General features: G+C 31.9%; 2 protein-coding genes across 5 annotated transcripts; one reads left to right on the top strand and one right to left on the bottom strand.

Annotated features, from left to right (window-relative positions):
• Positions 1 to 2,673: 2,673 nt before the first annotated feature.
• Positions 2,674 to 11,225, bottom strand: LOC145333963 (uncharacterized). Its single transcript, XM_080179224.1, has 12 exons — positions 11,070 to 11,225; positions 10,505 to 10,657; positions 10,117 to 10,180; positions 9,494 to 9,560; positions 8,693 to 8,781; positions 7,668 to 7,794; positions 6,015 to 6,105; positions 4,986 to 5,082; positions 4,123 to 4,178; positions 3,806 to 3,884; positions 3,273 to 3,353; positions 2,674 to 2,793 (listed from the first exon to the last, which is right to left on the bottom strand). The coding sequence occupies exons 1-12, from the start codon at positions 11,180 to 11,182 to the stop codon at positions 2,752 to 2,754; spliced, it is 1,059 nt and encodes a 352-aa protein (XP_080035350.1). The 5' UTR covers positions 11,183 to 11,225; the 3' UTR covers positions 2,674 to 2,751.
• Positions 11,226 to 28,343: 17,118 nt separating this feature from the next.
• Positions 28,344 to 108,562, top strand: LOC145334575 (uncharacterized). Of its 4 annotated transcripts, none has more exons than XM_080180073.1 (45): positions 28,344 to 29,968; positions 33,422 to 33,447; positions 37,185 to 37,306; positions 46,044 to 46,112; positions 46,442 to 46,502; positions 49,910 to 50,037; positions 52,282 to 52,343; positions 52,531 to 52,576; positions 53,085 to 53,132; positions 55,981 to 56,071; positions 56,358 to 56,416; positions 56,889 to 56,970; positions 57,385 to 57,424; positions 66,401 to 66,508; positions 67,176 to 67,224; positions 67,667 to 67,768; positions 74,642 to 74,745; positions 75,360 to 75,455; positions 78,155 to 78,230; positions 79,229 to 79,430; positions 80,074 to 80,151; positions 80,500 to 80,572; positions 81,911 to 81,991; positions 82,773 to 82,842; positions 83,268 to 83,329; positions 83,652 to 83,732; positions 83,980 to 84,085; positions 84,430 to 84,499; positions 85,293 to 85,329; positions 85,560 to 85,639; positions 86,353 to 86,448; positions 87,140 to 87,214; positions 93,358 to 93,441; positions 94,207 to 94,302; positions 99,617 to 99,699; positions 100,176 to 100,319; positions 100,686 to 100,828; positions 102,889 to 103,016; positions 103,544 to 103,720; positions 104,288 to 104,420; positions 105,268 to 105,402; positions 106,118 to 106,170; positions 106,340 to 106,719; positions 107,140 to 107,187; positions 107,457 to 108,562. In XM_080180073.1, the coding sequence occupies exons 1-45, from the start codon at positions 29,486 to 29,488 to the stop codon at positions 107,522 to 107,524; spliced, it is 4,635 nt and encodes a 1,544-aa protein (XP_080036199.1). In that variant the 5' UTR covers positions 28,344 to 29,485; the 3' UTR covers positions 107,525 to 108,562. The 4 variants fall into 4 exon arrangements, with proteins under 4 accessions (XP_080036199.1, XP_080036196.1, XP_080036197.1 ...); XM_080180070.1 differs by lacking the exon at positions 33,422 to 33,447 and adding an exon at positions 30,185 to 30,744; XM_080180071.1 differs by lacking the exons at positions 33,422 to 33,447; positions 53,085 to 53,132 and adding an exon at positions 30,185 to 30,744.
• The last annotated feature ends 1,250 nt before the right edge of the window (positions 108,563 to 109,812 follow it).

The raw sequence follows: 109,812 nt of genomic DNA, 5'->3' as shown, positions 1-109,812 counted from the left end.
GACAACCTTATAGTCCCGGGTGGTCCGAACCGTTATATACCACATATGCCCACAGATAAAACACAGGATTTAAGCCAAAAAAAATGATTTTTTTTGGACAGGTATTTTGGGTATTACGCTAGATATCCAAAATACACTTTTTGTTGGACACCCTGTAAAATTAGAGTTTTGGCCAAAATAGCATTATGTGCGCTTTTTACATAAATAAACGATCATTTTGGTGTATAAAATGTATAGGTTGGATGTAAGATTGATAAAAAAAAATTTGTTTTTAAAATTGTGAAAAAATGGGTGTTTATTAAATTTTTGTTACCTACCTTCATAGATAGCTAGATATCTAGACATCCAGGGACTCTGAAACTTTTTTTTGGCCATCCAGCATCCTTGAATCACCCAACGGACCAAAATATAGAGTATTAACAAAATCGGAGAGGTAGTGCAGAAAAGTGGTACATTTGGCAAATAATGCACCGTATCTACTATATTACTTACTTGGCCCGTCAGTCTTTTTGTTATGCTTTGCAACTTTTCAACTCATTTTTGCTGTCCATTTTTCTACTTTGTTACGTTTTGTCATCCTTGGTATTATTATTACACATTGTAACATTTCATTTCAACGTTATTTAAATATGCTTGAAAATAATTTTATATCACCAGAAGAAACTGGCTTGAAGAAAGCCCATTTAACAAGGATCGTAAACACAGAAGTGACAGATATTATACGGTAAATAGAGATAATAGAAAGTTAGGCAAGTTGCTGCTAAAAGAAAATATATGCTGTGTATAGTATTTTTATCTTTGGTTTCCTCTTCCTGTATCCAGCTGATACCAAAGATTAAGCTTTTTATTTGATGTGCACAGCTTAAACATGTTTCTTTTTTAGGGGAATATTCACAGAGAAATTGTGCGAAAATATTCTCACATCCACTTGATTCTAGGATGGCTTTATTTTTAATTTTACAACCTCTTGGCTTTGTAAGGGGGTGTAGAGGAGTGTCGACCTATGTGGAAGTATAAACCGAGAATTTTTTTTGTACGGGGGTTATTTACACCATTCAAAAGCAATTAAGTCAATATCCAGATATCTACAATATTACCCTATCGTTGGCACTCTATTTATGTAAAATCTGGTATAAGAAAATATAGGTGTGTCTAATCATATTCAAATTGGTGTGGGAACAAAACAACTAATGTTTACTCAAAAAATGTTTCAGATATGCATATATAAGGACATATTTTTGATTAGAATTTAGCTCTTTACTATTAATTAAAAACATAGAAATCTGCTAACCTTTATCTCTCGGGTAACGCTATTCTATTAATGACACATATGACAACATGAAGCCTTGAGTTAGTATTTTGTTGTTGTTTTGAAACAAGACTAATTTATAAGAAAAGACACAAATGGAAATTTTTTTAAGGTGCAAAACCTATAAAAGAAATCATAGAAATTATATAGTACATGGTTTATTAGAAAAACAGAAATAACAGACATAGTAAAATTTAAAGTTTAGTTCTTATTATTACTAGTAGCTTCTCCCCTAGAATGTTTGGGCCATTTTTTCGTAAAAGGAGGTTCACTACACCCAGGACAATAATTTCAAACGTGATATGACCCATAGATATATATCCAGTGAAGCAGAGCCCCAATGGTCCAGCAGTTAACGAGATTTTAAGCTTCGTACGGACGGACAGATAGACATGCATCCTTTACTTAAATTTATGGGATAAAGTATTGATTTATTTTCTTTATACATATTTGAAGATTTGATTCCTTTAGTGATTTTTAGTAACTTAAAACAAATTCTAAAAATGTCGCTTTAGGTTTATTGTAAATTAAATAAGATTTACTGCGCTACTTTTGATTGTTGTTATATTGTGTTATTAACCGACCCTTGATTTTTATCTTATTGAACAGGCACTATGTTTTCTTTTAACCCTTACAGATCGGGGGGGGGGGGGCTCAAAGAGCCCCCCCCTCTAGTTTTTTCAATCTCATTTTTTTTGTAGGTAAGATGGAGAGCTGTAACTTCATGACTTTTTAAGTTTAGTAATTATACGTCGGCAAGAGTTGATTTAATTAAGATATCTGGTCTGTGTCGGTCGTGGTGTCAGGTCAAAGTCGGTTGGGTAGCAAAAAAAAATTCTAAATAAATCTTAATTTCTACATTATGACTTTTGTGTATAAGGTAGAAACCTAAAATTTTGTTGGTGAATACTTAGATATCAATGACCTTCTGAGAAAAGTGGTGTTATGACCGTTTGACCGCTCCCTGACCGACTTTATGACCGATTTTTGTCCGGCTTTTACTACAGATATAAATCATGAATATCGTGGCTTCTATCACAGATAGAGACCTATAATTTGTTTTGGTAAATCCTTGAGCAATAATAAACAGATAAAAATATTAATTGGCGCCGCCAACCGCCGTTTTACCGCCGTAACCGCCGAAAATGGCGGTTTCCGTTATTTGCCGTTTTTCGGCGATGATCATAAAAAGTATTTTATATGACGATATCATGTCAGACATGATCATTTTTTTTATCAAAGTCATATAGTTGACGAAAATAATCCAATTGTAAAACCAATTTTTTCGCAGTTAAAGGTCGTGAAATCAAAAGATTTTTTATTAAAAAACATTCAATTGGGGTCAATTTTAATATATAGGGTCATTTGATATATTTATTATTATATATTTATAAAGATTACATACACTATTTATACAGTTTGAATCACAGAAACAGTTATTTTTATAAATGAGGATAAGGGTCAGCCTGCCACTTACAGTCACACTGAAAAATAATAAGCTTTTCAATCATTAAGGTAGGTTCTTCCGTCTTTACCTCCATATCAATTCGAACTTGTTTTTATTTCATTTGCTTACCTATTAAAAATTTAATTTTTTAAAATATTTGTTGTGTGACATATTACATCTATATACCCTAATGCCTATAACTTTTTTTCCAGTATGGCTTTGAAACCGATTAATATCCGCTGAATTAGAACCAATTCTCGGCCATACTGAAATATTATGTATAACATCCTATTACAGACAATTTTCCATGAATATTAAGATAAAAGTTATAAAATCAATATTACGTTTTTTTTTAGCCTGGACCTTCGGTCCCCCGGACTGGTTTAATCTTATAATTATGCCCGCAGAAAGCTGTCTATAATACGATGCAATAAATAAATGTGTAATGACACATTTAAGGGTACAGGATCGTTTCACCATGAACTGCAATAGATCCAAGGGTTTTAATGACAATACCTGCTGACAGACATCTTCTGATGAATCAATAGCACTTGGTTTATACATAACTGTGGCATCTACAGGCATCAGAGAGGGATCCTAAATTAATGGATTTAGAAAATACGTGAATAAATATGACTACAAAGAAAAATTGTCGTTAATTTAGCTTGTTAATGAATGAACTGACTTTATTTATTAGTCAGTTCGTTCATTCAGTAGGAGGGAGAGGTTATAAAGTATAGGGGGTGGATGGAAAGGACCGTTATTTTGGCCAGCTATAAGTTTAACTTTATTAGAGAACATGATAATCTGGTGTAAGATCCAAGTAATAATAAATTCATTCCTGAAATATTACAAAATAGAATCTTTTGTTGGTGTAGATAAATGCCAATATGGTTGCCTTACTTTATTGGCGTTTTCCCACAAATAACCGGTTGAGCACTAGTTTTTTTCCTATGCGTAATTCCGGCGGAGAGCCCTAACCCTGTTGGGCCACACAGTACCCGTATAAACCAACCTAAACAGACAATATTTTGGCCCTCCAGTTTTACCTGTAAATATTCGAGGACAGAACAGTCTTCTTGACCCAAGGTGAACTTGATAAAGGATGTGATCATCCCAGAAATATGTCTACAAAAAAAGTTTTTGTTGTTTTTTTTATCACAGGCGGCCTCTTGGGGGCTCTTGAGGGAAATATTTAATGATTGATTACATAGTATTAAGTTAACTACAGTAAATGAAACCCAACTTGCCAAATAAGCATTTTTCTTCTTCTAACTAACTCTCGTTTTTCCCAAATTGAATAAAATTTCAATTAATCTGGTTTTCAAGAAAGTTAATTCTTTTTTTTTTAAACCAAATTATTTACCTTCTATAATCTTCTCTGTCTCTACTCTTGTCAGCCACAGCGCAGAAATGGGTGAACTAAAAAGTATTTTTTTTCATTAGAGGTGCTTTGTTTAAAGTCCCTAGCGAACAATTCCCCCCCTCCCCTCACCCCTCTTATTTTGAAAATAACCCAGTAACCCCAAGTAGCTTATTTCCAAGTCAGGGGGCGGGTGTGGTTATTTCTTGTGCATGAATAGCACTTTCAGGTTAACCACCTCATCAGATTTTTTATACTAATTTTTGGTTCAAGTATTCAGCTAAATTTAATAGGCGCTCTCCATCATATTTCATACGAAACACAAACAATAAGACTTTGTAAATTTGAGCTCCCCTCCCATCCTTTACCATCTTACAAGAATTTAATATATGAGAAAGGAGGAAGTGTTCAATATTTGAGTAAAAGCTAAATTTAATCACAATTTTTAAAAGATACATATATTTTAAATGTAATTGTTTCTAAAAAATCACAAAACCTTTTAATGACTTTAAATCAATACAAAAATCATACGCATTCGTAAGGGGAGTGTAGCTGGTTTTAAAATGCCCCTCTTGAAATTGAAACTGGAAAGGTCTAATTTACTATATTTAGACAGTAATAGTTATTTATCGCATCGTATTATAAACAGCTTTTCGTGGATAGAAAATGAAAAATTGTGAATCTTTTTTTGCAGTTTTGTTGGCTCCGAGGGTCCGATTTAACGGAAATAGTATTTCTAATGTATCATATGTATACAGAAATTTATCTGAACATATATTATGAAACAAGCTTTTTAGTATGGCTCAGAACCGGTTTGAATTCAGCGGACAGAAATCGGGTTGGAAGCCATACTGGAAAATGCTTACCTCAATAGAGTCAGCATAGAAATCATCCAAGTTATCACCATGACCATAATAGGTAGCATTCACAAACCAGCTCTTCTCTGGCATAGCATCATAAAACCTGACAAATTTAATTTATTCAGATAACAAGGACAACTGTATCACACTAAAACGCAGATAAAATGCAGTTGAAAGTTTATTAAAAGTACAAATTTAAGAGTTGGATGATATATGAAAATAAGAAAGATATTACTTTCATATCTTATCCATTCTTGAGGGATAAGGCAATGAACTGAACAATAACTTTAAATCCTTTCTTTGAGTAAAATTGTTGGTAAAAAAGTGAAGACACTGCTAGTTTGCACCCACCAATTCAAATTACCAACTATTCCCTGCCAACTAGTGAGAAAACTTGTTTAAAGAACTTTTGGTACATACCAGCATAATTTAAAGCCCATCGTCCCCTCACCCATTTTAACATTTTATTATAGTTCTTTATTATTAACAAAGATACTCTATAATTTACTTTGTCTGCTCATTCATCAGGCAGTCCGAAAGTCAGTCAAGCATTCCTTAACGCTAAGTGATTTTCGGACTGATATTGAAGATAGACAAACACAATTTTTAGAAAAGATTCCTATGACATATGCGCGTCCGTCTATCCGTTGGACATGCATCAAAAGACATTGAACTTATTCTTTAAAGGTTTCGTAATTTTCTTTGAGTTTTTGCATATTCTCTCATTTATTCTTTGTTATGACAACTGAACATATGATAACTTTGTCTTTTGTCCATTTAATGATTTTATTATGCCTCGCTGTTTATGGATGTTGTTATCTATGTTCAAATATGTGGAAGCTTTTTATAGTGCCTATAAAATTGACGTCACACTGGCCTACCATTAGTCAATTAAAATGTAGACTGGCCTGCCATTAGTAATTTAGTCTGTGTGTTGGCATATCAATGTTTATTTGTATTTTATGATTTCATTTTTCTAGGCACCATAAAGAGCTTCTAATATGTGCTCATATTGATTAAAAAGCTAAAATTTACCTTTGATTACTCATATCATTAGGGGCACAGGCAGGTACAATAGCTCCGGCTCCATCTATGCCCTTCACATTGTCCAGACCAGCTGCTAACACTGAACAACAAGGATGACAACATCAATAAACAGCAAAGCTTTAAAAATGGACGGTATAACAAAAGAATTGAAAAGGAGAGTGTTAGAAATTAATAAGTAAAATACTAGTTTCTAAATCTAAGAAATGTATAAAATTATTATGAAAAATTGCTTAAATACAGAATACTGTTTAAGGTATACTGATATTCTGCGAATTGATTATGGAGATGCTAAATTTATAATATAGCACCTGGTTGTTCTAGGAATCGATAATACAAGAATTAGATAATTGGAATAATTTGTTAAAAAAGATAAAAACAAGGATGACAACATCCATAAGTAGCGAAGCACAAAAAATCGTCGATGGGAATACGTACAGGTAGATTTAAAAGGTTTTTACTAAAATCAAGAATAGATTTATTGGATAAAATAAACATGAAACCTTGTTTTATTTTGCATGATGACGATGGTCAAAGTAAATTATATTAAAGATGCTCATAACAATGGGATAAATTATTTTGATACAGATATCCTATAAAAGTTTGAAAATTGCATCAAAATAAACAAAGATATGGGGAAATATGTAAAACATATAAAAATAGCCAAAAACCTGATAAAAGGCAGTCTGGCCGTCATGGTTGTTTTATTAAAACGACTAAAAATTTAATTTTTAAATCCTTAACTTAAAAAATTTGGAAAATCGGACCATATACACTGAAGATATGGAAAAAAGTGTTAAATATATAAAAATAGCCTAAAACCTGCTAAAAAGGCAGTCTGGCCGTCATGGTTATTTTGTTTAAAAGACGGGAAATTTAATTTTGATATCTATAACGGAAAAATTTTGAAAATCGGACTGTAAACACTGAAGATATGGAGAAAAATGTTAAATATATAAAAAAACAGCCTAAAACCTGCTAAAAAGGCAGTCTGGCCGACATGGTTGTTTTCTTTAAAAGACGGGAAATTTAATTTTGATATCTATAACTGAAAAAATTTTGAAAATCGGACCATAAACACTGAAGATATGGAGAAAAATGTGAAAAATATAAAAATAGCCTAAAACCTGCTGAAAAGGCAGTCTGGTCTTCATGGTTGTTCCTTTAAACGACGGGAAATTTAATTTTGTTATCTGTAACTGAAAAAAATTTAAAAATCGGACCATAAACACTGAAGATATGGAGAAAAATGTGAAAAATATAAAAATAGCCTAAAACCTGCTAAAAATCGGTCCGAACGCCAATGATGTTTTATAGTCAATTGTGCTCCTTAATGATGGGAATGTTGTCAAAAAATTTCAGCATTCTATCTTTTATAGGAGCTGAGTAAATCCCATTTCCCCCATAGCGTTACGGACGGACTGACTGACGGACTGACTGACGGACGGACGGACGGACAAAGTGAATTATAGAGTGAGTAGCTTCGCTACTAAAAACTAGCATATTTCAATTAGACATTGGGACTTTATGGTAACAATTAAAGAGTTGCTACGCTTTCTAAATCGTACCTAAATGTTACAGGAATCACCAAGCAAATTACTATAGTCACATATATAGTTACATAGTAAAAAAGTAAATAAATACCTAGAGAAGGAATGGCAACATTGAGATATTCTCCAGGAGTAATTGCATAGATGGGAATCAAACCAAAAGGATCAAAACCATCCACAGGAGACATCAGAATGGTTCCCTTTGCATACCCACAGTGGTGCTAAGAATAGATAAATTTAAAACAACACCAATAACGATCATAACACACAATGACGGCAATAAAAAGTTTTTAATCCTAATATAAAAGTGATAAAATGTCTTTGTAACAAAAGTTATCGTTAACCTTTTAATAAAGCTACCTATGTAGGTCGAGGGAAGGTTTCTAATACATGTAAAGTACATTTGTGAACAAAATGATTAAACTTCTAACATAATAGCTAATCTCGCATCGTATTATAAACGGCTTTCCGCGGATATAGAATGTACAATTATGAGATTAAAACTAGTTTTTATTAGACCCGAGGTGCCGATTGTACATTTTTATATTCGTAGAAAGCTGGATATAATACGATGCTAGACATAGTTTTTTCGTATGGATGAGAACTGGTTTCTATCCACCGGATTTGAATGAATACGAGAAATGATTTTACAACTTTTTATATACACACATAAAATTTTTATATCTCAACATTTGCAAGACTTTTTGTATGGGCTTGGCTATGTTTATTTTTCTGAGGCTATTAGCTGATTTTTAAACCCAATAAAAATTAGGACGGGGTACCCATCCGGTGGGCAAAATCAGCTGTCTAACTTAAATAGATGATTATTAATTCGCATGTCCCTCGTAAGAAGAACTAACAGACCTGGTAGATTATTGTAATGGATTTATTATTACTTACACCAGATTATCATGTACTCTAATAAAGTTAAACCTGTAGCTGGCTAAAATAACGACCCCCCCCCCAATCCTCACCCTCTAGCCCATCTCTCTCCTCCTATTGGTTAAGAGACTAACAAATAAGTCCTTGTCCATGTAATCAGCCTAAATTGGCGACAATTTTTCCCTTGTTATAATATCCATATATATTCTACATCCATTATTTCTTATATGAACTGACCTTCAGGTACTCAACAGCGACATGACCACCAGCAGAATGACCCATCAGAAACAGAGAGTGATGGTCAAGTATCAGTCCAGATCCTATACCTAAAATTTACAGATAGAGAGTCCAGATAATTACCTTGTGTTAGGGACATTTTTTATCTACTGTTTTCTGATCTTTTGTAGCTATTTTCGACGCTATGGGCTGATATTCAAAGACCGAATTGAAATTGGGGACATACAGTTATTTAACCCCTTCTCCCTCTATTATTTTACTTTAATTCTTCTACAAGTTACGCATTGTGGTCTGTTTTTCATATTAGAAACAGGGGGAACATAGCTTAAAATCTTAGTAAGACTATGGTTTGTGCATTTTTTAAACGTAGAATCAAATACTTTAATCGGACGGTCAAACAGATGCAGTATAGACGGACGGATGGAATAGGGCTTGCAGTATGATTAGAAACCGATTACAATCCGCTGAATTAGAATCAGTTCTCAGCCATAATGAAAAAGTGTGTATATCATCGTATTACAGACAATTTTCTACATGTATTAAGAAAAAGAACATAAAATAATACCACTTTTGTAAGCTCGGGCCTTCGGTCCTTTGGGGTTAACAAAACAATAATACGATGCAATAATAGTTATTTCTCGCATCGTAGTATAAAAAAAAAACTAGTTTTAATCTTATAATTGTACATATTTATATTAGTAGAAAGCTGGATATCATACGATGCTAGACATAGTTTTTTCTTATGGATGAGAACCGGTTCCTATCCACCGGATTCGAATGAATACAAGAAGAAAAGCATACCAGCATTAGCAAGCTCTTTGGCCAGATGTGTTTCACCCCATTCCATTACATCGTCCATCCAAACACCCTGAACAAATTTCTATGAAATTCTAAAAACGCCTTTTTTGAGATGACCCTAAATTATACCAACCAAGTTTCGCCTTGTCAAAATACCAATTTGCTATTGAATGTTAATGATTTATTTTAGAAGTATATTTGAAGTTGTATCATTTTTTAACGAATAAAATTTTAAAAATTTGCAATTATTGACAACAAGGACAATATGGTTCTTAAGTAGTGTAGCATAGGGAGTTAACAGTACATAGATTTGATGAAAAAGAACATTAAACTGTTTCTTTTTTTTAAAAGAGGAAGCTAGTTAAATTAAGAAATATATAATTGAAATTATAGGGTTCCATTTACATATATATGAGTGAAGCTGAGGAATAGCTTTAAACATTAAAGAATTAAATTGAATATCTACCACGCCTCGGCAACCGTGCATCATCCGCATGTTTAAACCCTTGCTTGTGTACAAAAATAATTTTGAAATATAGACAGTCTGGTTGGAAAAGCTTAAGACATCCAGCTGAATTTTAAAGTTATAATAAGACGACTTCACTGAGCAAAGCTCTGATATCTACCTCATAATTTCCAATAGGGTCATTCATCATTGGTTGAACAATTGTGATACCATGGCTTGCCACCCTGAAAAAATATAACGAAGGTCAAAATTGTGGAAATTTAAATGTAAATGAATATAGGATTTACGTAGATATATTGACAGGTGAAAATTTGACGTCAATTTACGTTTTTAATTTATCGGTCAATTCGTTCATCCAGTAGGAGGGAAAGGGATGAGGTAAAAATGGTGGATTGTGGGAATCGTTATTGTAGCCTGCTGCAAGGGCTTTCTGGCAACGATTAATGAGTTAATACGCTTTCTAAATTGTACCTAACTGTAACAAGAATTATGTACGGACGGACGTAGATATCCAAATTGTAATAAATCTTCGAATGAAAAGAACTTACTTGGCAAAGAGATTCATATAAAGCTCCCCTGGCATGAGACCACCCAGGCCTCCAGCAAAGTAAATGATGGGTGTCTCTACAGGTTCTGCTGTATCTGGGGCCCACACATCAACATAGTGATTCAAACCAGAGGTTATCCATGGTAGGAAATTTCTGAAAGTATTGAAATATTATTAGAGTCAAACCCCCAATCACTAAAGGAGGACGGAGAATGTCAGGATAATAGTATAAAACCAATCTGATACTCTCATAAATTTTATATGACAATCAGTTTACAGGATCTTTAGCTTTAGACTAAACAACCTCACTACTTTATGTTAGAGGATATTAGTTATTTATCTCATCGTAAACACAATTCCGCGAATAGCAAAAAAAATGAAGGATTAATTTCAATCCTTTTGTATATTATACCTGATATTTCAGTATGGATCCAAACTAGTTTTAATATAGCGGATATTAATCAGTTTATAAGACATACTGGAAAACAATGATATAACGTTAAATATACGGACGAACATCCATATTTTATAGAGAAGCTGAACTTTTCAATAAAATATTTGTATACTTGTGCATAGTTTTGTAGGGTCCATTCTGGAAGGGATTAAACTGTGCACTCGTCCCAGGTACTGTGTGCAGGATACACACTGTGGACAGTATAGAAAGTGCAGCTAACCTCATTCTATATAATTATTATGTTAAACTAAAGTGTACAATAATAAAGTTTGTCTTTTATATTGACAATTTTGTTTGCTTTAAGATAACAATTATGGCGTTTATTAAAATTGCACAAAGGTGCTCGGTAATTTATTTAGTTTAGCTGTATTTTCGGATCTACTGCAGTTCACGGTAAAATATTGCTGGTAAGCAATATTTCCAAAAATCTATGAATTTTAGAGGCTGCTAGCTGCCAAACGGCTGAACGTAGAGATCATACCCGCACACCATTTTAAGTGGCATAAGAAGGCCTACAAATAATCTCGATTAGCCAAGATCCAATTATGCACAAGGAAAGCTTCACTGAAGAAAAAACGCCTAAAATAGGCCTTTTCGCGCATTTCTATGCACTGCGAGATAATTATGCATTATTGATTTATGGCTATTCCAGATTATTTGTAGGCATTCTTATGCCGCTTAAACCGGGTTGGGGGCATGATATGTCCGTTTGGCAGCTAGCAGCCTTTAAAATTCATAGATTTTTGGGAAATATTGCTTACCAGCAATATTTTACCGTGAACTTCAGTAGATCCGTATTTTCTAATTATATTAGCATTATATTGTATCACTATAAATTCTTTATCCTTTTAAGGGATGCCCCTTCTTAAATCCTTATTTCTATAAATCAGCGTGAGTATGGTTTTGCAAAATCTTTAAAAGTTTTTATATCAAAATTGAGTGGGAGGGGTGTAATACAGACAACAAGATTGGTGCTATTTTATTGTCAAGTGGCCCTCCCCCCTAAATTAATAACACAATCAAAGACAAACAGAGGTCCTTTGTTAAGTAAATTGAAGCGCAAATCTTGTAAATTTATAGAGGATGTTGCTATTCCACTTTTTTACCCCACTGAACCTTTTTAGGGAGAGAATCAGGGGGATGTAGACCCTTGTCAAGGGGAATGGGACGCTTAGAAAAGTATATCTAACCACCTTAATGTTGGAAACACCACCATTCACTTGACTTTTTAAAACCTAAGGTTTTAAAATTAGCTGCGATATTTTGAACAATTCTAACTTACATAAGACTTTATTTTTATTACTGTAAATATTAGATTTATTTCCTTAGATAGTCAATCAGACACTCACGCCAGGCTACAATTGAATCAAGACAAAAGTAAGTGCCGAGCTCTGGGACCTATGTATGGTAAAATTAGACATAAAACCAATATGATTTCAGGTAAAACCAAAATATTTCAGCGGGATCTTTTTGAGAAAATTAGATTTTCACCCCCCAGGAGTTGACGTTTAATCATGACAAGAAAAGCAAAGATTATTAATTTAAAATTTTGAACAACTTTGCTTTTATAAAGTCTTTCATAAAACCTCTCTATATATGATTTATTTACGGCTGAATTTCCGTGACCTTAGCAAAGCAACTGATAAAAATGGCCATTAATTAACTCCCTTCAGGAGTGGTTTTATGAAGAACTATATAACAGCAAACTTGTTCAAAATTTTAAATAAATAATCTTTGCTTTTCTTGTCATGATTATGCGGCAACTCCTAGGGGGTGAAATTTGAATTTTCAAATCTAATTTTCTCAAAAAGATCCCGCTGAAATATTTTGGTTTTACCTGGAATCATTATGGTTTTATGTCTAATTTCACCATACATAGGTCCCAGAGCTCAGCACTTACTTTCATCTTGATTCAATTGTAGCCTGGCGTGCACTTTGATTCGTCAAACTTAAAATTGAATTTCCAGCAGATAAAGATTTTAAGTCACATATGATTTAATTCAATAATACAAACAACAATATTTTAATGGATTCATTATTACAGTATACGTTACGAAAAATGACCGGTTTTTAAAATGGTCTAGCCCCCACCCTGTAATGAAGTTGTAACCCTATTTTTTGTTAGTGTGATCTTTATATACATGTATAATGGTATTTGTTGCGGTAAATTAGATCAAGGAACATTTTTGCGACATTCAGCAGGCTATGAAAAAAAATATTCAAAATGAAAAAATTCCGACCCTAATGTATTTTAATTGAATTTTGGTTAAGCCGAAAAATCATAGATTTTGAGGTCTTGATACATACTATTTGGGCTCAAATGACTTGTATGAGAGCTAGGAAGTCGGGTAAGGGGTCTATGGAAGCAGAATTTTATGCTGAAGATAAAACTCGACACAACCTCTATGCTTATTTCAATTTTACTATGTGATTTTTCAGCTTAATTAAAATTTACTTTAAAAAATAAGGGCATGAATTTTTTCATTTTGAATTTCTTCTTTTATAGCCTGCTGAATGTCGGAAAATGTTCTTTGATCTAATTTACCGCAACAAACACCATTATACATGTATATAAAGATCACACATACAAAATATAGGGTTACAACTTCATTACAGGGGGGGCTAGATCATTTTAAAGACCGGTCATTTTTCGTAACGTATACTGTACTTTGATTAATTATCACGTACTCCAATCAAGTGAATTTTGTAGCGGGCTAAATTAACTACTCCTATCCCCCCCCCACAGTGGGTTTTTTGGCTTTTTTGGGGATTTTTTAAATTTACCAGTCACAAATGCCAAAAAAAGCTTATTTTATCTAAAAATAAAGTTAAAACCTTTCACCTACAGGTTATTGCTTATGTAATATAACATATTACATACATAGTATTGTGATTTTAGATAAGAAAAATGTCCCTAGAACTACTCTACTCATACCGTAAAAAATCCAAAATTTCCGATAAAAAATGTTGTGAAACAAAAATGATTTTTATGCACTGACTTAAGACCTAATTAACACTTATTGAAAGGTTTTTAATGTGTATTTTATATAATAGATTATTAAAAAGCAATATAACTTCCTTCTTTGTTGACTGATTTTAAACAATCAAAAATTGTATTGTTTTGTTTGAAGTTTATCTCAGTTTAAAGTTTTGTTTCATGTTTTTTTTTCATTTACTTTTGGATACTACCATTTCTTTCTAACATCTGTGTCCCAAGCATCTAGGGGCTCAGTATAGTAGGGTCTCTGTACTTGTAATAGTAAAGAGGGGCTATAAAAATAGCCTAAAACTTAAATCTGTAAATCAAAGAAACTAAAACCATCCATTGACCTTATTTGAAGCATACCCAAAAAGAACCCTATCGGTTCAGTAGATATTGAGAAATTAAGCTTCAGACAAAAAATCCTTACTACTTTTATATAATATGATTTTAAAAAAAGTTTCAGTAGGTACTTTCTACAAAAAAAATCTATTTAGTAAAATTTAAACAATTGATTGAAGTATTTTTAAAGAATCAATTTAATGCATGCCAAAATTTTGAAGCAAAAAAATAATATTCTGACTAGATTTTTTCATTTAAACAGGTCTTGCAATTTCGAGGTTTCTAAATTTCTTTCTTTGTTAATTTTGCAACTTATTGTAGTGTGTCCAGCTTCATTGCAGCTTTGACACAATGGGCGACCTTTATCCCTTTCTACAGCAACTAGCGGATCTAATAATGTTAGTATTAAAGGGTATAGTATAATAATATATATTTCAAATTTCAAAGGTAAATCTTCCCCCCCCCCCCAAAAAAAAGCTGTCTATCTAAAATTACAGCGTAGCTTTTCTATAATTAGGGTCAGTCCGTACGTCCCTGCGTCCGTAACGTTAGCTTTTTCGTTAACTTAGGCATGTTAGAATTGTTCTATTGATTCCTGTATTAGTTCTGTACGATTTGGAAAGCGTATCAACCCTATAATCATTACCAGAATGTCAATACGTTTATGTTGATTTTTAACTTATATTATAAGTACAATATTATAAGCGAAGCATCTCTATAATCAATTCCTAACAATGTCCGTTTACCCTTAAACAGTATTTTATATTTAAGAACTTTTGCAACAAATTTAGGCAAAATTTTGACAAGACTTATTTATATATATTTTACATATTCACGCTGTTTGTCTGTCACCCCGTTTCAGAGCTTTGCTTTTAAGAATTTTGACATCCTTGTTCAAATATAAATCAACTGGTTGTCAGACCATTACCGATAGACTGAAGGACTTAGTAAATTATAATCTGGATGCTTCTTAGTATGGTAATAAAAATAGCAGCCGAGAAATTCACGTTTTCCATAATAATGTTTCTAACGGACAGATGTACCGACAGACGGACGTATCATTTACAGAATAGCTTCACTATTAAAAACGGAAAGGTAACCTTTAAAGATTAAATATGTGTGTTATTAAATTATAACATTTTTTAGTAGTTTGACTTCATAATGGTATTTAATTTATATTAATACAACTTCACAGTATCTATTTTCTAAGCTGGATTTCTCATTTGGGGCTACGAGGTGCCAAGAGTAATGAACTAATCTTGAATTATAAATACTTGAATTTAATCAGGGCCTAAATAACTTTTGGCACCTCGTAGCCCCAAGTGAGAAAAACCTTTAAACGTAAAAAATACATGTTATTTTAAGATGCAATATTAGGTGTTCTTGGATTTTAAATTACAGATTTATGACAACTTTTCTTATTTTTCTTTGCATTTTAAAGTAGAAACATCTGTATATATCAATGAAATATTGTTACATATCATTTAATCAGATTTTTACACCAATTTATTCTAGGAAAAAGTAGGAAAAGCAATGTATGATGATTTTAATGAAAAAAATCACTTTTTAAAAATATTCCTTTGACCACGTTCAGCAAAACGGCTGTATTTTGCCTAATTTTGTAGTATATAAAAAAATCTGTTGCATGGCAACTTTTGAATGGTAATACTAGCCCCTGGGACATTTAACTCAAAATTGAGGAAATTTAAAAAATGACCAAAAATCCCACTGTGCCCCCCCCTACTGGATACACGAACTTGCCAATAAGTAGGGCGAATGGTTACAGACCTAACATGTAAAATGCCAATAAATGACAGGAAAAATAGCAACCTAAAATGACGACAATTTTTCCCCTGTCATAAGATTTTCCTAAGCAATGCGTATTCTAAAAAGTTTTACCCTTTTGTGCAAAAATGTGTACACTAATATTATGGTCGGATAATTTCTTCATTGTATTCCCATTGGTCTAGTTGGAGGCTTGTTGATCTAGAGGTCTATATTTCTTGTCTGTAGAGTGCATGCATACGCACGATTAAGAACAAAAACAACAGTTCTCAAGAAAACGTGCATAATTCTGTTTTACCCACTTTTTTATTTGACACCCCTTACTATTAGCGCAGTTGGTTTAGGTATGTCAGAATCTTTCTACCGTTTTCAAACTTTGTGATTCATAGAGCAATAAGGTACAATTTAGACAACTAGTTAGGAACGATTTAGAAAGCGTAGCAACTCTATAATCATTACCAAAATGTCCGTACGTCCATTTTAAACATGTTGATTTTTTTACTTTTTTAAATAGGTTTTTTCGTTAATTTAGGCATGTTAGAATTGGCCTATCGATTTCAAATTTTGCATGGTGATTCCTGTAATAGTTAGGTACGAGTTAGAAAGCGTAGCAACTCTATAAGCATTACCAGAATGTCCGTACGTCCATTTAAACATGTTGATTTTTTTTATATTTTTAACAACAAATTTGTATGTGACCTAATTATCCGATTTGTCTGATTTTTGGTATACTGATTCCTGGGACAACAAAGTACAATATTATAAGCGAAGCAACTCTATAATCAAGTCCTAAAAATGTAAGTATGTCCATAATCATTATCCTGTATCAAGCAGTTTTTCAACAAATTTACTTACAATTTTGCTTTGACTCTTATACATTCGCATTCTGATTATTCAGTTCTGACATTATACAAGTGTTAATGTCCGTTTGTCCTACCGTTTCAGAGCTTCGCTTTTATGGATGTTGTCATCCTTGTTTTTGCATCTTTTGACATGATCTTTAATCATCTTTTATACATGGTAATTCCTAAGACGACAGGATGCAGAAAGCGAAATATCTCTATAGTTAAGTAAGATTGTAAATATATCCTTAATTTAAAAGTCTCCTCTTATTTAGGCAATCTTGCAACATAGTAACCTAAAATTTTGTTTAGACTTATATATGCTAAGTACAGCAATGATATATATTTTCTTTGGTGACAACAATTGCAGTTGCTCTATGCAGGATAAAATAAGAAATGCTAAGTAATACAGTTTTTCTTCTTATTCAAATTCTATGTGTTGTCTGATTCGTTGATGGGCATTTGTCACGTAATTCACGTTAACATGAAAGTTATTTGGAGTGAAATATGAAAACGGTCCGATTTAAACAAATGGGAAACAGCTAGAATAATAAAATTATCATTTTGCGTCATTAGGTAGATATTTGAACACATTAAGTTTCATAATTTTAATTTTTTTGCAGGTTAAAAAGGTTAAACTTTATTAGGGTTGTTATGCTTATAAAGTGCAACGAATCTTTTTGATAACCCTGCAAATCTAAAAAGTGTAAACGTTTGAAACTTTTTTGGAATAACTTGATTTGTGTTAACCGGCTTGTTTTTACTGATTCTACTTTCTAATGATCATCCAGTATACTCTTACCCGCGACTATGGAGTAAAACAAAGCGAATCTGCTAGTTGTCGGGAAGGTGATAGGTTTGAATTTTGGCCTAACAGCGAGTCACAACCGAAAACGTTAAAAGTGGTTCCTACTGCTTCCAGAAGCGCGACATAAATAGTTAGATTAGGGAAAATGCCTTGGCCCAAAAAACGGCGCAACTTATTACCATCCATAGTTAGGACTTCCATAGAGGGTTGGTTTTCTAAAGAACGTGTTACCATATAATAATGCAAAATAATTAAGCAACATGAAATAGAATCTAGAACCCCTTGCTCAGGCTATCTTCAAGCTAGCCAACATATCTTCCCTTAGGGAAAAAAATCTGCATTAGTTTGAGAATCAGATTCCCCTGTACAATGAGCTACTTTGCAATACACTTCAAATTATAGAGTATCAAATAATAAAAAAATCCAATGGGAATAAATTTGCTTATAATATTTTTTAATAGTACATTTTTCTTTTGAATTATACAACTTTAACTAACAATCAAATATTATAATAAAGATTATTTTAGCATAAACAATAAACAAAACAAGTTGTTTACTTAGTTATATAAGTCTGATAAAGAATTAATTAAAGTGTAGCTACCCTATATTTTTTCTCATTTTAATGAACAAACGTAGGGAGAGACCATTGGCCTGTTTATGAAGCTAGTTCCTAAAGATTTATAATAAAGTTTTCTTTTTTGTCAGCTTAATAACTTCGGGGACTTTTAATGAATTTAAATTGGTTGCAGGGGCGTCCAAGCTTTTTATTTTGGTGAGGAGGGGTATTTACCCCCCCAAAATTGTTTGGGGGTGCCTACGGCACCCATAGGAAAGGGGTGAATTTTAAATGGGGGGGGAGGGGAAATCACCCCTTTACCCCCCCCCTTGGACATCTATGATTGGTTGGTTCATTAACTTGAATGTCTAGACGTTTCAACCACTAATCGTAATCTACAGAATAATTAAAATAACAAGCACTTAAGGCATCTTATTCTCGCTGAATTTGGATTGTTCTTGAAAATAGTCAAAAGTTCCAATGTACTAATGCAATATTAAAAATGCCTATAATTCAACAATAAAATAAATATAACGATGACATCTATAAGTAGCGAAGCAATGGAAAATCATGTATAGGCAAACGGAAAAGTGAGTTATAAAGCAGATGTTTAGTGACCACTAAAATTAGAAGGAGAAAAGGAGAGATATAAGCATATAATAAATCATGGAACTGTAATAAAACATGCAAAGTTTGAAATGGATAGGACAATTCTAACATGCCTAATTTAATGAAAAAAGCTATCCGTTACGGACGGACGTACGGACGGAGGGAACGAACCTAATTATAGAAAAGCTTCGCTTTTAATAATGTGTTTTTTGTAGCATGATCGACAGACCTAGACTGTCGAAGTAAATTGTTGAGAATGCTGTTTTAGAAAGGAATATCTTCCAATTGAAATAAGCAGTCTATATTAAATAGAAATCGTAAAAGTATAAAAGTGTATTTTATAGTAGCCCTGCTACTAAAGACTTAATATTTTTAGCATATAATTTAGTATAAAATTGATTCTTCTTTCAAATTCAATAAGAAAGAAAATCGTTATAGAAATAACCATTAGCGTGAGTTCAAATCTATTCATTACACTAATAGACATTGAAGGTATACATCTTAAATGAAGAAAAGCTTCGCTGTATAAAAAAAACTTGCTAAATAGTGTGAGACATTTAGACGCTGAATAGCTCAAATTATTTACAAATTTTAATAGATTTTCTGATTCAATATTTCTTCTATACATAATTACATTTCTTATAATTAAGTTAATTATTTAAAATTACATTCAAATAATTTAAAATTGATTAATTTTATAGGTAGTTTTTATCTTAAAATTTGTGTTACTTAAATTTCATTTCAATAATTTTGAAAAAATTTTGAATTTTTTTGAGAAAAATGCAATTAAATAACAAATCTACAAAACATAATTTCCCCCCAGACATATGTTAGCTAAGCTGGTCAAAAGAGGCTAACTCATCTCCTTAAACTTTTCCATCTCTCTCTCCTATCCTAAAAAGTCTCCTTGTTTACCTCTCTCTCTCTCTCTCTCTCTCTCTCTCTCTCTCTCTCTCTCTCTCTCTCTCACTCTCTATCACTGTCTCTCTTCTTGTCTCTTTCTTTCTTACTCTCTCTCTCTCTCTCTCTAACACTTACTCTCTTTCTCTCTCTCTCCACTCTCTCTCTATATATATCTATCTATCTTTCTCTCCCCATCTCCTTTTTCTTTTTCTCTATTCTCTCTTTCAATTCTTTTTTTCTCTCTCTCCTTCATTTCTCTTTTGTCTTTTTCCCCCTCTAAATGTATAACTTATTCCCCTCTAAATCTTAATGTCCTTAACTCCTCCTTCCCCTCTACCTCAATGGGTAAATATTTTTACTCTTCCCTTAATTTAAGAAGTTCTATGGGAATAAATTGGTGTACCCCTATTTTAAAATATTCAAGCACACATTTTTAAAGTTTTATTGCAATAGCCAATACTGTTTATTAAATGTTTAATAACTTAAACAACAACTTATTTATTTTGTTGTTGACAATGAAATTAGCAGAAATCAAGTGCATTGCCGACAGACTGATAGATTTATTATAAATCTGTATGATGAACTTGTAACTTTACTTTGACTTTGAATCCAATAAAATATCCTGTATCCCCCTAAGATATGCCCTTATCTCGCTATTTCAGCTCCTTTTTATTCCCCCCTACCGCCCCCCCACCCTCCCACATGACTTCAATAGAAACTCCTTTCTATTTTGCCCCTCCTTGACTTTGATCTTTAAAAACTTTCCCTTGTCTTTCCTATTTTTCTTTATTTCTCTTGTCCTAAAACTCTTTCCTTTAAAGACTTAAATTCATTAGGGTTTGTGTAAAACAACATAAATTTTTTTTATTTTTTTTTTGTAAGTAAAATTAATAATTTTATCATCCCTTCACAAAAGCTTCTATGGCCCTTTTTGAAAAGTTTTAAGTCTTTGGTGTTTTATTTAAAATTTGATTTCATTGGTAAACTATTAATTTTTTTTTATATATTTTGACATAATTAAGTCCTTTGATGTTTTAAAATTTTCTTGCAATTTTGTCTGAAATCTTATTTTAAATAGAGAAAAGGATAGAAAAAGGAAAAAGAGTGCAATTTTTCCTTTCTTTCCCAAAATTTTTGGAGGGATTGATAAAAAAAACTTGCTATTTTTAGTTGTGCACTATACAAAAATAAATCAATTTTTTCTTCTTCTTAACTGTAGAAATAGTTTGTGTATGTTAAGGAATTTTGCACACCCAGATGCATTATAATATATTTAATTCATATCAAATACACCACATTGGGGGCCTGTTGCACAAAAAATAAACTGGACAATGATTCCTTTACCCCGCCCAATATTTTGATGTTGTTGTGTTCATAATACATACACACATATACACCTTTCTACTCTCTGATATAGACAAACTTTTTGGAAAAAAGGGGTTTCTCTGGGAGGATTGTGAGCTAGGGGTAGGTAGGTGGTGGGAATATCATATGTTACTGCAAGCAAGCAGCCTCCCTTCTATATATGTGCAGGTGGATATTTATGTACACTCCTATATAGCACCAGCCATTATTATCTAACTAAGACATTTACTATTGTCTTATGCAGCTATATTATAGGTGATAAATTTAAGTGACTAAACTCACACAAATACACACTTTTTTTATGTGTGTGTGTGTTTGGGATAATGTGCGTGTAAAATGCAAATTATTTTGCACATTTTAGTGTTTGCAAAAAAATGTATATAGTGTTAGTTCTAATTTAATTTAAATCACTCCCCCCTTTCTAATCCTAACTTGTCTAAGAATCATTAATTATTTGTATAATTACCTAATGTGTGTTATAATTATTTATGGGTTGATGTTAGTATGATGTGTTGGGTAGGACTGGCTGCACAGGGGTCCTGCAGACGGCCTATGAACGGCCAATTTCTGATGGAATTTTGTATTTTAAGATGTAAGATCATTTGCACTAGACAAAAATTTTACAGGCACATAGACCAAGTTAATTAGTTTAAAATGTCTATCTAATGATACTTGTAGCTTTGTTATAAGTCAGGGGCTTCGCCCGCAGGCACGGTGGGTTTGTCCCTAACATTTTTGTTGTTGTAAAGAATAATTTTATTAGGAGATCCTTAATTTTGTGGCTTCAAATTTAACAAAACCTTTTTATTTTTATTACATGTTTAAAATAGAGAAACCCATTCGTATTATTAATATCATAACAAATATACCTTTCTAAGACATATTCCTATTTTAGAGAAAAAAAAATCCTTAAAACATAGCAATTTACAAAGTTGCCTCTTTTTCCCTGAAATTTTCTGTCTCTCATTTTGGCATGGGGGGTGTAAGGTTAATTCCTGACATACCTATAAGTTTTTTTAAGTAACGAAGCTACTCTCTAATTCTAAATGTCTATTTTTGTATGTTCGTCTGTCTAAAACATTTGCCGGTAATATCCTCTTAGAATTTTTTTTCAATTTTGCCTGCCTAGCTGCAGCGCTTGGCCATCTTGCCTGGGAAGCCGCAGCGCTCGGCACCCTTGCCTGCCTTACTGCAGCGCTCGGCTCCCTAGCCTAAAACATAACCTAACCTACAATAGTTGTTCTCTATCTAATTTTCTATGTAGGATATTTCATGATTTTTTTTTATTTTAAAGAACGTCTGAACTTACTTTCTCTGTCTGTCCAACCATTATTTTGCTTGTGCTTTGCTGCTTATGGATGTTGTCATCGTTGTTTTTTTTTCTCAAGCATAGAATATTTATGATTCACACACACTACAACTTTTAATATATTTATATATGGCCACTTACTTACTACCGGCTGCGCCCCAAGTATTAGAAACCTCTGCATTCGAAGAGGTAAGGAAAATAAGAAAAAAGCCTAAATAAAAGAGACAATAGCCTAAAACCATCTTAGCTTCTAAGTGAAGCTTCCCTAGGAATGAAGAACTTAATCAATTTAGCAAATATCAAAATCTTAAGATTCAGACAAAAAAAAATGCTCTACTTTATATTTATACTAGCGGCTGCACCTCTAGGGGCTCAGCATTCGAAGGGGAAAGGAGTGAGAAAATAGCCTAAAACTATCTTTGGGCCTATGCAAAGCTTCCCTTAAATTGAGAACTCATTCAGTAGTTCTTGAAAGCTAAAGACAAAGAAGTCCACATAACATTAAAAAATCTTAAGGGTTAACATATAGGACAATAAATTAAAATACGTCCCCAATCATGATAAGATTATCAACACTATCTCTTCTGTAGATAAAATTATTGGTCGGAAAGTTTGGGCACTTACAGTTGGGAGCCAACCATTCCAGAACCCACAGTTTTTGATCATACAAAAGTGGTTATAAAACTTTGGGTACTAGTGTAATTTACAGTCTAATATTCCTGCCTCCATGGACATTTTTCTACTATTTTATCATTTACTAAAAATGTACTTTTTATTTGAAATTTAAGTCATTTGAGAAATTGTGTACTTTTCCAAAGATATGTATATGTCGAAGTTACTATGGACACAGACAAACATTCCAAAATATTGTTCTATCTAGGCATAATTAAAAGAAGCTCTTTTTATAGTGCCTATAGGCCGAAGTATCCCGAATGACGTCATATTAGAATAATCCATTACTCTAATACGATGTTGGTCGGGATACTTCAGCCAAAAGTTTTAAAATTGATCCCCCTTTTTATAGGCACTATAAAGAGCTTCTATTCGAAAATATGTACTTTTTCCTCACTGATATACTTACTGATTCCTTCAGTCTTCCATTCAGAAAATTTGTGTATACGCATTGCTATAATTAAATAACATGTTAGTTGTCATATTCTTTTTTGCTCATAACTTTGGTCTCTTATTGGATCATACAAACAATTCTTATACACATAAAAGACACCGAGGCAAAGGTCCTGTAATCAAAGGAATGGTTAATTACAATGACCTTCATGACTTTTTAATTATCCTTAGAGCAATAAAAATTACAGACCGAATTTTACTAATTTTCTTTGGGAGAAAACTAATATCTTTCTTTTTTGTCACCTTTTAATTATGTCTTAAAATTAATTTATGTCTACAAAATTTCTAAAAGTGACTGACCAATATTTTAATTTTTAAACAATTCAGAAAATTACTTGTAAAAATTCGTCTAAGGAATATGTTTGAATTATTAAATGAATCTATAAATTTTAAATTTGATAATGACCAATATGATATAATATTTCTAAATATAATCTATGTATATGTTTAATGTAGGTGGGGAGTTTTTCTGTAATAAAGTAAATAATCTACTTTTATTTCTTAATGAGAAAATTACAATGGACTAATAATGTAATAAATTTATTGATTTGATAGCATAAATTTGTTGACAGAAAACATTTTAAGAATATTACATTGCAGAATCGAGTTCTATTTTAAGAACTAGCGGCTTCGCCCCTTAGTCTAAAGGGGCTTGTCCCAAGAGATTTGATCAACCTAATTTTTGGGGGGGAGGTGATTTTTTTGGAAGCGGGAGTGTAGTCGACCCCCTTTCTTAATTTTGGTTTTTTAAAAAATTGGGGGGTATTTTTCATTTTTTTTTGGGGGGGGGGGTTGGAGGTGTCCCAACCCCCAAGAAAATAGCTTAAAACCATCACAGGACCAGTAGGTGTTTCCCAATTCCCAGAGTAGAGCCCAATCGGTTTAGTGGCTACTGAGATCTTAAAATTTTAGTGAGACAAAATTATCCCCTCAAGATTTTTAGTGAGCCTTACTGATTTTAGTGAAGCAAACTGTTTTAAGTGAGACAAAACTAAATAATTGTAGATAATAGAAGAATAATTTCACTGTAGTCCATTTGCTAACTCTACTGTCAAGTGACAGAATGTATTGTATACTTTTCTAACTTTATTGCCTCATCAAGATAATTCAGGAATTTGTTTTCTTCTATTTTTTTGTAGTGGAAATTCTTTATATATCTTTATTTTTAAAATAAAATATTGCCTTCCAATGATATATTTCGGAGACAGCGTAAGGTGCCACCAAAAATGACGTCATACAATAAAATTGACCAATGAGAGGTCAGTATATACTGTAATTGACCTATGGTAAAATTTCTACTGCCCTCTCATTGGTCATTTTTGTCGTTTGACGTCATTTTTGGAGCCACTTTACGCTGTCTCATTTCGAATATATTATAATTGGATGTATTTTTTGGCAAAATTAATTGAACATTTAACCCACCCCCCAAATGAACGCTTTACACCGCAAACATAGGGCAAGGGCTGACAACCCTACCCCATATCCATAAAAGCCAAATTGTTACAGAAACACTGACAAAATTGTCAGCGGCCTAGGCTCCCCCTGTGAAGTGAAAACGGCTTGTTACTGGTAATTACTTAACCCCCTCTCTCAATTATTAAAAGCGAAGCTTTTCTATAATTAGGGTCGGTCCGTCCGTCCGTCCGTACGTCCGTCCGTAACGGATAGTTTTTTTTGTTAATTTGGGCATGTTAGAATTGTCCTATCGATTTCAAATTTTGCATGGTGATTCCTTTAATAGCTAGGTACGATTTAGAAAGCGTAGCAACTCTATAATCATCACCAAAATGTCCGTACGTCCATTTTAAACATGTTGATTTTTTTTACTTTTTTAACAACAAATTTTTATGTGATCTAATCATCCGATTGATCTGATTTTTGGTATATTGATTCCTGGGACAACAAAGTATAATGTAATAAGCGAAGCAACTCTATAATCAAGTCCTAAAAATGTAAGTATATCCATAATCATTATCCTGAATCAAGCAGTTTTTCAACAAATTTACTTACAATTTTGCTTTGACTCTTATACATTTATATTATGATTATTCAGTTCTGACACTATACAAGTGTTAATGTCCGTTTGTCCTACCGTTTCAGTGCTTCGCTTTTATGGATGTTGTCATCCTTGTTTTAAATTTTTAAGAATTGAAACAATTTTATATCTTTAATTTCAAAATATGCATATAAAAAATATTTCTCTTCATATGACCTTTCCCTGTTGTCAGGTTCTTTTTATCCTTGAATTTTACTATCATTATGAAACTTGATTAATAATTCTACAATTTTTTTATCGACATTTTTCAATGAAATAATTAATTATTTTCTCTTATATTCAATTTAGGTATGGGATAAATAGATTTAGAAATAGAGAAATAAAAGTAATTAAATTTGAAACTCCATCATCTATAATACAAAGTAGAATAATGTCTGACCGTTTATCCGTTTGTCCGTCCGTCTGTGCGTCCGTCCGTCCCTTAAGATCTCGGTAACCACTGAACCAATTGGATTCTACTCTTCAGGGAATATACCTACTGGTCCTGTGGTGGTTTTAGGCTATTTTCATGGGCGTGAGACACCCCAAACCCCCAACAATAAAATTTTTTTTTTTTTTAGTTACCAAGGTACCTATTTTTTATATGTGATTGTGGAACAATGTTTTTACAGGAATTCTTCACATAAAACTACTGGCAGCACCAGTAGAACTTAATTTTTTTTTCATTTACCTCTTGGGGCAAACCACCAGAGGCTAGGGGCGAAGCTGCTAAATATCTCGGAAAATACTGCTCATAATTGGATGTATTTTTCAGTGAAGCTTTATAAAGGTCTTGCGATAGTTTTAGGGTATTACTTAGCCTCCCCCTATATTAGAGGCTAGGGGAGCATTCGCTAGAATTATTGAAAGCAACAGCCGACTAATAAATATAGAAAGACCAGATCCCTAATCTCTGAATAGGACCAATAGGAACGCAGTATAGTAACAATCTGATTTTTTATTGGTCACAAAGTGTACACATTTTGGTACAAAGGCGTAATTATGAAGCTCTTTCTAGTGACTATAAAAAAGGGGATAAATTTAAAATCTTTTAGCAGAAGCATCCCGAATGACTTCATATTGGAGTTGTCCATTATTCTAATATGACGTCATTCGGGATTTTTGACCAAAAGTTCTTATCCTTTTTTTATAGGCACTTTAAAGAGCTTCGCAGTTATTTTTCATGAAATATTTGAATTTCTGAGAGATATAAAAGCATTAAAAAGTATTAAGCAGATAGTCAGACATCCTTTTCTTTTGTTTAGTCCCCTTGTGCTATCGCTTTATCCCTGGTAGCCTTGACATGTGGAATATTCAAACTTGTTGATTAATTATTCTTATTGCATATTTGCAGGCAGTGAGACTCTAAAATAGCATTTGATGTAACTTAAATATTTAATTTCAAAATTTAAAGTTGACCACCTTTTAAATCTTAAAAGTAGCCAACCAGATGAAGTATTTTACCAAGCGCTGCCACTCTATAGTTATGGTTTGTCTGGACGTTTGTCTGGTGGCGCGTATGCTATAAGGATTACAGTCATTATGAAGTTTTCTTTGAGTCTTGCCTACGAATCTTATATTTTAAAAAATTTTATTGATGAATGGTCTTAAGGGATAAGACAATGTATGATAAATTAATGTACTAAACTTCTGATGATATACAAAATTACCCCTTCTGTAAATAAGAATTATTTATAGTTCAAAGTTTGATCCAACATATCAAGATTTAATAAAACTTTTGGTACCAGTATCATTTAAAGTCCAATGTCCCTTCAGTCCTAATGATTACTAAATTAATAATTACATGTTTATTAAATTAGCTCCACTTCGCTATACTATGAATTTCATAACAATCGTAAAAAAAACTATATCTTATAAAAAAAAAACATTTCATAATTTACACTAAAATATTTCAGGATAAAATGAAATAATGAAGTTTTAAGGAAAACATTTTACAGGATTTGTCCAAGGGTAAAGCTTTTTAAGGTAATTTTTCAAAAATTTTAATTAATTAGTTAATATTAATTGTTGAAAACCAATTTCTAGTAAATTTTTTATTACATCCTTAATTCCATTTAGTACTACTTCCTCTTCAATTTTAATCCTCCCAAAGCTGACCGCTCTTAGTAGCTTAGGTGAGTGTGTGCGTGTGTATGTTTGTGTGTGAGTCTCTACAAGCATTAGGATAAGTATGTATGTGTGTGTGAGTGTGTGTGGACTATTTTAAAACTCCAGAAATTCCTGAGCAATCAGCTGATTTTACCTCTGACGTCACGCTGTCACCGCACACACACACACTAACACACACACGCACACAGTAAAAAAATCTGTTTGCAGATTATTTATTAGAGATAGACACTTAAACCTAATTAGATTGCTAACTGTTTAGGTTGTATGTATGTATATCTATATACTAAAGTAACAGGATGTTTGTCTTTCTTTCTGTTTATACAAAAGAATTTTGCTTAACACCTAACTGATATAGTTCTCCTTTACAATGTATTTTAGCTATACTGGGGAAGTATTTTTGCAATAAAATGTGGGGAGTGTACCACCGCACTCCCTAGAGAAATCGTCTTTTGAAAATCCCCCCCCCCCCCCTCTAAAAATAAAAGAACTTTCATCTTTTTCCTTAAAATTAAAAACTGTAAATGTAGAGCTTCCTCCACTCCAAGGTGCGTCTAGAGGCCTCTAGGAGCGTAACCGCTAGTATGATATATAGGAGAAGGAGATATATGGAGAGAGTGAGAGTGTCTCAGCTCACATATCAAAGCATACCAAATATAAACTTTTAGTTTTATCAAAGTAAACATCTTCAAAGTAAAAAAAGTCTGGGAGAGAGAGAGAGAGAACAAAAAAAGAAATAAAATGAAATTCTATCCTTACAAAGAAAGATTCAGAATAGAATTCAAAAAATATCCAAAGGAAAAAAATGATTTGAAATCATTTTATTAAAACTTTTTAGTTCAGGTTATTTAATTTGAATACATTTATCAGGTTATAATTCAAGAAGAATTAAAACGTTATAAAAGAAAATCAATTAAGAATATAAAAAAACTCCTGTCAAAATTGCAATGTAAAATTAATCAAAAATTGAAATGATCAAATGCACACAGCACATAGTTGCTGCGACACAACAAATAATTTGATATTATCATGTGGTGAGAAGTGATTTTCTTTACACACACACACACACATTTACAATTCAGGAAATAAGTTTCAATTTGACCTGGCAGGGTTTACATTTTGTCCCCGCATTCCTACCAACCCACTTCCATTATACATACACACACACACATATATGTTAATAAATACATATATTTAACTCCTTTCCCCTTCCCCCCGTGGAACACAAACACCTAAGCATAAGTCCACCTCTTTAGAATGTAGGGTGGTGAAGCCGCTGTAAGGATATCCGAGGGGGAAAGTTATCCTGCAAAGTGTTACTGGCCTCAAAAACGCTTACCCAAACATACACACTCACACACATATACACACACGCAGCCCCCTTTTTTCTCAGTCCTAATAAATTCCTGATGAGGAAAGAATCTTGTATGGTGATTGTCTGCTGTTGTTGTGTTGTGCTGGCGCTGCTGCAGGCTCCTGCTGCTGACAGCCGCTGTAGCTGTGCAGGTCAACATGGACCTGATTACAACCATAATTGACCCACCACCAGCTACTACTACTAACCAGCAACAACTGTGTGTTAAAACTGTTCCCTCTAGTATGAGAATCATACAATCTGGTGATAATTATAATTATACACAAGTGATAAATCCTGTGGAACACAAAACTTAGTGATATATTCAAAGATATAATTATATTAAAATTTGTTATTGATAAGTAAAAATCTAAAGTAATTTTTAAAAATGTCATGGTTAAGCGGAGGTTCAGGCGGCCATGGCGCCAAAGGAGGTGGAGCTGGGAGCACATCCGGTAGCAGCGGCCATTCATCATCAAAATTGATACCGCCAAAGCCAAGGAAGCGGGAGAGATGGTTGGTGACGCGGAAAACCTGGCGGTACATGGCAGATGCCGGCAAGCTGTTGATACCTGAGTCACTGCGCAAGGGTAAAGACTACAAGGACTACACAGAGGATGATCTCAGACTGTTGGAGGAGCACTATGCCAAAGTGTGTGACTCCCAGAAGGAGTTTGTCATCTGGGAGGGACCCGTGGAGGATCCCCGCGTGGCTCTGGCCAAAAACCGCAAAGCCCCCAGTGCCTCTTCGGACCAGGCTGACAGCCTGGGCCAGTCTGAGGAATCCTCAGACTACAGGTTTGAGTCCCATTCTGCCAAGTTCCGGATTGTGCTTCCAGCCGGGGAGAAACCGCCGCCTGGCTACGTTCAGGTTGGTACACAAACAATTGCTGGCACAGCACCCAATAATACTGTTGGCGCGAACATGACGGCGCCAACAACACATAATAATACTACTGCTACTATGTCAAACCAGAGAAATATTTCAGATTCACTTAGGAAATTAACGTCGTCGTCTGTTTCAAGTACTTACATTAGGTTGCCCTCGGGCATGTTAGTTCAGGAATTACCTCCAGAGTTTTTGCAGGATCCTGGTGAGTGGTCCCTCAGTGACAGTTCCCCCCTGGACAGTGGCATCCTCTCTCCCTCCGGAGAGTTTCTGCTGTCCCCCCGCGACCAGAGCCCCAGCCTTGACGATGAACCTGCAAGAGAGTCGGGCATCGGCAGCGGCCTGGATTCCATTGGCATCACCAGCAAGTGCAATGCTGGCATCCAGACTGACCCGCTACCCCCGGAATTCTACGAGATACGTGACAGAGACCTGGCCAAAAACTTTCGGGAGGGTGATAAAAAGGTGCCGCCCGGCGAGAAAATGGCCGAGCTGACGGCGGCCCTGGCCAAAAAGCAGGAGCGGCGGGTCAGTGACGAATACGACGTGTCAACCATGGGCGAAACTGTTATGCGCTACATCAAAATGGTCCGGCGCAACTCAAAGTCTGTCGACCAGAAAAAGGCTGAAAAATTTCGGTGCATGAACTATGATCCCACGTTGAGAAATATCAAAGCCAAGGGTCACTCCGGCCAACCGCCAGTCGTTGTGGAGGCCCCCAAAAATGAATCTGTTCAGTGTGATGAATCTCTTCTAAGGCAAACATTCCACATTAAATATATTCAAAACAAATATTTCGTTTTTATTAATCAACATTAATAATACTATACTTTAAATTTGAACAAACTAAATATCTATAATGTACAAAGAGGTTTAATGAACATAATACACAATTTTATATTTAAAACATTTTAAAATCTCGATATTAGTTTAATATAAACATAGTTTTTTCAAAATCGAAATTAACAAATATAAAAAATCATATATTATTTGATAAACTTATAGCATCAATAAACTGACCTACGGACAATGTTTTAAATAGAATAGAAGCGATCATCATTTTTTAGCAATCTATGGTTGATTTTATCATTTAGGACATTTAGATTTATAATTAATCGTTAAATTAAGTAAATGTATGTATGTACCGAAGGATCGCTAACCAAAGAACCGATATGGTTCTCCTGGTCACAGTGCAGCTTCATTAATGTCATGGGAAGGTTTATTTTAGAGTACCACCATCCTTCCAAGAAAATTCGCCCCTAGAAAAACCCGCCCTCCCACATAAAAAGATTATATAACTTTTTTTAAAACTACAATTAAAAATGGGGGATCGACTATCCCATTGTCTCAAGGCCCTAGAGGCTTTTTTTCATATTTTCATATCTACCATTATGTCAATAAGCAAGGAAATTTTACTCTTACACAAGACAAATATACAGACAAACACTTGTTATTGAGTAGCTTCAATAGTAAAAATTTAGATTTTTAGGGATATAAATCTGTATAATAATTATTTATCGCATTGTATTATAGACAGTTTTCCATAAATAAATAAGCGAGGAAATTTTACTTATACACAAGACGGACATACAAAGTAGTAAGTTTTTTTTCTTTAGCGTTGGATCTCGTTAACTTCTGAACCGTTATGGTTCTCCTTTACAGTGTAGCTTCTTATAAGTACTGAGATGGTTTTAGGCTATTTCATTTATAAATAAGTCTTGGTATGGTTTTAGGCTATTTCTGCCCTTCCATATCCCTTCGAATATATAGCCCTTAGGTGCTAGGGTTGAAACCGCTAGTAATATGAACTAGTAAGGTTTTTTTTGTCTGATATATATGAGGCACAGTTAATTAATTATTGCCAGATAGTAAGGAATTCAAATAGAACTTTAAATATAGAGATACATACATAAATACTCATACAAGAACAATTGGGTTTAGAAATAGCGCAGCTTAGATAAGCAGAAAAGGTTAAACAATATTAAACTGTAATACAGAGTATTAGCAAATAAATTGTATTTAGCAAGTGATATACTTTGTAAACAAGAGAGATACGGCCATTTTACTTGGACTGAATGACAGAAGTAAGTTAAGGCTTTAGTTATAGAGTAGTTGCGCTACTAAAACACACATTTAGATAGACAAATATTTGTTAGTCTAACGGGGCTATAGGTGGCAGTATTCAGTATTACGTCTTGTTTCTTTTTATTTCACATACCTTAACATTTAACTAACTTTTCTTTAATTATAATCGATACAAATATTTAAGCACATTTTTATATTTGTGCTGCCAGGTATTTATTGAGCTAATGTTGTGCCTGTCCAACTAAGTACATCAGTATCAATTGCATAATTCCAATTAATTCCAGAGCAGAATTTTTTCTTGTTAGTTTTTTTTATTAGTTTCTTTATTTATTTTAGGAAATAAAAACAAATATATTATAATTAATTTCAGAAATAGATTTCTTTGAAAAAACAATTTGGAAAAAAATTTAAAGCATTCAAATTTGGAAAATTCAACCAATTTTTAGCTAGAATTAATCGTGATTAAGACAAAATGTATTGTTTTGTGTATATACAATGCTGCGATTTCTATCAACAATGTTTGACATATAAACCCCCCTAATTAAAGTTTTTCGTGTTAGGTTAGGTTATATTGAGTATTGACAAGCCCCCTAGGGTTGGGTCACCCCGGAGGAATTTAACATGAGATTGCTTACAGAATGGATTAAAATTACTTCTTATCAAAGACAGAAATACAGACAAACAAACATTTTTAGAGTAGCTGCAATTTATATTTCAATTTTATAAAGGAGTATTATTATGTGCTTTTAATTGTTGAATTTGCTTATTTTCTTTTTTAAAATTCATAGTCATTTTATTCGTAAAGCATGTGTTTTAAGCTATTTTTTATTCAGCTACAGTTTTTACTAATTGAAATAAAGCTTTTTTATAAGCTAAACATTTATTTTTAATTAGACATTTACTTTTTTATCCATAAAAATTTTTCATTTTGACTTATTACTAGATTTAGTTTGTGAAAAAATGCGCTAAAATATTTTTTTCTAGGCTTTGTTATTTTAACACAAATGGCACATATATTTATAATTTAACAGCCCTTGTTACAATTACATGTTATGCCCTTGTTTACTGTTTGCCTTGCATGTTTACTTACTAATTAATAATTATCAAATAACATTTTATATTATATTATCAACATATATCTAAACATGAACATAAAAATAATACAGTTTAAAAAAATGCTTTTGCTTGTTATTATAAAAATATTTTAAGCTGTTATTTTTTCTACCATGCTTTAAAGTGCTTCATGAAAGCTATACCATAATAGTGGCTAAAAAAGGGAAAGAATAAAAGTTATTCTAAAAAAGATATTTTTTTTTAAATTCCAAAATTACTTGGCATATTTTATTTCAGGTTGATAATATTGATACAACTGCAAGGCAAACATTCAAAAATTAAATTTTTTAGGGCTTTTCAAATTTTCTTAGGATTTTAGGGCCTTAATTTGATTTACTTGAATGGTAAAAGATTTGTTTGGTTGTTCAAGCAATAGCCTTAGGTTTAGGATAAATTAATCTTAATTTTCTCTTCAAATGTTTTGTAATGGATATTTTCTGCAAAATTTTTCCGGAAGATCTTTTTAGTATATTCCTGTTCAAATTATTATTTAAAATTTAAATATGGAAGTAGAGAGGTTTTAAATCTTTTCAGGAATTGTCTAAAAGTTAAGTCGGTTTTGACACAATTTTCGTAATTACAAGTAAGGCTTAATTATTGAATAAAATATCATGGGTAGGGGGGGAGGGGGAATAACTCAGTGATAAGACAATGAATAAAAGTTTGGGTACCAGTTTAATTTACAGTCCAATATTCCTTACCTCACTGTGGGTAACTATCTGCCAATGAAAAAAAAAATATTTTTAATTATGGCCTCCCCCCTCCCCTCTGCATTTTTATTCTAATTTTAAGAACAAAAAATCCCTCCTGAACAACAATTTTAGAGTGATCAGGTAGAGGTTGCTGGACATTGAATTGAAAAATCACACTGATTTCAAAATTTTATATTTTATAACCTTATTAGTTTGATTAAAACTTTTATTAAATTTTAATTATACTTTACAAACTTTTTGTATCCAAACTTTCCTACCAATTATTCCAATATACAGAAATTTGTTTATCATTATTGGGGATGTACATCAATTTGCACTCCATTGTCTTATCCCTTAAATTCCCTGGAAATAATACTCTAGAAAATAATAACAAACGATCTCTAAATTTGACATCAAGCTAGTTTTAAATATATATGTTTTTAGTAACAAGGATGACAATATTTGTATCAAAAAAGCAAAAAAATATTTATTATTTGAAAGTCTCCAATTAGTGTAATGCGCATTTTGTAAGATAGAATCTTTATAATATTCAGTTAAACGTTTTCCCCTTATTTTCAAAAAGTATTTTTCAATCATTTAGAACTACTTAATAAAAGATCTTATGAGATAAGACAATGAAAGATAAATCAATGATAAAAAACTACGTATTAAAACTTTTGGTTGATAAGTTTGTCCACTGCTAGTTTGAACCACCCAATCACGATTTAATATAAGTACCCAAAGATCTTACGCCAACAAATTAGAGAACATACTTATTAGAACTTTGATACGAATGACCCCACCATTCCTGATTTTCGTGAGAAATAACAAATTTTATTTAATTTGGGTAAAGGCGAACAGTTGTATAAATAGAAAAGCAGTACAACTAAAAATCTAATGTTTTTAAAACCTAAACTAGGGGACGAGATGTGTCTGAGAGAGAAACAAGGATGACAACATCCATAAAAGCGAAGCACTGAAACGGTAGGACAAACGGACATTACCACTAGTATAGTGTCTGAACTGAATAATCAGAATATAAAAGTATAAGAGTCGAAGCAAAATTGTAAGTAAATTTGTTGAAAAACTGCTTGATACAGGATAATGTTTAAGGACATACTTACATTTTTAGGACTTGATTATAAAGTTGCTTCGCTTATAATATTGTACTTTGTTGTCCCAAGAATCAATATACCAAAAATCAGATCAAACGGATAATTAGATCTTATAAAAATTTGTTGTTAAAAAAGTAGAAAAATCAACATGTTTAAAATAAACGTACGAACATTCTGGTAATGATTATAGAGTTGCTACGCTTTCTAAATCGTACTTAACTACTATAGGAATCGCCATGCAAAGTTTGAAATCGATAGGACAATTTTAACATGCCTAAATTAACGAATAAAAGCTATCTATCTCGGACGGACGTACGGACGGACTAACCCTAATTATAGAAAAGCTTCGCTTTAAAAAAAGGAATAATGGGGGCGACAGCGATAAAAAATGAGTTTGTTTACGTTTTGTTAAGCCAGGGTTATCTGTGACAGGGATATGGCGTCTGAAGAAAATATATAAAATTCTCTACTTTTCTTTCGGTATTATTTTATGTAAAAGTAAAAATTATAGCCAGAAATTTATGAAGAAAAATTATTTAATTTTTTTTAAATTGAGCGTTCCTTCTCCATTTGCTCTATCCCTACATCCATGCAGGGTTATTCATTTAGATGGATAAATTTCACATTTAAGCTAGGGCACTCGCAAAATTTCGTAGTATTTGAAAACTTTATTGATTTATTATAAAAAAGCATCTAAGTGCCTGTTCAAGAATAGAACCCCTCAACTTTACTTTAAAATTGAAACAAAGCTTTCAAAAAATTCAATAAGCTTTCTCTATCTAATATGATAAAAAAAAAACATCAACGTTTGGTTCTCTCCAAGTGCCTAGTCGTAAACAGTTACCCTCAACTTACCTTTACTTTGATATTAAAATAAAAAAAGAGGATGGATTTTAGATGTGTTAATGCTTTATATTAGATTTTTTGCCAGGCACAAATAAATTAAGTATGGCGGGGTTGGGGGGGGGGGGGGGACTTAATGGAAAAGTAAACAAAAATTCGTCTATTCTCATCATGAAATAAGCTTATTTCTTTTAAAACTAATTAAAGCATATTATGGTTATGCTCTTTTTTTTCACCAAAAAATATCTTAAAAATGCTGAATATAAATGCTTAAATTTCAAAAATAAGGACTGTATAATGTAAGATAATCAAAATTGCTGTATATATTTAAGCTTTTTTTAAACAAATTTTGTAAAAATACTTTTGAGGAAAAATCCAACAGAAATTGCTGTATATATCTAAGCTTAATTAACAAACACTAAGGAAAAATATGACAATTGAATCAAAACTATTTTGCCTCCCATTTTAAAGTAAGCGACATCTTTTTCTATATTTTGACTTATGAAATATATTGACTATTTTTTTATGGCTAGTTACACACAAAAGAAATATTTTTTTCTTCTGCTTTTTGAGAAAAAAAATGTCAATACAATTTTGCAAAGAAACTACTTTACTTGTGGTTAATTTGGAGGCAAAATAATTTTCATCAGGTTTCATATCTCTCTCTCTCTCAAAATAATGCATACTTAATGTATAAAAATAAATGTATTTAGCATCATGGTAATACTAACTTTTATTTCACTGTAAATAATAAAAAACATTATTTTTATTTTATTTTAAGTTATTTAAAGTATTTAGAACTTTATTTTCTAGTTGTATAATTATTATTTAATTTATTTTATATAACAAATGAAATTGACTTAAGGAAGAGTTTATTTCTTATTAAGATTTAATTTCTCATTTTATGATTTTTAACAAATAAATTTTTTGTTGAACATATAAATAAAGTTTAGCTTAAAACCTGCAGCGTATTGTGTCTGTATAAAGCTTTTTGTATTTTTATCTAAACTTAAATAAAGAATATTTTAAGATTCCAGGTATTATAAGTACTTGAATAAGAATTGTTTCACTGTATTTGAAGAATTTTTGGGTTTGAATTAAACTTTTCATATTTTTATAATAAATTTCAAATCAATATTGAAATCAAGTACATTATTTTTCTACAATTTTAAGTCAAGATAAAATTAAAAGCAGTAGATATACCCATGACGAGAATGCATATCTCCAACGAGGGTTTTTACTTTCAACGATTACATGATATAATTGTATAGGGCAAACCTTTAAAAAAAAGTGTATGAAGGCAAGACAAGGTTGAAATGCAATGTTTTGAATGTTTGCTGTTGCTGACAGATGGCTGAAGATGTGCGACTGGGATGTAGATCCCCCTGGCCCAAAGATTCACAAACCTAAAAGAAAGTTCTCTCTCTCTCCCAGTGAATCAGACTTCCCGGCCAGCCCAAGATACTCTATAGGCAATTGTTTTCAATATTTAAGTCAATAAAATAGATTCATAACCCTAGATGGTCGGTCTGATACAAAAATCCGTCAAACTTGAATAAAAAATAAAAGCTGAAGAACTTTTTTGTTTATTTTTAGTTTTCAATATTTATTCTAAGACTAAATTTTTCTACGGTATAATTTCCCGACTATTAATAGCTGATTCATTATGCGAATGGAATGAAAGAAATAACTGATCTTTCATCTCAAAATTTGTACACTTTGTAACCAATAATATTGCCGGATTTTTTTTCCTTTGTTTTCCTATTAGCTGATATACGGGGTATGTATCTATATCTTTTATTTGTATTGTCAATAATACTTGGTATTAGCGTACAAAGCGGTGCTGCGCGTAGTGTTCTAGAAAGCATTGGTTCCCTTACTCTATTAGTAACATGGTAACTAGTGGCTGCATGCACCCTATAATCTATTTAAGAGAGGGCAATACAATAGCCTAAAACAATCTCAATACTGATATTTAAAGATATAGCCTTAAACCATCCATAGACCATTTTGATGCTTTCAATTTGTTTCCAGTTAACAATCAGGAAAATTTATTCCTTGACGTTGAAGGTTCAAAATTAGAGCAAATTAAGGGATGTAGTATGTACGTGGAGGATTTTTGACAAGGGGAAAATTTGTCGTCAATTTAGGTAGCTGATATGGATATCATTTATTTGACAGTTCGTTCATCAAGTAGGAGCGGAAGGGACGTGGTACAGGGTGTTATTTTAGCCAGCTGGGAGCCTCACGCTATAAGAGTATATGAAAAAATTGGTGCAACATCCAAGTAATAATAGATCTATGCAAATTATAGATAGTATATTGTTTGCGATAAATGAAGAATTTCCGATACTTTTTCTTCTCTAATATGCATTAAAACACCCAATAGATTACACAATCTTGTTCTGTCAAGACATTCCCCTTAAAATCTCACTTTTTGATTCTTTAAAAGGTAAGCAAAAAAACATTAAACAGTGAACTAAAATTCACTTTCCGAAGATTAGAAATAAGAATTATTTTTATTTCAATTACATTCTCTTATATAAAATAGATAGAAATTACTTCTTGGGTTATTTTCACTCCTGTACCTCTTTTGTTTGTACACATTTTTGTCATTAAGCTTAGCAACAGTAAGATTATTCTAATAGAAGTAATACTTTTTTGAATTTGTGGCATATATGATGCACGACTAAACATCTGTTTGAATCGCATTGTATTGTGGTGGTCTAAAGAAGATTAAAATTGCCATGCCGGAAATCAATAGAAAGTTGTGGGGAGGGGGGGGGGGGGTAATTAGCAACTTCGTTTTCTTGAGTTGGTAATTTATGAAAGTTTTAGAGATTAATTTAGTACATTTTTCTTTAAATAAAAATGAAAAGCATATAGAAACTTATTATAAGAGGTTTCAGGCACTCTATTACTTTAAATCTGTTGTTATTTTTCACAATTGAAAGAAAAAATACAGAAGTTCTATTGAGCACATTGTGCTACATTATTTCTGCTTGTGCAGTTTATATTACAATTGTGCTTATCTGTCTGTCTCGCATTTTTAAGATTTTAATTTTAAGAAATGGAAATTTTTCCCTATAACTTTCTACCTGTTAAAAGTAGCATTTTCCTTAATAAGTGTTAGGATTAGTTTTAGGCTGTGTTTTCTAACTTATTTTTGCGTGCATTTTTAAATAGGATTGTTATGGATATTTTGTTCCTTGATTTAAAGGAATGTGTCTCCATGTGTAGTGTGTACGTGTTAAAATAAGATTTAATTTTATGAAGCTTAAAAATTAAAAAAAAAGAATTTATAAAAGATGAAAAAGTGAAACATTTCAATTATCAAAGTTAACTGTCTGTATGTAAATTAGAATCTCAGAAACGGCAGTGCGTATTTTATTTTGTGTTCTATTCCTTTGTCCTTATAACAACTGCTGCAATGTTAGGCACGTTACATAGATTAGTATTTGAAATAACTTCTTAGAAATTTCCATATATAATAGCATTCAAGTAAGTTTCATATCCTACAGACCGTCGGACCATGTGAGTTATATACTGGATGCTCATTGGTAATTATCGAAATAAAGGTCGTGCTGTTAAACGAACTTTTGTGTATGGGATATAGACTAATACGTTTCATTTAATAAAAGTAGTTCAGATAAGACTTTAATAAACATCGCATATAGAATGATTGGACAGTTACACATGGATATTTAACATACTTAATATGCTATCACAGGGATAGGTAAACTGAAACTTCAAAAGTTATGATGTTTAATAAAGATTTTAGTTAATATATGTGTGTGCGTGTGTAGCGAAGATTCTAGCAAACCACAGAACCGATATCATTTTCTTTTGCCATGAAGCGTATTGTAGTCTCAAGGAAGGTTTATAGCTACTTTTGGGGAACATACTTCAACCCTGCAAATATAAATCGCCTCTAGAAAAAAAAACCCACCCCACCTCTCTAACATAAATATTTAGGCATTTACTTTGAAAACATAATTCATGGCAGTAACTGTAAATTGATAAGAAATAGGCGGCCTTGGATAGATTTATTTATCCAGCTGCCATTAGCAATGCTGCAAGCCGCAGCTGTAGAATATCCAAAAATTTCAGACTTAATTGGCCTGCGGGTGCTATTATCATATATACCCTAAAACTGAAAATGACATTGACAATACGTATTTTTCGAATATTTGTCGCTGTGTGTGTGTGTGAGTTTTAAGACGTCATAGATAAGGCTTTGATATTTGAATAAACCTGCGCACATTTAAAAACAATTTAAATTTAGCAAGGGCTCTTTTTCTATTGTAAATTTGTTTGCATAAAAAATCAGGGATAAGTGGATTGTTACATGGATTGAAAACAATGTATGTTTGTATAATAGTTTTTCAAAATAAACCCTGATATTTTTTAAGGTCTTTTTTATTGACTATTTCTTTTAAATTAAATGGCTGTGGGTGGAGCAGGGTGGAAGGAGGAAGGGGGTAATTAAGTATATAGTTTTTGTCTTTATCTTCCCCCCCCCCTTGATGATATTTTTATTCTGAACATACTTTTATACAAAAATAATTTAACAATCATTGATCAAAATAAATATTCCTTCTTTAAACTAAATTATATGACATTTATCTTTCTCTTTATCCAAAAAAATCTCCTGTTTTCCATTCCCTTTTAGGGGCTTACAAGGTCCCTTTGAACAACATGTGAACACCTTTGAATTAGAAAGAAAAACAAACTTCATTTGTTTGGAATATTTTTAGCTCAGGCGCGGCCATTAGATTATAATGATGATTAGAATGTCTGAAACACGTTTTTTCCTCGCTTAAATTTTACCACCTTTGTCAGTATTCTATCTGCTTTTTGTTAATAGAACAGCGCTTAGATAACTTTTAGATTTGAGTCATGCAATCAAAGGTTTGTTGTCTGTTGGATGTTACATTTTACAATAAATGGGTATTCCCCCCTCACTCTAATTAAAATATGATTATTGGTGAAAAGTTGGAAAATTGCTTTTTTGAACAACCCAATCAATAATTTTAAGCCAACGAGAACATGTGTATAAAACTTTGGGCACCGCTATCATGTACAATCAAAAGTCCCCTCCTCCCCGGATAGATTTAGACTAGTTACCCCTATGTGCTTATTCTAACGTAGTTCTATTACAATTGCTTGTGCAAAGACCTTGAATTTTCTATATGTAGATTATACAGACTGAAGGGTCCTTTTCAAAGCTTTATGATTCATTAATAGATTTATTACCCTAGATGATTAATCAGACACAATAATCCGGAAGTAATAAAACTTTTTGATTTTGTTTATGCGATTCAATCCCGTTTTACGAAGTAAAAAATATCCCAAGAAAAACTTTATCCTTTTAATTTTTTTTTAATTCTAAATGATAACTTTTAAGTTATATTATCAAGTATAGCGCAGTGGCATCTTAAATTCCAAATACTTTTCTGACAATTAAGAAAAAAATTTTAAGTCTATTTTTTTTTTCATTGCTGCAACCCTAGCATCTAGAGTCTTTATTCAAAGGCTACAAGATGGACAGAAAAATAGGCTAAAACCATCCCAAAGCTAAATCTAGAAAATAAAATATTCTAAAACTATCCCAAGGCCTATGTTATGCTTGCCTGAAATTGGGAACCTGTACATACAAATAAATAAAAACTTTCAACTTTATACATATAAAAGGTTAAAGGTACTGTTATTATTAACTAACTTGGCAAAAAAAGTTAGAATAATGATATTCATAATGTTATATGCATAAAAATAGAACCATTTTTGATATTCCTCAAAACTTTGTAAAATATTTGTGCATTGATTCAATAAATTAGATGAAAAGAATAAAATCTATTTTTAACATCTAAATATGAAATAACAAGAATGAGCAAATCATGTTTATTTTAGTTAAAATAACATTTGTTCTTAATTACAGAACTTCTTCTTCAATGATGATAATTACAGTATGGCATTAAACAATAAGATGCCTCAAAAATAATGCTTTTTATTACAAGTAGAACGATGTCTGTCTGTCCGTCTGTCTGTTTGAAGCGTGAGATCTCAGTAACCGCGGAACCGAATGGGCTCTACTCTTCAGGAAATATACCTACTGGTCCTGTGGTGGTTTTAAACTTTTTACCTTGGGGAGTTGGACCCCCCCCCCCCCCCCAACAAAAAAAGTAGATTAAAAGATTGAAAAGAAAGCGTGATGGATAACCCATAAAATTATGGTTCGCAGCACCAAAATATGTATGTTGTTTTTCTTAAATTTGTTCCAAATAAGTGGTTGCATCTCCATTTTTTTTAATTACCTCTTAGGGAAAAAAAGCCTCTAGAGGCTAGGGGCGAAGCCGCTAGTTAATCTTAATACCAGTAAGGCAAATCAAGTTAAAATTTCGCATATATAACTTGAATATTGGATGCTTTTCCTCAATTTAATAATTGACCAGAGAATTAGAACAAAAATAAAGGGTTTTGGTATATTTTTTTTTTAAAGGAAATTCTAAAAGTAAATTATAGAGTAGCATTGCTATTAAAAACCCTCGTGTGCAAATCAATGTAAAAATATTGCATCAGTTAACTTTTAGACCCATAATATGCAAAAATTTATTATTCCCTCTCTAATTCTGTGGAAAAAGGGATAGATTTATCCTTATAAAAAAAAGATATATTTCTGTCTGTGTGTAACGATGGATCTTTCTTACCGCTAATGTAATTTGGTTTAATTTAATTTTCTAAAAGGTCTATAAGAGATTTATTATTTTGGGGTAAGGTATGCATACCCTTCCAAGATAAATCAAAGACAAACAAAGTCCCTCAATGACGTCATAAAAATGAGGGATGAGGAGAGGAGAAGTGGGAAAGAAAACCGTTAGAAAAGAGATGGATAATCCCGCGTTTTTATGACGTAACATGCTGATTTTTTAGGGACTTCCTTTGTCTTCGAAAAATCGTTTTTCATTCTCCTTCAAATTCAAGTTACTAAATGGGGATAGGAATAAATGTGCCGTTGAAAAATTTTTAAGAAACAGCTCTGAAATCCTTATTAGGTTGGACAAATTATTGTGGCTGATTGCCTATCTAGGGTAACTAATCTATTTTAATTTTGGCCCATAGTTGCTATTTGGTAAACGCCTTTAGGTTTTCTAACTTTTTATGCAATTTAGACTAATTAGACATAGAACTTTTAATTTAACATCTAAACCTTTAGTAGAAAGTCATGAAATATCCATAAAACATGAAATTATCTTCATATATGAAATATCTATACCTGTATAATCCTAGGTATAGTAGGAAGTAATGAAATACCCATAAATATGAAATTATCTTCAGTTATGAAATAACTATACCTGTATAATTCTAGGTATAGTACGAGCAATGAAAATACCCATAAATATGAAATTATCTTCAGTTATGAAATAACTATCCCTGTCTAATTATAGGTATAGTAGGAAGTAATGAAAATACCCATAAATATAAAATTATCTTCAGTTATGAAATAACTATCCCTGTCTAATTCTAGGTATAGTAGGAAGTAATGAAAATACCCATAAATATAAAATTATCTTCAGTTATGAAATTACTATCCCTGTCTAGTTCTAGGTATAGTAGGAAGTAATGAAAATACCCATAAATATAAAATTATCTTCAGTTATGAAATTACTATCCCTGTCTAGTTCTAGGTATAGTAGGAAGTAATGAAAATACCCATAAATATAAAATTATCTTCAGTTATGAAATTACTATCCCTGTCTAGTTCTAGGTATAGTAGGAAGTAATGAAAATACCCATAAAATATCAAATTTACAAACCTTGTCAGCACGAGTGCAAAATAAACATTTTTATTCTTGCAAAATTTATTTTTAGCACACTCAAACACACACACACACACACGCATATGGGAGGAGAAAAGTTTGGAGACCTTGAAAATCGTATAATATAAGTGATACAGGGTTAGGTCATTGGCTGAAAAATTTTTTTCTTTTTCTATGAAGTATTTGTTGTATCATAGCAAAGTCTATTTGTTGTGCTTTTTTGAAATATTGAGGCTTCACCCATAACTTGTAATATCTTTAATGAACCAATCAAAAAACTATCTGGAATTTTTTTGGGCAATCATGAGATCTTAGCTGACATACATACAAGCAAACAGAAAGGTATCTTACTACCTCAGTATATAATACTAGCGGCCGCGCCCCTAGCATCTAGGAGCTCTAGTATAATAAAACTATTTCAAGATTCAACTCTAAAAATTAATTAGCCTAAAACCATCCTGGTACCTATCAGATCCTTCCTTAAAATCGATTTAGTAGTTATTTAAATCTTAAGGTTTAGTCAAACAACCTTACTACTTTATAATAAGACTAGTGGCTACGCCCCTAGAGGCCTCTAGTGACACTTAAAATGTTTTTTTTTTAAATACGATACCTTTTTGGGATTTCATTTGGGAGGGTGGTGTGTCCCTCCCCCAAAATAGTCATAAACCTTCCCAGGACCTATGAGAAGCTATCCTGTTAAGGAGAACCAGTTCGGTTCAGCAATTAGCGAGATCTTTTGGTACAGACACACAGACAGACAAACACACATCCTGTTACTTTATTATAAGGATAAGTAATATGCACACATTATTTTATTTTTAGATTTTCAATCTGTTTATTCCTGATTAAAATGGCAAAATGATGGGTAAAGGAAAAGGGCATCTCGGGAACATTTGCGAATAAACAAGAAAAAGATTAAGGGCGAATGACCTCAGATTTTGAGTTTTAGTAACGTTGTTACCTAACAAGCTATATTTGACTTTATGTAAAGGCTTATCCTGAGCTGGATCTTTAAATCATTTAGTGGTGAGCCGAGCCAGATCTGCCTCGAGGTAAGCCAGAGAAGAGCCACAGCTATTGCTAAAAAAAACGTTGATCTTTAAAAGATTTACGACTAAGTGTGGCCAGATCACTAGCGACACTCAATAAAATATCCATATGTGACGGTACAATTTTATAACTTTGGTCGTGTCAGTGCGGTATTTCATGAGTGTTGCCGGTGAGCCGTAGGCGAGCCCCTTAGTGGGCCAGATCACCAATGCCATTTCAATTTTAAAGATTGATATGAGGTGAGCCACTTTCAAAATCGGCTCGCTTGTGGATCGGCTGGGGCAGATTGGTGATTTAAAGATCCAGCTCTGTAAAGAATGCTTTGTTTGTATGTAAAGATCTCGCTAACAGTTGAACTAATTATGATCTTCATTATAGGGAAGATTATCATATGTTCTGGGATGTTCTTAGGATATTTTATTTAAGTATAAAAAAGTTTTTAGGCCATTTTTCTTTCCCCCCTTTGAATAAGTCCTTAGATGCTAAGGGCACAGCCACTTGTGAATTGAATCAAACTTGAATCAAATCTTAAAAAACTTTTTTTATGTCACTCGTCTGAAATAGCAGCATAGTCATAAATGAAATACTTATTGTGAATTTTCATTTTTTTGTAGAATTTTCAAATGTTAAAAGCAAACTTTAATATTTTTGTTCATTGTTTGTTTTAGCAATTTTGTTTTCAAAATCTTTCTCTTTCCTAATTGATATTTTTGTTTCTAAAACACATCAATACTATTTATAGATTTACATCTGGAGAATCTATTTCATTTTTGTCTCCCAATGTAGAGGCTGCACTCCTAGCATCTAAGTATTCGAATGAGTAAGGCAAGTAGGAAAATAAAACCAATCTTAGAAGAAAAAAAGATAAATAGTCTAAAACCTTCCAGTGACCTATAAGAAGCTTCCATAAAATGGAGAACTCAATCGGCTTAGAAGTTATCGAAATCTAAAGCATCATACGAATAAATGCTACTTGATTTCTTAAGTATAGGGGCGTGCGAAGATATTAAATAAGGGGGTATACAATAGAGAAGGCATTCACTTAATACCTTGTTTTAGTTGGGTGTTGACACCCCACTTTCACTCGCCACTGATTTTAAATTCAAGTAGAAATTGTTTTTTTGTTCAAAATTACAATAGCTCCTAAGGGGGCCTTAACCCTAAAAACTAAAACAAAAAGTAATCAAATAAAAATGTAAACTAACACCACCCCCCCCCCCCTCTAACCTTATTTTAAACATATTTCAATATACGGAGGGGTTTTTTTGCTGGCCTAGGCCCTTTGAGGGGAACAGCTGTTTTTGGGCTGTTTTTCTTGAAAACAATGCTTACTGATCAGATGATAGCCTGCCGGAGCCAGATAAACCTGACAAAGATTTCCTCAGCCAACTTTACTCTGGAGATACAGGTAAAACATTTTATAAATCTTTAAATAAGGAAATTAAGTGCTTTTACACAAACTGCCTCTTAAACATTGATAATGCCTCCAACTTATTTTGAAATGAATTGAAAATTAGAAGTGGGTTGGGGTATAGTTTTTTCTCTTCTATTAATTACCATTCGGGGCTATCCAATATCCAATATAACACAACCTAAGCTAAACGAAAACTCCCCCCTTTTTTAAAATATATTTTAAAAATAAATATATTTTATTTGACTACCCAAATAGCGGCTTTTAGCTATAGGGATAAGGTATTCCAAAATAATCTTTTGAAGTATTTGAATCTTGTAATGTAGGTGGTATGGATGTAGCTATTATACCAGAGGATTACTACTCTTACCTGGAGGGTTGGTACAGGTAATAAAATTATTTCATTTGATTGAATTTTAAAAAAGGTAATTAATTGTCATGTGATAAAGGTAATACTTTTAGTTAATCTACTTTGAGTAGAAGGATCAATATAAAAAGGTGGGGTATTGTATGGTATGGTAAGAGTATTTTTTCATTTAGTCCAGCAGTTTACAAGATCGTATATAACAGAGTACTTTAATCTATTGAATTTTTACAGAGACCATTTTAAGATTTTTAATCTTAACTAGGATGGTTATAACTTAGCTATACTCTGTATTGACGGTCAAACGGATGGTCATATTTTTGATCAAACACTTTACAAAAGTCAAACTGCCACGAATTAAACAATTCTGGGCATTTTTCTGTTTATCAGTAAAAAGTAAATTTTGTATGCATTGTACATATATTTTTTACTTTAAACCATTTAATAAAAAAGCGTGAAATTTCCATAAAGTAAATTGTAAATTTTCCTGACTTGAATTTTAAAAGATATTTGTAGATCACATCAATCGCTTCTAATTAACAGTACGCCAAAAATTTACTTTTTTCTTCAATTCAATTGTTTAAGAATTTGGCCTAAAATTAGACAGAATGGGAAAGTACAAATTTTTGCAATAAATTTACAAACAGTTATATGGTAACTGAGGAAAAAACTTTTTTAAAAATTATCAATAGTTGATTGAAGGGGTAAAATAAACAGTATATATTCGGATGTTATGGCCTTTTCCGGGAATAGTTTATATATTAAAATAATTTTTTTAGACACTTTATAAAAATAAATTCACATTTCTAACATATAAGTGTAACACTAGGAGTCTCATTTAAAAAATAAGTAATAATATTTGTTTTATTCATTTTCTATTCTATATTGATATATTTTTAAGTATAATGTTTCAAAAGTTTATTTCAAAAACAAAATCTAAAAGACATTTTTTGATATTTTATCAGTGAAAGATATTTTCTAGTATAGTTTTTGTTTCGGCTAAAAGGTAATATACATAAAAGTTAGACCAATAAAGTTTTGAGTAAATTTAGTAGTTAAAATATTTTAATATCTCTCTGTTTAAGGAATGACTAAAAGAGATAGGTTTTAAGCTATTTTAACAAATCCTCACATTTCTTCTGAGCGAAGGAATAATGGTTTAACAAAATACGAGGACTCAAATTTCTGTTTTTTTTATTGAGAAATTTGAGAAAAAATTTATTTTTAACCTTATTTAAATTATCCTAGATGTAGCTAATACAAAGAATAAATAGTTGGGTTGAAATTCCACGAGATAAGCAACAATTCTAACTCAGACTTTAAAAAAAAAATACAAAGTCAAATTCTTATTGAAGCATAGTTACTCAATAATCAACATGTCCTTTTTATTTGTCCTGGCAAATTTAGATTGATTCTTTTAAATAAAGTCTTATTTTCTGATGTTATTTTATACATTGAATTAAAACAGTAGTAATAAAAAACTACATTTAAGATAAAAACTGTTATGATGTAATTACATAATCAAATAGCAATAGCAATATATATAGAAAATGGTAAGTTAGTCTCCTTATAGAGTAACTGCGCTTCTACCAAAGGGTTTTGAAAATTGAATATGATAAAAGCTTATTTCACCCAATAAAAACTAAATAAAACTTGATATATATGGATGGAAATACCATACATATATTAATATTCTTTTAAAATGTTTGTCTACCTAGGAAAAAAGCCTAATTAATTTAAATAAATGATAAGGTCAAGTAGCTGCATTTCTCTTAACAATAAACAAGGAAAAAATTGTGTTAGGGGGCGAAGCAATAATAGAAACTACAAATACACATTTAAATAATATTAAGAAAACTTTTTATTGTGAACCAAATAGCATTTTACCCCCCAAAGTATTAGCTTTTATTGGTCGCGACTTAAAATTAGACAATTTCTAGGACAAAAATAATAAAGTGACTCAAAAAGGATTGACAGAAAAAAATGACAGTCAGACAGACAGACAAAACTCCTATAGAGGAGCTACTCAACTAAAAAGTACATGGAATGTATACTTATCAATTGAGAAAATTTGAAAAATGTTTATAAAAAGTGGTCCATGCTACTTTTCTTCAAAACACACACATTAAAGGGATAGTGTGTTCATTATTTTGTTAATTTCTGGACATTGGACATTCAACATTTTCATGTTTTAGAATAGTGTAATTGTATTAAGTAATATTAAAATTAAAATAAATACATTAAACTACACTTGTTTGTGAATGTAATCATATAAATGTGTACAGTCTTGAAAAACATCTTTAACTTTTTAAAGGGAAAAATTATTCAAAAATTTTTTTGGTTAAAACACATTTTCCCTTTAATCTCGTGTAAATTGTTTATTTGATCTCTCTAGATCTGACTTATAAATCTTTCAATAAATACAGTTAAATATATTTATACATATCTTACAGATAACGTATACAAATAAAGTATAAATAATGTAATTTTTACAAAAAAAATTTTCAATTTATCGATAGGATATCATACTCCAGTTTTAATATCCGGTGGATTAGAACTAGTTCTCAGACATACTGAAAAATTATGTACAGCATCGTATTATAGCCAATTTTCTACGTATATAAAAATGTACAATCATAAAATTAAAACCAGTTTTTTTAGGCTTTGCCTTCAGCACATCGGGGCTAAGAAAACTGGTTTTAATCTTATAATTGTACATTTTCTTATCCGCGGAAGAATGTCTATAATACGATGTTATATTAACTATTACCGGTTATTCTTTAACTTTTGTGTACCTAATAATTTTTTTGTTGAAACAAAGTAAATTTTAACATTAACAAATTAGCGTTCACTATGCTACATTATTTAAAAGCAAAGCTTCACTTCATTTTCAAGTAGGAATTCCACGTACCTCCGGTATTTTCAGCAGCGCAGCTGCCATATAACTAGGATACATCTGTACGTCTGTTTTTTAAACACTAAGTATCTTAATTCACTAAAGCATGTTGGAGTTTTTATATATATCAAGTTATAATAACGAACACAGTAATAGTGTCTAACTAATTATGACGTAACAAAAAAAATTAGCCAATGAGAGGCCGTTATTGACCAATGGTGAAATTTATAGTTGCCTCTCATTGGCTATTTTTTTTGTTACGTCATAATCAGTCAGACACTATTACTGTGTTCTATAATAACCTCTCCCTGTAATAATATTCTGTAATAAAAGTGTTATATTTTTTGTTTGAAGCTAAAGATATCTGAAATGGTTGTAATGTGCAAAAAGCTTTACAAATACCTTAGGTTGGTTTTAGGCTATTGAGTTGTCCTACTCGCCCTTCCTGGAACTAAGGGCGAAACTTATGGTAATATATAATGCTATAATTGCTAGATTTTAGATAAATTTCATAATTCAATTTTTTTTGTGCAGGTCACAGGTGAAGGGTCGAGTGGCCGCCGCCAAGACTGGAACCATTCCAGGCCTGGGGGTCCCAGGTTCAGGTCCTCCAGCTACCTTTCCATTTGATACTCTGGCGGCCGCTTTGCAGGAGGATGCAGGTGTGTATCTATCTATCTAGATATATATCTTTCTATCTCTCCCTCTATCTATCTTTTCATCTGTCTATCTATCTATCTATCTATCTTTCTATCTATCTTTCTATCTATCTTTCTATCTATCTTTCTATCTATCTTTCTATCTATCTTTCTATCTATCTATCTATCTATCTTTCTATCTACCGTATTATTTGTCTATGACTTGATATATCTTTCTAAAATCAATCAATATTGCTTTTATCTCTTTAAAAAATATAAAAATTTGGAAAATTTCTTAGGCGTATTTTAAGAACTATGTTACAGCATAAATACACTTTTCTAAAAATGCAAAAAAAATGATTAATTTTAGAGTTAAACGGAATCCGCAATTAATCTTAATATGTTTCGTTTCCTAGAATTAGAAATTATAAAATATATGAATCAATCAATCAAGCTACAAAATTATGATCTTAGGATAGAAAAAAGAGGTGAAAAAAGATTATTTAGTAATTATTGAGCGGATAAAAAAGTATAATTGACCTGAAAGGTCATAAAATACAAGTTGACCCATGAGTATGGCTGGCATGGCATATACGCATGCAAATTTTTCACAAAAATTGTCAGGTCTCTCATTCGTGTGACGTACAAGTAAATGCCAATAAATAATTTCTTAGAAACTCTATATTCTTGCCAGTAATAAAGGAATAGGTTATTTTTTATAAATATATTTATGCAGAAAAACAATGCAATTTGTCGTAATAATGATTTTTTTTCAATTGGTAATTTCCCTAAAGTGCTAAGTGGAGTACAGAAACCTCATCCCTTTTTAAAAAGCAAATTAAAAATAAGTTTGGGAATATGTTTTAGATTGTTTATTAGTTTAGGTCTGGTTAGGTAAGGTTATATTGAGTACTAACAAGCCCCGCAGGTTTAGGGCACGTCAGGTGTCGGACCGACAGAATGAGGGCCCCCTGAAGGGTTATATATGTAAAAAACTACAACAACCCCCTCCTATTTTTTTTATTCCTTTTAAAAATAAGTGATAGATACTTAGAGCGAAAGCCCAAAAATACACCAAACAAACTTTTAAACCCCCAACTTTTTTCGGGTCTTTTTACCGGCTCCCTAATTCTCGAAAATGTTTAACTGTGCGCATTTAGCACAAATGATATATTTGTTGGAAATTGAGAGACAGGTTATTTTTCCAACTTACACAAGGGACACAGGGATAGGACAATGCAGAATTAATTGTTGAGAAAAATTGGCTCATATGTGTTGATAATTCAATTAGGGTTTAGAAGAACCCTGCGGGGTTGAAAACATGTTTTAGAAAGCAAGAAAATTAGCCTAATATATGGAGACCAAAATATAGAGAGATGCAATTAATATTTTTTTTTTCATTTACTATCCCAGAATTCCTGAGTTTAAACAAAGTATAATACACTCAAATTAGTTTATTGATTCTTAGAAATAGTAAATTCATGTTTTAAGCCCTTGGCAATTCGAGTAAAGTAACCAATGACATAATACCCTGGGATACCTAATAGGACAATGAACGATAACTTTATATTTATTTCTAATGTTGATAAACAAAAGAATATCTAAGGGTCTTTTGATTAAATTAGCAGTTTATAGCAAGGTATTGCACAGATAACAATATTTAGATTTTTAAGTATATATTTAATAGTAACTATATTGAGACATACTCTTAAGTTACTGTAGAAAAATGCTACAAGTTGAAACTTTATCTATGTTAACTGTAAATGAGTTAAGGCTCTAGAAACATAATTTTAAATAAATTAGAAAAAAAGTTTTAGTAAGTAATAAATAAAAAAATTGTATTACTCTATTTAAACTTTTGGTCAATAAAAAAAGGATCAAATACATTTACCAAAAAATCCGTTTTATTAAAAAAATACAACTTTTTTTTTAAAACTTTTGTGAAACTCTATCGGGAAAAAAATCAAGTAACAATAAACAAATTTAACTTTTTATTTTTATTTTAACCCTCTATTGTAATACTTTACAAATGAAAATTATTTTTTTAAATAAAATGTGTCGATTAGGGGGAGGGGATGGTTTTCGGGACCCTTAAAAATTTAAGATGGACAGGACCACCTTCCTTTATCCATTTGGCAAAACTTTTTGCACGCCAATAATTTAAAGTAATTGTCAACAATTCTGAGAAAAACACAACATTCATCTGTCTATCTACTCGCAAGAACCATGTATTGGACGGTATTGTCAATAAATCTTTTATTATTTCAGGAGGTGATACATCCAGCACTAGCAACCAACAACCTTTATACATTCCAGTTTCTACTTTACAGGTATTATCATTCAATCCAATGTATATTATTAATTGGATGTTAGACCAGATTTTCATGTTCTCTCTAATAAGTAAACTCGCAGTATGCAAATATGATGAGACCCACTTTTACCGCATCCCCTCCCCTCCTACTAGACAATCATCTCACTACTTTAGTACAGAAATGGTTATTAAAATTATTTGTTTAGGGTTTGAGATCAAGTTTACCTGGCCACCTACCTTCTATAACAACAGGTAACATACACAACATTTTGTTGTGTAGAAATTTCTACCCACGTCAATCTGAAAAAAAAACTTGTATCACTATTACAATTTTTTCAATATAAATTTTTTGTATGGTTTCAATTTTGAGTAGAACCGATTACATATGAACATAAACAAATTTTATTTATTAAAAATATAGAATTTATAAATAATTTAAATTTAGGCATGTGAATAATTAGATTTAGATAAAAATGTATAAATTACACAATTAAACATATTTAAAATTACATAAAAAAAAAATTGTCGTTAAGGTGTTAGGTTCGAGTCTAGGCCAAACTAACATTTCAACTAAAGACGTATAATATTCCATACTGCTGCTATGTCAAGCGCGATTTTAATAGTAGAAAGAATGCAATGGCCCTCAAACAGCTGTAACTTTCCTATGGTCATAAAAAAGACTTAGCTTAAGGTTTTAACTCAATAATCTCCATATAGTTTCGGCCGCAACTTCTTAATGATGTATCTCGCCTGTCTATAGGTGTTCAAACAACTGCACGCAACTTTGAAATGTTAGCCCACAGGGAAGGTAATTGAGAAGCTTAGCTGCAAACAGACCTTAGTTTTATAGTAGCTGCGCTACTAATATTTATCAGAGTATAGTTTTGTTTAGTATTAGTGTTCCCTTCTTTTGGGGAAGGGGCTGTAAATTCTTATTGCAGATATATGGGTTTATAATCTACTATTAGACAGTAATAAAATTCGACAATTTTATTTGGGATGGGGGGAGAAGTTGTGTAAAATACCAGAAAACTTACTATTTACAGGGGTGAGGTAGATTTTTCTTCCTGTAAAAATCAATTGTAACTTTTGTTATTAGGATTTTTCTTTATTGAAACGGTTGTAGTATGTTTTTTTTACCATAAGTGAATATTTTATTTTTTAAATATAGTTTTATAAAAATGATAAGCTGAGATAAATAAATGCTAAATAATGACCTTGTTACATGAAGGGAACACTAATACCTAGCCATAGATGAAATATCTTAGAATTAAGTTTTATTTCTCTAGATTTGGTTAGTTTTATATTAAGGAGTGTTTTTTTTTATTTTCAGGCATATGTTGATAAAAATAGTCTCTTTAGATGATATCATTTCTTTTTAGATTTCATGAAATCAAATTAAAAGCTTAACTTATGTTTTGCTTTTTTTAAAATTAATAATTGTTGAAATATTCAGGTTATAGTATGATAAAAAGGTTAATTTAGACTTTGGACAAAGGACATAATTTTTTTGACTTATTTTTGACTGACAATCATAATAAAAAAAGGAAAATTATTACTAACAATAAAATATTTTTTTTTTCATTTAGATTTTTCTGTAAAAAGACTACTTTTCATTAGTTTGTTTGAAATCCGTAAAAAGTAGTATATTGTATGTCTGTCTATTATAATCTAAAAAAATATATTTAAAAAACTGTATAAACTGGGTTTAAGTGTCCATTATCTCATCTTTAAAGAATAAGTACTCAATTAAATATCATGTCTTTTTATTTATAAACCAACTGATATTTGGTTAAAATAAAACAATGAAACACTGTGTATTGGGCTAATTAAATTGAACTTATTGGACTTGTTGAAATAAACTGTTTTGATCACTATGTAAAGTTATTGGTTCATAAAGTTTTTTTTTGCCTTTTAATTCCATCTAGCTAAAGTGAAGTGAAACTGTATAAAAGTTGTTGCTAAAAATATCTCTGACATAATTGCTGCTAGTAAAGTTGGTAATGAGTTGTAACAATCTCGCTCAATGGCTTCCTAGTGAGCAAGCAAATTAATTCTACAAGTGTTACATTAAACATCATTTGACGTTGCGCGCATATTCTCTGAAATGCCGCGTCATGTTTGGAAAAATAATGTAAGTGGATTATTTTGAAGGTAGGAGCAGTTTAATAACTCTTTATCCAAAAATAAAGAATATGTTGATATTGTGAGAGATTCTTGCATACTCTGAAAAAGGTTTCTTCTAACTGGCTAATATGACTTTACCCCATACCATTCCCTGACTATGGAGAAACGTATTGACCAATGTCTGAGGACTATATTAACAACCTAAATGAACATCAAGAAATACCCTGTTACAATATCCCCATATTCTTTATCCATTTATAGAGCATTAAGATATTTAGATGGGCATGTGGCAATAAATTTCTTTTATCCTTAAAGCTAATTTCTGGAGGGTTGGAGAGTCTCTAGAGGGTGTAGCCGATTTAAAGAAGCCAAATTATTTTATTTCCTATAAAATTACCTTGACTGTTGTAGTAAGCATGAGACTTCACCCGTCATTTTACCACCTGTAGATAGTACACACAGTTTTTAAAACAATATTTAAAAATTTTTGAGTTTTTTCATAAGCATCATCTATAGTACAGTAGAATGATGTTTGTCTTTCAGGCTGAAGATTAAGATCTTGGTAATTGCTGAACCGATTGGGCTCCACTTTTCAGGGAATATAGCTGCTAATCATGTTATGGTTTTAAACTTTTTTCTTTGGGGATGGAACACCCAAAACCCCCAAAATATAAAAATAACAAAAAAATAACAAAAACAACGGGGAAGTTGGGGAAACTCCAACTAAACTTTGAGGCGACACCTTCTAGGGTGGAGCCCCTAGAGGCTAGTATCCTATAAATTAAAGTAGTTGGAAGGTTGTCTGTGTATAACTCATTAAGATTGGAAACTTTTCAGAGTCTGTTCTTGGTATATGATAAAGGCCTTAATCTCCTAAACGATTTTTTTTCTTGGGTATTTTGAATTTATTATTATTTAAGTGGTCTAAAATTAATAGAAAAAAATGAGAAAAATTTAAAAAAAATGTAAGAAAATATTCTGAAAAACTGTTTAAACTGTCAGAGTCTGACACATGATCAAGAACAAATAGTGTTCAAACTTTACAACAAAACTAAATACTTTCATAAATTAGATCAGATGGTAGTAAACAATATATTAGTGGACATTAAAATAGCATAGAAATTAGATTGAAATTTTTTAACAATACAAAGTTTTAGCTAATTCTGAAATTTTAGAATTTGAACTGTTTTGTAAAATCACAATTTTTTTGTCTGCTCAAGTTAATAACTTGTATTCTAAACAAATTATGAAGGAAATTACAAATTATGACCGAATTCAGATATTTTAAACACAGATAAGTTTTTATTCCCACAAAAAAACATGAAAAATCAAATGGTAAGGAGTATAAAAAATATAAAACTAATATTTTACTTCTATAATATTACTATTTTTTATAATGCTACTTAGTTTTCATTTTTACTCATTTAAAAAAAAATCTGTAGATTTTAAGCTTATTAAAATAGAAACTATCTATGCTAGTTGATAATTTTAGCAGGTATTGTTGTAAAACCAATATCTAAACTGTATAGGTGCTCCTTCTGTGACTAGCAGTTCTGTACCTCATCTGGGAATTACCAGAAGTGCAGCCAACCTGACATCTGTTCCTGCCAGTCAATCTAGGTAATTTACATTTATTGTTATTGGGTGTAAAATGCATGTATATTTAAAATAAAGCAGAAATTGAAAATTAGTTAAATGATTATGCTAAACATAAATATATAAATTAATCTTAACTCGAAAGTCTAGGAATAAAATTCTGTTCTTAGTAGCTGTTCAATTTTGGAGGGGAGAAAAGGATTTTGATACAATGATTATACTGGCGTTGTCCCCTCTCTTTTTGTTCTTTCCTAAGATTTTAGGAATTTCTTGAGTAAAATTTAGTATAACTTTATTTTTTTTATTTTAGTTCTCTGTCATTTCTCTCATCTGTGATATCTCGTGGTCGTAGCTCTGGTCAAGCTTCAGGTAGGAAGGTAGTTCAGACAGACAAACACACAGATAGACTGACAGACAAACAGACTAACAGACATACATACAGACAGACAGACAAGCAGACATATCGTGATCGTTGCTCTGGTCAAGCTTCAGGTAGGTAGATATATAGACAGACATGCATACAGACAGACAAACACACAGATAGACTGATAGACAGAAAGACAGACATTTCGTGGTCGTAGCTCTGATTAAGCTTCAGGTAGGTATATATATAGATAGATAGACAGACAAGCAGACAGACAGACAAACACACAGATAGACTGACAGACAGAAAGACAGACATGTCATGGTCGTTGCTCTGGTCAAGCTTCAGGTAGGTAGATATATAGACAGACATGCATACAGACAGACAGACAGATATACATACAGACAAACAGACAACTGATGGGCATAGCTCTGGTTGAACTTCGTAAATCATACATTTCATTTTCTATCTATGTAGGTGGACAGCGAAGTGGACACTCGTCAACGGGAAAAATAATCTCCAAGAAACTGTTCAGAAACAGAAGCAAATCCTCCAATAGGAATTCTTTCATTTTATTCAATTACAAGCGGCTACGCCCCTACGCTCTTTGGAGGGTGATGGTACTCCAAAATAGTTATAAACCTTTCCAGAACCTATGAGAAGCTACATTGTAAAGGATAACCAGCGGTTAGCAAGATTCTTTGCTACAGACAAAAAAAATACTACTTTATATAAAAGGATAAGTGAAGCTACTCTATACTTTACATTGTCTGACTGTTCATCTGTCCATCAATCGGTCAGTCCGTAGCATTTTGGGGAAATGTGATTTTCTCTGGTTCATCAGTCTGTCGTTCATTAATGCATTAAACATCTTGGTGTGCAACTCATTATTTTCATTGTATCTTTAAAGAGATAGATATAAACTAAACAAAGATAGATTTAAATATTAAACTAAATGAAAGTAAAAATTTAGACTGAGTGGCACCCCTATACCTTCACCCTGGACATATCAGGTAGCTTTTGTTATTTAGATGGGATCTAAAGAGATAAGCTCATCGAAGATATATTGGTGCATGTACCTAATGATAAAAAAAAACAAAAAGAGGTGAACTAAAAAGAAATAGTTGTAGTGAGGTGCATTGTTACCATCATATAAAATCATATTCTAATACTAAGATATTCTACATTATACTTTTAATGTCTGGAAGTTTTGAAAACAGTGACCTCTAGGCGATTTCTCTTAGGGTGGTGGTGGTACTCTCCAAAGGAGAACCATATCCGTTAAGCTGTTAGTGAGACCCTTCGCAACAGACAAAAAAGCTTACTACTTTGTATAATATTTATATTATATTATACATATATAAACACAAGTTATTATTTTAACATTTTATTAATGGAAGACAATTGTTTTACTATTAAATATATCATCAGTTTCAATTAAGATGTATAAAATAAGAGTTAAAAAATATATGTTTTTGCATTTTGAATCCTTTATATGATAGGATTAGTTTTTCCACTTTTTGTTGAATTAAGTAAATTTAGTATGAAAACAAAAATACATATTGAACAGAATGTACAAAATATAATTTTAGTATTTCAAGTGACCTAAGCTAAGTGACAATTTTCGAATATTTTCTTTTTGTTTGTTACTGTGCTTAATAATTTTATGTTCTTTTTAAACTGTTTAAATAAGCTAAATAGAAAAATGACCAAAAATAAATTTAAAAAAAAACAACGTGTCCTAACTTTTGTAATTTTTTTAAAAATAGCTAGTCGGTGCTTTTAGTAAGTAGTAGATGTAAAATGATCCATAGAATTTAGGTATGCAATCGTTTTTTTTGTAGACCTCTTAATTTTGAGGTAATTTAAGTTTTTTTTTAAATTAAATTTAGATTTAAGATTGTAACGGAAATGATTTATACAACCCAATCTAGATTTGATAATAGTTAATTATCGCATCGTATTATAAACAGCTTTCCATGGATATATAATGTACAATTATAAGATTAAAACCATTTTTTTAACCGAGATGCTGAAGGCACGGACTAAGAAACTGGTTTAAGCTTATGATTGTACATTTTTATATTCGTAGAAAACTGGATATAATATGAAGCTAGACATAGTTTTTTTTCCGTATGGAATAGAACCGGTACTAATCCACTGGACATAAATCGGTTTCGAATGAATACGAGAAATGTCTTTAAAGAATTTAAGCAAACAAATTGGAGATCTGCTTATAAAACTTTGGAACCAGCATAATTTAAAAAAACAATATATCCTTCTTTCCTGTTCAAAAGATTAAACGATACCTTCTTACTGTTGTGAAGGCTTCTAGATAGAATAAAACCAATAATGAAAGATACCAAATAGTAAAGCAGAAGTGCGCAGCTAACCTAAACGCGCTTAAGACATGTCATCTCCATGCTTTCACATTCATTTTGCGGGATTTGCCCCCTCCCCCCTCCCCTCTTCCTTACCTTAGCTAAATTTAACAATTACAATTGATTTATGACTGTTTGTACTATTTGTGTTTGTCGCTGAAACATCACTGCCGCATTTTATATTATCATTACCGCACAATCAATATAGCAAAATGAAACCAAGTCTGTGTCAATAAAAAAAAAATCTATATTTTTTATATTAATTATAATTTCATTCGTCTTTTAAGGAACAATGATTTTGCGTTATGCATTTTTGTTATTTTGATACCATTGCTATTATAATTAGTTGGAAGTCTATCGTTCTAGGTTTCCTTTTAAGTTTAGATACTTTATAATAATACCATTTTTATTACTTCAACTGATTTTTATGCGGTAATTATATCACACCGAGTTTGTCACTTATGAAATAATGCGCTTAAAATATGAATAATAAGGAGAACAATTGTTCACCAAAATATAACACTGGTATTTTGTACATTTTATATTTCTTTCCAATTATTGAACCTTTTTATTTTATGATTTATCATTTTTTGAGATGGTACATTATAGATTTTTTTTAAAGTAAACCTTTGCATTTTATTTTTAAAAAGGTTACAAACCTTCCCTAAACCTATAAAAAGCTTCACTTTAAAGATTCGTCGTTTAGCGAGATCCTTACTCTATGTAATGACTAGCGGTTTCGCCCCTAGCCTCTAGGTGCTTAGCCCCAAGAGGTAATTTAAAAAATAATAAGTACTTCTGGTGCTGCGACCATTAATCTTAAATTAATTGCCTAAGAAAATGTGGGGGTTATTTTTTTTATTTTTATAATATAATCGGTTCATTGGTTACCGAGATCTTAAAAGACATACAGACGGACGGACAGACATCAAGCTACTTTGTATTTTAGATAAAACTTTTAAGTAAAAGCTTGAATAACAAAATATTTTTTTAGGCGAATAAATTTTTTGTTCAGCTGCAAAATCTTAATATGTAAAGTAGAAAAAAATTTGAATTCTATTTGAGTAAAATTTTAAAATGTTCAGAGTATTAGTGCCATGTTTGGCAATTTGACACTTAGCATCTGCATAAGTAAAAAGTGCTTCTTGGCCAAATTGTACATAAATTTTATAGGTTATACACAAAAAGAGTAGAAAACGGACGCATATTTTTGTATCTTCTGGCTTTAATTTTTACTTATTTTCCTCAATTATCCTCTCCTCTTACTTGAAACAAGGAAATGATTATATCAGAAGATAATTATAATTCTATTCAATGAGTTTTTTTTAGATAAACAGCAGCTACGCGCTTAGAAGCATCTAGGGCACTTCAAGTTTTAAAATCATAGAGGGGGGGGGGGGTTCATTTTTGGGAATAGTGGAGAAAAAATCCGCAAAATAGTTAAAAACCTTCCCTTGACTAATAAGACGCTCTTTTGTGAAGTGGAGTAGAACCATATCGGTACAGCGGTTAGTGAGATCCTTTCCTACAGACAAAAAAGCAAATAGCAAATAAAATTATGATTGAATAAAATCAAAGTATTTGAATAAATTAGCTTGATTATGAATAAATTTCCTTGATTAATAAAGCTAGCTTAATATATTTTGAAGATTATTTTTTTAGAAGTAAGATAAGTTTAATTAAAACTTAATGCATATGAAAAAAAAACCAAGATACTGTATGTAATTGTAGAGGCTTGTTTTGTCAGTCTTCTAATATCAGGTTTGATCCTGGTTGCCCTGGTATGCCTCACCCAGCAAGGCTACCTTGTACCCAACCTAACCTAACCTGGCCTTAGGGAATAGAAAAATGAAAAACCACACTCCCCCCCCCCCCAACCCCTTATTTAAAGTTTTTAATATGTCACTTTGTCGAACATTCTCAGCTTTGTTAGATAGTTGATAATATAACAATAAAAAATCTAATTTTAATATATATCGGCTAATATCGCGTTTAAGTGTTATGGAGTTACAGCGCTACTAAAAAGTATGTGTAAATATATGAATAACTCTCATATGACTTCCGTCTCTGTGTTGCCTTCAAAGTAATTGGACAATTATTTTGACAAGTGATGGGTGCACTTTAAAAAATTTTGGGCTGGGACATTCTCCTGCATACTTTTTAAATTTAATTCTAGGTGGTTTTGCCCCTTAAATAAAGGAGCTCATTATTTAAAACGAGAAGAAAAAAAGCTTAAAACTTTCCCAAGAGTTCTATTTAATTATCAATTGGCCTAAAAGTATCAAAAGATCTATATGAAACTTCTTAAAATCTAAAACGAAATTAATTTAGTAGTAAGCGAGATTTTAAAGGACAAACACTTTATACAGTTTGCAATAAAACTCAAACACAAAACTAACTGTACAATTACTTCAAAGCAAGTTACTTTTATTATTTAGGATAATATCATAAAACAATCTAATATTTCTTGCAAGACAAACGAAAAATATATGGTTATGAAACATAATTTTTAAAACCAATAGTCGTCTTCAAAGGGTTAAATTTGTGTTGTTTCCGGTGAAGATTTTACTTTTCCCTGCAAGAATACTTTGGGCAATGCTTTGGCGTCCCTTTAAAAAGATTAAAGCATATTTTCACAAAATTTGACAAAAAAGTTTTTGCAAATGTGGAATGTCCAGTTTTGCGTGTAAAAAATGTGCAGACCTACATCATTAGCAGCAGAGATACTCTACTATTTGTTTTGTCCGTATGTCTGAATGTTTAAATGGCTAGATAACGTGACTTAATAATGATTGATTAAGTTAATTGCGGACAGTATTTGTATCAAGTTGCACAATGAATATAGGGTATATATGGATATTTTGACAGGGAAAGTTTGTTGTCATTTTATCTTGCTCATATGGAGTTGCTTAATTTGTCAGTTTGTTCATCCAGTAGGATGTAAGGGGAAAAGGTAAAGGTGCTGGATAGGGAAATCGTTATGATAGCCAGCTAGGAGTATTACTTTATCAGAGTACATAAAAAATCTGGTGCACCATCCAAGTAATAATATTTCTATAATTTGCACCCTCTAATGGAGGGTTACTGGCACATACCTTAAACTCCAGCATATTAAAGACTTTAAAATAATGCCTACTTAGACTCATTCATGTACAAATTTGCAAAGTTAGAACGTTTAAATAACGGTCTTGCAATAAAATGGTGAAGTGTTTGATAAAACTACAAAAGTCAAAGGCTTAAAAACTATGACGAATGAGAAAACCATTTTACATAAATTTTACAAATAGATAAACTAACAGATTTTTATTCTATTATTTGTGGAAAATTTTCTGTAATACAATGTTGTAAATATTTTTTCAGTATGCCTTGAGAACAGGTTCTAATCAAGTGGATATTAGTCGGATTCGAAGCCATACTGGGAAAAAAATTGTACATCTACAAATCAAAATAAGAGACAAAATAGTTTTTATATCTTTTTTTTTGATGCAATGAATAGGCTTTTACTTGTTTTAATGATAAGCTAGTAAACTACATATGTTCTAATTTATATATATGTCCTAAAAAAGTATAGTAAAGGTATTTCTCGTATTCATTCGAATCCGGTGGATAGGAACCGGTTCTCATCCATACGAAAAAACTATGTCTAGCATCGTATTATATCCAGCTTTCTACAAATATAAAAATGTACAATCATAAGATTAAAACCAGTTTTTTTAGCCGGTGCCTTCGGTACATCGGGGATAAAAAAAAATAGTTTTGATCTCATAATTGTACATTCTATATCCGCGGAAAGCCGTTTATAATACGATGAAAGAAATAACAATTAAACAAATCCAATTCATTTTCCCTTATTTATCTATCCACAAATTTTTATAATTATTTTTCTTGTACGAGCATTTATTACTAAACTGTTAAAAATTAATCTGGTTTAATGATATTTCCTGTATCATTTAAACAAAAAACGTTTGACTTAGAAAATAATTATGTTCAATAAGACTGTTTGATATATTCAAAATCTACACGCTATACTAAAGACAGAACTCCTTAAACTGTTTTAATTGTATTGAAATGGAGGGTGGAGTAATTCCCCCATGATTTTGGGGGTTATCATGGTGTATGAAATGTTTAGAATTCATATGATTTGTAAAAACTAAGGTTTTCAGAGGGAAGTAGCGGAGGGGATTGGGGTATAAAAATATCAAATCCATGGCAAGTTTATTGGGGGGTATTACCCAATATCCTCCCATCCGTACTTGAAAGTAAATTTGTAGAATTGCTAATCTAACCAACTTAATTATGTTGAATTAAAACCAATAAGATATGTTGTCAAAATCTATACATTTAATCTCACAAAATATAATCAAATAATATATATGCTTGGGCTTTTTTATTCCTGTTATTCATAGATAAAGGAATAGATAGATCTCCTTTCTCTTTCGGTCTACAAAAAACGCAATTTAGGAATGGGTCGAAGTAAACCTCCACTTTTAATGTTAGTTTTCAAAAGAAGTACATATAATATTTCAAAGAAGGGTGGATGGTAATTTTTCCAATGGCGACCTAGAGTTGTTGTACCCTCCTCAAAATAGTTATAAACCTTCCAAGGATCTATGATATAAAAGAGCGGTTAGCGAGATCCTTCGGTACATGCGTACAGACAGACACACATCATGTTACTTTTATAAGAACTTTTCTATCCTTGAATCCCTGGCTGTTTCCTTTTTGTATCCTGGATAAATGAAATCTATAATATGAATTTACTGGTCTGGGTATCGCACAACAAATGTCCAGTGGTCTTATTTTAATAAAATATATTTTGGTCTCTTTTGTCGATAAATTTACAAACAAACAATAAGCTTGATTCTCCTTAGAAAGGAGTGTCACATTAACTCTCGCTATTGCTCTCCCCCTATCCTTTGTTCCCTTGGTCAAAGAATATTCCTTTTTTTCCATTGATGAGAAATAATACATTTAACTAATTGTTAATTGTTCTTTTAAATTTCTAAACATTAAGTTTTAGTCGATTTTTATAATTTTTATATAAAATATGGACAGACTGTGTTAGGCTCTTTTTATAGAGTAGCTGTTCATTTAACGACTTTAGGATATTCTAAAAAGAATTAAGATGTATTGTCAAACAACAAAAATGTAGAAGGAGGTAGGGGACGCATAATAAACTAATTAATTTGTTTGCTGTAATAAACCCAAACCTAAAAATGTTATTTTCCTTCTATTATTTATAGATAAGAAAGAAATTTTCTAATACATTCCTTCAACGCTAATTTATTTTACAGCTAAATTATAAAACAAAATTCCGCATAAAATTTTGTTCTTGAAATCTCGTGTTTTTTTGAGTACATTATGTTTGGAAAGTAGTGCAAACTGGATTATTTAATTAATTGCCAGAAATTAATCTAAATGATAACTTAGGAATTAATAAAAAAAATATTATTGCAATACCCACTAAAATCTTATTTTGAATTTTATGATAAAAATCTTATTTAATTATATTTGTTTATGTTAGGTTAGGTAAGGTTAATAATTCTAGGAAAACCCTGCAGTGTTGAACATTTTAAAAGCTTTACATTAATCTTGTATCATAAAATATTATCTACTTTCTCCATGTAAAATATATCTATTTTTCTTCAATTTTTTTCTTCTTTTTTCATCTCCTATTAGTATAGTAGCTTTCTTTACTTTCTTTTTTCTTATCTTTAATACTATACCTACGTGCCTCTAGGGGCATATGAAGTGGTTTGGGAGAGGAGGGAGGATAAATATTTTTTTGGGGGGGTTGTATAGTTGTTTTATATGCGACTTCTCTTTGGAGGGGGGGTGGTACCCTCCCCCCAAAAAGTTATGAACCTTCCTAACACCTGTCTGACGCTACATTGGAAAAAAGAACTATATTTGTTCAGCACAGATCCTGTTACTTTTAAATAAAGTAATTACAAAAATAATATGTCTTATTTATTAGTGGGGTTGTTTGGGCTTAAAAAAACTTTTTTCCTAAATTAATCTTAATCGAAAAATATAATTTTAATGGAAAGTTTTAAAGATCTTCTATGATTATCAACGAACAAAAAAGAAACATTTAAAAAGAACGTCTATTTGTATAGCTGCATTTCTAATGGACATAATTATCCCTGTTCTCTATAAATATTTGTCCAATATAATCGATATATAACTACTTGGATGTTGCATCAGATTTTCATGTACTCTGATAAAGTAATAAAATACACCACTCTTTTGACCCATCCTCTCCCTATCTACTAGATGAACGGACTGGCCAATAAATAGGTTCCCTGTGAATATATCCATGTATTCTATATCTAGTTCCAATGTACACATGTGAGTAGCCTCTAGTAAAATGATTGATTGCCTAAAATGTCAATTTTGCCACTTTTAAAGCTTTAATTGGCCATAATTTGCAATAGTTTTTTTTAAAAAGCATAAACTGTCCAAATTTCATTTCATTTCATTTTTCCGGATAATCAGGTCTTCAACAAATGAAATAAAAAAAATTATATGTTATATTGATGAAAGAGGTGTCCTTTTTTATGAACTAAATTTATGAATGTAAGTAATATCAGGCATAAGTTTATACAATGAAAACATTATTAGGTAATACTAAATTATGCGTCTTTTTCGACAAACTGATTAAATTTTAGTTTTAAAAAGAAAATTAATTCTATTGACCTTTAAGAAGCTTCTTTGTAAAGGATAGCCCTATAGTTTCAGCAGTTATTTACTAAGTATATCTGCGATAACTTTTATCTAATGAAATCTTCCAATTTTTAACATGTACAAAACGGCCTGCTTACTTGCTTCAAGATCCATGTCAGATCTATATAGGAAATAAATGTCTATAAACGAGCTATGACTAAAACTCATAGTGCTCCAATAATCCATAATAAACTCTCATTGCCCAGAACGATAAGACTCATTATTTTACTTTATTAAAAATAAATTCCTTTTTTTTATTTCATGTAGCTATTTACCTTATATTGATGTATTTAATTTCTAATCATAAAATAGAAAATTTAAATTTATAATATAATAAATTTAAGAAAACTCTGTTTTAAAAGAATTAGATTGTGGCGACATTTTGTGTGGTCAAATATTAAACTAAAATTGTAATCAGCATCATTAACCCTTTAGTGATGGTAATGTAAAGAAAAAAATATAATTTAAAAAATCTTTTCAAAATCATTTAAATTATTAAATATTTACTTTCTTTTAGATAGTAATGCCGGGTGAGGAAAATAGATTTATTGAGAAATAGATATGCATATAGAAAACTAGCCAATAGGGAGATAATTATATCAAGCCAACTCTAGTAGTATATATAAACAGTCACACAGATATACCGACAGATATTCTGTTATATTTGAATAAGAAGTATACAAATGAGCACTGTTGTTAAAATCGAAGCTTCTCTATGATTAGGGTCTGCAGGTACGTCCGTCCATCTGTACGTACCGGGTGTCTCTTATCGTTAATTTAAGCATGTAAGGAATGTAAAAACAAAAAATTGTAAAAACGTAAACAACATGCTTTTATAGGTATACAAACATTTTACTTTATTTTGACATGAAATATATTCAGGATGAGTGTATATGGCAGCATATAACTGGACAATGCGTACAGCTGCAGAACGCCACCTTGCTACATCTCCTTGAAATTGAAAGGATTTTTCTGCAGAAGCATGCACAGGTTACTATAGATGTTTAGGTGCTTTCCATTAAAGTACCTTTTGAGTACTGAAACCTCTTTATTTTTTAATGAATTAAAATAAGTTTGTTTGCTGTGCCTAGCCCTGTGGGGCCCCAATTACCCAAAATAACCTAACCTAATCTGATCTAGAATAAAAAGAACAAAAAAGAATCAACCCCCCCCCCTATTTTAAATTTATATAGAAATAAAGAGGGGGATATCAGTGCTTAAGAAGGTACTTTGTGTGATAACGCCAAAACATTATATGTGGATTGAAAAACTTTGTCTATCTATTTAGCATTTTTAACATTTTTTATCTACCCTATAAAGCTGTTGTTATTTCGACTAAAGTTTTTCTGTAATATTCTTCTTTTTATTTGTTTCTTTCTTCCAAACCGGTAATTCAAAAATGTTTTCTCGTATTCATTCGAATCCGATAGATAGGAACCGGTTCTCATCCATACGAAAAAACTATGTCTAGCACCGTATTATAACCAGCTTTCTATGAATATAAAAATGTACAATCATAAGATTAATACCAGTTTTTTTAGCCCGTTCCTTCGGCACCTCGGGGCTAAAAAATCTGGTTTTAATCTTATAATTATACGGTCTATATCCGCGGAAAGCCGTTTATAATACGATGCGAGAAATAACTTTTCCATTTCAGCAAATTCTTGCAAGCCTAGAACTGGGAACACCAATCAAAATACCTAGAGGTAAAATATTGTTTTTTTTTATACATGAAAAGGATAAGAAGTCTTTCTTTCTCTTAAGATCTAAGAAACGCTCCTCTATTCAGGGATAATTTTATTGGTTCTAGATAGGACAAGGCAACCTCACAGAACCTATAGCACAGAACAATCCTTATCATTGAAATAAAATTTAAAGTTGGTTTAAGGGTTAGTTTTCGTCAAAATTTTTATTATTTAAGGGTTAATGTAGAAAATAATAAGAATGGTGTTCGTTGCTCTAAATGCACTTTTGGGTAAATCACATATTATTGTTCTTTTTTGATTTATTTCTTGTTTTACCAGTTCCTCTTTGAAACTAACATTATTTTTGAATTTGTCTTAAAGACAAATTTATATTGAAAATAAAAGCTCTTAGAGATCTTAATGGGCACAAGGACCCAAACACATAACATTTAATTAAATTTAGATTCTCGCGAGAGAGCAGAGATATCCAAGACCCGGAAGCGAGCCAACCTCTTGAAAAAGAAAGTTCTGTCGGCTGGTAACCTTGGGCCAAAACAGGAGAAAGGTAATACCAGTATGACTCTGAATCTGATTAATCTCCTGTTCTCAGCCAGACTGAAAATACATGATTCGAGTAGTATTGTTATACAATTGTATTATTTAACCCATTAGTATCCACCCCATGATTTAATTAAAAATTAAAACTTTTTTTGAAATACCCTACTTACTATGGATGATTTTAATACAAATCAAAAGAAATTTTTTTGTTATGACCACTATGACAGAAAATATGACCACGTTTATAAATTGACGTTTGGCCACTCCCTACCCCATTATCAGATGATAGGAAATAACTGACATTAGGTACTAAAATTGCTAGAAAACTTTATTTGTTTTTCTTAATTCAAAAGAAAAGTTATTTTACTTAAATCATATATATAACAAAATATGAAAATGGTTTTAAATACCATTTCTTATTAAATTACTAGCAATTTTGCCCCTAGCAGGATAGGAATATGGTAGAAAAGTAGCCTAAAACCACCCAAAGCTTAAATATAAAGAGTTAAATAGTCTAAAACCATGACTTATAAGAAGCTTCCCTAAAATGTAGAAGTCAATCAGTTTAGTAGTTATAGAAATCTTAGGCTACAGACATAAGAAACTTTTAATATATGAGAGGATATAGCTTAGAGACAAATGTAAGCTAGATAAATTGTATTCAGGAATTAGGGAAAAATTGCATTTTTTAAAAAGTATTTATTTGTTTCTGTACAGTGTTCTTTATCTTTATGTCTTATAAAGCTATAAAAAAAATATTCTGATCAATACCTTTAGTTCCTGCTAAAACATATACAAATTAGTAAGGCTTATTAATTACTTCTCTTATACCCTATTCCATTTATAAAATCGCATTACTAAATCCTTTCCTATCACACGGTTTCACAAATGCGCGAGGATTTTACCAGAACATATGACAATGATTTCAACCAATCAGAAATAAATATTTGATGTCCCGCCCTAAATTTTCACCCAGAGTATTCAAGATGTCAAATAACGCCCAACTATGCATTTCCGGTCAATTTGTTTTATCAGCTTATATATGACCCCTCCCATTATATTCCTGACCATAAAATTAATCCTTTTATGGAAAAAAACCGCACCCCCCCCCCCATCCCCCATTCACCATTATACATCCAATTAATTTATCACATCTTTGTAAAACTATATCTTGACTTGACCAATCCTATTTCCTGTTTATCTAGGGATAAAGAGATATGTTTTTTTTTAATTATTTATCCGGAAAATCATTGACATAGAGCTCAGTATAGTATAAAAAATGTATAAATCTAAATGTTGTACACATTGGTTTGGAGTGTTGTAATTTTTTTTGTAAAAAACAATTTTAACTTTTAAGTATCAGTTATAGGAAGGAAAGTTGTTTTCTAACTTCATAGAAATATATTATTTATATTCTTTATATTAGTCTTATTATGTTCTTAAAAAAAATTATTTCAAGAGGCTAGGTCATTTAACTATCCCTTTTTCCAACTTATCACTATGTCTGTCCTTCCTGTTTTTATTACTAGCGAAGCATAGCTACTATATAAATAGTGGTGCAGCTACTCTATAATTATATATGTCTGTTCGTCTATCATTAGGAAACTGTAATTCTCAAAGTTTCCATCATTTTTCTATCTTTTTTTTTAATTTTCTCCTTCTCTTTCATGTTTTTATGAATACTGAACATGATAAAATTTCTCACATTGTCTGTTTGTCGCTGTATGATTTGTTTGTCTTCGCTGCCTATGAATATTGTCATCATTGTTCTTCACTTTGACCCTCTTCCTAATTATTTTTCAATTGAAGGTTCGATTTTTAAATCAAACTTATTCTTTTGATGGTGAAGTATTATAAAAACAAAATAGTAAAAATTATATATCTATATTTTTATTTTAATGTATTTGCTTTAAAGAATATTTTTTAGATGAAATTATTTTGAAAAGATGAGTTACCAATTTAAAAAGGATAAATATTTAAGAACTGACCAAACACCCTAAACATGATTTTAGGGCATAATTTCTAGGGGATTTATATATTCACTATGCATATTACTACTACTATTAAGCCATGCGAAATAATACTTACGTAACTTTTTCAAACACTTTTTTCTCCGTGAAATTTTAAGAATCCCTTACAATTTTTTTTAAGAGCTAAAAGTTTTAATTATTGATAAATGGAACATTTAAGAAAATTTGTAAAAACACCATATCCTTTGGTTGATTTATGGCTATAAAAATTATTACCCTCTCAATTTTCAATTTTTGATTAAGCCCTCCATTAAAACATTAAAATTTTAATAAGTTTTTTATTGTTTTAATATTTTTACTTTTTAAAATGAAAGTGATAGCAATAATCTTTCAACATCTATTCTTATTTTTTAGATTTATCATCCCTGTCAGTTTTTAGAGCCATCTAAACAGAGGCTACTTTAACGTAGTTTTATTGACGTGTGGGTACGAATGGGTTAATTTTATGCTGTTATGAAGTTAGGCTATACAATTTCTATCTACTTGAAAAAGGATATTGAACTGTAAATTATATTCTATTGTAAAGTAGTTCCAAGACTTTGGGGGCTTCATTAAGAAAATTTTGATTGGATTATCCAATCGTTTCCACCAAAAGTTTTAATCTACATAGGGAGTAATTTTATTCATCCATCGTGTAAAATTCGAATTTCCCAAAGTAACATTAAAATTTGCAACAATATTTTTGCAACTTTAAATGTGCTTATCCTTGTTTTAATTAGGCCTATTTAGTCACGATTATTGCCACAGGAATTAGTTGAGTAAAATTAACTCTTATCAAACTTAAGTTAACAGCTAATATGAACATAGACCTGGTGTCTTAAAGAGCAACTCTTATATTTAGTTTTTTATCTGTACAGGTGAAAAAAATTCAAAATCTAGTAATAGATCAAAATTTTACAACATGTTGTTTTTTGCCAGTTAATTATTGAAATGATATTTTTAATATTTTCTGCTATTTACTTTATAAAATGTTGTCATATTTTTAGCAACAAACAAAATAATAATAATTTAACTCTGCATTTTTTTGAAGTTCCGTTTCTTCATAAGTTTCACAAGTCTATTGATAAATTCTGAAGATTATATTTATTTCTTGCCATTTTGTACCTAACAAGAAAGATTCAATCAAAGTTCCCAAATTTTTTAAGAAAGATAGTATTTATGAAAATTTAGGTATTGCAATAGTTTACATTTAAAGAATGGCTTTAAAATCAATTGATATCCGCTGGATTAGAACCACTTCTCAGTCATACTAAAAAATCATGTAAATCATTGTATTACAGACAACTTTCCTCAATTATTATCATTTTTAACCTGTGCCTTCAAAATATGTTTTTCTTATAATTTTTTTTATTTAAGTATATGTGGAAAGCTGTCTATAATGTGATGCGATAAATAACTACTCCTCCCACCCTACTAATTATTGATAATATCTCAGGTTGTAACTCTGTTTCACTGGTATTGCAGCACTTCTTTGATTAGGAAACATTTTTCTTCTACATTTGGAGTGTCATAAGAATGCCCCTTTTGACCATTTCTAAAATGTTGTCATGATTTTGCATAAATTCTTTCTTTGTTGTGTAAACTCGCTTTCAACTTTTTTATACGACTACTAACTCTATAATGAATTCATTTTTCAACTCTAAGAAGAATGTTAACCAGTGATAAAAGAGTCGGTATATATGCATAAAATACAATTTAAACTACTATAATAAATATCAAGTATATAATGTGAAATATACATCAATTTATAACATATTTTAGGAGCTACAATTTATTCCTAACATATTTACCAAGCTCTTTATTCATGGTGTTTAAGTAACATTTAGTGCGAGCTCTCTCTAGTTTTAAAATATTTCTGAGTCAGACATTCCACCAAGAAAAACAGAAAGTTATGCTTTAAGTTAATTTAAAACCTAAAAACAGTTTCAGAAGAATGGAAAGGAGGCATGAACAATGAACATTGAGCACCCTCCTAGGAATAGCAATTTGCCTTCCCCTTTATGTAAACTACCTATAATACCTGTGCATACCACTGTTTAAAACTATTTTTTAACTCTTTATTCATAGCAATTGTATGTCGATTCAATATTAATGTCCTAGGCTCACTAAAAAAATTGAAAAAATAAAACACCATATTTTTAGATAAAGGGGGGAGGGGGAGAGTTGTATTATATTTGATAGAAATCTGAATTCTTTATTAATCTCCTTGTTTTGTTTTCGACTATTTGTAAGATACACCATAAGTAGAAATCAAATACACTAATATAATTTTGATTGGTTGGTACAAACCTTTTGTTTCTTTTTTAATTTGTAGTAGGAGAATTTTTTTTTACTGTAATTTGGGAAATACATCAATTTATCATTCATTGTCCTATCCCTTAGAATTTCAGCATATTATATTTACTGGTATGTAACTTAGTGCCCGGTTTTATAAAATGTAAAAGTGTCTGACTATGACGTCAGAAAAAAGTAACAATTAACCAATGAGAGGTCGTTATATATTTTACCATTGTGAATACTGGCTTCTCATTGGTTAATTGTTAATTTTTTCTGACGTAATAGTCAGACACTTTTACTGTTTTCGAAAATTGAATCTGTAAAATTCCATCAAAACAAGGATGACAACATCCATAAAAGCGAAGCACTGAAACGGTAGGACAAACGGACATTAACACTTGAATAGTATCAGAACTGAATAATCATAATATAAATTCATAAGGGTCAAAGGAAAATTGTAAGTAAATTTGTTAAAAAACTGCTTGATTCAGAATAATGCTTATGGACATACTTACATTTTCAGGACTTAATTATAGAGTTGCTTCGCTTATTACATTATACTTTGTTGTCCCAGGAATCAATATACCAAAAATCAGATCAATCAGATGATTAGTTCACATAAAAATTCGTTTTTAAAAAAGTAAAAAATCAACATGTTTAAAATGGACGTACGGACATTTTGGTAATGATTATAGAGTTGCTACGCTTTCTAAATCGTACCTAACTACTAAAGGAATCACCATGCAAAATTTGAAATCGATAGGACAATTCTAACAGGCCTAAATTAATGAAAAAAGCTATCCGTTACGGACGGACGGACGGACGTACGGACGGACCTACCCTAATTATAGAAAAGCTTCGCTTTTAAAAATAGATTTTAAAAATACTCAAATAAATAATATTTCGCTAACTTTGTGTTTAGGTAAATTTGTGATTAGTTAAGTAGTAAGGTTTCTTCGTCTATAACAAAGGATCTCGCTAATCGCTGATCTGATATGGGCGTTCTTTACTGTTAAGCTTCACATAGTTCCTAGTATGTTTTCTAGTAAGCTTTCAGATACAAGGATGACAACATCCATAAAAGCGAAGCACTGAAACGGTAGGACAAACGGACATGAACACTTATATAGTGTCAGAACTGAATAATCAGAATATAAATGTATAAGAGTTGAAGCAAAATTGTAAGTAAATTTGTTGAAAAATTGCTTTATACAGGATAATGTTTATGGACATACTTACATATTTAGGACTTGATTATAGAGTTGCTTCGCTTATAACATTATACTTTGTTGTCCCAGGAATCAATATACCAAAAATCAGATCAATCGGATGATTAGATCACATAAAAATTTGTTGTTAAAAAGTAAAAAAAAACTACATGTTTAAAATGGACGTACGGACATTTTTGTAATGATTATAGAGTTGCTACGCTTTCTAAATCGTACCTAACTACTAAAGGAATCACCATGCAAAATTTGAAATCGATAGGACAATTCTAACATGCCTAAATTAACGAAAAAAGCTATCTGTTACGGACGGACGGACGGACGTACGGACGGACCGGCCCTAATTATAGAAAAGCTTTGCTTTTAAAAAACGTTTAAGTTATACAGTCCAATTTATATGAAAATGTGCGATAATTTGATATCTCCTATTTTTAGTGTTCATACAAAAAGCAGTTTTTTGGCTAAAACTTTTTGAAAGATTTATTTTTTTAATTATCACAGCTTATCTACGGACAACTATGTATCTGTTACCATACAGCATACAAGAATGAAGTAATTGTTAATGTATGACATTTTATTGTTCTTTTCATGCCGAAATAAAATTTTGATTGAATTTTTAAGTAAAAGCAATAAACCTTTTTTCCCTTTTTTGAATTGCAAAATACTACTTGAATCTTTTTTTTTATGCGTAAATGTATGGTATCTAAAATTGATAGGTACACATATTTTTAGTAGCTCAGTAATGATGTCAATGAAATTCTATGATAGGATAGTTCTACTAAATATCATTTTTCATGTCATGCATTTTTTTGATACACTTCGATCAATATTTTACATTTTCAAAAAAAATATTAGAAAAATTTCCATTTATATATACAAAATATGTTGTAGTTTAATAGTTTGAAAAAAGGTAATCATTTACCTCACTTATAAAGCTTTGAAGCTTATAAAATTATGTAATATCGTTCTAGTAATTATTCTAAAATCAAAATAATATTGTATATATTAGCTCAAAACTTTTTTGGTACTCTTTTTGAACTTAGACTTCTTGGTTACAAACTAGTAGAGTCAAAATTAATTATTTTAATCTAAAGAGGGGATATTTTGTTCATAATTTGGGATGGATATCAATTTAACGTCTAAGATAGTTGCGAGGATATCTTCACCCTCCCTGTGAAAGATGACAACTCCCCACAAAAACAAAATTTTTTATTTTTTTTTAAAGCTCAAATTGAAATTTGGGTGGTTGAATTTTTTCCCTTCCACCTTGAGTTCCCCTAGAGGTTTTAGGGGCGTAGAAAGGAATTTAAAAAAAAATCCATGATTATGAAAATATATTTGTTTTAGATGTGAAGGGGAAGGGCGAAGGAGCAGTATTTGGAGTGCCCATCAACCAGTGTATTGATCCTGCCAGGAAGAGATCAACAGTGGATACTCCCACAGATCCTGAGGTACGTAAACCTAGTAATTTATTGACATTATGTGTTAACAACGGAAACAAATACTGCACAAACAAACTCTCCTTTTTAAAATAAGTTGAAAATAAGCCTAGATGAGGTGGTAGTCTTTTCCTATGCCTAAACCCAGGAAGTTAGTTAGCCATTACCTTTATTGGCTACCCATTACCACTCAGGGAAAAGGGAATGCGATTCTGACAAACAATTCTAAAGGAAAATTTCCTCACAACCCCCTTCCCCTTTTCCTCCCCTTCTCACCCCTTTTCAGTTACATGAAAAAACAAGAAAAACCCCGGCTTACTTTCAAAGGTTTCGTATTTTTTGTAGAATTGATTGTTGAAAAAGCTAGGCCTGATTACCACTAATAACTTAAGTTAACCTAAAAAAAAATGCCCTTTTTAAATATCAATTAGGATTTATCCAAAGAGAAAATCAAGAATTTGGATATAAGATACTACTGTTGATCTTAGAATATATATAATATAGAACTTTTTTACGTATTTTCTCCAACAATTTTAAGAAACATTAGACACTTTTTGAACCCAGAGCGTATTAAACGTAGAGGTTTTAGGGAATCTTAGAGCATATATGATGTAGAATTTATTTAGGTTTTATCTCCAACGAGTAAATCTAGTAGAAGTGACAGTAGAACTTCTTTTGGTTCCATCTTTGATTCTGTTATGAAGGACAAATCTAATGATAGGGTAAGTAATACAATTGGACTGTAATTTACACTGGTGACCAAAGTTTTATTTAAACGTTTTTTTTATTTTATGACTCAAAAAATCAGGTTCTTTATTTAAAAATATATTTTTTATTTTAACATCCGTGAAAAGATGTTTCACAGAATAAATTATACATTGTTGTCTATTAGTAGGGCAGCAAAAATTGTTTAACCTAAAACAAACATGCTAGATAAAAGTTAATATTAAACTACAATACTAACAGAAAATCTGAAAGATTAGATACATATACTCAATCAAGTCCAAATTTCCGAATAATGTTAAATGTAAATGATGTTTAGCATGAGCTAGATGTAGCTCTCCCCCCTCCATAGTAGGGACACTGTCCCGACTTTGTATTGGTATTTGAAATCAGCAAAAAAAAAAGCAATTTGCTAGCAGACGAAAAGGGTCTCTGCCATAGGTAGTTGTCTAAATTAATCATCTATACATTTATTGGAGTTTCGTTTATACTTTCTAACTTATATCAGAATTTTAAATCACCTGCATTTTTTATCAAGTAATGTGATCTGACACTCAAGAGTGTCTATAGAACTCGGATTTATTCAGAATCAGATATTCATTCATAATTTGATACAGTAATAGTATCCAACTATTTTACCTTCAAATAATTAATTAAAATTTATCTGAGAAATTCTTTCAAATCTTTACAGTACTACATAACATCAAATTTAAGATTCAGTTTTTAAATAAAATCAAAATGAATAAATCGCAATGGGTGCATGATTATTTTTTTAAAGAAACTAAAAATAATAAAAGGATTTTAGATTGATTTGAAATTAAGAAAAAATATTTTTGATCTAGGTATTTAACAAAAACAAAACGTACAAAAAGTTTTTTAGTTACATGAAAATTTCATCTTATAATTTTGTAAAAATTACATACTATATATTTGGACAAGGAATGAAAGCATATGTCCTTGTTTTAAAATATTATAAGCTTCTCTTGTGTAATGGTGTCCTAGAAATATGTATTATTAATAGTTAAAACAAGCACAACTACATCCATGAAAATAAGTCTTAATTTCTAAATTTGAATTGAAATGGAGGGAAAAATTATATTTCCAGTATGGCTTCGAAACCGATTAATATCAGCTAGATTAGAACCATTTCTCAGCCATACTGGAAAATCATGTATAGCATCGTATTACAGACAATTTTCTAAGTATATTAAAAAGAAAAATCATAAAATTAATGCCAGGTTTGTTAGCCATTGCCTTCGACCCCTGGTTTTACAAAAATGGTTTTAATCCTTCCTAATATATGAATAGCTTGTTGTTTAAATCGTGGAGCTGAATAGACGTTCTGAGATAAATTATAGAAAAGCTTCCTACTTAATTATTGAATGAAAAAGAAAGCTACATAAGTATGTGCATGTATGCGCGTGTGTTTTTGTGTGTGTATGTGTGTGTGTATGTGTGTGTGTGTGTATGCATGTATGCGTGTGTGTGTTTGTGTGTGTATAGTATACACTATGTGTACATGTACAAATTCAGCACTTTAACTTTAACTATGGATATGTTTACAAAATAATGGACAAAATTACAATTTTTTTTAAAAAGTTCAACGGGAAGGTGATATTAAACGATTAATGATATCCTAATAAAAACACGTTTTTTTCATGTCCTAGCTTCAAAATAAAATCATGATAGGTTTGTAAAACATTATCACCAATCCAAACCAATGATTTGGATCTTCAGAAGGGTGAATTTTGTTCATCATTATTGGGGTTGTACTGCAAATTTTCGTTGATTTTAATATCTCTTAAGATCCCTAAAAAATAGATTGGCACTAATTTGTGAAGTTATAACCCTTAGTGCCAAGTCGAAGTATGTGTGCTAAATATTTTGTTAAAAATGTATCAAAATGATGAGTAGACATTTTTCAAAATATTAAATTATACACAAACCCACAAATACACACACACATACACACACACACACACACACATACACACACAACACACACACACACACAAATTTGAGATGAATTACTGAATTACTTCATCTTTATCTTTAGATTAAAATAAAAAGAAAGAGCAATTGAAAATTGAAATTTAATAACTTTGATATTTTTTTTCATACAGATTTCTCTAAACGTATCCTTAAACTTACATTTTATCCTAGAATTAAAAGCAGTAAGGTTTTTGTCTGAAGTTAAAGACCTCAAAAAAGAATGGCCAGAAATATTTTGTGTGGTTTTAGGCTATTTTTCTGACCTCATTCAATTTCCTATAAATAGTAGGGGAAAACAACTAATTCTTTATAAAGTAAATTAGACTGTTATTCAGTGGAAACTCCATAATAAATGAATTAAAGGACGGAAAAATAAACCAATAGAAGAAAAAAACGAAAAACTATACCCCCCCCCCCCTCCCTTTTTATTTTTAATTTATCATAAAAAAAAGGTGGGATGAGTAGCTCAACAATACACTTGAGGGAAATCTCCTAGCTTCACTATTAATACCATTTATAATACTAGTTCATTCCCCCTAGCCTCTAGGGAAAAGCAGGGGAGGTCAGGAAAGTAGCCTAAAATCATATCAAGACATTAATAAAGCTTAACTGTATAACCCTTTCAGACCAACAATTTCCGAGATTTTTTGCTACAGACTAATAAAAACTTTACTATTTTATATTATAGGATGATATAATATTTCAGGTATCAAGTTCCCCACTACAAACCTCTGGTAGTCTTGAGAGCCTCAGCCTAGAACTAAGAAGAGCTTCATATACAGGTCAGTCAGTTAAAAGGTGTTAAAAAAATAACCGATCGCTCACAATTTGAACCACCATAAGTACTTCAAATCTTGTAGATAGACCCCATAATGTTTAGAGTTTTTGATGGGGCATGTAAAAACCTTTCTTTAGACACCTTAACAAGGTTTCTAACTCAATCTATGCCAATTTGACATAAAAAAGACATTCCCATCCATCTTTGAGGCATAACGGCTCTGTCTATTCCTACATCTTGATGATTGCCAGGTCGATCTTTTTGATGCCAAATTGGCTAAGATTGTGTTAGAAACATTGTTAAGGTGTCTAAAGAAAGGTCTTTACATGCCCCATCAAAAACTCCAAACATTATGGGGTCTATCTACAAGATTTTAAGTACTTATGGTGGTTCATATTGTGAGCGATTGGTTTTTAAAAGGACAAATTTGTAATAAAATATGCACTTTCGGCGTAGTGCAAATTTCTCTGCAAGGGCTAGGTCTTAAGCTCTAGGGCTCTGGAAGGGTAAGTAGATTCAAAATTCAATATTGTTTTCTCATTGTCATTGCTTGGGCATGAATTGTATTATTTTTTATTAGTTTTGGACCAAAACTGTAAGGTTTATATTGAAAAAAGTGAAGCGATTGGTTTTTATTTTAACACCCTTTAACTGTGTTATTAAAAATACATATGTTGTTTATTTTAAAATAGAAGTATCGCTGATTTGGCTTTTCTTTTCATTTGAAGAAAAGTATTTTATAATCACGGAAAGGTTGCCATCATTCGATTTTATCTTATTTTAGAAGATTTTTCATTAATTTTTGGAGGATTTTTTACAAAAAATGATTTTCTTGATTTGACTAACATAGCCGATTGAAAGGTACTTGTTGTTTTTGAGAACCCGCCTATAATATTTATAAAACAACCTTGTTAAAAAGTACATTGATTTTTCTTAGACTAAAAAATATGGAATGTCTTTCCCTAAATGAAACCTTGTGTTTTGATGCTATATTGTTGCTAGGTCCGGATACAGGGCAGACCGGAGGATTAGCCGTCTATTCCGGGGGCCTGGATCCAGGTGGGGGCGTTGGTGTAGGTGTGGGCAGTGTGGGAGCTGGTCTTGGTGGGGTCGGGGTAGGAGTAGGCGGAGGACTTACTGCATTCCCCATACCCGGAGACTCGCAGTCAGGATTGGACAGTCTTAGCTATTCCAGCTGTGATAGGTAATTGTTCTTGTTCATAGACGTCCCAGGATGGAAGTAAATTTGATGTTTACCCCACTCAAACCATCAAAACCCTCATTTTACCCACACAAAAAGTTTTAAAATTACATTAGATTACTCCTCTGGAATCTACTTAGAACACAGTAATAGTGTCTGACTGATTATGACGTAACAAAAAAAATTAGCCAATGAGAGGCCGTTATTGACCAATGGTAAAATTTATAGTGGCCTCTCATTGGCTAATATTTTTTGTTACGTCATAATCAGTCAGACACTATTACTGTGTTCATCTACTTACCAGTTTCAATGCATAATAATAATAATTTGTGCTGTGTGTCAAATGCTTTGGTAATGTCAAACCTACAATAATATTGGAAATTTGATATAAAGTCTATAAATTAACAGTACGGGTTTTTAATGTTCTGGTAAGATATTGCTTAAAACTGAGTTCCACATTTCACTGATGCTTTTTATATGTCCAAGGCAAGTTTTTTAATTAAATATATCCTTACTGGTTAGTAACAACTAACATCTAATGGAATCATTTTGATGTATGTATTATCATGATCAAGTAAATAAAATGGTAAAATTTACTACAAAAATGATATTTATGTTCTTAATTCTTATTTGATTTAATTTTTAGGTTGGTAGAAGGCGTAGAGACTGTTGATAGAATAAATCCTCAGCCCTGTATACCTCCTGTAGTCAATACATGTATAAAGTAAGTAATCTATTCATTATCAACCTCTTAGCATTATATTTTCTACAAATTTTACACAATGCTTCCTTATGAGTTATGATAAAGCCCCCATTAGTTTCTTAAAAATTAAAATAAGGAATGGAGGTTTCATTTGTTTTATAATTTCTTTAGGTCATGTCAGGTTATGTTAGGTTATGTTAGCACTGACTCTGAGTAACCCCGCAAGGAGTAGAGCTACCCGCAGAAATTAGGTATAGGTAAAAAAACCACCCTTAATTTCGAGATTTCAGTCCTTAACAGACCCTTTGCTTGAAAGAAACAAAATTTGTTTTAAGCGTTTGAAAAGAATTTTAAAACTACCCATTTCAGATACTTGGAGCTTCATGGTCTTCATACAGTCGGCATTTTTAGAGTAGGAACTAGCAAGAAACGGGTTAGACAGGTAGAAATATTATTTTTAGATTAGGAATTAGTAATACTAGGGTTAGACAGGTAGAAATATTATTTTTAGATTAGGAACTAGTAATATTAGGGTTAGACAGGTAGAAATATTATTTTTAGATTTGGAACTAGTAATAATAGGGTTAGAAAGGTAGAAATATTATTTATAGATTAGGAACTAGTAATATTAGTGTTAGACAGGTAGAAATATTATTTTTAGAGTAGGAACTAGTAATATAAGGGTTAGACAGGTAGAAATATTATTTTTAGATTAGGAACTAGTAATATTAGGGTTAGACAGGTAGAAATATTATTTTTATAGTAGGAACTAGTATTACTAGGGTTAGACAGGTAGAAATATTATCTTTATAGTAGGAACTAGTAATATTAGGGTTAGACAGGTAGAAATATTATTTTTAGATTAGGAACTAGTAATATTAGGGTTAGACAGGTAGAAATATTATTTTTAGAGTAGGAACTAGTAATATTAGGGTTAGACAGGTAGAAATTTTATTTTTAGATTAGGAACTAGTAATATTAGGGTTAGACAGGTAGAAATATTATTTTTAGAGTAGGAACTAGTAATATTAGGGTTAGACAGGTAGAAATATTATTTTTAGAGTAGGAACTAGTAATATTAGGGTTAGACAGGTAGAAATATTTTTTTTTAGATTAGGAACTAGTAATATTAGGGTTAGACAGGTAGAAATATTTTTTTTTAGATTAGGAACTATTAATATTAGGGTTAGACAGGTAGAAATATTATTTTTATAGTAGGAACTAGTATTACTAGGGTTAGACAGGTAGAAATATTATTTTTAGATTAGGAACTAGTAATATTAGGGTTAGACAGGTAGAAATATTATTTTTAGATTAGGAACTAGTAATATTAGGGTTAGACAGGTAGAAATATTATTTTTAGATTAGGAACTAGTATTACTAGGGTTAGACAGGTAGAAATATTATTTTTAGATTAGGAACTAGTAATATTAGGGTTAGACAGGTAGAAATATTATTTTTATAGTAGGAACTAGTATTACTAGGGCTAGACAGGTAGAAATATTATTTTTAGATTAGGAACTAGTAATATTAGGGTTAGACAGGTAGAAATATTATTTTTAGATAAGGAACTAGTAATATTAGGGTTAGACAGGTAGAAATATTATTTTTAGATTAGGAACTAGTAATATTAGGATTAGACACAGGTAGAAATATTATTTTTAGATTAGGAGCTAGTATGATCGGGTGTAGACAGGTATTTATCTTGGAACTAGGAAACAGCATACAGTGCCTCCAAAAAAATGACGTCAATACAATGAACAACAATGAAATTATTTAGTTACGTGAAGATTTTGATTCTGGTTCTGATGTAATCATTACTGAGGATGTAAGTGCTCATGATGTTGCTACCATTCTTAAGGTAAGGTATTTAGGTATATTTTTCAATTCATTTTGAGTCCTAAACAATAATCTATAATACAAAGTAGAATGATGTCTGTCTGTCTGTCTATCTGTCCGTCTGTCTGTCTGTCTGTCCGTCTGTAAGTCCGTCTGTCTGTCCGTCTGTCTGTCCGTCTGTCTGTCCGTCTGTCTGTCTGTCTGTCCGTCTGTCCCTTAAGATCTCGGTAACCACTGAACCAGTCGGATTCTACTCTTCAGGGTATATACCTATTGGTCCTGTGGTGATTTTAAGCTATTTTCTTGTGGGGGTGGGACACCCCCAACCCCCAAAAAATGAAAATTCCCCCCCACCCAAAAGAAATACAATTTTCTTGAGAACACATTAGCACCAATAGTACTTTTTTTTATTTTTTTTAAAAATTATCTCTTAGGGCAAAGCCCCTAGAGGCTAAGGGCGAAGCAGCTAGTATTCTATAAAGTAGTTCTAGGACAAACGCAGGAGTGACAAACGTCGGAGTAAACACTTAATCTATTCTAAACCATCTGATTGTTTTTTAAATGCCTAACCCCGGCGGGTAGTTTATTTCTATATTTATATCTTAACCTTACCTAACCTGTATAGAAATACTTGTTTTATTATTAAGACACTCCTGCGTTTGTCCAATCGACGTTTGTCAGTTCTGCGTTTGTCATTGCACCCTTTTTTATGTCCTAAGATTTCAATAATGATAGAGCAGATTGAATTCTCAAGATAACATATCATATACAAGAAAGTAAAAGGTTGATTTTTTTATTTTTAGGAATTTTTCCGCGACCTTCCAGAACCTTTAATCCCAAGAGAAGTTTATAATCCATTATTGGCTGTGCAAAGTAAGTAACAATTTATCATTTAATCAGCGGCTTCAATCCTAGAGGCCTTTAGGAGCACTTGAGGAGGGGGGAGTTGAATTTGATAACTCAACTTTTTATTTTAGATTTTAAAAGAAAAATTTAAAAATTTGGAGGGTTGGAATTTTTTTTTTTTTTTTGGGGGGGGGGGGTTACCCTCCCCAAAAATAGTTATAAACCTTCCCAGGACCTATGATAAGCTACCCTGTTAAGGAAAACTCGATCGGTTCAGTGGTTAGCGAGATCCTGTGGTACAAACATTTTTGTCTAAAAAATTATATAATTCTACACTTTTTCATTTCCTAATATTTTACCTCCTATTCTATTTTTGTAGATTTTTTAGTCTAATTAATCACTTACTTTTAATTACTATAGGTTTATATTTATTTCTTTTTTTTCTATTTTAGAAATTCGTAATCGGAAACAACAAATCGAAGCAATGAAAAGAATTGTTCAACTGTTACCTCAGGTGGGTGAAAATGAAAATACTATAACAATATAGGATTGTATTTTTAAATCCGGTAGATTTCCACTGGATTCAAACTGAATCTGATCCATCATGAAAAATAACGTAACGTGTATGATAATAGCAAAAATCAAGGAAGGTACCGGAACAGTTTATTTACAAGCCCAAGTAATTTAAGGTCTGTTATGTAAGCATTTTGACAAAGTTATGGCCTAATACAATATCCGAAAAAATAACGGAATTTAATAATATTCTTTATTGTTGTCAACAATAACAAAAATTAATTATTATCATTACTCTTTTTATTATCTTAAAATCTATTAAGGTGAACCGTGATACTTTGTATGTGCTGTTAAACTTTCTTCATCTGGTTGCAGAGAACAGTGAAGATAGAAAAGGACCACAGGTACATCTAGCTACAAAGAATACTTTGAAATATAGGGAGAAAAAGGTTTACACTATGATCGTTTAGCTTTTCTGTACATAAATATATTATCCACTGTCTTATCCCTTAAATTCCTGGGAAAGTTTAAATCCAAAATATTCCGGGAAACAAATAGACTCTAATAATCTGGCGACCCTGTTTATGTATTCTAGGGAGAAGATATTCTAAAAAACAAAATGGACAGAAATTTAATCTATTTATATTCTAGGGAGAAGATATACCAGGAAACAAGATGGACTCAAATAATCTGGCGACCCTGTTTGCTCCAAATATTCTGCATTCCATGAAGTACACGGATGGTACTGTTTCTCCAGGTATAGTTAGAATATTTTGATATTAGTAAAAGGGTCTGTCTGTCTTTGTGTGTGTCTTTGCCTTAAGAACTACTGGACCAATATGGTTCTTGTTTGCAGTGAAGCTGCAGTAAAAGTTCTTATTAAGTTTGCTTTGTTAGGTTAGGTTATATTTGGTTGTGGGTAGACTGGCAGGATTAGGGTATATGTTTAGCAAAAGTAAGGTTCCCCCGCAGGTGTTAGACATAGGAAATACTTACCCCCTGCCTATATTTTCAATTTATTTGAAGATAAGGGGCGATGATTTGAGAAAAAACACTAAAATGTTAATAATAATAATGTTCTTAATTAAAATTAAATTGTAGAAAGTGCAGCCAAGGCGGCAGAAAGAACAGAAACTATAAACATTGTCAGAAGCCTCATTGACTACAACAGGTGTTTTTTTTTTTCATCCTTTTTATAGGGTCGAATAGTTTTTAAAAGCGAAGCTTTTCTATAATTAGGGTCGGTCCGTCCGTACGTCCGTAACGGATAGCTTTTTTCGTTAATTTAGGCATGTTAGAATTTTGCATAGTGATTCCTTTAGTAGTTAGGTACGATTTAGAAAGCGTAGCAACTCTATAATCATTACCAAAATGTCCGTACGTCCATTTTAAACATGTTGATTTTTTTACTTTTTTAACAACAAATTTTCATGTTTTCTAATCATCCGATTGATCTGATTTTTGGTATATTGATTCCTGGGACAACAAAGTATAATGTTATAAGCGAAGCAACTCTATAATCAAGTCCTAAATATGTAAGTATGTCCATAAACATTATCCTGTATAAAGCAATTTTTCAACAAATTTACTCACAATTTTGCTTCAAATCTTTTACATTTATATTCTGATTATTCAGTTTTGACATGTCCGTTTGTCCTACCGTTTCAGTGCTTCGCTTTTATGGATGTTGTCATCCTTGTTTAGCGTAATTTGTGAGTACACACATTTGTACCATTTTTCAAAACACTCGATTTAAAAATATCAGCAATGAAAGCATTATAGACAGCTTTCCGCGAATATTAAAATATAAGAATAAAACCAGTTCTGTTGGCCCCAAGGAACCAAAGGCCCAGCTCATACATGATTTTTCAGTAAGGCTGATAACCAGTTTTATCCAGCGGATATTGATCGGTTTCAAAGCCATACTGGAAACAATTTAACGATGACAGCATATAATATTTCAGAGAGTTGTTTGAGTTAAGCGGGGAAGAATTAAACCAGGTAAAATTAAGTTTAAAACTTTCAACGAGATACATTTTTTTTGGTTGCAATACATTTGTCTATAAGTACTTACTGCGCATAGTTAAGATTTATGATTTTTTACAGGATTAAAGTAGCATGTCTCAAAGCATACCCCATTTATTATCTCTATTATGATTCAATGTAAAGAAAAAAATTAATATCGGAAATTTAAAACTTTTCGCACGAAAAAAATGTGTAAATTATTTCAGTTGTACCTGAAAATGAACGAAGATGTTCCAGAAAGCTTGGACTATCTCCTCAGAAGGAGGGGCATTCTTAATGGAGACGAGTGAGTAGATAGATAGATAGATAGATAGATAGATAGATAGATAGATAGATAGATAGATAGATAGATAGATAGATAGATAGATAGATAGATAGATAAGTAGATAGATAGATAGATAGATAGATAGATAGATCTTCTTCTTTTAGCCCTTTTAGCTCAGCCTGGATCATCGTCGTTTCCTGTGGCTTAGACCAAAGGTCTCTGACGTTAAGTGTGGTCGGATTGTTCCTACAGCTGAATAAGTGATTAGTTGTGTGAGATGAGTCGTTACAGTAGGGGCAGGTGTCTATGATGGGTGTATGTTGATTCTGGCTAATTTGGGCCTTGTATGGACATATTTAAGCTGTTTCTTGTATGTTTCTGTAGACATATCTGGGTAGGATATTTGTTTGATTTTATCACCAAATGAAGAGGCCAATGTATTTTTCATTTGACGTGGGGGTGGAGGGTCAGACAGTTTAGTTCTGGTAGGGTGATTTGGCTGCCTAGATAGATAGATAGATAGATATTTAGACAGATAGATAGATAGATAGATATTTAGACAGATAGATAGATAAATAGATATTTAGATGTTAGATAGATAGATAGCCCATAATCTGCCTTTTTAAAATTATAATCAGCCATTTAAGTTATAATAATAAACCGACTAACAGACAGACGGACATTCAATTTCTCAATGATAAAGAACAACCGTGTATTCTGTAAATTTTTTACAGGTATCTGGACTCTTTCGACAGTAATGTGATCTATGACATGGTTGAACCCAGGCTCCTCTGTCCTACAGACCCAGCCCTCATTGAAACTCAAGAAAGGTAAGGAGTAGCTGCGCTCTTTCAGGAAGAGGGATATGTCATCTGAAGAGAAAATATTATATCTCAAACTTTTCTGCATTATTCAAGTGTTAAAAAAATATGCATTTTGTCCAAATAATGTTTCCTTTGCCTAGCGGATTAGTTTTTCTACAGATGTCATTTTCTTTGCCCTTTAAATTAATTTTAAACAGTATAGAAATCAAATAATAAATATTTTGAACAAGTTTTATGTGTCGAGAAATCGTATTTACTATGCAAAAAAGCGCTTGATGTTAATATCTCATCCCAGCGATAAAATATAGGAAAGGGGGACTTTTTATGGGAAAAAAGTGGATAAAAAGATAGTTTGATTCTTGATGATTAAGTAAAAAGGGCGGTTTCCCTTAGAGTGGCAAGTCGAGCTCAGAACACTCCCATGTTTGAAATAAATTAAAAATAAGGGGATAGTTATTTGACTTGCTTGTTTTGTCAGATAGGGTTATATTGAATACTGTGTAGCAGCCCCTGGGGGTTAGGGAATTGCATTTATAGGCCTCGCAAGGTTCGGAGCCCTACAAGGATCAGGCATAAGAAAAAAACTACCCTTTTTTCTTATTTTCAATTAATATTAAAATTATGGAAAGGGGTTTCATAGCTCGATGGACACTTTGAGGGAACAAACCAAAAAAAATAAAATTTTAATTATTATTAGTTCGCGCAAATGGTCGTTGAAGGGCGATATTTCCCCCATCTTTGAAATTGAGGGGGGATTTAACACGGAAAAAAGGTGACTTACGGTTGAACCAATAGAGTTAGAAAAAAATAACCATATTAACATTTTTTCAATATTTTGTTTATTTTGTCATAGGGTCTAACTTTTGAGTCTTTTTAGATAAAATATTTTTCATTAATTTTACGAGACGAAAAATGTTATTTTTAGAAATTATAATGTAATAGAAATCTATAGTTTTAGAACTTTTTTTATATAAATTAATCAATATATCAAAAATTTAATTTTATAAGGCCAAAACAGACTTTGGCTTTTTTTTTGTAATAACCAATAATAATTACATTTACTGAAGCTTTGGACATTAGCCAAGTTTTTTAATATTATATTTAATTAATTTTTATTCATATAGTGATAACATTATAGAAATGTGATTAACAACTTTAAAAATTGTAGGGTCTAAATCTAGTGGTCTATTATTTATAGGATATATAATTTTTAGATCAACTGACAATTGATTACCCATTTCTTGCGTAATTTCCGAAAATATACTACAAATAACCCAACTATTGCAAAAGCTATTTTCAGCTACTCTGGTCAAAGGGAAAAGCGATATAATGTATAAACGATTTACACATTATACATTCAAAATTTTAGTATATCAATTTTGATTTTTTTTGGAAGTTTAGAGCTTTTTAGCTAGTAGTAAATATTGAGTTAGGGTGAGGTGCTATGTACACAATCGGAAACTAGAATTCAGCTAGCCAATTTTTAATATCACAAAAAAATATTTTCTTTTTTTTAACAAAAATATTGTTTTAAATATTCCTTATAAGTATTAAATTTCATTATAAGAAAAAAAATATGTCAACGCAAGCGAAATTAAAGAAATGAACTGTTTATATGTTGTTGTTTATAAACAAGGTAGATTATTTCCTATGCAAAGGAAGCGAAGTTTTATACGTAATATACTTAACTTAAACCAGGATAACAATATCTGCAAGTACCGAAGCACAAAAAAACGTGGATGGACAAAAGGACAAAGTGAGTTAGAGAGCAAATGCAAAGTAACCATGAAAAGAGAGAGGGAAAAAGAGAGATAAAGAAGGAAAAATTTTATAAAAAAAAGACTGAAAGACCAATTGAGCTGTATACTGGATGATCTTTAAAATAGGGAATCTTAACAACAAAAAACAGTAGTCTATCTTCAGTAGCAGCCGAAAATATAATGTTCTCCAACTCTTTATTTGTTGTTGGATGGACAGACAAAGTAAATTATGGAAAAGCTTCACTAATTAAATAATATTTTGCTAAAAAATACATTATTCCAAAGATAAGTGGGGTAGCTATTAGAGGATTAGGGAATTTTTTTACATGTTTAAAACGGACGTACGGACATTTTATTAATGATTATAGAGTTGCTATGCTTTATAAATCGTACCTTACTATCAAAGGAATCACTATGCAAAATTTAAAATCGATAGGACAATTCTAACATGTATAAATTAACGAAAAAAGTTATCCGTTACGGACTGACGGACGGACCGAACCTAATTATAGAAAAGCTTCGCTTTAAAAAAAAACATTATTCCAAAGATAAGGGAGGTAGCCATTAGTGGAATAGGGAATTTGTATAGAGGTTGTAGAGATGCTTCGCAACTATTAAATTTGAAATATCACATGTATCTAATTTCACTTAATTGATTGACAGCTAACAGGAGGAGTGAGGGGATAGGGCAATTATTTTATTTTCTGGACATGGAAGATAAGCACAGATGAGGGAAGATGTAAGTATGAAATTTAAATTCGCTTTTCAAGTTATAAAAGCATTAATTTCAAAGTACTGGGATGTCACATAAGCTTGGTATTGGTCACATCAAATATATTTATAACCAGACAACTACATGCATCCCCCTGTTGGGGACCTTTTTCATCTGCTAGTCAATTGCTTTCTGCTCTTTTGTAGGGACTTGGCTGTTTTAATATTCTCAACGCTATTGGTAGATTTTCTAAGACCTAATTGAAAGTTGGTACAGGGTCCTCGGGAAGGGGACATACAGGTATTCAACCCTTTACCCCTCTATTGTTTCATTCTATATAATGTCAAACCAAGTTTAATGCTAGAACAGCCATTTTACTAAAATTTTAATAGGTTATTATATGGCTAGGGGTGGGGATGGTTATACTTAACATTTTTAAAGACTTGACCTCTTTTAAAAGGAAATAAAGCAAGAAGGATGAAATGCTTTGGCTATTCAACAGGAGCATTTTTTTAATATAAATAATTAGGTTGTTTTCAAATTCTACAAACAGATAATTTTGGGATATGCGGAAAGTGTCATGTGTGACGTCATAAAGAGGAATGATGAGAAGTGTGAAAGGAAACCCATAAAAAAAGAAATGGATAATGGACTATTTTTTTGGCGTTACACATGGCACTTTTTGGATATCCATAATTTCCTTTAGCCCTGATAAACAAATATGTCACTCACTATGCTTAATTTTCTCCTTGTACAATAGAATGCCTTGTCACATACATATTAAAACCAGGGAGGGAGGGGACTAGGGCTTTTTATTACACTAGTCCCCAAAGTTTTATTATAACCTTTTTTATTTGTTGGCTGAATAGCTTTGGGGACTTTTACTGAATTTTAAGTGGTTAGTTCATTAAGTTTAGTGTAAGAAACCTCAGTAATATTTAAAGATGTTTATAGTATCCAACTTCAAAATTGTAGAATAATTAATGAAAGACAGTCCTTTCAAATTTGATTTTTTTAACTTTAAGAGTATTTACGAAAATAATTAAACATCATATTTGTTTTATGGTTCTCAAAACACAAAAGGTCGATATTAGACAATACGTTTATAGGTCTTTAAATGACGTTAGATTTTGTTGTAATTTTTAACAGGCATTATGGGAAGTGTAAATTTAAAAGTTAACAATTAACATAGTTCCTATCTATCTAACATGTTTATTTGTCTTTTCAGTTCCTAGATAATCCTAACTGTAAGGTGATTCCTATTTAATCTCTCATAGCTGGTTATTACGTTTTACTAATTGTTTTGCATTTTTTACTTCTAGGAGCTGTTATTGTAATGAAAAATATTATTAATATTTTAAATTGAAACATTTGTTTTGATTTGGGTAAAATTTAGAAGATACATAAAAGATTATTATGTAGCTCTTTAAATGCCTTTAATATATAGTTAAATTAGTATAAAAATACGGCATTAGTTTCTTATTATTTAATAAACAAACTTTGCGGATTTTCTTCTTTCCTTTCCCCATGATATGTTAAGCTTTGTATTTTTAGAGAATTTAGATTTATAATATAGACACAACCTAGACGTTCCACACAAACTAATTCTACAAGAATGGGAAAACTCTACCATATATAAAAGAAATAGGGTGTCTTTGTGTCTGTATGTAGCTTAAGATCTAGCCTACGGCCTCTATTTTTAATCCAAATATCATGGAAATAGATTCCTAATATAAACCCGTCTATAAGTGTTCTGCTATAAAAAATATAGATTAATATTTTTCCTCTAACTTTTCCTACGGCCACAAATAAGAAAAATATCTTTTATCTATGAACCAAATTATATCATGTTAAGGAAAGAAAATAGCATTAATCCATAACTAAAATTACAAATCATCCATGAAAAGTACAATTTAATCCTTTATACAGATTTCAAATTATTTACTTTAAGTTTAGATTCACATTAAAGTATATAAAAAAGAGCAAAAGTAGTAGGGAAAATAGTTTTCATTTTCTACAAAATGAATTCTTAGATTTTAGATACTTGTCCATTCTGCAAAAGTTAATCCCTAAAGAATGTAACTCTAAAATAATCACATGATTTTATACTAGTTGTATGTGTAATGTGTATGAGATAATGGGATGGGTATATATATAATCCTAAAAATATCCAATTGCTTTTTTCTATTTTCTATTTCTGTTTATGCTTGTCGAAAATACTTTTAGAGGATACGTCAATTGGCGATAAATTGAAGAAACTAATCCAATTGAATAAAAGTAACAAAATTTATTTAAGCCAACACATGAGATGGCGTGTGTTTATTCAAATATGAGTTCCAGTATAATTTACAGTCTAATGTCCCTTGAAATACTCGAAGATATTTCAAATTTAAAAAAGTAAGGAAGTTTCAGTTATCTTGAAGGAAAGCTCTCAAATATCTTATATTGATAAAAATCACAGCATTTTTTCAGCCACACTGTCTCTTACTTTATTTTGTTTGTGCGTGCGCCCTCTTAAAGCTTACACACAAAACATTCTCGACAACGCAAATGCGAAAATGTTATAAAAACAACTCATTTTGTAATGATTATTGTAATACCTCACTTCAAAAGCAAATCATATGTAGTTAAGTATTTGGATGTGCATCCATGTTTATTTCTGTTTGAGATTTTTAAGATCATGTAATATACCTAGAGGGGATAGTGTTTGTCCGAAAGGTTCGTCCCCCTTGTGAGGAAAATAGATTAAAACCTTTGTATAACTATTAGGTATATTTTCTGAGAAGCATAATCCAATAGGTCAAGCAGTTAGTGGGATCTTAAGCTTTATCCGTATTTGTAAACTTACTATAGACAATACTTTTTCGTTGATTTATACATCTTAGAATTTTATGATGATTCTTATAATCGTTAGGTACGATTTAGGAAACGTAGCAACTCTATAATCGTTACTAGAATTTCCGAACGTCTATTTGAAACATGCTGATTTATAAATTTAATGACAGAAATTTTTGTAAGATATAAATATCCTGTACATCTGAATTTTATGATACTAATGCCTAGGACAATAAGGTAAATTATTATAAGCGAGGCATATCTTTAATCAAATTGAAAAATTTAAAGTATGTCCTTTTACTTTTTCTTGTATTACACAATACAAACGTATGTGCAATTTTGTATAGACTTACAAATTAATTTTCTGCTTATCAAGTTCTGATAAACTACAAAAGTTAATGTTCGTTTGTCCTTCCTTCTAATTTGATTTTATGGATGTTGTAATCCTTGTTTATTATCTAGTGTTATTTTTTCCTATTTTTCAAAATATCATGAATATTTTGAAAAAGCCATGAATCAAAAAAAGTTTTGAAAAAATGAAATATTGCTTGTTTATAAACAACCCTATACTTTAGATGACACAAAATAACAAAAACATTGCCATCATAAATAGGATTAGGCCTTCTGTAAAGTGACTGATTTTATATAAAAGTAACATGATGTCTGTAAGTCTGTATGCAGCTTAAGATCTCGCTAATAGTCAGGCTGACATGTTCCTCCTTCTAATAGGTCCATGAAAGAGGTCCATAACTAATTTGTGGGATGCTACCTTTACCCTTCCAAAAGAAAAAAAAACACTAAAAATTTACTTTAAAAAATGAAATGTGAAGGCCAACTTACCCTTCCTTCCTTCCCTTAAGTGCCCCTAGAGGCCATATATAAATGGCATTCATAAAAATCCATTATCCTTTCGTTCTCTGAATACAGTCTGACAAAAAAATGAAAACATCTAATTTTAACATGAAATATTTGTGTTAGCCTAGCTGCTATAAATAGATTTCTAGATGCATTTTTTAGTCAAATATGTGTTAGATATTGAAAAATATGAAAAAATACTAAACAACATTGTAGAGGAAAAAGAACAATATATTGTACTACATTTAGAATATAGAAATGGGTTTGGACATGGACACTTATTCCGAAAAATTTGACACCTCCTTAAACCAAAATCGATGGGTGTGTAGGGTAATGTGAGCTTTAGCGGGGGTATTTGGTCTTTGAGTATTTAGATGTAAATTTTGAAAATATGTCTTTTTATTATAGTGTTGTATTCAGAAAGACTTAAGTTTTGAGGGATTAAAATAAATAAATGTCAAAACTTTCTGGAATGGGGTTCTTTTTAGTCCCTTAATTTCGCCACGGGGATTGATCTACCCCCCAAGCTGCACGCTTCTGCTACAAATAATTCAATATATAAGTTACCCATGTCAATAAATGTTCCAAATCTGTAAAGACTATTTCCTGCCTTTAGTAGCTGAAAGGTGTTTATTAAAATATACTGAAGAAGAAATTTTATTTATAAATTGGTTATAGCACATATTATTCTATCCAACATTGTCCTATCTCATATCATTTTTTGCTAAATATTAATTGTTTTTAAATAACAAGGATGAGGCGCAAAGAGGAGGAGCGGGGCCGAACCCGAAGGCGGGGCTCTGAAGAGGCGGAGGGCAAGGCGGGATCTTGGTTCAGGTAAACTTATTCCTATGTAGCGCAGCTATTCTACAATTAGTACATATTTTGGTGTCCTAGTTTTTTTTATGTATGAAAAATAAATATAAACCTACTTAGAACTCTGGTGAAGAGGAGAACTAAATCGGTTCAGCGGTTACCGAGATCTTAAGCTTTAGACAGACAGACATCGTTCTACTTTTATATTATAATCCTCCAGCTATTTTAAATTTTCTAGACAAGTTTTCATATATCTATTGTTTATTGTTGCATTAATCGATAAAATATTACATGGATGTTGCACCAGATTATCATGTACTCTGAAAAAGTAATACTCATAGCTGGCTAAAATAATGATACACCCCAGTCTCTTTACCATATCTCCTCCAATCTTACTGGATGAACGAAATGACTAATGAAAGAGGTCCATATTCGCAAGCTAAATTGCTTTATTACTTACTAGCGGCTTCGCCCCTAGCCTCTAGAGGCTTTGCCCAAAGACGTTTTATCAAACTAATTTTTCGTGTTTTAGATTTTAGGTTTTTTTTTGGGGGGGGGGGGGATTTTTCATTTATTGGGGGGGTTAACGGTGTCCCACCTCCCATGAAAATAGTTATAAACCTTTCCGGGACCTATGAAAAGCTTCCCTGTAAAGGAGAACCCGATCGGTTCAGCGGTTAGCGAGATCCTTTGCTACAAACACACAGACAGACAAACAAACAGACAGACAGACAAACAAACATCGTTCTACTTTGTATTATAGATTGCCAATTTCATTTTGTTTAGATTCCGAGAGAAATCAGATAGTACCGAATCTTCTGCCTCTGATATCAGATGGTTTGGTAAGAAGAGAGATAAGAGTGAATCTACTAGCTCTGTCAGGTATTATACATTTTTATTTATCTATCTTCTTGACTATCTATCTATCTATCACTTATAGTTTGGTAAGAAGAGAGATAAGAGTGAATCTACTGGTTCTGTTAGGTATTATACATTTTTATCTATCCATCTATTTATCTATCTTCTTGACTATCTATCTAAATATCTGATGGTTTGGTAAGAAGAGAGACAAGAGTGAATATATTAGTTCTGTTAGGTATTATGTATTTTTATCTATCTATCTATTTATCTACTAGAACTCCTTTTACTATCTATTTCTATCAATTTAGAACCCGATCAACTGAGTCCTGGAACAATGGCTATTAATCTATCTATTATTCTATTTGTTTATCTATTTCTATCTATTTTGAACTTCATTGACTGAATCTATGAACACTGGAGAGTACTTTGACCGTGTCTACGTCGCCTCTCCACCACAGCAACAGCAACAACACCCACCATCTGCAGTTTCAACTTCATCAGTCCTTTTTTAAATCACGTGACAATGAAGCAACCTGCTCAGCTACCTCGAGTTTTTAACTAGGTCGACAAAGGATAAGGCAACACCAGCATGCCTTATTCGGCTCTTACTAATACGTGCTGGTATCGAACAAAACCCAGGTCCGCCCTGGCCATGTCATCTATGCTCGAAACCCCTAACACCAACAGCCGTAGAATGCACCAACTGCCATCAATGGTTGCATGTTAAATGCTCTGGCCTAAAATCAACAAAAGAACGTCAGAAACTTAAAACCTGGAGAGGTCCATGCTGCCCCCCTGTCACCCCTCCTGTCCCCCCTCCCGTCCCCCCACAGCCCCCCACCCCCCCTGCTCAACCCCCTCCCCCACGATCAACCCCCCATCACCACTTAGACTTCCCAATAGAAATAGAAGAGTAGAAGAATATTCTGAACCCTTTTTTCGTCAAATCTAAGAGAGAACATTTCTAGCAGACAAAAGTATTGTTTACTTGCGACTCAAGCTGATGTGGATTCTTAAAAAATGATAGACTCGCTATTCGATAGTGAGGCAAAATTATTTTTGTGAAAAATCATCCAAAAGCACATTAAAAATCTACAAAAATTAAACAAAATCATATGTTAATAACCCTCTTAAGATTTTATTTCATTTTTGTAAATTTTTTTATTTGATTTTGGAGGATTTTTCACAAAAATAATTTTGCCTCACCAGCGAGTTGCCAGCCTAACTTTTTTTTTAAGAATCCAACTTTGTTTCAAGCTTTCAAATTGTAAACGAAATTTTTGGGCAATTAATTTTGATTCCGCAAAGCTTTCTACTAAGAAAATATACTGTTAACAGCTGACTTTTATGTATGTATGAAATGAAAAAAAACATGCCTTCGTAGCAAAATGTGTACACAATTTCAACCAATGAGATCCAATGTAAATTCCGATGTGATTCTCCTATTGGCTCAATCAGACATTCCCTCTCTTTCTTAGTACCTTTATTGACTTCCCAATACTACAATATAATATTGATGGCCTCAATAGCAAACTAGATGAACTTCTCCACCACTTGGACAAAAACAACATCAAAGTCGCAGCAGTTCAAGAAACAAAACTGACCTCTAAATCAAAACATCCTAAAGCAAAAACTACACATTCCTAAGGAAAGATAGAGGTAGAGACAAAGGGGGAGGCTTAGCTTTCCTTGTCCATGAAGACATAAATTTTCATGAAGAAGACATCCCACCAAGCTTAGCCAATGACCCCCACCTGGAAACCTTGACAATAAACATCCCTGGCAAGGATGGTGACCTGAAAATACGCAACATCTACATACCCCCTCAAAGTAGTTGCCAACCAGGATATGTCCCACCCATTGACAAAATCTTTGACAACCTTGAAGGGAATGCAATGATTCTAGGTGATGTGAATGCACATCATGAATTGTGGCATTCCGAGGCAAACACAGATGCCCGAGGGAATCAATTAGCTGATACCATTGCTGATAAACCATTTGGCATTCTTAATGAAGATCAACCAACAAGAATCTTCAATGGAACCAGCACAGCTCCAGATATTAGTATAGCGTCCAACTCACTTCTAGCCTCCAGTACCTGGAAAACGGAAGTAAAAATGAGTTCAGACCACCTCCCAATCCTCATTAATATTACAGCTGACATGAAAAAGAGGAAATCACAGGACAAACTATACATAAACTTTGCCAAAGCCAACTGGTCAAAGTTCACTGAAGCAACAGAAAAGGCTCTTTCTAATGCACGCAACATAAATGTTCACAAAGATGAAAAGTATCTTCAAAAAACCATCATAAATGCTGCAAAGAAACACATTCCAGCTGGAAGGATCATGAGAACTGTTCATGAGATCCCAACAGAAGCAATGAAACTCATTGAAGAAAGAGATCAAATCAGAAAATCAAATTCCTTAGACCCTAGACTAAAAGATCTTAACAAAAACATAGATACCAAGATCAGAGAACATAAACAACAAAAGTGGAAAGATCACCTGGACAGTTGTCAACCAAACTCATAAAAGCTGTGGACAACCATCAAAAATCTTAACAGCCAACCATCACAACCCAACAACCAAGGAATAAAGTTCAACAACAAAATACATCACAACCCCAGGAAACTAGCACAAAAATTCAACAGCCAATATACACCACACTCTGACAAAAAACCAAAACAAAAGTCTAGGAAAGTTCTTCGCCATCTGAAAGTCCAACCAGCAGACCCTAAGGTAAAAATTTCAACAGCCCAGGTTAGGGAGGCGATCAAGAAAGCTAAAAATTCCAAAGCACTAGGACCTGACGACATATCTCCAATTATGCTAAAACACCTTGGTCCAAAGGGAATCCGCTTCTTGACCAACATCTTTAATACATGTGTCAACACAGCCACCATCCCTTCAATCTGGAAAGTTGGCCGAATCATTCCCCTCCTTAAACCTGGAAAACCAGCTGATGAAGGTTCCAGCTACAGACCAATCTCTCTTTTATCACCTATGGCCAAGACTCTGGAAAGTGTCTTACTACCAGAAATCTCAGCTTCCATAAAATTGGCTAACCATCAGCATGGCTTCCGTAAAGCACACTCAACAACAACTGCCCTACAAGAACTAAACATCAAAATAACCAACGGCCTCAACCAAAAGAAACCTGTCAACAGAACAGTTGCCATTGCCATCGACTTATCTAGAGCTTTTGATACAGTTGATCACGACCTGCTCCTTGAAGACATCCTAGAGCTCCAACTAAATGACAATATCAAAAGGTTTCTTTGTTCTTACCTTAGGGGGAGACAGACTTATGTAGAATTCAGAGGATCCAAATCTAGTTACAGAAAGATGCGCCAGGGAGTCCCCCAAGGAGGAGTCCTCTCACCTGTACTTTTTAATTTGTACATGGCCAAGATGCCACAACCTCCAGAGGGAACCAAACTATGTACCTATGCAGATGATACTACTGTCGCCAGATCTGGTCCACTAATTGAACCAATATGCCAAGAAATAAATGTCTACTTAAACACACTTGACAATTGGTTTAAAGAAAGAAATCTATTTATATCTGCACCAAAATCAACAGCAACCATCTTCACAACAGCTCCAGGAGAAGTTAACACAGAACTTCCTATCTTTATCAACGACAACAAAGTCCCCACTGTTAAACAACCAAAAATCTTGGGTGTCACATTTGACAATCTCCACACTTTCAGACACCATGCGGACAACGTTAAAACCAAAGTACACTCCAGAAATAATATTCTCAAAGCCCTGGCAGGTACTTCTTGGGGTAAAGATAAAGAAGTGCTAATACCAACATATAAAGCTATAGGACAATCTATTATTAACTACTGCAGCCCTATCTGGAGCCCCTCTGTATGTGATAGTAAATGGCAAGAACTCCAAGCAGCACAAAATGCCGCCTTGAGGACAGCCCTTGGATGTGTTAAAATGACCAGTCAAGACCATCTACATTCAGAAAGCAAGATGATGCCTGTCAAGGATCATTGTGAAATGCTTTCCCGCCAATTTCTACTCAACACACAACAAGACACACATCCTAATACTATAAACCCCAATCACAGAGCTCCACGGAAAATGAAGAACACTTTAGTTACAGAACATGGTAAATACATCAAAAAACTCACCAAAAACAACAACCACACTGGACAAAACCATAAAAAGTTACTAAAGAAAATACACACAGATAGCGTTGCCAGAACAATATCCAACCAAGCAGTTAACCCTGTCCTTAACACTCCTGCACCAGCAATTGATGATTCAGAGAGAAAATTGCCCAGAAAAGCTCGCACTAAATTGTCTCAATTAAGGTCAGGCTATAGCTCTATGCTAAACAGCTACCTGTCCAGAATTAGAAATGATGTGCAAGATATCTGCCCAGATTGCCAGTTAGAGCCACACACCTCTAAACATCTATTCAATTGTGTGGCCAAACCTACAGACCTAAAAGTTCGTGACCTTTGGACTAAACCAGTTGAAGCTGCTAGATTCCTTGGCCTCCTTGATGGCCGAGAATTCGATGATAACGGTAGAGAGCTGCGCCAGGCTACAACAACAACAACATGAACACTGATTCATGACCTAAAGGCAGGGTTCGGAAGCCGCGCCTCAGCCGCGCATAAGCCTCAGTTTTAAACCTGCTTGTGAGCAGAAAAAGAAATTTTTGAAAGAAGGATTGTCTACTAAAGAGACAGTTTTATACATCCAGCTAAATTTTATAGTGATAAAATGACGATTTCACTGAGGCTTACACGCGGCTTACGCGCGGCTTCCGATCCCTGCCTAAAGGACCATCTAATCATCTATCTATTAATCTATCTGCTGATCTATTTAGAACCCTATCTACTGAGTCTTTAACCAATTTCCCTTACCTATTCATCTAAATGTTTATCTTTTAATATATTTAGAACCCCATCAACTGAGTCCAGCACCTAAAGAACTATCTATTCATCTATCAGTCCATCTATCCATTCATCTATCTATTTATCTATTTATATCTATTTAGAACTCCATCAACTGAGTCTATGAACAATGGAACACCACCTAAAGGACTATCTATTCAGCTATCTGTTTATCTATTTTTTTTCTATTTAGAACTCCATTTAATGAGTCTGTGAACAATGGCCCACTACCTAAAAAAATATCTATTCATCTATCAATTTATCTATCTATTAATCTATTTCTAACTATTTAGAACCACATCAACTGAGTCTATGAACATCACCAATGGAACATCACCAAAAGGACTATCTAATCGCCAATCTATATATCTATCCATTCATCTATCTATCTATCAATTTCTATCTATTTAGAACCCCATCAACTGAGTCTATGAACAATGGTCCACCACCTAAAGGAGCCAAGAAGGATAAAACAACCGCCCATTCTTCTCATGGTGAGGGCAAATTTCAGAGAAATTAATAGTTATTTATCGCATCGTATTATAAACAGCTTTCCGCAGATATAAAATGTACAATAATAAGAATAAAACCAGTTCATTTGAGCCCCGAGATGCCGAAGGCTAAAAAACTGGTTTTAATCTTATGGTTGTACATTTTTATTAAGGTTAATAAAAAAACGAATTATTTTGATTTGATAATGAAATATTTTCAAAGATATTAAGGGATGTTGAAATGGAAATTGATATTCCTGAAATTATGTTTAATAAAATTATCAAAATGTACTATGTAAGTTAAAATTATTGGTTCAGAAGTTTAAAAGTTTAACTTAACACAGTACAATGAAATCAAGAATAAATTTCCATACAATTTTCAAATTGGGGCTGCTAAAATATTTCGTCCGCTTCGCGCATTTCCCTAAGCAAATCCACTTTACGTTTCTACGTTCCTGAATATGAAAATAATTATTTAGGCATAGTAACCGGTTCCCTGAAGATCAACATGTCTGGATTACAGCAGGGTGTTGTGGGAGGCCCCCAGGGAGCTGCACAACAAGGACAACAACACCCACAACCCCATGGACCTGGACATGGTCCTATTCATGGTCCTGGGCCAGGTAAATATATTTAACACAAGCATGTTCAAATTAAAAAAAAGAAACATGGTGTACTCTATAATTCACTTGGTCTGTCTATCAGTCTGCTAAAGAAGAAATGTAATTTTCTAGGTTGCTCCTCAAGATAAAAAGATGATTTGTTGTGTAGATTAAAATGATTATCTATCATATGATTTACTTGCTACAAAAAATATGGTTAACAAAACATATAAAAATTTATTCTTTGTCGGTAGTTCTATTCATGATTTTTGAGCTCCGCTACATATTGACAATGTCATCCTTATTGTGTAACTATTGATTGATCATATTACCTCTTGGCTTAACTAAGCTATGTTCTCAAAGATATCTTTATATCCATCTTATTAGGAGGTATACCTAGCGTGGTACTGCCGCCACAGCGGGCAGGTATGGCTACCATGGCAGGCGTCCAACATCCCAGCAGTCCCCCGGCTGTACAGGCAGGCAGCGACCAGGCAGATGATCATACTGAAGAGGATGGCAAAATAAAGGTAATAAAAATCAACTTTACTGTCATTATTAGAATAGAGTTACCAAATTAGCTCAAAACCCAGAGATCTTAGAGAAAGTGCATGAAAAATTTATGTACATCACCTATTATAATAAATGTAAAAAAAACACCTCTGTAGATTACAATTATTGGTTGAAAAATTAGGACATTAAAGAATTTGCCTATAAAAAAAACATTGAAAATTTCATAATTTATAGTTCAATTTTCCGTGCTTAAGTACATTTTCCCCTTACATGCCCAAATATAAATTTATAAAATTTTTACCTACAACAACTATCTTTTAAATAGATAAAGCTGTCAAGCTTATATGTTTAAGTAAATTGATATCATGGCTTGTCTAGATCACACTAAATTTCCCTCAATAATATTTAAAATTACCTTAAAATATTGCCATTAAATATTAGAATCTAGAGTTCATGTGAAATATAAAAAAAGTTAAAGAATAAGTAGCACAGCAAAAAGTCTTTTTACTTTAAAAAAAATCATGACTGTACGTCATTAAAGTTTAAGATAAATTTATCGCAGTTATTGTATATGTATCTAACTAAATTAATTTACAAGTAGAATATTACAAATAAGAGATAAACAACAACAACAAATTTAAAAAAAAAAATTAATTGAATTATTGAATTTTAAATATATAGTTTGCTAAATACTAAAAATGGCAACCTTAATTTGAACAATTGTATTGAATATTTGAAGTCTGTCAATGAATAAAAAAGAAATTACAGAAAGTTATAATTAGCTTCTAAATATCAGTAGCTTAAAATCATAACAATAATATATTTTTCTTCAAAATACTCATTTTCTTTAACTTTTCTGTAATAAAAAAGCTACATTCAAAGATAACCTTGCTTAAACTGTTGCTAAGGATGTTGATGATAGGTCAGACTGTCTAAATTATTTTAACATTATTGATTATATTTCAATCATAAGCGCGAGGTAGGGGGGTATCAACACAAACCTTAAACTTGAAATTGGGACTGCCAGCTTTCATAGATATTCTAGAGGCAAGGGGTGTTTAAAATACATTAGATTACCCCCCTCAAACCTTGAAACATTGTGCTTTACCCCCATCAAAAAAGCTTTGGTGTTATTGCCTGCCTTTCTTTTTTACCACCTCCTCAAAAAATAACACCCCTTGTACAAACCCTGTGCACACCGCTCTTATTTAATATGTAGGATTATGTGAAAAACCTAACATCAATATTTAAAAACAGTTAAAATCACCCTATAGATTGCTAATGTTTAAAATAATTAAACATTTACTATTGTAAAGAAATGCAAACAAAAATATCTCATATCATCTGAGAAAATCTTATTGAGTTGACTCGATTATTTTTCTTTTAAACCTTAATATTTTCATTTACTCAAGACTAAAGTTTGTACTTTTAATTTGGGAGCAGATTAATTTTACATCCCGTTTATATCAATCGATATATTATTACTTGGATGTTGCACCAGATTTTCATGTACTGTAGTCCAAGCTGGCCTAAATAACCCCCCTTCCCCATCCCATTCCATCCCACCCTACTGGATGAAGAACTGATCAATAAATGAGGTCCTATGAGCAACCTAAACTAGGGACACTTATTCCCTTGTCAATATATCCACGTATTATATATCCATTTTCATATCACCTCTCTCTCTTTAATAGGTAATTGATAAAATGATGAATTACTTGTCAACACATGATTCCTAAACTCCTAGACTCAAAACTATTAAATTGATATCATACAATATTATGTTTATATTGACGTCAAAAAAACTTACTTAAAGACTTGTTAAATGTACTTTTTGATTGAAAATATCGTGTATAATAATTACAGTACGGCGATAAATCCGTTTAATAGCAGCTGGATTAGAATCGGTTCTGAGCTGTACGGAAAAATCTCGTATTGTATTGCATAATACGAATAATAAAATAAAAAAAATAATATCTATACTGTTCAGTTACCGTCTGCTCTTCAATGCCATTTATTTACTAATTTAGATTACATTATCTGATATCCTACCTTCATTTTCATTCTTTTCCTTCAGATGGGTAAGCGAATGATCCTACGTCGATTGAGCCAGGATGGTGATGGTGTTAGAATCCTGTCGTGTGAAATCCATCTACCTGTGATGAGAGGTGCTGGTACCACTCCAACTGATTCAATACTTTACAGGTAATGGATGTACATTATACGTGAATATTATGACAGGGGATAAATTGCCGTCAATTTAGGTTGCTAACATGGGCATTAGTTTTTGGTCAGCTCTTTCATCCAGCATGAAGGAATAATGGGGGTACAGGGTGTTCATGGGGGAATCGTTCTTTTAGCTCGATATAAGTTTCACTCTAAAAGTGTACATGATAATCTGGTGTAAGATAAAAGTACAATGATAAATACATTAATATTATTTTCTGGTACATCTAGCGAATCCTCAACTTTATAAACTCACCTTTTCTTAATAGTTCTAAAAGGTTTTTGGCTGTTTCAGCTGTGGGTACCATAATCCTCCCAAGAGAATTCACTCCGACCCCCCCCACCCCCCAAAAAAAAAAAAAAATTCTTGTAAAAATGAAGGTTGTCAGTTTTACTTAGTGTTTCCCCCCAACAACAGCTGAAAGTCATGTATAGGTTTCGTGTTTTTTTTAAAATTAATTTCGTTGTTGGTATAAGCTAGATAAAAACGTTCATTTTCTTTCTAGTCGAGGACCATCGCCGTGTGATCCGCTATTATCCGCCTCCGGCGCGAGTACTCCCAGCAATCCGATGTCGCCGTTGCACCCGTTATCTCCGGTCAACCTGTGCCCGCCGCCGAATCCAATGTCACCAACTTCACCCACCTCGCCGCCACCCCACAGTGCTTTTACAACAGTTGGCAGGTAGGATTTATTGAAAGGGATCTAAAGGGATAAGACAATTGCCGATGAATTGATGTAAATCCCCAATGATGATAGACAAAATTACCCCTTCTTTAGATTACAATTAGCGGTTGAAACTCAACTAAATGAATCAACCAAGGTTTTCCAACTAATAAGACTTTGAGCTTTAGTGTAATAAACAGCCCAATATTTGACTATAATATCGGCTGCGACCCTACCATCTAGGGGCTATGTATTAGATAGTGTAGAAAATGGCAGAAAAAAAGCTTAAATCATATGAAACCTTTTGAAACCTATAAGAAGCTTTCTTAAAATGAAGACGTAATCGCTTTAATAGTTACCTTTTTAAGCATTGATTCCCTTTCCTATATTTTTAAAAATAAATTAGAAAAATGGAGGGGGGAGGGGGAGTTAGTACTTAATACTCACTTTGTGTGAAAACACTTTAAAAACAATTTGTTAATGGGATCTAGTGGATTTAGTAATGATTATAGCGTTGTTACGCTTTCTACATTCTACCTAAATGTTGCAGGAATCATCATATTAATCATAACATATTTTTTTAAGTGGTGGGATAAGCGGACCTGTAATCAACATGTCATCTCTAATGACGCCCGGCACGCCGCTGGTGTTCAGCCCGCCTGCTTCGCCTATGTCAGTCACACCAACCCCGAACCGCCATCAAAACATGAATATAGAGGTGAGTTACAGTTATCCAAAGGGATAAGACAATGGCCGATAAATTGATGTACGTTTCCAATGATGATAAACAAAATTATCCCTTCAATATATTAAGATCAGTGGTTGAACCGTTTGAACATTCAACTTAAAGATCCAACTAATCAAAGTCCCCAAAGTTGGTAAGCCAACGAATAAGAAAGTGTTGCTATAAAACTTTGGGGACTAGTTGTCCCCTCTCTCTCTCTGGGTAAGGTTTTATAATCTGCTCCTTTTCCTCAGGAAAATTAACAGGTACTAAACCGACTAAATGATATCATGGATTCTTAGATTTTTCATTAGCCTAGTTCACAGAAGACACAGGTTGACCTTTGGAAGTTTAGGTCGACCAATTTTATAAAGATATTTGTTGGCTGTACCTGTTTAGGTTGTCTTGCGGAAAAAAGGTCGACTTCTAAAACGCTTTTGTCCTGCCTGTCTAACGTTCTGTAATAAATTGTTGTTGCCGATCTTTAAATATTTTTAGAAGTGCCTTCACTCTTCCATCACTTCACTATCCCCGTCTTTCCTTTTCTATCCCTCAATTTTTCAACCACATTCCTAAATGTTTTTCCCCTTCACCAACCTTCACTCCAACTTACATTTATGAGTTGTCTCCTCCAGGTAATTTTTGGTGTTTCCTAGAGTTTGATCCAACCATCTCCATTTTCTCTGTGTTATTATCATTTTGATGCTACTACCATAGGTTCGTTATTCAAATGAGCTTGAGCTTTAATTGAATAAATTCTGTTCTATAAATAATATTTTAATTTTAACCAATGTTTAATTCTCTGCGTGCATGGATGTAATATCCTTGTTAAAATGTTTAGGTTGAATCCAAGTTGACCAGCGACTGTAGTTCCCAAGACGTGGCACTAGTGTTGAAACCTGTACCCAACAAGAACAAACCAAGTCCAGCGGATTCGGTCAAAACATTGGTTAATGATTCTATTCCAGATATTAAGGTATTTATCAATCTATATATCCTACTATCTACCTGTTTATCCATCTATCATCTGTCTGCCTGTCTGTCTATCTACAAATCAATCCATCTATCTATCTGTTTACCTATGCATTTCTATTTATCTATTGTCTGTCTTTCTGTCTATTTATCTATCTAACTATCTATCAAACTATCTAACTAACAATCTATCTATCTATCTATCTATCTATCTATCTATCTATCTATCTATCTATCTATCTATCTATCTATCTATCTATCTATCTATCTATCTATCTATCTATCTATCTATCTATCTATCTATCTATCTATCTATTGTCTGTCTTTCTGTCTATTTATCTATCTAACTATCTATCAAACTATCTAACTATCTAACTATCTATCTATCTATCTATCTATCTATCTATCTATCTATCTATCTATCTATCTATCTATCTATCTATCTATCTATCTATCTATCTATCTATCTATCTATCTATCTATCTATCTATCTATCTATCTATCTATCTATCTATCTATCTATCTATCTATCTATCTATCTATCTATCTATCTATCTATCTATCTATCTATCTATCTATCTATCTATCTATCTATCTATCTATCTATCTATCTATCTATCTATCTATCTATCTATCTATCTATCTATCTATCTATCTATCTATCTATCTATCTATATATCTATCTATCTATCTATCTATCTATCTATCTATCTATGTAGGTATCAACAGATGAAGTTGGAATAAGTACAACCACAAGACATTATGGTTTAAGGTAACTTTATAGATTTTCCATGTCTGTCTGCATCTTAAACAAAAAAAATCTAACATTAGAGGTTGAAAAAGTGTAAAATTTACGTTTTTTTTAAATTAAAGGATTAAGATGAAAACTTGTTATATTACTCCATTGTAGATTTTTATCTTAATTTGAAATTGTATTGCAGACGAATCCGCGATGACCATATGGCGACCAGCTGCCTGAGCCTGCCATCTGAATCCAACGGCAGCAGCAGTCCCCGCCTTTCCTCAATATCCTCAGAAATGAGATCAAAGACTGACAACCTGGACCGCCTGATCGCCGAGGTGGACCGCGAAACTACTGCGCGCGGCGGCTCGGTGGCGCGCTCGGGCTCCGGCGGAAGTGGACACGGTAGCACCGGTAGCAATGGCGGAAGTGGCAGGGAGGTGAAACGGTACATCCGGCGGCGGTATACAGACAGCCGACACCCGACAACAGAATTGCCGGATGTTAGGGATGAGTTGCCCTCGTTACAGACGGCACCGATTAGGAAAGAAAAGTCGAAACAAAATCTTTCACTTCAAGGTATTTCATTTTTATTTAACTCATATAAATCCGCCTCAAGAAAATCAACCTTTTACTATTTTAAAAATCAGCTGGAAGTCTAAAACTGACACAAATATGGCAATCCCTTGTTTCAAACAAATTAAAAACATTCAATTGGGTTATAATTTTGAAGTTTATTATTAGAGTAAAAATATAGATCTGTTGTTTTAGTCGCGGCTAAAAAGTTCCACATTTAAAAAAGAATTAACGTGATTAAATTTAAAAATGAAAATAAAAGATTAATTAAAGAGTTTTTTTTTAAATATTTCCATTTTTAGATGAAAACAAAGTTTTACCTCATATCGATTGTTGTAACGTTGAATTTATAGTTATTGTCCTATCACTGTAGCGTTAGACGTTGGTTTACTGACAATATCTGTTAAAATTCTTTGTTTCTAGATTCTGGTGAGTTGAAACAAGAAATGGCAGGGTCGAGTCCTAGCTTAGGTAAACTTTTAACAATCGTATTTCTAGTATGGTTTCCAAACCGATTAATATCCGCTGTATTAGAACCAGTTCTCAATTATACTAAAAATCATATTTGCATCGTATAACAGACAATTTTCCACGAAAATTAAAATAAAATCATTACTTTTTATAGTCCTTGGGGCTAACAAAACTGGTTTTACTAATCTAATTTTTTATTTTACTATCCGAGGAAAGCTGTCAAAAATACGATGCCATAAATAACTATTATTTATTTTTAATCTTTTTAGTGACAGAAAGAGCAAGTTACAAAAGATGGCAAAAGACATCTTCCAAAAATCTAGACCTTGAGGAATAATCATAAAAACAGAAAAATTATATCACAAATAAAATAAATTTTATAACAAGAAACTTAAAAATTGTAATCATAGACTGTGATTTGTATTTAATATGAAATTATCAAGTTATTGTGTAAAAGTTTATAGGTTTTTTGACCTGTAACGTTTGATTTTTTTTTATAATACTGTATTAAAATTATTACATTTTTTGGCCTTAAAATAAATTAATAATGGAAGGTTAGAAACAGTTTTCGAATTTTTTTTATTATTTTTTCTTGATTTTAAAGCAATAAGTATCAAAATTATAAACTTAAGTTTCAAAGTTAAAGTTAATTTTTTTCCTTTTAATCTGAAAATAAAACTCAGGAGAAGAAATGGGAAAACTTTTTTCCCAACATTTTCAAGAGTTTTATACTTAAAAATTTGGGTAGGATTAATTAAGTCCAAATCTCTTAACTTTTAAAAAATAAATGAATACAAAAATCTTAAAATTGGAAGCAGCTTACAGAGCCTAATAAAATTTACGTCATAAAATACAAATGACTAATAAGGCCAGTATACATAGTAATTGACCAATTGTAAAATGTATACTGGCCTATCATTGGTCATTTGTATAGTATGACTTTATTTTTTATTAGGCACTGTAAGCTGCTTCTTAAAATTGTTGTAAATTATTGTAAATATTAAAAATATTAGAATTCCTACAGAAATAATTGTTTTATCATATTTTTAAAAAGAATTATTTATAAGAAATGATTTAGAATAATTAAATTCTATTTACAATTAGATATTTTTCTACAATATGAAGTTATATCATACAAAGAACTGAAATTTATAGTTTAATATGTAGCATTTTTGTTAATTTTGATAGTTTTTATAATACAAAATTTACTTAACGCCAAAAACGATTAAAAACTATCAAAAGCTATTTAATAAAGATAACAGTTAGGGACTTGAATCCATTTTTATAGAAGCAGAAATATAATCTATGAATATGGTTTGGACCCTCTAAAACTGTAATCTACCCTTCCACTTTCCCCTCTCTTGGTGAAGATATCTTCAACATCGATACGATTTTTGAAATTTAAGATTCCACTTTTGCCTCTCTTGGTGAAGATATCTTTAACAAGGGGAAAGTGGAATCTTAAATTTCAAAAATCGTATCGGCGTTGAAGATATCTTCACCAAGAGAAGGGAAAGTAGAATCTTACATTTCAAAAATCGTATCGGCGTTGAAGATATCTTCACCAAGAGAGGGGAAAGTGGAAGGGTAGATTACAGTTTTAGAGGGTCCAAACCATAATCATAGATTATATTTCTGCTTCTATAAAAATGGATTCTAGTCCCTAACTGGATAATGTATATTGTTTAATTTTACAAGGTATTTTATTGAATTTTGAGAAAATAAACAATCACTCTACAAATAGAATGATTTAAATGTTAAATTGATAATAAATGTAGAAAAATATAAATATACGATTTATGTAATAAGAGAAATAAATATAAAATTAAATTAAATTCTGACTTCATATAAATGTATTAATTATATCCATATGTGGCGCAGCAATGTAAAGCTACTAATATCTCAAAGGAAAAACATAGAGTAAGGGACATCAAGTTTTTGATTACAATAGATTTATTATTACTTGGATGTTAAGGTAATACTCGCTGCTGGCTAAAATAACAATTATCCCATCCAACCCCTTTACCCATCCCCTCCCCTCCTACTGTATGAACTAACTGACCAATAAATGAGTTTCATATTAACAAGCCAAATAGACGACAAATTTCTTCTGTTATAATTTCCCCGTATATCATTATATCCATTTTTATAACACCATTTATAAACAATACAAGTAGCTGAATGATTTTTAAATTTTATTTAATCCTTTTAGTTCGTGACAAATTTATATCTACGCGTGGTGCACCTTTTAAATAAATAATGACAACATTTAAACTAGGTTCCTAGTTCTAAGCAACAAAGCTTCTTTGTAAGTAGGGTATGTTTGTATGTATGTCTTTCCTGAAGCATATAGAGAACGTGAGATCTTATTTTATTGTATCTCTAAACCAAATCGTACTTAATGTTGTGCACAATTACACGGTCAAACACCCTTCAGACAACAAAATCCTTGATTGCACGACATTTCTCTGGAAGTCCTAACTGTACATGGTAATACGTTGCACCTGTATTTGGCTACAAGACTCACCCCTACTCTAACTGTTTATGTCGTGCACGCGGTATAGTATTTGTAGGAATTATTTTTAGCATCTTTAGTTATGACGCGGTGTTGGTCGATATTCGAAC

The sequence above is a fragment of the Acartia tonsa genome, chromosome 12 (assembly GCF_053477335.1).
Source record: "Acartia tonsa isolate MP-2025a chromosome 12, ASM5347733v1, whole genome shotgun sequence".
NCBI lineage: Eukaryota > Metazoa > Arthropoda > Copepoda > Calanoida > Acartiidae > Acartia > Acartia tonsa.
The sequence above is the reverse complement of the archived record's forward strand: the minus strand, read 5'-3'. Positions and strand labels throughout refer to the sequence as shown.

Bases quoted from the DNA above. Each gene is read 5' to 3' on its own strand.
- LOC145333963 (XM_080179224.1), bottom strand. From the start codon at position 11,182: ATGAGGTTAGCTGCACTTTCTATACTGTCCACAGTGTGTATCCTGCAC. The intron at 6,106-7,667 runs GTATTTATTTAC...CTTGTTGTTCAG, and splicing joins TGTTGCCATTCCTTCTCTAG to TGTTAGCAGCTGGTCTGGAC. The intron at 5,083-6,014 runs GTAAATTTTAGC...TAAATTTGTCAG, and splicing joins AATGATATGAGTAATCAAAG to GTTTTATGATGCTATGCCAG.
- LOC145334575 (XM_080180070.1), top strand. From the start codon at position 29,486: ATGTCATGGTTAAGCGGAGGTTCAGGCGGCCATGGCGCCAAAGGAGGT. The intron at 83,330-83,651 runs GTGGGTGAAAAT...AAATCTATTAAG, and splicing joins TTGTTCAACTGTTACCTCAG to GTGAACCGTGATACTTTGTA. The intron at 103,017-103,543 runs GTAATGGATGTA...TTTTCTTTCTAG, and splicing joins ACTGATTCAATACTTTACAG to TCGAGGACCATCGCCGTGTG.